Raw genomic sequence first — 122,109 nt, forward strand, 5'->3', positions numbered from 1 at the left:
TGGTATTTGAATACAATTTGAAGTGCAATCGTAATTAAAATGGTGGTACTTTTGTATTTTTAGGCCTTATTTTTTTTGGTGTTCAGTAATTTTTTTTGGTAAGCATGATTTTTTTATTTAGGGTACCAAAGTATTTTTTGGTGGTCATTATATTTGTAGCCATTTTTAAGTTATGGATTATTGTACCCTAATCGGCGAGGCAGTTTTGTTTCTTCATCAAGGGACCAAACACTTGAAAGTTACTTACTTAGTAACATACATACATATAATCACGCCTATTTCCCGAAGGGGTAGGCAGATTGTGTGGTGTGAGATTGCAAGATAGAGTTAGGAACAGTGTGATAAGGGAAAAGTGTGGACTGAATGTAGATGTAGTGACAAAAATTGAGAAAGGTATGTTGAGATGGTTTGGACACGTGGAAAGAATGAATGAAGGAAGGCTAACAAAGAGAGTGTATAAGGGAGAAGTGGAAGTGGGAGTTGGAAGGGGTAGACCTCGGCGGACTTTCTCTGACCAGATCGGGGAAATCCTGAAGAAAGGCCAGGGCAAGAGCACCCTAAACCGGCGAGCGTATATGAGGAATGTTATGAAAGTGAAGGAAGCGAAAGAGGTATGTCAGGATCGCAGCAAGTGGAAATCCGTGGTCTCTGCCTACTTACTTAGTATTGCAAAATAACAAATAAATATCTTATAAAGCTTTACTGACACTTATAATTTATAATCAATTATATTTGGGTAAGCGGTGGTGGCCGAGCGGATATGACGTCCGACTTCCAATCGGGATGTCGCGGGTTCAAATCATGGCTCGTACCAATGAGTTTTTCGGAACTTACGTACGAAATATCATTTGATATTTACCACTGGCTTTTCGGTGAAGGGAAACATCGTGAGGAAACCTGCATACGTCTGCGAAGAAATTCAAAGGTATATTTGAAGTGCCCAATCCGCTAGCTAGCGGAATTCAAATTGGGCTAGCGTGGGGACTATAGCCCAAGCCCGCTCGCGCATGAGAGGAGGCCTGTGCCCAGCAGTGGGACGTATATAGGCTGAATTATATTTTTTTTTTATAATTGGGTAATCTTATAATTCAATGTTTTCCTTCATACTGGGCAGTTGCCTGATAATAGGACCTAATAATTGTGAGGGGGCAGGTAGAGGAGCCTCACGGTATTGATGGAGTGAAAGTCAGGATCCAGAGCGATGAGGGGTATTTATTATTTAAATAAAAAGGCACCTGTAACAATACAGGTTACGTGTTAACAGATAGGTATGTATAAAAACACTTTCGTAATTCAGAAGGTTAGAAATCAAATAACTTACAATATGTGCCTTGGTGATGATGTAGATATATATCTGGAAGGTGTGCAGGGCCACAAAACGAGCACTATACTGAACTGCACGCACTTATGAATTATTACGTTTACTAATAAAAATCACACTTAAACGGTCGTATTTAGAAACTTGGGAAGTACAGTCTGTTAGATTAAATGATGTTTATCGATCAGAGTATGTGATCGAACTGAAAATAAAAATCATTGAATGGAATTTGGAATAGGATTTGAATTTCAAAAGGGAATTTAGAATTTGTATGGTGCCAGAAATAGTATGAAGGTCGATAGTGTAACGCTTCGTTACACGCACCGTTACACTACCGGGGTCGCCCTGGAAGGGAAAATCCTGGGGCTTATGGCCAAAGGATTTTTCCGTAATGTAAAAATAATGTAATGAATATGGATATGAGTGATAAATTTAGAAGGTGGGGATGTTATATACAATGTTTATCATACAAGAGAGGCGATTTAAACATGCATACCAAAGGTCATTCATACATCATCTTATAAAATTTTGGTTAATTGTTTAACCAAAATAAGTTTCAATAGAGTACTCCTTTAAGTAGAGGACGTACTCATTAAATCGCTCTCCATTGGTATTAAGGCTTATTAATCAGTAACCACCCGCTGAATATTAATGAATCTAAATATAATATCTACAATAATGTGTACCTACAAAGAGTACGATTGTTGAAATTTATTCAACAAAATAATGCCGTATGGAATGTAGGATTACTACAAAATATCATAAGATAATTCCTTAATGGAATTAATAAATGTACTGTACGGTACGTATGTACCTAAGTACGTAAATATGAACGTTATGTCAAGGGAAGAAATATATAAATAAGTATTGTTCTAACTCTGGTAGAGTTAGCTTTGAATAACGTTATATGAACGTAATATAACGTTATATAAATTAAATAGTATAAATGAACGTATAAATTCGTACTAAGTAGGTATGTACGAAATGTAATGAGTCCGAAATGTATAATGGGGATGAGATATAATTATAAATGTATAACATTATATACAATATTTTACAAGTTAGGAGCTTAGGAGAAAAGTAGCTAAGTTTGAGCCTAATAAGAATCTAATTAAGGAAAAACAGTATGTTGTTTATTTTAGAATTTTGGGGAGTACAGTCTGTTAGATTAAATGATGTTTATCGATCAGAGTATGTGATCGAACTGAAAATAAAAATCATTGAATGGAATTTGGAATAGGATTTGAATTTCAAAAGGGAATTTAGAATTTGTATGGTGCCAGAAATAGTATGAAGGTCGATAGTGTAACGCTTCGTTACACGCACCGTTACAATAATCGTTGGTATAGGGTAATATTGCAAAGCAGCGGCCTGGGTATATTTTTTTAAATACCACATCGGTGGCAAACAAGCATATGATACCTACCTGATGGTAAGCAGTCACCGTAGCCTAATATGGAACTCCAAAGGAGTTGTCCATATTTATGAAAAAGGGATAAGTTTCACTACTAACTTTATATGTCAGTGGGCCGTTTTTCTAAATCAATTTAAGTAATCGCGAAGAGATAACAGACAGACAGACATAGTTACTGTCGCATATATAATAGCAGGGATTGGTCTAGCCATCGTCGAGAATTCGGGGACACACAAACTATAAAAAACAAAGATCACAGCTGTTAAAAATAGGTTTATATTAGGGATGTACCGACTAGTCGGGAAAGTCGACTATCCGGCCTCATTTGTAGTCGGCGATTAGACGGCGACTAGTCGGCAAAAATATATTTATAATGTGACAAAAAACAGGGCAAAAAGAAATAAACAAAAAATATTTTCCATAAGCTTTTCACCTATTTCCCAAAGTGCTTACGAAAACATTTGTTCGAATTATTGACCGTGTGGTCGCTTCTTGTCCGATTGTCCAGTTGTCGTATGAAATATAGCCTTAGGATTTTTTTCAGCATTACTATTTATAATATGATGAATAGCGCGACGAAAGGAGCAAAACGATTGTTTTTTAAGTGCATTTGAACCGAACTTAGACAAAGCTAATGATGTAGCCGACTAGCGGACTAATCGGCCATCCGAGCGCCGATTAGTCGGCTAGTCGGCCAAATCAATAGTCGGTACATCACTAATTTCTATGCAACTTTCAACACATCTGATAAATGTGTCTGAATTGTTTTAGCTATTTTGTTTTCTGTCCCAAAAATATGTGACACTGTAGTGTTGTTATACGGTGTAGTTAGCTGACAAACATACATTCCAAAAATATATTTACTCGACCTTATTATCAGTGTCTGGACAGTGGCGCGTAAATATATTTTTCACACTAAAACACGTATGGAATGAACATTTTGGGACATCTTTTTAGGGTTCCGTACCCAAAGGGTAAAAACGGGACCCTATTACTAAGACTCCGCTGTCCGTCTGTCTGTATGTCACGGCTGTATCTCATGAACCGTGACAGCTAGACAGTTGAAATTTTCACAGATTATGTATTTCTGTTGCCGCTATAACAAATACTAAAAACAAAAATAAAATATTTAAGTCCCATACAACAAACGAGATTTTTTGCCGTTTTTTGCGTAATGGTACGGAACCTTTCGTGCGCGAGTCCGACTCGCACTTGGCCGATATTTTAATAGTAGGATGTAGAGTACAGTCGATTCTGAGTAGAATGAGCCCAAGAATGTCCAGATTTGAAAGAATAAGGTTTAAAATATTTATTTGACGACCGGTCTGGCCTAGTGGGTAGACTGGGTAGTGACCCTGCCTATATGAAGCCCATGATCCCGGGTTCGAATCCCGGTAAGGGCATTTATTTGTGTGATGGATGACACAGATATTTGTTCCTGAGCCATGTTTGTTTCATTTAAGTATTTATATGTATATTATATGTATCGTTGTCTGAGTACCCACAACACAAGACTTCATGAGCTTACCGTGGGACTTAGTCAATTTGTGTAAAAATGTCCTATAATATTTATTTATTTATTTTAGAAATCGTCCTGTTTCAGTCAGATTTATTCGCGTGGTCGGCCACCTGATTGACTGGGGTAGCTCGCGTGCAAGCTAAGCCGAAGTCTTATTCAGAACCTTTCATGTTCAGTGGCTCACGAATTCTTTATTTTTAGGGTTCCGTACCCAAAGGGTAAAAACGGGACCCTATTACTAAGACTCCACAGCGGCGTAAGCCTTTATTAAGAAGTGCATATACATGGAAAAATTCGAGCTATGCCGCTGTGGCACAGGCACCTGCCGCGATAGCAGAGGACGCTGGTTCGATTCCAGTCTGGGGCACTGGAGGCCTTGGTCACTTTTTCTTAGTACATATATAACATTTATTTCAGTTTACAAGTAATATTAGTTACAGATCAGTGTAGCACCCAAGCCAAGTCTGACGTAATAAATAAATATCTTCGAAATGTATTATAATGATGTGCATTTTTCACAAACGTGACTTTGTACGAGATGTGATGTCAGTTTATCAAAGGTCATTTTAAAACCAGATATACTTGATTTTGCTGATTTATAGGTTCATCTGTTTGTTGCCCATAGGTGTAGGTATTGTTTTATTTTATCACTACACCTTATACTCGTAAACAGGGTTGGGCAGTATTTCAATTACATGTATTTGAAATACGTATTTGAAATACATTTTAGTATTTTGTATTTGTATTTCAAATACTACCTGGAAAAGTATTTTGTATTTGGTATTTCAAATACTGCACTCACATGTATTTTGTATTTTGTATTTCAAATACTTCAAGCTTTAAAATACATTTCTACAAAATACATTTTATTAAATTCTATGATCCTAAAATGGAATGTTTTTTTAAATATAATGTATGACTTGTACGAGGGCAAATAGGTACAATGCGCGAGCTATTCTGCGCGGAACTTTTCGTCAACAGCTAGGGGATAGGGTCATTGCAGTAGTTTCCGTCCATGCTCTAGTTTTAGACCACTTGACAGATTAGCAAATAATATATTTCATTTTTAATTTACTATTTGCGAAATAAAATTTTTATATGTAGACAGATATATTGTTTAACTAAGGATTGAAATCAGTCCAAATTTGTGCAGCAATGTAGGTTTATATTCAAATTTCGTCAAGTGGACGAAAACTAGAGTTGGACGAAAACAAGCGCAATGACTCTATAAGTTTTTAGGAAAGGATATTCGTTAAAAAAACTAAATGATGAAACAAAAAAAAAAAAAAAGTATTTTGTATTTGAAATACATTATTTTAAACACTGTAATTTGTATTTTGTATTTCAAATACCAGTCACCAAAGTACTTTGTATTTGGTATTTCAAATACTTTTAAAAATGTATTTTGTAATTTGTATTTGAAATACGTGGAAGCCAGTATTTTGCCCAACCCTGCTCGTAAAACAAAGTCCCCTTCCGCGTCTGTCTATTTGTGTGTATGTATTGTTTGAGATAAACTCGAAAACCACTAAACCGATTTTCATGCGGTTTTCATCTGTCAATAGAGTGATTTTTGAGGAAGGTTTAGGTGTATAATTTGTTGAGGTTTTGTGCAACCCGAGCGAAACCGGGGCGGGTCGCTAGTTATTATATATGTATAATAAAAGATTTTCAATATTGTTATGCACAAATCAGTTAAGTTCGAGTATAGTAGTAATGTATTAGGGAGCGTGTATGAACTATAGGGGGCAGCACAGGAGCCCTTTTGTTTATTGGCGCAAAGTGTAAATGTCAAGTTTAAAGGTTCCGTCTAAAGCCGTAAGCTTTCAATGTAGCCCACAAGATGGCAGAGCCTACAATGCACAAGAAAACGTACGTGAACTGTAGAGGGCAGCACTTGCTTTGGCCAGAATTGATTGACATTTTCCGCTAGTCACTTTTGAACAATATAGTCTACAGATCCACTGAGCGAAGTGAGCGAAATGAGTGATATATATCACCGCGAGCGAAAGATATGAATCAATCTTTTCAACTCAGTGAAGAGTTTTGCTCATCTCTAATAGTTTGTCTAAAATATGCAATGTAGGTACACTTTTAGTGGCAATCTGTAAACAATCATGGATCTGCTAATATATCAGATACATTACACACACGTTAGATCTTACGGCTACGTAACAAGGTATAAATTCGCTTATATAATTATGAGCGCTCTAATGTTGAGTCAAGGCTGAGTGTAAACAGTAAACAATATTTGATGTTAACTGCTGTTATAACGGATTATTTAGGTAAACAAGCTTATCGTTAACTTGTCTAATATACACGTTAAATTGTTTAGGATGAGAATAACGTGGCAGAATTGCTGACATTTTTATTAGAGCATTTAATAACCGGAGTCGCCTTTAAGACCTTACCCGTCTGCCGAAAACCTTGCATGCTGTGCAAACTTTTGTATGGACTGACGTTTATCTGACATGGCTATTTGTTCGTTACAAAATCATGTATAAATAGTACATTTGACGTGCCCCTCCTCCGCAAAAATCGGCAGACTGTTTTGTACAGAAAATGACAGCCAAAGCATCTCCAGTTGCTCTAAGCTTGCAATGTACCTATGTAACTATGTATGTTTATGCGGGTCAAATCTTGCAAGTTAAATTTGACCCACTTCCCGGTTCCAATGAAGCTGAAAATGTACATACATACGTAAGTCGAGTGACAATGGAGCTGATCTGATGATGGAGACAGGAGGTGGCCATAGGAACTCTGTGATAATGATAAAACAACGCAACCTAATTGTGTTTGAGGTTTTTAGAATTGTCTCGATGATGTTGCTTGTGGAAAGAAAAGTACAGTCAACGATAAAAGCTTGTACAGTCGACGTCAAAGATATGTTTACACTTTTGCCCCTAACTCGTTTGCAATAAGGCGAAAAATGTAAACATATCTTTGACGTCGACTGTACCAAAAATGAAATTTTTGCAAAAAACTTATTAAATTCACGAACCTATAGTCTGTATTTAAATAAAAGTAAACAACCAATATGTACAAATTGTTAGTTATAACATTTCGGGTAGTTATAACATTTATTGGTTAACCAACCAAATACAAAACCGCCTGGATCAGTCACTGAACGACCTGATTTTAACCTACATTATTTGATCATGTAATGTTTTCATCTACCCTCGACTGGCTTAAGGAGCCAATTGAGGGTAGATTTTGTTTACTTTTATTTAAATACCTAAAGATCCAGAAATGACATGAAACTTGGCGTGGACATTCATGTAACATATATCTATATCTGGTACTAGTTTTTGTTGCTAGTAATTGTAATACAAAGAAAATATAGCGACTAAACGTTTCACATACAAAACTTCTACCAGGCGTGGCTCACTCCACGATTACGTCGCGTCGCTACAAGTACATGCGGCCCACACCAATGTTGGTGTCTAGCAGTAGTAGTTGCCGCGCACCGTTACAGATCGGTCGCTTGCGCCACCTAGCGGTCATATCTGTTGTAGGGGTTGTGCACAAATCACGCGAGTTGTTTTCGGATACTTTTTGACCCCCTCCCCCTTGGTTATATTTGGTGAGGTTTTATGGCTACCCCCCTCCCCCACATAACCTCACGTGTATTTTATTGATCTTTTTGCACAAGCCCGTAATAGACGCGTGTTGTTAGACAGTGATCCTTCTGTACCTAGTAATACTATTATTTATTCTGTGCTTTCTCTCTATTTTCTTTGTATGTCAATTTTTAGCAATTTTCTTACCATGCTATGAAAACTCCGAAGGCTGGTCATAATAAGCATTCCAAACAATCAATTTGATCAAGTGTTAAGTAAAATAATGGGGTTTGTTTATTAAACCGAACAATAAAATAACTATCTTATCAGTAACTTGCAAACAAAAATGTATGTCGACATTAAATTCACTGATTACTGTCATATCACATTTCATATTATTATTGATTAGATTCATTATAATGGGATCTTGGCTTATCAGTTATCAGGGATCAGGGCGTCCGCTATAGTTCGTTTTTTTAGCATTAGAAAGAACTTGAAAGAAGGTAAGCGATTTTGACATGTCTTTTAATTGAAAAACGCTTTTTAAAAATCAAAAACTATTACTTATGAAAGCAGAAGAATACAAATGATCGTATTAGATTCACAATTGTTACATATTTGCCGTAACTTATTTTTAAAATGTGTTTTTCAATTAAAAGACACATCAAGATTGTTTACCTTATTTCTAATGCTAAAAAAACGAACTATAGCTGAGGGGCTACCGCGAAAACCGAAATTAGCAAATTGTGGGGATCTTTCTCTTTTACTCCAATGAAGGCGTAATTAGAGTAACAAAGAAAGATGCCCGCAATAGGGAATATTAGGCAAAGCTCTGCGTAGTTGGCACCACTAGCACATACAGTAAACAAACCTCATTGACACATCATGCGTCACTAGGTCAATCACTTGGCCTACCGTGAAACACGACAGTCGAAAGTTCGGTTTCTGCCTCTCTATCACTCTTGCTTATTCGATCGATAGAGAGGCAGATAAAGAAATTTCGATTATCGCGTTTCGCGGTAGGCCACCTGTAAACAAACCGCCTTGGTGCATCAATGTCATAGTGAAAACTTGTCAAAAAACTGTTTAAGGCCTAGTATGTATAAGTTGCTCTATGGTTTACTAAACAAATTAGTGCTGCACTCTGGCGGCAAGTAATACTCCCTATTTGCGAACTTCGATTTTCGCGGTAATAGCCCTGGTGCGGGTGCACGGAGCGGGCGCAGTATGCAGCGCATCCGAGCTGCATACATCGCCATTGTTAGTAGCTCGGTACTTACTTACAGGGCTAGCGTGTCTTATAGTAAGTCAAGTGTAAGGCCCCTCGCCCACGGCGACTTTTTGTAGCGATTATACGCGTTTACGAAACGCGCGACAGCATCGCTACTAAAGCGCGTTAGTCGCATTTGCTACGCGCTACAGAAGCGATGCCAACGCGCTACTGCATCGCTACTAACGCGCTACAGCATCGCTACTAACACGCGTTAGTCGCATTTGCAACGCGCTACAGCATCGCGACTGTATCGATGCAAACGCGCGACCGTGTCGGACGACATACATAACTTTACTGAATCGCGTTTGCATCGCGACGGTATTGCGTTAGCATCGAGACAGAAGCGCGACGGTATCACGTTTGCATCGCGACAGAAGCGCGACGGTATCGCGTTTGCATCGCGACTAGATCGTGTTATGTGGGCGAGGGCACATAGCTAGCAACCGCGTCGCGACTGTATCTATGCGAACGCGCGACAGCATCACTACTGCATCGCTACAAAAAGTCGCCGTGGGCGAGGGGCCTTAGTCTTGAGCAGTTGTGTAAAAGTCTGTGACAACCCTACTGTGTTCTTATGCGGTGTCGACAGTTACCCAAACATCAAAGGCGTCGGTCCACTGTTACTTTTTACACTGTGCCCGCTCCGTGCAACCGCGCTAGCTAGCGGACGCCCTTAGGTAACCTGCGGCGAGCTACGAGTTTAGTTAGGTTTCGCTTTCGGCAGGTTACGGCATAAAAATCATGTTTCTGCCGAAAGTTCAGTTTTGGCCAGAACACTGCCGAATCATTCGGCCACGCCAAAACTGTATTTTCGTTAATGTCTGGCCGAAGTTACGGTTTCAGAAAAAAATCCGATTTCGGTCGGACAACACACACCTTTGTTAATATAGAAAAAACCGGACAAGTGCGAGTCGGACTCGCCACCGAGGGTTCCGTACTTTTTAGTATTTATTGTTATAGCGGCAACAGAAATACATCATCTGTGAAAATTTCAACTGCCTAGCTATCACGGTTCATGAGATACAGCCTGGTGACAGACGGACGGACGGGCGGACGGACAGCGGAGTCTTAGTAATAGGGTCCCGTTTTTAACCTTTGGGTACGGAACCCTAATAAGGATGTGTTCCAATATATTTGTCCGATTCGGCTGTCACTATCTATTTAATGCTGACAGTACCTATCTTCTAAACCAGTGCTTTGCCTCTGCCGCAACTAGATGTGGCGCCAGTGTGATAAAGTACCTTTCTAAGATATGTCCCAGTGATCAATCATATTTAAAGCCTAGAGATAAACTGTAAGATTTAGCAGAAACCGCTTATCTTAGTAGAGATGAGAGTGGCATATCCCTATCTTAGTCAAGAAATAAAGATAAAATTACTATTCAAGGATATTTTTACAACCTTGTATTTATCTTGCTATTGTGACAAGGGATTTAATAGTCCTATATTACTTTGGTGATAACGCAATGTTGATCTGATGATGAATCCAAAAATTTACATAGAAACTCCGTACCTAATCAAAATTGGCTCATTGAAATAGTCTTTACAAAGAAACAGCTGCACAAGAAGTACTGGACTGAAATGAACACCTGTAGGCAGACCAAAGAAATTCTACCGGAACAAAACTACAAGCTTACGAAAATACTACTGAAAACACCCAGACACCAACTACGCTAAATAGTGGGATTGATCACAGGACATAACACACTAAACAAACACCTACATAATATGGGTAAAACAGACAGCGCCATGTGCAGAGCGTGCATGGAAGAAGAAGTAGCAGCAAAACATATCCTCTTACACTGTAAACAAGTACCTATTAGAAGTATACAGGAACCAATACCTAGGGACTCCGTACACACTGAAGGAGGCAGTTAGCAACCTGAAGACACTGCTAGGTTTCATGGAGGAGCTGGGGTGGCTAGAGTAATGCTGCCTCGTTTTACGCAAAATAGGCACAATGGTTGTCGACTTGCGGAAAATGCCCAGTATAACTAACTAACTAGTCTTTATAAAAAATAGATTACTGCCAGAGATTTGGAAACGTGTCAGATAATTGTGGAAAGAGACTCTTATACAACGGAATATGAGTGATTAAAAAAAAAAACCATCTTATTATGGCTAGAACAGCCGATTGCAGATTTATGTTGGGAAAAACGAAATTTAAATTATTTCCCGGGTTTACCCGAATATACCTTACTAGTTTGTAAAAACCCCGCCCAGATGCTTCTTGAACAGACTATAAATTAGGAAAACCGATATGAATGGCATTCATATAATAATCTATGTTACTACATTATTGTATGGTACGGTCGTATGGTACGGTCATATGGTAGGACTTCACCTAATTTGAACAGACAAAATCTAGATTACAGAGATGCTCAGATTATCGTCTACAAAATTTTATGCTATCAGAATACTTTCATTTGTAAAAAAAAAAATAATTATGAATGTAGCAATACAACTTTCAAATACAGCAATCGCCAAATTAACAAAGCTCTACTGTATGTCAGAAATTACCCAAGTGTAATAGATGTATTGAAAAAAATACTTAAATATGCTTAAAGTGTTTTTTTTAAACATACTAGAAGTGAATTTAGGAAGTTTGAAACAAACCCAACATATTATTTATAACTTGATAAAAACCTCATAAAATATTTATGAAACAATCTCATGTAATATTAAAAGCAGTCTGGCAAGTTGTTTGTATAAGATACACTTAAAACTTAAAAACAACATGTTATCATGCCTCACTGTATAAATAATAATACCTACAGATGTGTAAATGATAAAAGGAACATTTTTACCGGCTGTTATCCAATAAGAATCTTATTATGTTACATTATACGTAATAATATATTGACATAACACGCAGCTGTGACCTAACAGCCATACCAGTGTCTAATTGGATTTAAAAAGTTATATCAGGTTACAGAAAAAAAAGTTACTCACCGTCGATGTATGGGTCGCCTTGGAGTATGTTCATCAAAATAATCGTTTTCAAATCACATTATTCGTCGGAAACGTATCCCGGCATTGCAAAACTAAATTAAGCAACGCACCAAAGGTCACTCGAGGAAATAAAAGGACTGATATATCACGAATAATTAGAGAATAATTACGCGGTAGATGTATAAGACGACAATAACATCTAATTATTAGTCCTTCAAACCAAATTAAACAGTTCTACCGACCGTTTAGCACACCAATTTCGAGTTGACTTCGAGATGTTCAGTTTCTCGAAGTATTACACAAACGCTGTCAGAGTACAGTCTGCTGAGTCTACAACGGCACGCACGTTTAACAGTCCCGAGTCTAAATAGCGCCCCTGAGTATTTTACGGCGTCGTAACTAATTATTTAAGTGAGATTTATGCTTCAAGGCACAAAAATGTATCGTCTCCCCGACTGACGTGCTAATTCCACAGACATTTCGTTTAGGCTCTAGAGGTTGACATAAATAAAATAATGATTTTTTTTCTTGACGTCTCTAGCATGATCATAAGTTTAAAGACAAATTCCTAAGCCAAGTGCCAAGTTTTCAGGCAAATCAATCATTTACTTCGTTAATTATTTTCTATGATGCCATATCTTTCTTTAATATTAAAAAAATAAAGTCATCCTGCCGTATTTGACCAAATACAATGGCCAAGTGTGCAGGGCATGTGCAGGAAGAACAAACGAAAGTATTAAATATAGATGGTCAAGCAAATCTTGTCAGTAGAAAAAGGCGCGAAATTCAAATTTTCTATAAGACGATATCCCTTCGCGCCTAAATTTTTCAAATTTGCCGCCTTTTTTTACTGACAAGATCTGCTTGACCAACTATATATGCAGAGCGATTTTTATTGTGTCTCGAACTAGCTACATTAGCTGACAGCTGTCAACGTCAAGCCAACTGTTATCTGTCAAACAGCCTGTTTTCGAGTTATTCCATGTGTTTTGTTTATACTTTTCAATTGCGAAATTGAAATAAAATTTTAACGCTAACGATATTGAATCTCATCAGAAAATGTCGTGCTTTCTTTGCTTCATATGCCACAGCACAGTTCACAGTGACACAAATGTTGAAACACGGGAAAAATACAAAGAATTGGTTGGAATGAAGGTACGTTGATATACTTTAATTTTTATTAATTTTAGCTTTAAGAGTGAAGATGTTTTGTTTGATTTATTGATAATTAGACTTTGTTTGTTGGATATTTATAAAAAAAAACTGGGCACCTGGGCACAGGCCTCCCCGCGCATGAGAGGAGGCCTGTGCCCAGCAGTGGGACGTATATAGGCTGAATTATAATTATTAAAAGTTCTGTCTACTTTGCTTTTAAAGTGGTTCTGATTCCAGTTATGTTCAGACTCTCATCTGTGCCATGTCTGCTGTCACTTGCTGAGAAAGCTATGGTTATTTAAGTCAATATGTTTGAGACGGAGTATGGAGTACCCTGTATTGTTTAGGTAAGCTTTTTAACAGAACAGCATTTTTATAGAATATAATAGAATTATTTTATTCGTAAGCACAAACAAACGAGACTTTACATGAATATAAAAAAAAATAGAAAGATTAAAGTGCCACGAAATGGCCTCATCTCAGTAACATACTGGTGGGTTCCAGCGCTGATCTTCCGATGAGACCATCAAGTGAAAAGAATATGTAGCTATTACAATATAAAGTGTCATTCCATGGAACTTCCTAACTATGTAATCAAACCGCCATATTGAAATTGTCAAAGTATGATGAATTTACTAGTGACTTTTGTTTACATAGTTGGTAAGTTCCATAGAATGACACTTTATGTACCTAGTTAGTTATAAACTTGTAGTTTTGTTTAGTGATTATAGTGAAATATAGAGACAGAATAAGAAAGAATACAATGATGAAATAGTGCATGTTTTGCAATTTAGGTATTTTTTCAATAAAATAATTATGAGGACATCAGGACAAGTAGAATCTGTGAAATAAAAGTAAGCTTAACTCATAAAAAATAGATCTATACCATACTCAATTAAACCACACCCGCAAATATTGAATTCTAATATTAATATCATTGTGAAATCATGATAATAGATCGAACAATCAATCAATTTCAAAGAATCTGAAATCCAATTTCTAAAAACTTTTTCAGTGATCAAGGCACAGTCTATCTACAAAACAGTCAGATAGAAACAGTCATCCTATGCCCAGACATAGAAGAATGTGAACAACATACAACAACATCATACCACTTCACATCTGACACGGATCATACCAACCAATATGTATCTTTAGAAGATACAGATAAAATAGATATAACGGAAGAAAAAGATAAATATATTGAGTCAGACGATGATGTTACAGAGTTTAATGATTATGATCAAGATATAGAAAAACAAAATGATATGAAGATTGAAAATAAAAATGAGGCTACAGAAGAAATTAAACCTAAGGAAGAATTGAATAAGAATGATGATTTTTATAAAATAATTTTGAGCATTGAAGAGCAGAAGGCAGAGTTGGAAGCGAAGAGGAGAGAAGATAAGTATTTGGAAGCGGAGTTTAAATGCTATAATTGTGCTATGGCGTTTTTGTTCAAAGATACTTATCAAGCTCATATGATGAGACATGAAGAGGTGAGTTCTATTTTTCTTTCTTTTTAGGTTAGTTTTTTTAGTTAGGGTGGTATTCCACCTGGCCAATTTGTTGGTCCAATTTCATCGTCTCACACTCTCATTAAGCAAAATGTGAGACAAAATACACATGTGACAAAGATATTGGACAGATAGAATGACTACTGAACCAAAACAATACAAAACACAAATCAAAAATATTTTTTCCTTTGTTTCCGTGGACCTACAACCAGAGGTCGGACAAATCATTGCAAAACCATAAAAAATCATATATGTATATCTCAAAATAGGACAAGATTTATTAAACTCATATTATGTACACAGTATCTTTATAAAATTTCCAGATTATACTCAAAAACTACAGTTCAAAATTTGTTAAAAAATTGTATCGCGTTCCATACCATATTTATTTTTGCGATAAATTGTCCTAACTCTACCAACATTGTAAAGTCAAAAATGTGACTCCCGAACACGCCGATTTTTGTTATTCAGATGGGGACAATTTTTCGCCAATCTGATTAAATTGTCCGATCGAATCAGGCCGTGCGGACGCAAACGCCAATTTGGCTCGCCGAATTCAACCGCCGATAATGACCGATATATATTACCGATAAAATGGAGTGCGGACGCAAGAATACCAATTTGTGACGCCAGTATTTTCGCTCTGGGGCATTTTTTCAATTTAGAGGCCTCTAATATCAGCATAAATCTAAAATTGATGATTAAATTGGAGATTGACGCCAATTTAATTTCTGATCAAATCGGTCGATTTGATCATCCCGTCTGGATACCGCTTTATACGGTGCATTACGAATACACGTACGCACGCACACAATCACAACTCGAGCGCTGAACGGCGTTACATGAAGGCACTGGCTCACTCCGCGATTTCGTCGCGTCGCTACAAGTACATGCGACCCACACCAATTTCGGTGTCTAGCAGTAGTAGTTGCCGCTCAGAACGGACGCCTGCTCGCGCTTGCGCCACCTGGCGGTCATATCTGTCGTAATAGACGCGTTTTGTTAAAGAGTAAACATTCTGTACCTAGTACTATTATTTATTCTGTGTCTCAGCATCGTTTTAGCGAGGACACCTCGTATTCTTCGTCCTTGTTACATTTAATGTCATTAAAATAGGGAATATTACGCGAAACTCTGCGCAGGGGATGCCACTACCACAATCCATCACAAATTGAGGGTCTGCCGCGAAATAAGAAAATCAAAATTACGTTATCTAACCTCGCTATCACTCTTGCATATTCGAGCGATAAAGAGGCAGATAACTAAATTTGGATTTTCGCGTTTCCCGGTAGGCCCTTTGTAAGTAAACCACCTTGATGTATCAATGTCATGTTTTATTATCTTTGAAAACTTGTCCAAAATCATTTTAAGGCACAGTATGTATAAGTTACGCTATGGATGTATATGGTTTACGATAGGCGCTAGTGCTGCTCTCTGGCGGCAGAATATTGCAGTAATACCCCCTATTGTCCCCAGTCAAACGGCGAGCACCTCTGCCCGATCTGCCTCCTCCGCTTCGCGTCCTCCGCCGTGCTGCGCGCGCACACGCAGACGCACCGCGAGCGCGGCGCGTGCGCGCGTTGCGGCGCCACCGTCGGCGCGCGGCGCCGCAACGCGCATAGAGCTAAATGCGTCAATAACAGTCAAGCTATATGCCATCTGTGCTCTAAGGCTTTTACGTAAGTAATATACCTAATATCTGAGTGACATAATAAGTTTTTGGCTAAAAAGTCATTTTTAGTACAAGCTTTTATCGCTGACTGTACTTTTCTTACTACAGGCAAGTAATACTCATCGAGACAATTCTAAAAACCCCTAACACAATTAGGTTGCGCTGTTTCATCACAGAGTTCCTATGGCCACCTGTTTCCATCATCAGATCAGCTCGATGGTACCATAATATTGGATTGTCATCCGATTTATACATGCATGCAAAATTTCAGCTCAATCGGAAACCGGGAAGTGGATCAAATTTAACTTGCAAGATTTGATTACAGAACGACAGACAACGGTCAGGTGAAACTAAATAAAAGCTCGTAAAAACTCAACAATGCGCGCTTTCTCAGAGATAAGACCTAACTAGATCGATTTTTCGCTCCCGAAACCCCCAATGTAGCAAATTTCATCGAAGTCGTTAGAGCCGTTTCCGACATCCCCGAAATATATATATATATATATCAATAAAGGTATTTGTCAATAAAGGTCTCTGCCCACTACACCGTATCATACCATGACCGTGCTATGAACGTATCAGGCACGGATAGTAACGCGATACGGACTACTATGCCCATGACACCGTGTCCACATTGTTTCATATCCGTACATAACGGGTTTAATGCCCGCAGTAACCGCGCATCATCCCCATAGCATCCGCCTATAATCCCCGTAGCATCCGCGTTTCATCCCCTCAGTACCCGCGTTTTATCCGCGAGAGCATGACTCGTCAGAAACAGCGAGCGAATAGTTATCAGACTGGTAAGAGCGAGCAAGAAATATAGGAACGTGTTTATAACGGGTTTAGAACGGTCACCATACGCGGTTATAACCCGTATGCCCACCGTTTCGCCGCCTGCACGCACCGTTCTGGCAACGTTGCGTGCCATGCACGGAGCGTTTCGGCATCGGCAAAATTTCCTCGCCGACTATTTTTGATGGTCCGTGCATGGCACGCGACGGGTATGGTCGGTAACGGAACGGGCTAGTGGGCATAGTCTCATTCTTTTTAATACAAAGAATATATTTTTGCCTGACACGTTCATAGCACGGTCATGGTATGATACGGTGTAGTGGGCAGAGACCTAAATGGCAACGTTGCGTGCCGTGCACGGAGCGTTTCGGCACCGGCAAAGTATCCTCGCCGGCAATTTTTGACGGTCCGTGCATTGCACGCGACGGGTATGGTCGGTGTCGGAACGGGCTAGTGGGCATAGTCTCATACTTTTTAATACAAAGAATATTTTTTTGCCTGACACGTTCCTACTACGGTCATGGTATGATACGGTGTAGTGGGCAGAGACCTTAACAGTAGAATACACCTTATTTTGGGATTATAATATAATTTGACGACCGGTCTGGCCTAGTGGTTAGTGACCCTGCCTGTGAAGCCAATGGTCCTGGGTTTGAATCCCGGTAAGGGCATTTATTTGTGTGATGATGAGCACAGGTATTTGTTCCTGAGTCATGGGTGATTTCTATGTACCGTATAAGTTAAGTATGTATATCGTCGCCTAGCACCCATAGTACAAGGTTTGCTTAGTTTGGGGCTAGGTTGATCTGTGTAAGATGTCCCCTAATATTTATTATTATTTATGTATTTATTATATGTAAATAAGCCATGATTCTGTATAAGATTGACTCCAAGTATTTTTTTATTTCAGCGATGGTAACGGCCTACAGCAGCATATCAAGCGCTTCCATCTCTCAAAAACCAGCAGCAAGACATACTCCTGTCATGTGTGCGGCAAGACTTACAATAACCAAGCGGCCGTACGGACACATATGATGTAAGTATATCATATAATCACAGAATAAGTAATAGAACTACCGTACAGAATGGAAATTTCCTACAAAACCGAAGCTTGACAGCGGTTCAGGAACGAATTATGCTATCCCTTTCTATAGTCTGTATCTTTAGCGCCACTTGCACCATCCCACTAACCCGGAGTTAAACGGTTAAACCGTAAACCCAGTGTCAAATTGTACTGGTAACCATGGTAACTCCAGGCTTAACCGGTTAACCCCGGGTTAGTGGAATGGTGCAAGTGGCCCTTAGGTATTTAAATAAAAGTAAACAAAATCTCCTTAAGCCAGTTGAGATAGATGAATACATTACATGATCAAATAATGTAGGTTAAAGTCAGGTCGTTCATTGACAGATCCAGGCGGGTTTGTATTTGGTTGGATAACCAATAAATGTTATAACAACCCGAAAATGTACAAATTGTTTGTTTACATTTATTTAAATACCTAAAGATACAGAGTATAGTGTATGGCATTATCCCTTTCGGCTAATTAGGGTTGTCAAAATAGGGAATATTACGCAAAACTCTGCGTAGAGGGCGTCACTAGCTCAATGACATGATCGATTTTCGCGTTTCGCGGTAGGCCACCTGTAAACAAACCGCCTTGATGCATCAATGTCATAGTGAAAAATTTTCAAAAAACTGTTTCAGGCCTAGTATGTGTAAGTTACTCTATGGTTTAGTATGTGCACTAGTGCTGCACTCTGGCGGCAGAACATTGCAGTAATACTCTGTGGTATCAGAATTATTAGAAAAAAGAAGTACTTACGCCAAATTTCAACTGCATCTAATATCAGGAAGTGGTTCAAATTTAGGTTAAAAGATTTGATTCAAATATACAAAGAAACGAATAAGTATACGCAGTGAAGCTAAATAAAAGTGTGTAGAGTTAGACCAAGAAAAGTCTGCAGAGATTTTGACAGCACACGCAGTGCCAGTGTTATTTATACGGCATAATTTCATAGAAGTTTGACTTTTAAAATAACGCCTGCACTGCATATGCTGTCTGTCACAGAATAAGTAATAGTACTACCGTACAGAAAGGACACTTCCTACAAAACCGAAGTTTGACAGCGATTCAGGGTCGAATCATGATATACGTTTCTAACTTATGGCACTACACCTTTCGGCTAATTAGGGTTGTCAAAATTCAAATCATTACCTGTGCTCGTGCACGCGAAGGGACGTCAAGTTGTGTCAACCCTAATAATTGCTCGGAGCAATGCTGAGCCCAACGGAGCCGAGTTTGCCCGAAGGCAAGAGTGTCTCCCCACTGGTGCTGTCAAAATCTCTGCAGACTTTTCTTGGTGTTACTCTAATAGAACTGATGGTGCAAATAATAATTAATATACTCAAGGAAAACATTTATTTAAACATTCTTTTTCTTCCCGAATACCCTTCAAAAGTCCCAAAATACATTCTGTTTTTCGCTTCATCGTGATTCATATCAAAATATATGCTTTTAGTCTTATAATTTATCTGGTATTTCCTTGTACTGTTTTATATTTTCCCATGACAGTGGTTTTAGGCCTCTATTTGTGTATATATACTGATTTACTGGGTTGTCTGGATGTACGTCTACCGGTATTTTGAATACTATTGGCACTGGACAAAATACTAGAGTAATACACGATAATAATATAACGCTTATGTGCATTTTATTCGCGTGATATTTTCATATCTAACTGATATCAGGTAGGTATATACCTACCTAGAGTTACATTTCGAATTGTTTTTAGGGTTCCGTACCCAAAGGGTAAAAACGGGACCCTATTACTTAGACTCCGCTGTCCGTAGTATAGCTAGACAGTTGAAATTTTCACAGATGATGTATTTCTGTTGCCGCTATAACAACAAATACTAAAAACAAAATAAAAATAAATATTTAAGTGGGGCTCCCATACAACCAACGTTATTTATTTGCCGTTTTTTGCGTAATGGTACGGAACCCATCGTGCGCGAGTCCGACTCGCACTTGGCCGGTTTTTTTATTGATGTTTTCCAATTTAGTTTGATTTAGTTATGTGACTGTATTGAACGTTATAAAACATTTATCTACAATCAGTAATAAAAAGCTTTTTCCATATACATTTCTGTATTTACATAACGCTATTATAAATAAAAAAAAATTTAGAAAACAATATAGTTAAGTTTTTATTGGAGTCCCGTTAAAAAATAAAACATTATGTTTATCGAATTATCACTAAAGTGTCATTTCTATGGAACTTGCTAACTATGTAAACAAAAGTCACTAGTAAATTCATCATTCTTTGTCAATTTCAATATGGCGGTTTGTTTACATAGTTAGCAAGTTCCATAGAATTACACTTTAGTGATAATTTAGGTACTTAAGCGTTTTCCAAAAAAAAATTACATTTCTCTCATGTCTTCAAAATATTCAGTTCTTGGGCTCATTTTACTCAGGATCATTTGTACATTCAGGCCTCATACATGAAAAAATGTGTCCCAAAATTTTGTATGAAAACATATTATCCAGTGCGTCACGTTCATAAAAAAATATTCATACAAAAATGTGACGATCTGGGAAGGAAATCTTGGGACACATTTTTTCATGTATGAGGCGTGAATGTACAAATGATTCTGAGTAAAATGAGCCCTAGAAGTCAATATTTTGAAGGCATGGAAGAACTGTATTTTTTTTTAAACGCTCATCTATTGCAAACAATTCACGTTTTTTCGAACTGCGGTAACTTAAGTTTCCTATTAACCCTTGACGGTTCCCTTTTCAAATATCGCACTTTATCCCTTACTCTGTCTTGCTCTGGTATAGGCTCCTCAAAATCGTACTTTTCTACAATTCGAGGCAAATCTTTGTAATAATTCGGACTGCTTAATTTATAGAAATCCCTCTTTGGTAACATTGTACCTCTCATTGTAAATTTCTTTGTCGGTCTGCCGTAACCTTTTGGTTCTTCAGAATCTAGCAAACTTTCTGTTGCTGCTTGTATAGATTCTGGGTTTACTTCTTTAAAATCTGGTTGAGGGTCGTCTGCGTAACCTGCTATTGGCACCTTTTCAATTTGACCTTGACCTTTCTTAGTTTTTGTATGTTTAGTAGTTGTATCTGTATCTTCAATGTTTTTATATGTATCCTTACTTGTTATTGGCATTTCTTCATTATTAGCAGACTCAATACTACCGTGGTCATTGATTTTTTTCGCATTATTCATTGTCTTTTTATCATCACGATTCTCTTTCTGTTTTCTGTTACTATTGTCATCATTCTTTGATTGTCGACTAATATCATGTTTAATATTTTCTTTTATTATCTTCTGAGGTTTTTTTCTACTTTTTATTAACATTTCTTCATTATTCGCAAACTTGTCTTTGTAACGACCTTGATAATTGAATTTATTCTGCTCGTGTATTATTTTTGTATCATCACGATCCACTTTCTTTTTCCTGTTTATTTTGCCATCACTATCTGTTTCGCGGCCAAGTTCATATTTATCATACATATCGTGTTCTTCTATCTTGTCTTTGTTACGACCTTGATAATTGAATTTAGTCTTAGCATACGTTGTTTTTATTTCATCATTATGTTTCTGTTTTCTTTTTCCTTTGTCATCGTTATCTGTTTCGCGACCAAGTTCATATTTATCATACATATCGTTTTCTTCTATTTTCTTCTGAGGTTTCCTTTTACTCTTTATCGGCAATTCTTCACTATTTGCAGACTTGTTTTTACCACGACCTTGATAATTCAATTTATTTTTACCATCCATTATTTTTATATCACGATTCTCTTTCTGTTTTCTGAATTTCTGTTTTCTATCGTCATCATTCTTTGTTTCGGGACCAAGTTCATATTTATCGTACATATCATTTTCCTCTATTTTTTTCTGAGGTCTCCTTTTGTGAGTGTTTTTTATCAAATCATAATTAACTTGGTGATCTTTCATTTTGAATGAAAAGACGTGGTCTGAAAAGCTCTCTTTTTTCCCTTTTACTGGAAGTGGCCGTGAAACTTCTGTCGACTCTCTTAATGCAATCTTCGTTGTTAACTCTTCTTCTCTACACATTCTACTGTTTGGATTCTGTTTACAATATTCCGAATCTTTAAAATATTTGTTTCTTAAAAGTAACGGCGCCTTATAGCTTTTATTGTTATTGTCTTGTATATGCAGTTCGTCATCTTTATCAATTTTAATTTCCTTTTTAATTAGTTCATTAATCTTATCACTGTCCTCAGCTTGTTGTTTAGGTTTTCGTTTGTTATTCTTTTTATTATCAGACCCCAATTCGAATTTTTCATGTGTGTCAGTTTCTTCTTTCGATATGTGGGGGTCGTAATATGCCTTCCTTTCCTTGCTTTTCTCCTTCGCTTCCTCTGTAGACGTTACATCATGTACCGGTTGTTTTACTTTTTTGTTGGATTTTATTTTCGACACATCTGGTTCTGATGTATCGCTCTCTAATTTATCTTCGTCATAAGGATGAAGACGATGGGTAGAGATCTGTTCCGGTGTCACCTCTTTTGAATTTTCTTCCCTATTTTCTGGAACTTTAAAATTTTGATACTTTTTCTTGTTCCTTAATATTGACTGTTCAATATTGCCGGACTGATTATCTACATTCTTATCGTTGTCATCATTTTGCATTTGTTTCGTTTCTCGATAGTGTTTTTCTTTACCGTCCTCCACTGACTGATCATTGACACCTTTCTTGTTATTACTTTTTATTGAAGAGCCTACTGCATATTTTTCGTACATGTCGTTGCTTTCTATTGGTTGCATTAGAGGTGGTTTTTGATGAGTTTCTTTCTTTTCTGACTTATCTTGTTCTACTTCTGTAATGTCTTTTAGGAAATGATTTAAGGGCATATTTGTTTTCTTAGGATCTTTTTTAACTTCTTTTATATCATGCGATATAGCTGTATCATTTTGTTTTGGAGGAGTATTTTCGTGGTTGATTTCATTTTTCTCTCCCAACATATGCTCTTCAAATGTATGACTGTCATCTTTTTTGTGTCCTAGAATAAGAATGCAGTGTTTTAATTTATTTACAAAATCTAGATTATAATTTTTTATCATCTACTTACGTCCTAACAATCGAGTTTCGTCCACATATTGCACATTTAATTCTCTTTTAGCTTGATCATAATCTATGCTACCTTCATCATTTATATCCCTGTTAGCATTTCCTGTTTTGCTATTTTTGATCGCAGGTGGTTCTATAGATATATCGTGGTTGTATTTCCATTCGCCTAGTTTGGTTTCTGTGTAATCAATTTTATTATGATCTCTTGACATGTTTATTACATTCAATGGTCTAGTAGCTTCTTTTGAATCTATATTATAATCTATCCCTTCAGGAGTATAAACTTCTTTTGTACCGTTATCCAAATTCCCTTCATTAATATTCTGTAATAGATCTTCTATCTCATCTCTTACGTATACTGGACCTGGTGGGGTATTATAAATCACTTGCTTCAATTCTTTACTGTCAGCATTTTTAACAGTATTGAATCTTTTAGGTTTATAGTGGTTGTATTCTGTGGTTACAGCTGAGGCGGTTGCTACACTTGCGTCAGTTGGTTGTTGATTAGTTCTTGCAGCCTCTTTTATAGGTATCTCTTTATTTGCCAGTATATTTTCTATTTGTTGATTTTCTTTCCTTCTCCTTAGGGAGATTTCAGAGACTAGATTAGTCAATCTATCCGCTAGGTCTTTTGCTAAGAACTTGTTGGCTAGATTTCTGAAATCTTCCACGTTTACTGCGAGCAATAGATGGCCATCTATTGCAATAGAAACACATGCTATTGTGCCTGTAATAAATAATATATTAAATATATTCAATAATACATAAAAGATAAATCAATACATGGATATACTAATAACTAATGACAAATTAAGATTATATTAAATATATTATCTACGTAAAATACGTGAGTGACCCTCGACTTAAAATACATGAGTGACCCTCGACTTAAAATATGTGAGCGACTCTCGGCTTAAAATACGTGAGTGACCCTCGACTTAAAATACGTGAGTGACCCGTTCTTAATATAATATGTATGTGTCTCAAAGAAGTTTTGTTATATAGGGGTTTTCAGAAAAAATGGTACCATTTTTTTCTAAAAACCATCAACTTTTGGGTTATTTAGACTCAGAATCACGAGTACTATCGAATGAGACAAAGAAAAAAAGTGTCCCCAGTTTTTCATATAAATTTTGGATGTCAGTTTTGTAACGGTCCATACAAAATGTATGTGAAAATGCGTTACAAAACTGTCGATTTTTTTGGGACACATTTTTTTTCCTTTTAAATCGATAGTCCTCGTGATTCTGAGTAGAAATAACCCAAAAGTTGATGGATTTTCGAAAAAAAGTGTACTTTTAAGTGAAAATGCCCATATATTATCGGTAGACCTTTGATTTGACCTTATCCCTTTTGTAATAAGTTCCACCGATGGACAGTTAAGAGCGGTTTCGCACTACGTCCGATCCGAATCCGATCCGAACCCGTGAAAATATGGCCCGTAGTAGCCGTAGAACTATTTCTATGGTAAGTTACGCACCGCACACGTTGAATGACGGAAAGAAATCGGATGACGGAGATCGGATCTAGTGCGTATTTTACCATAGAAATAGTTCTACGGCTACTACGGACCATATTTTCACGGGTTCGGATCGGATTCGGATCGGACGTAGTGCGAAACCGCTGTAAGAGTATTGCTGTTTCTACATCCGTGCAAGATCCAAAGTACCCACGATTTTCACTGAAATAACGCTCAGTAAAATAATATCTTATTTTGACGATAAAATCATACTCTGCGCTGGTGGCCTAGCGGTAAGTGCGTGCGACTTTCAATCTGGAGGACGCGGGTTCAAACCCCGGTTCGTACCAATCAGTTTTCCGGAACTTATGTACGAAAGTATCATTTGATATTTACCTGTCGCTTTTCGGTGAAGGAAAACATCGTGAGGAAACCGGACTAATCCCAATAAGACCTAGTTTACCCTCTGGGTTGGAAGGTCAGATGGCAGACGCTTTTGTAGAAACTAGTGCCTACGCCAATTAGCCAAGCGGACCCCAGGCTCCCATGAGCCGTGGCAAAATGCCGGGACAACGCGAGGAAGAAGAAGACGATATAATCATACTTACATACTTGCAGCGCGTGTCGAAAGAAAACCATTGTACAATAACAACAGCCACGGCCATTACCTATATTGGTGTTCAATATTTAATGTGATATTGAAATGGCGATTGCACAATTTTCAAATGCGTAGCGTAGGCTCACACTTATGCCAAACGTCATTATGTATATATTAAAAAACACCGGTCAAGTGCGAGTCGGACTCGCGCTCGAAGGGTTCCGTACCATTACGCAAAAAAAAGGCAAAATAAAATCACGTTTGTTGTAAGGGAGCCCCACTTAAATATTTATTTTCACATCACCTATTTGGATAAGGGCTTTTTCTTCCGGCTAGGAGGGATCAAAGTGGTACTTTTCCTCCCTGCTAGGCGGGGAGGTGGCACTTTTCTGTTCTAGGACACTGTTTTTGTTATTTTTTAAATTCTTGTTTTAGCTTGAATAATATTTTGAAACATAATAATTGTGTCAACACTAAGATTTTTTTATTTTCCTCATAGTTGATGTGAAAAGCAGCATATGTCACACGGTATCAAAATTATTTCCTCTTGGGCGTTAACACTTGAATCCCTCATTACGCTCAGGATCATTCAGGATTCAATGTACGCCCTTGACGGAAATATGTGACGTCCCACGGTCAAAGGTACCTTATGGCGGGTATGGAGTTATGCATACCCCAGTAATCTACAATAAATAAGCTATCGATAACACAAAAGATCAACCTTCTAGGTTGCGTAGTTACAGAGATATGATTTTTTGAAAATAATGTTGTGAAATGAGCAACTTTACGATAGAGAAGTTTTAAGTTTAGCCGCCTAAAAAACTATGTTCCTGAAGTAAGTTACATAGTTGACTACAAATAATAATGCCTTATATATCTGAGATTAAAAAAATATTGCGACTTGTTCTGTAATGCAAATAGAAACTTTTGATATCGACTGATTTATGTGTATACTAACCAATCTCTTGAAAATAAAGTTTTATTTCATTTTCACGATTGATTGCAATGAGCTCTCAAGATTTAAATTTTATCTATTAGAAAACGACACTGACAGACAGTTTAAGCAAAAAACAATACCGATTTAGAGGTGAAAATGTATTTTCTGACTTTTTCATATAAAATCACAAAATTGAATATTTTTACTTTTAATGTGACACACAATCAATTTTTCTGAGCACATATGAAAGAAATTCTGTCATTCAAATGAAATAAATCCTAAAACCCCAACTAAATACTATATTTAACCCCTTATGCCACTTTAAACTTACATAACAATAACAGTATTTGCTCCATACATTTACGAAAAGGTACCTTATGGAAATAAATCTAATAATACATCACTACAAAATATCAATCATATTATAGTTTATCTTTTATGAATAGAAAATATTAATTTACATTAAACTGCCCCCAATTTAATTAGTTCTTCGTCATAATAATCTTAAAAAAGACCAATAATTTGTATGTAATGAAAAGGTACCTTGTGGTCAAGTTACATGATGAGGCATGATGATGATGGAACAGTTAGGATAAACTAATAATATTTTGGGGTTAAGATGGTATAAATCGTCTATTTCTTATCAATAATATATTTCGGTTGCTATTGAAGATAAGCGGCATTGAAGTTCAATGACCTCAGATATTCCATAAGGTAATGCGTCGGGTATTGGTATTTTTCAGCAAACCAATGGCTGATTTACTGCATGCGACCAAACCAAATGAAGATTATTCTAGTTAAGAAAGACTTGACGAGAGTAACTTTGGTATAATAGCAGTCTACTTGGATTTGTGATGTCGGTCTATGTACGGTTATAATATTTGCGAGGCGCCCCAACCAGAACTAAAATTATCAATTTAGTTTTGCAGAATGCTAATACAGTTCTCTACCAAACTTCTTTTCCCGTATTGACTAGTTTTTTTGGGAATTTTCAATCTTTTTTCCATAAGGTACCTTTTCTACTAAACTCTGAGACGACATTACTAGGCTTATAACTAACTTATAACAAAAATAAAAACAGGTAAACAAACGTTAGGCATTAAGGTTTCAGATCACACAATAAAAAAAAATTGAGCATTTTTTCACCTCTTTACAAAACATTTAATATCTCCGAAACTAGAAACCCTCATAAGGTACCTTTTCCCGTGGAACGTCACATATATCATTTTGATCCCTTGTAACACAAACTACTATTTATTTCGTTTTTAGTATTTGTTGTTATAGCGGCAACAGAAATACATCATCTGTGAAAATTCAGAATATAATAAATATTTAAATGGGGCTCCCAGACAACAAACGTGTTTTTTTACCGTTTTTTGCGTAATGGTATGGAACCTTTCGCGCGCGAGTCCATCTCCCACTTGGCCGGTTTCTTTATTTTGCTTGCATTATCCACGATATTTATGCATTAATTAATAATTATGAATTAATTAATAATTATTTCAGTAAGCATATAAACAAGAAGTTCCCCTGCCCCACGTGCGGCGCGCGATTCAGCTCGCCGTACACGCTGGCGGCGCACGGCCGGCGGCACTTCGGCAAGCGACCACGGAGGAGCGCCCCGGCCATACACCACATGTGAGCCATACTAGTTACAGATGTACAAGAAGTTCCCCTGCCCCACGTGTGGCGCGGTTCAGCTCGCCGTACACGCTGGCTGCGCACGGCCGGCGGCACTTCGGCAAGCGACCACGGAGGAGCGCCCCGGCCATACACCACATGTGAGCCATATTAGTTACAGATGTACTAGAAGTTCCCCTGCCCCACGTGTGGCGCGCGGTTCAGCTCGCCGTACACGCTGGCGGCGCACGGCCGGCGGCACTTCGGCAAGCGACCACGGAGGAGCGCCCCGGCCATACACCACATGTGAGCCATACTAGTTACAGATGTACAAGAAGTTCCCCTGCCCCACGTGTGGCGCGGTTCAGCTCGCCGTACACTCTGGCTGCGCACGGCCGGCGGCACTTCGGCAAGCGACCACGGAGGAGCGCCCCGGCCATACACCACATGTGAGCCATACTAGTTACAGATGTACAAGAAGTTCCCCTGCCCCACGTGTGGCGCGCGGTTCAGCTCGCCGTACACGCTGGCGGCGCACGGCCGGCGGCACTTCGGCAAGCGACCACTGAGGAGCGCCCCGGCCATACACCACATGTGAGCCATATTAGTTACAGATGTACTAGAAGTTCCCCTGCCCCACGTGTGGCGCGGTTCAGCTCGCCGTACACGCTGGCGGCGCACGGCCGGCGGCACTTCGGCAAGCGACCACGGAGGAGCGCCCCGGCCATACACCACATGTGAGCCATATTAGTTACAGATGTACTAGAAGTTCCCCTGCCCCACGTGTGGCGCGCGGTTCAGCTCGCCGTACACGCTGGCGGCGCACGGCCGGCGGCACTTCGGCAAGCGACCACGGAGGAGCGCCCCGGCCATACACCACATGTGAGCCATATTATATTATGTACTTACTGTACAAGTATATTGCACATGCATCATATTGTTCATTTGCCCCATCAGCATTTAGTTTTATATAAAAGTTTCGTAATTAGTCAATAAGTACCTATTCATTCACAATATATTCACGTTCGCTATTCTATAAGTGTCTACACCTATCAAGTTATAATAAATCAAGTTTATCTCAAGAAATCGTCTTTCGTGTTCCAAATTACTATCAAGATATTTATGAAGTAAATGTTAGAGTTAGAAAGTACTCTAACAGTTACAGATGTTGCGCATAATTGTTTTCCATCGTATTTTCTCGGAAACGTTCGTATTTGTCTTGCTACTTCAGCCTCAGTACTTTTTGTACCGAGCCTGACTGAAATAGCAAAACACATTCGTACGTTTCCGTGAAAATACGAAGGGAAGGAAAATAATTATGCACTACATATGTACAGTAATTGTATTGGTTCTAAAACAACTTATTTTCTTTTCCAGCCTGCCCTGCCAACTGTGCTCAAAAACCTTCACCACGCAGCGCTCCCTCGCGTCCCATATGCAAACTGTGCACTCCACCGACAAGAAATACTGCTGCAATCTGTGTGGGGCGAGCTATACTAGCAAGAAATCACTGGGCGCTCATATACGGAGGCACACGGCGCAGCCTAAGCTGTGCTTGTGTCATCTCTGTGGGGCTAGCTTCCAGGTAACGAACTATATACTGTAAAATATCAATTTAAACGAAATATAGCTGCAATATTAGTGGAAAGGAACTGGGCGCTCATATACGAAGGCATACAGCTCAGCCTAAACTGCGCTTGTGTCATCTCTGTGGTGCCAGCTTCCAGGTAACTAACTAGATACTGTAAAATATACCTAAATACAGTTGTAATATGTGTGGGGCGAGCTATGCTAGCAAGAAGTCACTGGGCGCTCATATACGGAGGCATACAGCGCAGCCTAAACTGTGCTTGTGTCATCTCTGTGGGGCCAGCTTCCAGGTAACTAACTAGATACTGTAAAATATACCTAAATACAGTTGTAATATGTGTGGGGCGAGCTATACTAGCAAGAAATCCCTGGGCGCTCATATACGGAGGCATACAGCGCAGCCTAAACTGTGCTTGTGTCATCTCTGTGGGGCCAGCTTCCAGGTAACTAACTAGATACTGTAAAATATACCTAAATACAGTTGTAATATGTGTGGGGCGAGCTATGCTAGCAAGAAGTCACTGGGCGCTCATATACGGAGGCATACAGCGCAGCCTAAACTGTGCTTGTGTCATCTCTGTGGGGCCAGCTTCCAGGTAAATAACTAGATACTGTAAAATATACCCAAATACAGGTGTAATATGTGTGGGGCGAGCTATACTAGTAAGAAGTCATTGGACGCTCATATACGGAGGCATACAGCGCAGCCTAAACTGTGCTTGGTCATCTCTGTGGGGCCAGCTTCCAGGTAACTAACTAGATACTGTAAAATATACCTAAATACAGTTGTAATATGTGTGGGGCGAGCTATGCTAGCAAGAAGTCACTGGGCGCTCATATACGGAGGCATACAGCGCAGCCTAAACTGTGCTTGTGTCATCTCTGTGGGGCCAGCTTCCAGGTAAATAACTAGATACTGTAAAATATACCCAAATACAGGTGTAATATGTGTGGGGCGAGCTATACTAGTAAGACGTCATTGGACGCTCATATACGGAGGCATACAGCGCAGCCTAAACTGTGCTTGGTCATCTCTGTGGGGCCAGCTTCCAGGTAACTAACTAGATACTGTAAAATATACCTAAATACAGTTGTAATATGTGTGGGGCGAGCTATGCTAGCAAGAAGTCACTGGGCGCTCATATACGGAGGCATACAGCGCAGCCTAAACTGTGCTTGTGTCATCTCTGTGGGGCCAGCTTCCAGGTAAATAACTAGATACTGTAAAATATACCCAAATACAGGTGTAATATGTGTGGGGCGAGCTATACTAGTAAGAAGTCATTGGACGCTCATATACGGAGGCATACAGCTCAGCCTAAACAGTGCTTGTGTCATCTCTGTGGGGCCAGCTTCCAGGTAAATAACTAGATACTGCAAAATATACCTAAATGTAGCTGTAATATGTGTGGGGCGAGCTATACTAGCAAGAAATCACTGGGCGCTCATATACGAAGGCACACCAGTCAACCTAAACTGTGCTTGTGTCATCTCTGTGGGGCCAGCTTCCAGGTAACTAACTAGATACTGTAAAATATACCTAAATACAGTTGTAATATGTGTGGGGCGAGCTATGCTAGCAAGAAGTCACTGGGCGCTCATATATGGAGGCATACAGCGCAGCCTAAACTGTGCTTGGTCATCTCTGTGGGGCCAGCTTCCAGGTAAATAACTAGATACTGCAAAATATACCTGAATATAGCTGTAATATGTGTGGGGCGAGCTATACTAGCAAGAAATCCCTGGGCGCTCATATACGGAGGCATACAACGCAGCCTAAACTGTGCTTGTGTCATCTCTGTGGGGCCAGCTTCCAGGTAACTAACTAGATACTGTAAAATATACCTAAATACAGTTGTAATATGTGTGGGGCGAGCTATGCTAGCAAGAAGTCACTGGGCGCTCATATACGGAGGCATACAGCGCAGCCTAAACTGTGCTTGTGTCATCTCTGTGGGGCCAGCTTCCAGGTAAATAACTAGATACTGTAAAATATACCCAAATACAGGTGTAATATGTGTGGGGCGAGCTATACTAGTAAGATGTCATTGGACGCTCATATACGGAGGCATACAGCGCAGCCTAAACTGTGCTTAGTCATCTCTGTGGGGCCAGCTTCCAGGTAACTAACTAGATACTGTAAAATATACCTAAATACAGTTGTAATATGTGTGGGGCGAGCTATGCTAGCAAGAAGTCACTGGGCGCTCATATACGGAGGCATACAGCGCAGCCTAAACTGTGCTTGTGTCATCTCTGTGGGGCCAGCTTCCAGGTAAATAACTAGATACTGTAAAATATACCCAAATACAGGTGTAATATGTGTGGGGCGAGCTATACTAGTAAGAAGTCATTGGACGCTCATATACGGAGGCATACAGCTCAGCCTAAACAGTGCTTGTGTCATCTCTGTGGGGCCAGCTTCCAGGTAAATAACTAGATACTGCAAAATATACCTAAATGTAGCTGTAATATGTGTGGGGCGAGCTATACTAGCAAGAAATCACTGGGCGCTCATATACGAAGGCACACCAGTCAACCTAAACTGTGCTTGTGTCATCTCTGTGGGGCCAGTTTCCAGGTAACTAACTAGATACTGTAAAATATACCTAAATACAGTTGTAATATGTGTGGGGCGAGCTATGCTAGCAAGAAGTCACTGGGCGCTCATATACGGAGGCATACAGCGCAGCCTAAACTGTGCTTGTGTCATCTCTGTGGGGCCAGCTTCCAGGTAAATAACTAGATACTGTAAAATATACCCAAATACAGGTGTAATATGTGTGGGGCGAGCTATACTAGTAAGAAGTCATTGGACGCTCATATACGGAGGCATACAGCTCAGCCTAAACAGTGCTTGTGTCATCTCTGTGGTGCCAGCTTCCAGGTAAATAAGTAGATACTGCAAAATATACCTAAATGTAGCTGTAATATGTGTGGGGCGTGCTATACTAGCAAGAAATCCCTGGGCGCTCATATACGGAGGCATACAGCGCAGCCTAAGCTGTGCTTGTGTCATCTCTGTGGGGCCAGCGTTCAGGTAACGAAATATATACTGTAAAATATGAATTTAAACGAAATATAGCTGCAATATTAGTGGGAAGTAACTGGGCGCCCTTATACGAAGACATACAGCTCAACTTAAACTATGCTTCTGTCATCTCTGTGGGGCCAGCTTCCAGGTTAATAACTAGATACTGCAAAATATACCTAAATGTAGCTGTAATATGTGTGGGGCGAGCTATACTAGCAAGAAATCCCTGGGCGCTCATATACGGAGGCATACAGCGCAGGCTAAACTGTGCTTGTGTCATCTCTGTGGGGCCAGCTTCCAGGTAAATAACTAGATACTGTAAAATATACCTAAATACAGTTGTAATATGTGTGGGGCGAGCTATACTAGCAAGAAATCACTGGGCGCTCATATACGGAGGCACACCAGTCAACCTAAACTGTGCTTGCGTCATCTCTGTGGGGCCAGCTTCCAGGTAACTAACTAGATACTGCAAAATATACCTAAATACATGTGTAATATGTGTGGGGCGAGCTATACTAGCAACCAACCCTGGGCGCTCATATACGTATGTGAATATAGGAGATAGACGGCGTTAAATCGTTATTTAAGATGATTGACCAATGATTTAATGAGTGAATGATTGATTGATATATTGATTGATGATTGATGAACTGTTTTAATTGATATAAAAAATTGATTAAGATTAATTGATAAATCTCACTCTTTAATATGATATTTTATTTATTTTCAGGGTAACAGCAAACTGAACAGACACCTCCGATCGGTGTGCGAAAAGAATAAGCTAGAAGAAGAACTATCGGCTTTCTATAATCAAGAATGAGTATCAAACTATACCTACTACCAGGCGTGGCTCACTCCGCGATTTCGTCGCGTCGCTACAAGTACATGCGGCCCACACCAATTTTGATGTCTAGCAGTAGCAGTTGCCGCGCACCGGTACGGAACGGACGGCTGCTCGCGCTTGCGCCACCTGGCGGTCATATCTGTCGTAATAGACGCGTTTTGTTAGAGTGTACCTTCTGTACCTAGTACTATTATTTATTCTGTGCTACTACCAATAGGTTGATAGATGCCGGTCTGAAGAAAAAACTAAAGTATTATTCAACTCATAAAGGCCGGCAACACACATGTGACACTAAAAAGCAAACGTAAGGCGAAAGTGTCGACTAAGTTCAGTCATAGAATAAGTAACTTCCTAGTTCCTACAAAACCGAAGTTTGACAGCGATTCAGGCCCAAATCATGATATCCCTTTCTAACTTATGGCACTATCCTTTTCGGCTATTTAGGGTCAAAATTCAAGGCATTGTCTTATCTGTGGTCGAGCACGCAAAGGGACGTCAAGTTGTGTCAACCCTAATAATTGCTCGGAGCAATGCTGAGCCGAACAGAGCCGAGTTTGCCCGAAGTCAGGAGTGTCTCCCCACTGATTCAGTCAGAATCAAAAGCAGCGATTACTTGTGATGAAATTATGTACATAAAATAAATCTCTGTGATATTTTTTTTTAGTTTTAATTCAGGCAGTAAACCTAAACAGATTTGTATTTATTTACAGACTAATAAAAATGAGATGTAATACATTAGTACTACACTAGATCAAAGACATATCTAACTTCGTATAAGACGAATAAAGTCTAAGGAAAAAACGTGCCTCGGAATTGAAGCAAAAGTCATTCTCGAATAGATGGCGCACACACCTTTAGCCTATCCTCGGCTAGATGGCGTGACGACACCGTTTCATATTTAACAATTTTAACACATAGATATTAGTGAATGAACATGGATCAAAATGATATAAAAATAATAAAATCATTTATCCATATATATACATTTTTTGATAACTTTATACGTTTTCATTTTGAGTTTTAGTCGTGTGTCGATAGATGGCAGTAAATTTACTGTGACTACAAAATTTACAATGACAGGACCCCTCTATACTATCTATTCTTTTTGACTAGATTTAATCCTAGATTATAAGTAGCTTAAATAGGGAATATTACGCGATGCTCTGCGTAGGGGGCGCCACTACCACTATCCATCACAATCTACCGCAAAACAAGGAAATCGTAATTTCGTTATCTAACCTCTCTATCACTCTTGCATATTGGGGCTATTCATAAATTACGTCATTTCAAATTAGGGGGGGGGGTCTGGACATCGGATGACGGTAGCATGAAGTAGGAGGAAATGGGGTCATTTGAAGCATGATTTTTGGATGATTATAGGGGGGGGGGGTCCAAAATCGTCAAAAATCGATGACGTAATTTATGGACAGCCCCATTCGAGCGATAGAGGCAGATAACTTAATTTCGATTTTCGCGTTTCCCGGTAGGCCCTTGTTAACAAACCGCCTTGATGCATCAATGTCATATTTTATTGTCTGTGAAAACTTGTCAAAAAAAACAGTTTAAGGCACAGTATGTATAACTCTATGGTTTACTAGCTAGATTAATGCTGCACTCTGGCGGCAGAACATTGCAGTAATACTCCCTATTAAACACAAATACAAGTTGTTTTTCAAGATACCGAAACACAGTTGTAAGGGGCTATTCATAAATTACGTCATTTCAAATTAGGGGGGGGGGGTCTGGACATCGGATGATGGTAGCATGACATTGGAGGAAACGGGGTCATTCGAAGCATGATTTTTGGGTCAAAAATCGATGACGTAATTTATGGACAGCCCCTAAGTTAAAAACACATAATCACTGAAAGGGTTAGTCTTGAATCAAATTAAAACATTGCAGAGCAGCATAAGCCACCAAACTGTAACCATTCATGCATTCTACTATAATTTTATTCAAAATCTCACTACACCTTTTCAAAACACAAATTTTATTCTCATTTCTTATTACTTCCTTACAATTAGGATTCCATTTTTTCCTCCACAATTCTGTTAAAGAACTCCTTCTTGGTAAAATATCTTGTGAATTTTGACTTTGGTTAGAATCTTTAACTTTCTTGTATCTTTTTAGGAATTTTTCTAACATATGAAATATGTAGCATATGTTTTCTAAATCGACTATATTTGTGCATTCGTATAGATTTTCTTGCGTTAAATTTGTATGTAGATGTTCGAGTATAGCTGTTATTTTCTCTATGCTATATTTTAGTATGTGTTTTGATTTGTTGAGTAGGATCAAACGTTGGATCTTTTCGTCTTTGGTTAAAATCTGTAATAAATAAGTCATTTTTAATATCAGACTTCCTAAATACATAACAAAAAAAAAAATATCTTGCGTAATACAACTTTTGTGGAAGTTTCGCCTTATACAGGTTATTTTGTTATGTCTGAAGAGTATGGACTCTTACAAATGAATATGTAGGTCATACAGAAAATGTTTTACTAGCAACCCAGAAACGGCGAAAAAAAATCTGCTTTCATACATTTTGCCGAATAAATAAATAAAAACTATAGGACAATTTTACACAGATCGGCCTAGTCCCTCAGTAAGCTCAATAAGGCTTGTGTTGTGGGTAATACTAGACGACGATATATATAATATACACATATATACAAATACTTATATACATAGAAGACATCCATAACTCGGGAACAAATATACATGAACACACAAATAAATGCCCTTACCAGGATTCGAACCCGGGACCTCCTACTTCGTAGGCAGGGTCAATACCGACTAGGCTAGGAGGCCGTCTAAAACAAAGAACATTGTCTTTAATTTCTGGCTTTTCTAGTGCCGTAACCTAGGTTGGTTTCTAAGAAGCCTTTGATCACGAATAGAAATAGAATCGATTGGCATCAAAAATATTTCTTGTCAAAATTGTCGATTATGTCTCTGACTGTACCTATTTTTTTTCCAAAATCGGAAAATGTAAATCGACCTTAAATAAAAGTTAGAGAAGGTTTCCTAAGACCATTTTCATCTGGCAGCACCGCATGGGATAACTACCCTCAGCACCTCTAGCACATCTTGCATCCGCGACTTACACCGCGACTCGAGTCGACATTCCCGCGGCTGTCAAATCTGTCGATTTCCGTAGCACAACTTGTACCCGCGACTGCAACAGCCGCGTAGAGAACTCAAAGTCGCGGCGCGACTCATCAGTGTTCCCCGATAGAATCAAAGTCTAAACATAAATGCTATTTACATGTGACAACACTGAATCGGAAACAGGGTTGCGCTATTTCATTCGTTCTTTGGTGGTAAAAAATCTAGTTTATTGTCGATGGTTAAGTTTTTCCTGTCAAAGTCAAGGAACTTTCAAATTTTGTCAACATTTAATTACGAGAAAAAATATGAAAAAAATGTAAGTAATAGAGCCTTATATACTAAATTTTGATAATATTCCTTAAAATATATATTGTTTTTTAATTTCTGTTTAATAAACCTTTTAAATAAAATATTTTTGTAAATAACTATAATTAATGGAATTGCTATTATTGGTTTTAGTTCTCATATTCCTGTTGTAAATTGTGTTTTTTTTTTCAGAATAAGTCCAGCATTATCCTAGACACGATTGATATCCCAGCACCCAAAGGAAAATATTGTTAACAGGAACGTGCCAACGGGCCCCGAAGTGGAGAGTCAGGAAAATAAACACACTAGGCAAGCTTTTAGGTTTCAAACGCGGAGCTGTCCCCGTTTCTAAAGTCACTAAGATGTGAGAAGCGCTTTAGCTTTAAGAACACCACCGAGGAAGTGAACTATTATAATAACCATAATGGTTATGGCGTACCTATCTATAGTTCGTTTTTAGGGTTCCGTACCCAAAGGGTAAAACGGGACCCTATTACTAAGACTTCGCTGTCCGTCCGTCCGTCCGTCTGTCACCAGGCTGTATCTCACGAACCGTGATAGCTAGACAGTTGAAATTTTCACAGATGATGTATTTCTGTTGCCGCTATAACAACAAATACTAAAAACAGAATAAAATAAAGATTTAAATGGGGCTCCCATACAACAAACGTGATTTTTGACCAAAGTTAAGCAACGTCGGGAGTGGTCAGTACTTGGATGGGTGACCGTTTTTTTTTGCTTTTTTTTTTCGTTTTTTTTTGCATTATGGTACGGAACCCTTCGTGCGCGAGTCCGACTCGCACTTGCCCGGTTTTTTTAGCATTAGGAATAAGTAAACAATCTTGATGTGTCTTTTAATTGAAAAACACATTTTAAAAATAAGTTACGGCAAATATGTAACAATTATGAATCTAATACGATCATTTATATTTTTCTGCTTTCATAAGCAAATATTGTGCCAATAATGGATGGCATTTGTGTGTATGTGTACTGTGTAACTGTTTATGATTTGACAAATTGATATGAAAAGCTTATTTCATAGTCCTCGATGAAGTCACGACCATATTTTATTTTTTTGTTTACAAACCAATTTTCTTTCCAGGGTGATATTTAATTGTCCTACGCCGCATGTCGAAGAAAAAGGAAGAGAGAAAATACTTTTCAAGGGTAATAAAGAAGATTCTTACAATTTCTCTATTGTGGTTCTAGATGTTAATAATATATTAGGTTTAATAATAAGAAGTCGAATATTGCAAGAATATATAAGGCAAAGCAATATATTATTAATTTAAATATTGTTTTTTTTTCACTCCTGTATTTTTTACCTGAAATGAAACAAAAATAAAATAGGTAGGTACCTACAACTCCTAGAAGCCATGATTAGCTCCCCAAGGCCCACTTCATACTTAATGCTGACAGCAACGTATCATAGCATGATCGTATCAGACCCTGTCAAACATGAAGTGAAACATCTAGAACGCGGGTATGATCTAGAGGAGTTTCAATATGGTAGAGTAGACCATACTGAGACCATATGATAACCGTACCTATGCTACGCAGACTATGACATGAGCGTAACGACTCCTTCAAAATATTGTTGGTCGGGTCGGTCCAGTCACGTCACGGTATGGTGTTGGCAGGGGACGGAATGGTTTAGTGGGTGATGACTGATAATATTTCATACAAAGCATGATTTTGAGCCGGACATGATTACAGCCACGTATTACATCATTCTGTTACAGTACGATGCAGCGGGCACAGGCCACATGTAGGTATGTTTTGTTGAAGTCGAGGAAGGTTCCAAACGGTACCTAAATAGTAAGAGATTGTTGAAATTAGACATCTAACCGTGATCCTAAATACTACTACTAAGACTATGGCTTACTTAATAAGTTGGATAGTTTGTTTTGAACATTTGTACCTACCCACCTCATCGGCTTCGTTTATGTACAAGCAAGCGGGCTCCGTTGTTAGTTGTTAGGTTGATGAAAGTTTTGTGTAAGGAAGTCTTAGGATTATACTTTTACAAACTTACGAACCTGAATTGAAATTTAAAAAATCCTACATATGTACCTATTTACTTAATTTAGTACCTACAAGCTAGCTGTTTGAAATTAAAGTTGTAAACATGATGGGTGTGTTGTGGTACTTGTAGGTATCACCGTGCATAATCGATATAAGAGTGCGTAAAGCGCATTTAGTGATTGTTCCATACTTCCTTATCCCTTAGGGCAATAAGTAATTATACAAATTATATTATTACATAATATATGAAACTTGTTTGTAAGTTATAATTATCATGAGTTCAGTTAAAAAAGTACAAGCAAACCACCCGCGAGAGCGAGTCGCGTTATAAAGTCGCGTAGACTTCGACTCGCGGATTGACATAAAGCCGAGAGAATATTTTGTCTCAAAATAGGCAGTTGTGCTACGGATTTTAGTTCAAAGTCGCGATCGTTGTCATTTTCTGACAGTGACACCTGAGCCTCTACCATCAGTTTTAACATTGACATAACGCTCACGTCTACGTAATTTACTTTCTGTACATCTCGCTTCCACTATTGCTCGCATATGCGAGTACGAGCGAGATGCATAGAAAGTAAGTTACTTAAACGTGAGCGTTATGTCAATGTCAAAACTGGTGGTAGCCGTACTGATCGCGAGTTTGTCGCGGCTCTCGCGCGTGAGTTGTGCTGCCAACACGCGACAAGCCGCCAAGTCGCGCCGATCTGTCTCTTCTCGCGCCTGTCGCGGCCAGTTGTGCTAGAGGTGCAGTACCTCATTAAAAATTAATATGGATTTTTTTATACGAAATAAAAATATTTAATTGAATAATAAATTTTGAAAGAACACACATCATTAGTACAAATGCGAACTTATCCCTTTCAGGGATCTTTTCCAGTTAACCTATACACGATGATGATGATGTGTATTTATCTCACAAAGGATACATTTTACAATATGTACAAAACTTAAGAAACTAAAACCCGTTCTGGGCCATGCCGGGTCCAAAGGTCCCCGTCACACAGCAGCGTTACCCCGCTGTATGGCGATGGAGACCTGTTGGACAAGCCATGACTCAGAACGGGGGTCATTCCCCTTCTCCCTGAGGCGCTTGCCAAGCTCTCTGAAGAGCTTGAATGGAATGAGGGTTTCCGCGATCGAGATTTTCACTAGATGGCAGCACCGTGACGAGTGGTCTTTTTGACAGCTGCTGTCAAAATCCACCAATAAAAAAAACATGGTTAAACATGATTGGTGGATTATGACAGCTAGACCTCTCGCCACGGTGCTGTCATCTAGTGAAAAACTCGATCGCGGAAACCCTCATTGAATTGAATTAAAAAACCATTCTGTATATCCAGTGTTGGCCGAACGTTCATTGCAATTGACCATTAACCAGTACAAATTGAACCGTAAACGGTAACGGACGGTTACAGCTGACGGTTCAATTTGTACTGGTTAATGGTCAAGAATATTAAATTGCATTAACGTTTCGGCCAACACTGTGTATATTCTTACCAAGTTGTCTGTGCATCCGTCCGTGTGTATATCGCGAAGCATGCCGTCGACCGTCTCGAGTAGTTCTTCTAAAAACGGAGGGTAGTTTTCGTCTTCGTGTAACTTGTCTATCAGCTTGCCTAACACCTACAAAAAAATTGCAGGTAAGAAAGTTACAGGGATCGCCGGATTAGAGAAAGTCCGGATTAGCGAGGCTCTACAAAAGAAATATTTGTACAATCTTACACAGATTAACGCCCCAAACTAAGCAAAGCTTGGACTAGGCAACGATATACATACTTATATAGATAAATACATACTTAGATACATATATAACATCCATAGGAACAAATATTCGTGATTAAGACACAAATAAATGCCCTTATTGGGATTCGAACCTTGGACCTCTTGCTTACAAGGAAGGGTACCCAACTGTCCGACTCCGATTTGATTTATTTTGATATATGTTATAGAGTAGTCTAAAATAACGGACACGTATTTTTTTTTAGCTGCCCAAACTCAACCTGTTAGGAGAAAATGGCCTTCAAAGTACTGAAAATAGACCAAACCTTTTAATTTCTGAGAAGAGACATGTTCAAAAAAATTTATAATTAATTACTGGTTTCGTTATATGTTGGAGAACATGAATAAAGAATGGGGACGTGTTTTGTCATTTCACCACAAACTCATTTTTTATATAAAAGAAAAAAAAATATATAATAAATAAATATTATAAATATATTTTTATATAACATACTCTATAACATATCAAAATAAATCAAATCGGAGTCGGACAGTTGGGTTACCCTTCCTTGTTAGTAGGCAGGGTCACTACAAACTAGGCTCAAAAACCTTAAGGTACCTGAGAAATTTCTTTGACTATGTCGTCAGTCGGTATGGCTTGCATGATGTGGTTGAACAGACAGAAGGCAGACTGGTTCAACCAGCCTCCTGACGGCTGAGACGCTGAAAACATAATAATATTAGACTTTCGAAAACAAACCGGACAAGTGCGAGTCGGACTCGCGCACGAAGGTTTCCGTACCATTATCAAAACATCACGTTTGTTGTATGGGAGCCCCACTTAAATATTTATTTTATTCTGTTTTTAGTATTTGTTGTTATAGCGCCAACAGAAATACATCAACAGTGAAAATTTCAACTGTCTATCACGGTTCATGAGATACAGCCTGGCGACAGACAGACAGACAGTGGAGTCTTAGTAATAGGGTCCCGTTTTTACCCTTTGGGCACGGAACCCTAAAGAGAATGTGAATATTATCCATTTTCTTGTAAATCCTGAACAGGTTCAAACCTTTAAGAGCCCATCAACGTGCACACTAGCGCCACTGCTAAATAATCGTGATTATTTAAAATTAACATAAGATATTTCAAAAAGGGGGCCGTACGTACGTACGTACGTACGTACTGTATTTTGTATTTAAGTACCTTTTGAATACATCAGGTTGCTGGATTCGTCGATCTATGAACTCAAAACGAAAATGGCCGTTTTAACTTTGGACGCATAGATTGACGAATCCAGCAACATAAAAACTAGTCTGATGTATTCAAAAGGTACTTAAATACAAAATACAGTACGTAGCGGCCCCCTTTTTTTAATATCTTTCGTTAAAGTTAAATAATCACGATTATTTAGCAGTGGCGCTAGTATGCACGTTGATGGGCTCTTAACCCCTTGACCGCCAAATGTATGGATTATCATACTTACAACTTCTCAGCGAGCTTCTCTGCTGCGAATCGCTTCTGTACCCAGAATCAGTGGAATACCCATCGTATTTCTTGTCTTTCCTGTTCAAAAACGTCTTAACTCTGTTCAATTCTTCAATAACTTTGAACGGCACTCTTTCTTGTACATTTTCATCACTTTCTGATTCATCTACATCCATTGCTATTTCAATATTTTCATCTATTCCGTGTTCCATATCATCAGTGTTATTATTTTCTGTCCTTTCTTTGTTAATGTCACTATTACATTGACTATCTTGTTTAAGATTTTGGTTTTTGTCACTGTTGTTTGTAAATTCATTGGTCACTGTGTTATGGCTACAAAAAGTGCTACTATCATTTGTTTCTTTTACAGTATTTGTTACATTCGTTTCAGTCATATTCCCATATTTGTTATTGTTTAGAGTTTTGTTAATACTGTGTTTGTTTGTATCCAAAGCATTAGCAATATCATTTTGAAATGTCGTTGTGTTACGGATATTTTCATTTTCTATATATTTCACAACACTATTAGTTACATTATCATCGCATTTAGATACTGCTCCAGTGTTTTGAGTAATTTCTGTGTCATTGAGATAATTATACTGTATTTGTGAATCTCTAAGATCCTTTTCAACGTTCACAGCTGTCTGATTTTGATTAATTGTGTTTTCAATACTTTCTCTTTCTTTATCATGCATTGTATTTTCTGACAGCACATTTTGACTATTATTAACTCTTTGCACATCTCTATTCTGTTCGTTTACTTCCATTACATTATATTGTGCACCGTTAGCGTTATTTCTTATATATTTATCAGATATGATGAAATATTCGTCCTGAGTTTGACTGACATGAGAGTAGTCTTGCGTGAAACCATACAGGGTATAAAGCTGAGTTTCTTGTGAGTCCATTTTATCATTTTCAATATTTTTAGGGTGCTCGTAATTATTTTGTATTTCATTTAGTTTGTTACAGCAATTTGTGACAGTGTTCTTTGGGTTTATTTGACTATCACAGAACGTCAATTGACTCATTTGGTCAACGTCGGGCTGAAATTGTTTCAACAAATGAGTAGGTAAGTTAACTAAATTGAGGTAAGAGAAAGATTATGTAAAGCCTGACCAGTAATATATGATCGTTGTCAAGAGGGCGCTGTTATTCTCATGTATAGGGTGCCAGTACAGTATAGTATGAAAAAAATAGTTTTAGTGAAATTCCGCAACATGGCGCGTGATCATATATATATATATCAGATATATCGAAATGAAAAGTTGCTGATGGATTGAATTCGGTGTCGTTGTAAAACTTAGATATATTTAGCAGGGATGTTGCGAATATTCGCATCCGCAGCGTCATCCGCGGAACATCCGCATTATTTTCAACATCCGCATCCGCATAAAATTGATACGGAGCTTAATGCGGATGCGGATGTCGAACAAGTCGGTATAGGAACGTCTTAGCGGCGGCGTAAGTGCTAAGTAATTTCGTAATTACCTAACATAACGAAATCGTCTAGATCCAGAAACGTCGGCCAAGTTACTGTTTATTAAATATAATGCACCTATAGGTATTCTTGCTCAAATACTAAACCTTTCGTTTTTTTTTTAATAAAAATTACTAAAAATGCAATATTTAACGTTTTTTAAGTACCTACATAATCCTGACATCCGCATCCGCATCCGCGGATGTCAATAAATCTGCATCCGCAACATCCCTGATATTTAGTCACACCCAGAATACATAAAAGACAACACAACAGGATGGATTTTTAAATGACAAAACATTTCCTTTGTGGCTTTCCAAGTGCCCTTTACTGGGTTGGTCTCGAAGAAGCTATTGATCCTGCGGATTATCGCCTGTCACTGTGTCGATCCCCATACAAAAATATAAAAAAAATCCAAAAATTTCACTGGATATTTCTTAATTTTGCAAACTTTCCGACTTAAGTAGAAACAAGTTAAGAACTGAGTAAGTAAGTAGAATAATAAAATTAATATTTTTCTACCCACAAAAATAAAATAATTAACATACCTGTGCCTGAACTGTAGACACTTCTCTCAGCAACCTTATCGTATCTCCTAAAGAATTATCTCTTTGCGGATAGCAATCATTGTTAAAAACAGAATCATTTAGAATCGTTTGACTACCCTGGCTATCATTTCCTACTACTGAACAGTCTACCCGATTTTCATTTACAATATCAGTTTCAGTGCAATGCATTTGTGTGTCATGTTGTTTTTCGTTCCAAATATCATCGTCATCAAAATTAAAATCTTCGCTACACACAGTTTCGTTTGGGTCAGTTTCCATATCCCGTATTTTGTTTTGAAGTTGTATTAAATACTCTTCGTTTGATAAATTCTCCGGTTTGGTTTTTATCACCAAAATAGCGACGGCGAGGCGATATTTTTGTGAAATATGGTGCACTAAAAATCATAATTATACACGTTTATAAATTTGCGTAAATTTGAAACTACTATTCCACTTTGAAAATAAAAGAAAAACTTACCATATTTATCAAAATCCATGTTTAGTTCGTTGTCCACGTCACTGTTTTGTTCTTATAAATCAAAAACATAATGCTAATATCAGTAAAGTAACTAGCAATTTGATTAAATAATAAATAATTTCATTATTGCCGCGTCAGATAAAAACTTCAACAAAGTTCAACACGCTTCGCTTCGCGCCACACGTTTTTTTTTTTTTTAATTTTCATGCACAAAACTGAGACATTGGAAGCTAACGAAACAGCCAAGGCATAAGGTGTCTTATTATGTAACCACGATAGACAATGAAATTTATCTCATCGCACTGCCAAAATAATTAATTTAGAACGCTAATCTATCTCGCAAAATATTATTTCTTATCTTAAATGTATTTAACCTTTTTACAGTCTTGTCACGTCAAACTCATGTCAAACTATTTTTGAATTATTTACATTTGCCATGCTAATTTTTAGCAGGAATTTTAGCTTATAATTATGTATTCAATTGCCTTAATATCCCATAAACACATTTTAAATGGCACTTTACACCATTCTTTTTGGAATGAGCATATTTTTAATAGCGTTGGTGTCAGCTATAATCAAGAAAATGTTCTTTCATTGGAAAGAGGAGCACAAAATCGAAACAATGATGGTGCCTACTTATATGGAACATCCCAGTTAGTATTTTTATAAAAGTTGTCAGCCACATTTATTGAGTGAATTGAGTCCGTTTGGATGGAGAAGAGTCGTGGAATGTATACAAATACACACTATAATTGGGGAATATTTCCTTTGTTACCACTCCTGTCCTCAGTTACCCAACTTGATGGTACCACAGTCTATAAATAAAACAATACAGTCATTCGACGAAGCCGTCTAGACAGGGCAATCGTGCGGGGTGCGATCGCGCGCACCCGAGCTGCATACATCGCCATTGTTAGTAGCTCGGTACTACTTACATGGCGTGTCTTATTTGAAATGTTTGTAATTTTTGGGCAGTTGTGTAAAAGTCTGTGAGAACCCTACTGTGTTCTTATGCGATATCGGCATTTACGCAAACATCAAAGGCGTCGGTACTTAATTACTTGTTAAGCCCGCTCCACTATCGCGTTCGCGGCTTCGCGCCGCGATTCGCGTACGAGTGTGTAGCGGGCTTTACACTTGACGGTACTAATTTTTTTTGCACTTTACAGCGGTCAGTGTTATAATAATATGCGACAAGTGCGTATTCCGCCGTCGTACGTTTGCCGATAATCTGTCCGTCTTCGATATTATCAGCAAGAGTGAGATGAGCCTGACTAAAGAAGACGACCCTGATGCACCGCCATCGCAGGCTTCAGACACACCTGAGACGCGGCCGTTAGAAACGATAGAACCAGTGGCAGAAAAGTCTAACAAACCTTAAGATCATGGTACATTAAATATATTAAAACGTCAGCCAACGCCTGCTCCAGTGTAAGTCGTTGTGGAACAAAACATGCGGAGCATCGACTTCAGAAACGTGAGTGACTGTTTTAATATATTTGATATAAATCTAGACGAAGTTTTGTTATTAAGGTACTATCTACTACTAGGGTAAATACTATTAGGGTAAATATGTTTTTATGTTTTTTCGTAGAGAGAAACACGGACCCATTTAGGTATAGCCTGCTTTGTTGTGCGCATTGTCTTGAGAATACTTGCTACATAGGTATCTCTTTGTCTCTCTATCGCTCTTGCAAGCGAAATAGAGAAGCAAACAGAGGGTCTGCCGCGGAAATCGAAATTTCTTTATCTGCCTCTCTGTCGTTGGAATATATGCATTATGCAAGAGTGATAGAGAGGCAGATTACGAAATTTCGATGTCTGATGAAAAATATTGAAGATGTTCGCAGCAGATCAGATAGAGTTGCGTCTGCGGTGCGCATCTAAGTGATCTAAGTCCCACAAAGTAAAAATGGATGAATATAGATCTAAAAAAGTTATATTGATTTAGGTTTTATTCGTCAGCAATTTCTTTGACTCCGATGTATGCGGGCGAGGTTTTAAAAATTATCTGCACATAGAGCATGTGCAGATAATTTTTAAAACCTCGCCTCGGTTTTGTTTACCTTAATAATTATAAAGTTATAGTTAAACCCAGTTTACCTAATAATATTCGTTTTCATTTTATTTTGAATGACCCCTTCTTCTGCTGCTGACTGTACCTAAGTAATTATATCGATAGGCAATCAAATAAAATAAAATTATACAATTTATTAATGTTGTTTATTATCTTCAGTTACAATGAACAAAACACTGCATTTAAAGAACTTATTTTTTCAATATGGCGTCTAAAAAGTATTTAGTTGACACATTTTGCAGTAAGTATTATTAGTCCCCTATTTCTGGTCCCAATCGCTCTTAGGCTCATTAACGTTGGGGTCTATCATACATTTAGCGCCATACACACTATTTATTTTAATAATATCTGACTCCGATAACAGTTCTTTATGTTGGCCTAATGACCTCATGATGCTGCCATCTGGATCCTGAAAAAAAAGTTTGAATGTCTATGAAAAAGTAAAAATTGGAGTTGCCAGTGCTGTAATTCAAAAAGTACCAGAATATCGTAAAGCTTTTGCGCAGGCTACACACTCGATATGCATCACCGATACGGATGATTGAAGACTGGACAGATCTTTCGAAATTTAACATAAATAAGGCTTTTACAGACTTAGCAACAAATGGCATGTGATTTCAGTTAATTGCCGGCTAAGTGACAGCTTACCATCAGGCGAGCCGTATGCTTGTTTGCCACCAACATAGTATATGCAAATCGGTGGCAAATTAGCTATCATATCCAATTGATATATATAATTTGACTAATATCATTACTTTCACATAGGATATAGTTGGTCAAACCAATTTGTCAGTCAGTAAGAACCAGGAAAATTATACTCATCCTTTTCTTTTGGGTGCTAGTACTAGTGGAAGACAAAGATAGTATGATTCTCTCTATCTATGATTGAAATGAGACAGTTCTTTGACAAACTATATATAATATAATTACTTTCACATACCTTATCTTTATAAGTAGCGACAGTAGAGATCCCCTTCTTCCCGAGCTTCCTCCAGTACATCCACGGCGGGTGTGTGGCGCTTTCGTAGTCATAGGGCAGCGGCAACGTCGCATCCGCGCCTATTTTCTCGAAGTGGTGCAATTTATCTGGCAACATTCATACTGGATAATATTAATGTGAACCTTCGAGCAACATCGGCTTCCGACACGTCGGAAGGGAGGGGCCCAAGCGATATCTCACCGTACAAATATTTCTGCCATTTTTTGCGGGGGGAAAGGTGCACACAGTCGCACTTCTCACACACTTAACATACAAAATCCAATCTGTAATGACGACACAAATACATAGAAAATGACACACGTCAAAGACAAATCTTGCAAACCTCGACCTCTTTTTGTGTGGACGAGTCACAAGTGTCACAACACGCACACAAACACATTTTCGTCGCAGAATTTCATTGTTTTCTGAGAGATGAGAAGTCCTTCGAGCAACACGGAAGGGAGGCGGCATTCGCACTATTTCCCCTCTGCCGAGGTACAAGATTCGCGCGTCAATCTAATCTAGCGCGGGTAATAAAACTAGTTGCACTTGGATTTTTCACTAGACCGAGTCCAGACGCGCGCGTGAACACTGCTGCACAAAAATGCCTGTTTGCTCGGTTTTTTGTTATAAAAAGAGGTCGGGGGACACCAAATTTACAAAATGAAAGTGTTTATATTTCACATGTAATATTTTTTTTACATATCATACGTTTAATTACATTCAAACACAATTATTATATTTTAGTCTCATGTAATTGTTGGATTTATCGATTTTGCTCGCTCAGTACAGATTGCGGATCGGTCGAGCGACAAATCCGACTTCTCATCTCTCAGAATACAATAACATACTTCAACGAAAATGTGTTAGTGTGCGTGTTGTGACACTTGTCACTCGTCCGTACACAAAAAGAGATCGAGGTTTGCAAGATTTGTCTTTGACGTGTGTCATTTTCTATGTATTTGTGTAGTCATTACAGATTGGATTTTGTATGTAAGTGTGTGAGAAGTGCGACTGTGTGCACCTTTCCCCCCGCGAAAAATGGCAGAAAGATTTGTACGGTGAGATATCGCTTGGGCCCCTCCCTTCCGATGTGTCGGAAGCCGGTGTTGCTCGAAGGAGAAGTCAGATTTGTCGCTCGACCGATCCGCAATTTGTACTGGGCGAGCAAAATCGATAAATCCAACAAATACATGAGACTAAAATATAATAATTGTGTTTAAATGTAATTAAACATATGATATGTAAAAAAATGATTACAATGTGAAATGTAACACCTTCTTGTAAATTTGATGTCCCCGACCTCTTTTTACAACAAAAAACCGAGAAATTAGGCATTTTTTCTGCTGCTGTGTTCACTCGCGCGACTGGACTTGGTCTGGTGAAAAATCCGAGCGCAACTAGTTTTATTACCCGCGCTAGATCAGTTGATCTTGTACCTAGGCAGAGAAGAAATAGTGCGAATGCCGCCTCCCTTCCGTGTTGCTCGAAGATGTGAACTCAGGGCAGTGGGGGGTGGGGGGACACAGATTTCGTTATACCTCTCTATCACTCTTGCTACTCTTGCATATTCGAGCAGTAAAGAGGTAGAAAACTATATTTCGATTTTCGCGGTTCTCGGTAGGCCCTTGTTAACCTTTTTGACGCCGTGTCAAACCCAAAAGCTGTCACGCGGACGGCACGTCACCGAAGTGTCAAAACTGAAATTGCACTTTATGCATGTGCACGTAGGTCTATGTTGCTCTGTGGTCTGTGACCGATTAATCGGTCTTTGGCGTTGAACCTGCGGTGCGGATATATCGGTCATTGGCGTCCAAAAGGTTAACAAACCGCCTTGAGGCACAGTATGTTTAAGTTACTCTATGGTTTAGGTATTAGCTAGCTTAGTGCTACACTCTGGCGGCAGAACAGTAATACTAACCGGCTCTAATATGGCGCTGGTGGACCTTGACGTACTCGTCGCGGTCGTGGCGCGACAGCTCGAAGTAGAAGCCCAGCATCGCCATCACCATCATGGCGGTGTGCTGGCGGTGCTGCCCGCCGGCCAGCAGCTCGGGGGTGCCGAATATCTGGAAAATTACGGTTCAGTACCCTGTGGGGTCCTGGCAGGATCGCCATGTGAGGTTGGGCGTTAATGATACAACCGATAGGTAGTATGTCTTTATTCTGGATAATATAACATAGCACTTGTATATAAGGCTACGCTCGAGTGTGTGTGTGGCGTTGCACACACACCACAACCCAAAGGGTAAAAACGGGACCCTATTACTAACACGCCGCTGTCCGTCCGTCCGTCTGTCTGTCACTAGGCTGTATCATGAACCGTGATAGCTAGGCAGTTGAAATTGTCACAGATGATGTATTTCTGTTGCCGCTATAACAAATACTAAAAACAGGATATAATAAATATTTAAGTGGGGCTCCCGTACAACAAACGTGATTTTTTGCCGTTTTTTGCGTAAAGGGCGCGATTCCGACTCACACTTGGCCGGTTTTTTGTCAATGTGGGGAAAACCGTCTGTAAAAAAAGAACTACTACTGTCACTTCGTTACTGTGCAGGGCCCCAACGTTGTCTGTTCTCTTTGACGGCTCTACTAGTATCACTCCTCTCTCCTCGCTCTTGTAAAAATGCCATTTGTCAAAAAAGGACAACCATACTGTTGACAAGATGAACTTCAAATCAAGTCGTAAGACTGTCTACAAGCTCTCTCATCGCTTCTAACTCTTGCACTTGTATGTAGAGTTAGACCAAGAGAAGTTTGCAACGATTTTGATAGCACACGCAGTGCAAATGTTATTTATACGTCATAATTTCATAGAAGTTTGATGTTTAAAATAACACTTGCACTGCGTGGGCTATCAAAATCGTTGCATACTTTTCTTGGTCTAACTCCATTCATACTTAGACGTACGCGCCGCCGCCATAGAGAGTCAGCGCGCCGCCGCCGCCGCCGGTAGTTTAAAATTCGCGCCGCATATTTTTTTATAAGACAGTATTATGCAGCGTTAAAATATGTAATAGGTTATAGACCGATAGGAAATAGTTGAAAATTATTGCGGGCACCACTTCCTACGTAACTCTCACATTTTTGACGTAAAATACTTACATGGCAATAATTTAGTACGGAATTGTTTTGGTTATTGTATAATTTAAATTCTACAATTTTATGTCCATACAACACATAACACATAAAACACATGCGCGATGAGGGTCGCCTCGATGCGGATCTTCAATGCCCTTTTATTTGTCACAAATGTGGGCGATTGTGCCGTTCAAGGATCGGGTATATAGCCACGAGCGACGCTGTCGTCATAGATGCTGCTTAAATCATCTGTAAAGATGCACAAGGCCTAATGATGATGATGATGATTTTATGTCGCACCAACACAATACTAACTATATCTTATGTGGCAGTATGATTTACATAAAAATGTGTTGTATGTATGGGTAAAACACATTTACAAAGTATAATGTCCAGTGTTTTAACCGTTGTCGATTACCTACACGGCACTTTTGCTAAGTCCAGTATGTTGGACATTGCCAAGTATGCGAAGAGTAAAATTATCAAATTTTCGGGTAGATTTTATGGTAAATAAATTAAACAGAGGGATGTTAGGTGTTTCAAAACGTTTTAAAAAGTCATTACTTGTCGGTTTACAACGTAATGAACTAATTAACCAAATAGATAATAAAATATTTTTACGGATTTTTTTTCCTGTGCGTTCATCAAGACATCAAGAGACAGACCCGATTTCATTTGAGAAATTTCTTACAAAAATATTGATATAATTGCATGCATTATTGTAAAAACCATTGCTCAGATGTTGCTGCCTCCTAGTCCTCCTACGATACCCCGCTAAGTTTGATAAATGACGTCAATGACTGGTAAAATTTTACCACCTGCAAGCTATAAAGTTTTTGGAAAAATATAAAAATAATAGGTTTGACTTTAATTCATAACATACGTTGACATTATCAGTAAGTGTATTTGTAATTAAAAAATGCAATTATTCTATATTTATTAAAAAAACATGAATTTGACAAAAAAAAACCTTATGCACATAAAGTACTGTATGTATACTTGGCAACGTCCAAAATACTAGACGTCTTTTCATTATGCGGCGTATCTTTTTATTTACACCGATCCTGGCAACATCCAACATATTTAACATACGTATGTTTTTTTAAATAAATAGATTTTTTTCATGATTTTTCTACAATAAACAACCACATAATACGATAATAACACCAAAAAAATTATACTAACAAAGTTTTTTGAGATTTTTTTCCCTTGTCGAGGGGCTACCCGAGGTTTTCATCGATTTTTGACATGTTTTGAATCGTACCTCCTTTTTTTGCACTACAGATAGAATTATAAGACAAACGGTTATCGGTTTTTCAATCTTTTATCTCCGGTTTCGTCCACCGGACTTTGAAAAAAATGAATAAGTACTTATTTTTTTATGAATTTTTTAAACATTGTCTAAAAAAACACTTCATTCTTATCTAGTTTGCAGTGAAGGATCTTAAATTACATGTACGAAATCTGCATATTTGGGTTCGTCTTTGACGTCTCGAAAATCGTGTCCAGGGTTTTAATTTTAAACTAATTAACACAAAAGTTATGGCCAGAAAACCAGTTTTTTAGCCTAAAATTGTTCAACTTTGATGCCAAATATCTCGAAGACAATAAACTTTGAAGTAAATATGGGATACTATATTGCTTAAAGCCTTGCTGTTAATATAATAAGCAACAAAAAAACATTACAAAACTAAGGGATACAGATCGAAGGTCATTGGCGTGGGGTAGCCCCTTAAGGGTTAAGCGTAACTTTTCATTATACGTCTTAATATTGAAAAGTTGAAAAATCTCACGCCGCCGGCGTTACGCCGCCGCCGTGGATTTTTTCGTGGCGCGCCGCCGCCTGATTTTTTTCGATCGGCGCGCACGTCTAATTTCATTCTTCATTTACAGAAAGTCGGTAGAGCAGAAGAAGCGTATAGCCCATCCTTTCTGATTCTGACATTATTATCGTTAGTTAACGTAACTGGCTACGCTCGTGATTCTTCTTCCCCTTGAGCTGTTTTGCTTGCTCGGAACTCAAACCAGCACTTACGCCCGGCAAAAAGTAACTTTTACTCTTTCTTAGGGTTCCGTACCCAAAGGGTAAAAACGGGACCCTATTACTAAGACTCCGCTGTCCGTCTGTCCGTCTGTCCGTTCGTCTTTTCTATATTTAACTGTTTCTGTATTGCAAAAAAGACTGCAGGAAGAAGTAAACGAGGAGGGGAGGATATTCAGTTTCACTAGACATAATTGAGTGCAGAGCTATGCGTGCTTGGAATCGGACGCGCATTACTGCATGATATCGAATAATATAATTTATTCGCGGTCGGCGCGACTTAGGTCGCTGCCCGGATTTTTTCGTAATGGGTTCGCAACAACTCGTAGCGAATGAGTTACTGGCGTTCGTACAGAATGCCATAGACACCATGGACGAAATCAGCATCAGGCAGATCTGCAAATCAAGTTTCAGTGAAGACGACATTTGCAGTGGCAAGGCGCTGCTCTTCCAGACGCTCGGCAAAACTGACCAGATGCCATCCCGTCGGAGGGATGGGGGTGTGAAGAGTCTTCAGGACATAATTAAAGTGTTAAAGGAGACCGATCCAGACGACGTGCCTGCCTTCGTTGCGAAGCGGCTAGACCGGTTACCGCCGGTTACCTTCGATCACGTCGACGTCACCAGGCTGCTGAAGGACATAACATTCCTGAAGAAGAGTCTGGCAAAGGTGCAGTCTAAGTTAGAGGTCGCAAATAACACCATTTGTGAACTTCGTACCGAGGTAGTGACACTCCGTGATACTGTTGCGGTATGTAGGTCACACGAGGCCACTGACTTAGGCTCGTGTAGTGATGCGCGTGCAATTGTGTGCAATGCTGGGTCAGCAACGGGCGATATGACGCCAGTCCCCGCCGCTGACTCGCCCCCCGCACCCCGCACGCCGCGTCTCGTCGGGCCGTCATCTGCTCCAGTTGGTGTATCAGCGACTCCTGGTTTCGATTACGCTGCTGCTGCAAAACGAAGAAAAGCACCTTCGAGGGTGCCTGAACGTGTTTCTCGTAATGAGAAGCCACCCCGCGCCGAAAAAGGATTCACACAGGCGTCGAAGGAGAGGAAGCCGCGGAGCTAGATATTGCTTCTGGCCTGTGAGTTGCCACGCCGAATACGGCGCTATATGTATCGCGCCTGCACGTTTCCGCCACGGCGCCCACGGCTGACGATGTGGTGGAATATGTTCGCAAGAAAACCCGTTACGAGCTGAAAGTGTTCCAGCTGCGATCGCGCCATTACGTGCACTTCAGCTCTTTTGTGGTGCGCGTGCCGGGGCCGCTGCTGGAAACCATCGCGAGCGCGGACTTCTGGCCGAAGGGTGTGGTGTTTCGGCGGTTCCGTGGGAATCTGCCAAATCCTACACCGGAACATGCGACACAACTGAAAACCGCCGTGTCGCAGAAATAATTTTTAGCTTATAAGATTTTTACTATTGTATGTATGTTAGTTTGTATTAAGGTATGTATCTATGGGCCTTAGTTGCCTGATAATAAATGATATTTTCACCTCAGCAGCTCGAACAAGGGTACTTTGCTTCTTAAAAATAGTGAGCAAAATGCGATTTTGCTCACTGAGTCATTTTGTCTCACTCAGTGAGAAAATCGCATTTTGCTCACTGAGTATGTCTCACTCAGTGAGCAAAATGCGATTTTGCTCACTGAGTGAGACAAAATGACATTCAAGTGACCTTTAATGTCATTTCAACATGCGGGGTCTAATACAAGTTCGATATACTTGGGTTCTATTATCTCTGTCCCTCTAGGTATGTTCTCACTGCTTAGGGTGAAAAATTGTGTGTACTACACGAGATCAAAGTTATTTACATCTTGTGCGCTTTTGAATCCCTTACTACGCTCAAGATTCTAAATTAGATTCACTCGCTACGCTCGTGAATCTATTATAGAATCTTTCGCTTGCACGGGACTTAAAATAAGCACTCGAAGAAATATCAAACTTTGATCTCTTGTTGTACAAATAACTATTAATTTTAATTTAATTTAATTAAATAAAACAACCACCAGATCGAAATCTTTTATTGTAATAATAGTAACAGTATCATTACAAAATCATTATACCTACTTATTATTATTTTTTATATCCTCTCTTGCTACTTCTATATACTTATACAATTTATTTGAGAAGGGCATTGCTATTATTTTTCTAATATTTATACTACTATAAACTGAAATAAATGTCATATACCTACTAAGAAAATATTTAACATACACTTCTGAAAATAATTTGATTTGTTCTAAACTTCTAATAGTATTTATACTATTTGCTTTAATTTGTGTTTAAATGACAACAATCCTAAGTAATATCACATTTCACTCACAGCCAAGTCTTACAGAGAAAATCACAAACACATAAAACTAATTTCAGTAACAAAACGAGCAAAGTAAAAAACTTGGCATCCAACTCTCGTTTATTATACCATCTTCCTATTTCACATTTCATATTTTTTTGCTACTAAATGGTAGTTATTTTTAGACCGAAACTACATTTTCTAAATTCATAGATACTTTAGCAATACAAATCTTCAGTAGATTGAATATCAATCTACCTACTTGTATTTGTACTATTTACTACCCCAAATCACTACTTGGAGTTTTGTAAGCGTCTAATTCTACACAAAAATGTGCTACAGTTGAGATCTCGCATAACGTATCAGCACCTAACATACCAAATATATTTCCAAACTTACTAAAAAGTAAAGTTTAGATCAAATATCTCTTCAATAGTAGCTGGTGGAACTCCATCCGACCCTCCAGAGTCCGTTCTCTTCCTCTTGGAACCTCTCCATCTTTGTCCATAAATCTTCTTCATAACTCCTGACCATCTCCTTAACAGCTCTGACATCTTCCCCTCAAACTCCTCTCGAAAACAGTCCATATTTCCTTCCAACCACGTCAATGCTTCTTGGCATTCTGTCACCATCGTAGTCGCTTCTACAGGTGTCAAATTTCCAACTTTATCGATTACGGACTGTTTGACACTATAAATGTAACTTTCTAATTGATTTCTGGCTTCTAGTCTCCTGCGATCCTCTTTATCATCTTCTTTGAATATCTCAGCATCGACCACCATCTTCTCGATTTCCTGCTGCTTCAGTCTGTCAATATTTTTTATGACTAGGCTTTCTATATTGCCTGTGCTTCGATCTTGAGCAGATACACTGAGAACTCCGTTAAAATCGATGTCGAAAGTTACATCTATCTTAGCTATGCCTCGCGGGGCGGGAGGTATACCATTAAGGTCAAAAGAACCCAATAGATTGTTATCTTTGGTTTGCGTTCTTTCTCCTTCAAATATTTCTATAGTCATAGCTGTCTGATAGTCTTCCAATGTGGTTAGTTCTTTGGTAACTCTGCAAGGTATTGGAGTATTCCTGTTTATAACTTGGAACATCATGCCTCTAGCCGCTTCCACTCCTAATGTTAATGGCACTACGTCAACTAGAAGTAGATCCTGTAATCTTTCATGCTCGTTTCCACTGAGGACAGCGGCCTGTATAGCTGCACCGCAAGCTATCGCTTCGTCAGGATTGACAGATGCCGTCAATGCCTTTCCATCGAAGAACTCAATCAACATACTCCTTAGCTTTGGAATCCTAGTACTCCCTCCGACGAGAATAACATGTTCTATATCATGTTTATTAACCTTAGCGTTATCTAGAGCTTTCTCTACTGGTTTAAGGGTATCTCTGAACAAATCTGAACATAATTCTTCAAACTGATTTCTGGTTATTTTTCCCTGATAGTCAACATCGTTGCACAAAGACTCTATCTCCACGTAGGCCTCCGAAGCCGAAGTCAAAGCCCTTTTCGCACGTTCAGCTGCCGTTTTCAATCTCCTCATAGTTTTAGCTTTTGCTACTATATCCGTGTGGTATCTTTTTCGAAAATCCTCTGCAAAATAAGCTACTAATCTGTTGTCAAAATCCTCTCCCCCTAATCGCGTATTTCCGGCGGTCCCTTTAACTTTGTACATTGAGTTTTCATTTATGCTCAAAACTGATACGTCCAACGTTCCGCCCCCTAGGTCGTAGATGAGTACATTCGTTGCTTCCTTTAAATTCTGGTCTAATCCATATGCTAACGCTGCCGCCGTAGGTTCGTTTATTATCTTCAGTACATTGAGGCCTGCTATGACCCCTGCGGCTCTGGTTGCTTGTCGCTGAGCGTCGTTGAAATAAGCAGGAACAGTCACAACGGCATCCTTGATTTTCTCTCCCAAATACGCCTCGGCAAACTCCTTCATCCTGCAAATTATCATACTGCTTATTTCCTCCGGCGCAAACTGTTTTTTGTGACCCTTATACTCTACTAGGATCTTTGGCTTACCGTTGTTATTTAAAACTACGTATGGCCAGTTGTGTAAATCCATTTGCACGCCTATGTCATCGTAGCGACGTCCAATGAGGCGTTTCGTGCCGAAAACCGTGTTCCAGTGGTTAAAAGGTGCTTGGTTCTTCGCTGCTTCTCCTATGAGGCGCTGGTTCTTCGTAAAAGACACGTAAGAAGGCGTTGTCCTGTTTCCTTGCTCGTTCGCTATCACTTCCACTAAACCTTCTCTCCATATCGCTACACAAGAATACGTTGTACCCAAATCGATGCCTATAGCCACCATATTTAATACGCGAACTTAAAAAAACCGCGAAGAAGTTTTAACGAATTTCATTACACAAAGTATCCAAACGTCCTTCGGAATTTAAACTGAGAGCCGGCGGCGCGCGGTCCTTGTATATATACTCTCGGCCAATGGGTATCGAGAATTTTCGCTTTCTAGAACGTTCCGGCCAATCAGAGAGCAGACGTGGTAGAAACTTCTAGTGTTGGGTTGCCAGACTAATGAAACAAGATTGATCAAAATTATGTTCTATTCAAAATTGGATTAAATAGGTAAGCCACGTAACAATAAAAATTACATGTAAAGTTGTTACTTTACGGATTTAAGTATACTGAACGAAACAACAAATATACTTGATTTACTATCTTTACGTAAATAAAGTAGTAGTATATTTGATGCGAAATTTATTAATTTAGGGAATCTCAACTCAAGTAACCTCCGTATATTTAGTTTTAGCTTGATTTATAAATAATAATAATTTAATAAACCTAGATTGACCTAGTATAGGCATTAAATTTATTGTCTGTGCTTCGTTATACTGATTTCTGGAAAACACTATCTCTCAAAGAATAATAAATATTTAATTAGAAAGATAAAAAATAAACAATAAAATAAATGTAAATACCAAACATAAATTTCAGCACCCAGTTTCCATTTTTAATATCACCCAAATAGTTATTTATAATTATAATTACCATAAATACTATACAACATATTATATTTATTAAGCTATTTGTAATGTATTTTATTAAACATTTTTAGACAAGCACATTCACTAATAAAATTCCAGAATCCAAGATTAATTTTAAATACTGGCCACCCAGTTCATTCATCCCGTCAAAAACCACGTGTATCTCTTATCTTGCTCACACTCGTAACGATCGAGTTCATTTGTTTGCTTGCTATCTCGCTCGCACTAATCGAATGGGCGCGTTCAAGGCCAACTTTGTGCAAAAACATCCTTATCTGGAATACGTTCTGTAACGATCTTATTGCTATTTATTTACGGTTTTATTTTGTTTAATCTAAATGAAAAGGATCTTACTAGAAATTTGTAGTGTTTACGAGAAATGGGATGGGACACATTCGAATGGAATATTTTTGAATTGTAAAAATACATTACAGCTATAGGTCGAAAGTTAAGATTTACGGTCCGTATCGAGTATGTGTAATAAAACAAGCAAGTATGACGTAAGGCCCCATTCGCACGACAGCTTAAAAAGCGTTGCGTTAAAACCAAACGTTGGCGCTTTTTTACCGTTTCCAATATTTGTGTTCATATGAACGCTTAAAAATCACTTGTGAGTCGTACTGCCACGTACGCATCTCAGCAAAGCCATACTTTATTTGCTATTACGACGTATTATTTGAATATAACTTGAATATTTCAGGAATTTGTAAGCATAAGTTGACATTTTTAAGGTGAAACTAATAATAATCTTGACGATTGACACCAAAAATTGACCCTTGACAGCCTACTGACAGCTGCGCCGGCGCTTTTTTAACGCTTGTGAGAACAGATACACGGAGTTCCGTATGCTCTATTCAATTTGACGCCAACGCTCAACTCCGAAAATCGAACAGTGCTCGATAAAAAAGCGCCGCGCTTAAAAACCGCCTTCGTGTGAATACATACATGGTTATCCATTTGCGTCATTCAAACGCTTTTTTAACGCGCGTTGAAAAAGCTGCCGTGCGAACGGGGCCTAAAGGTAGTGTTCTTATAATGTTCTTAGATAAAATCCGGCCAATTGCGAGTCGGACTCGCGCACGAAGGGTTCCGTACCATTACGCAAAAAACGGCAAACAAATCACGTTTGTTGTACGGGAGCCCAACTTAAATATTTATTATATTCTGTTTTTAGTATTTGTTGTTATAGCGGCAACAGAAATAGGTAGGTACATCATCTGTGAAAATGTTTCGTTCGCTACGGCGCAAAGCAAAAACAATTGGCATCTTAGCTACAAGCCTGTATCTTTAGATATTAAAATAAAAGTAAACAAACAATTTATAAATATTCGGGTCGTTATAACATTTATTGGTTAACCAACCAAATACAAAACCGCCTGGATCTGTCACTGAACGACCTGACTTCATATATATTTTTGGAAAGTTGGCTTGTAAAGATATAATATGTTTGTGAACTCGAGCGTAGGGTTTCGATTTGGCGCGCGTTGTGGAGTTAGGCAATACAACAGAATAAGTAATAGTACTAGGTACAGAAGATTCTAACAAAACGCGTCTGTTACGATTAGGGTTGCCAGATGGTCGGGATTTGGCGGGATTCTCCCGATTTTTAGCACGTGTTCCCGATTCCCGACAAAGTGTAAACTGTCCCGAAAAACAGCTTCACGTTATAAAACAATAATTTCAAGTTCCGAACTGTCGTCGAGCAAGCGAGCTGACGTAGTGCCAATAATGTAAAATATCGTTGTTTTTAATACAATTACTTTAATTTGAATGTATTTTTTTAGAGATGCCCCGAATAGTGAATTTGGCCGAATACCGAATACCGAATATTCGGCGCCTCTGTCGGCCAAATACCGAATATTCGGCATGACATGCGAACATTTTGAGTCACAATTATTATGCAAACTGTTCGCCATCAAAGCACTACGTTTGCTAAGATATATTTTTATGTTGAACAGAATTAATGAATGTATATTAGAGTCAATCAAATCAGACCCATGATAAAAATAAAATATTTTGTAATCAATAAATGCTCAAAAACGTGCCTTCGTATTTAACTACTTTCCAAGAATACATTTTAAATATTAAATATAACTAGTTTTTGGTTATTTTATTTATTTATTCGGTATTCGGCCGAAAAGTAGGCAACATTCGGCCGAATACCGAATATTGGGCAAAGTGTCCGAATAGGCCGAATACCGAATAGTTGCCGAATCATGGCATCGTGGCAATCGTGGCATCTCTATTTTTTTTTTCCCGACTTAAGTCCCAAAATCCCGAAAAAAATATATTGTTTCCCGATAATAGCGCCGTTCGATCTGGCAACCCTAGCTTACGATTAAGACAGATATGGCCGCTAGGTGGCGACAGCGCCACGCGCGGCTTATGGCTAGCCACCAAAATTGGTGTGGGACGGATGTACTTGTATGTAGCTACTTACCTGTTGCAAAGCGGTGAAATAGCGGAGTGAGCCACGCCTGACCGTAACAGACTATCGCACCGGACCGCGACCTTGGTGCGGTGTGGCGCATTTATCGATAGTGTGTAGGCTTCCATCGCACGTAATTATTATTAATAGCGGTGCGGTGGGCATGCACGTCGCACCAACTGACAGGTAATAATAATACTGGTGCGCTCCGCACCAATTTCCCTAGTGTGTAAGACATCGGTTACACGCTAATTCTGGCATCAGTTCAGTCCATCAGTCTGGTCAGACTGACGGGAGAATTATCGTGTAACACGCGGACTGATGGACTGATGGTCTGGACTGATGAAAATTTAAATTTTTATATAATATTCGTCAGTCCATTTTGAATGACAGAAAACTGATAGGAGACTGATCGTGTAACCTGTTCGTGTCATTCTCGCGTCCGTCACCATATTAAGCCCCCTCCAGACTATGTGCGTGAATCGCGGCGCGACGTCGCGGAGCGAACATATCGCGAAGTTGACGTATGACTCCACACTCGCACGCTTCACGGCGATTTCGCAGTTTGGTTTGCGGCAATATGGCGGAAAAGCATCAGCTGATCGAGTTTAACTGTTAGTTATCTATGGCATCATACGTGATTTAGCTGTTTTTCCATTTTGTTTTATTGTAAAACCGTAAAATATAGCTGCTTAATATAATATATCACAATATAATTAATATGTATCTTGCCACAGAGGAGCCAAAATATTTTGTAATGTGGAGTCTTGCAAGTTCGCGCTTCGCGTCTCCTTTGACGCGGGCCGAAATACCGACAAAAAACGGAGAACAAGGCGCGAAGGCGTGAACAATCTGCGAAATCGACGCCACACTCGCGTTCGCGGCTTCGCCCGCGATTCACGCGCATAGTCTGGAGGGCGCTTTAGACAAGACTAAATGACTGTGTTGCGTTCTGTGTCCAAACGGCGACTGTGTCGTAATTTTATCAGTCTGTTGTCAGTCTGGACTGATCGTGTAACCGTGTACATTTTCCATCATTCTGGCATCAATCAAAACTCGAATGGACTGATGGACTGAACTGACGCCAGAATTAGCGTGTAACCGATGCAAGGCCCCAACGCTGTCTGTTCTCTTTCACGGCGCAGCAACTAGTATCATTTCTCTCTCCTTGCTCTTTTAAAAATGCCGTTTGTCAAAAAAGGACAACCATACTGTTGACAAGATGGACTTCAAATCCAGGTGTCCCCTTTTTAGGTAGACCCAGGTTGTGTATGTGTGCGTAAAAACGTATATGTGTGCTCTTTTAGGGATGAGAAAAGTCGATTTTAATCATGTTATATATCGATAAACGCTACACAGCGGAACGCAATAGCGATTAATTGAAGCTTCAATATCTTCGTTAAACATAAACATAATTGAAATGCTAATGGATAATGAATATATTATAAATAATTATAATGTAATAAAATAATTCAATTATTGCGGAACACCTATTTTAGTAGGTATTTATGTATTTTAATGAAATATCTGAACTTTCCCTTGGTTCCCTGCTGGAGAGTGACTATAAAATTGTGATCTGATAACCACAATAAAGAATAAAAGCGTTTTTGTTTAATTTTAGGTATCGTTAAACCTTTGAAGTAAAATTAAAATTGCTAGAAATATCGATAGTTTATCGATATGACTTTATCGACATAGCTACAGCAAGGTGGGCCACATTGTTAATCGTACACTAAACAAAAGTGGTCCCACTGACAGCTCACTTGGAAGGTATCTCTGTATATTATTATATCTATGAACCGATGTCTAACCGATGTCTAAAGCCCCCTCCAGAATAGTCTGGCGCATAGGCGCGTGAATCGCGGGCGAAGCCACGAACGCGAGTGTGGAGTCGATTTCGCAGGTCTGCGTTCAAGACTCCACACTCGCGTTCGCGGCTTTGCGCCGCGATTCGCGCACGAGTGTGGAGGAGGCTTAAGCTGCATCGCACCGATTGACAGCTGTCATTTTCAAATTATGACAGTGGAATAATAATACTGGTGCGCTCCGCCACAGAATAATTAATAGTACTACCGTACAGAAAGGAAACTTCCTACAAAAACGAAGTTTGACAGCGGTTCAGGGTCGAATCATGCCGTCCCTTTCTAATATATGGCACTATCCCTTTCGGCTATTTAGGGTTGTCAAAAATCAAGTGATTATTTTATCTGTGGTCGTGCACGCAAAAGGAAGTCAAGTGGTGCCAACCCTAATAATTGCTCGGAGCAATGCTGAGCCGAGCGGAGCCGAGTTTGACCGAAATCAGGAGTTTCGCACCCCTGACTCCGCACCAATTTCCCTAGTGTGTAAGCTCCATCGCACTTCGATTGACAGCTGTCATTTTCAAATTATGACAGTGGACGGCAATGTAGCCAGTCGATGAAATAACAAAAATGCGGAAGCAGTGCTTTAAAAAGACACAGATTTTTTAAGATTTTTATGGAAAAAGGTGCATTATATTACCTCGCGCCCTTCATATACCTCTAAAAAAGCGGAACCACATTAATTTAAATTCAATCATAAAGGATTCCATTGCAAAAATACGTCGAAAAACACGGAAATATGGAACACTTGGCAACACTGGCGCACGTGTGCGGCAGTCTGTAAGCTAGGATCGCACCGTTTTGACGGTTCGGTGCGATAGTGTGGAAGCCCACACCAGTACGAGCTATTCCTAGAACCGCTCCAAGATCGCGGTGCGGTGCGATAGTCTGTTACGGCCTTTATACCTGTTGCAAAGCGACGAAATCGCGGAGTGAGCCACGCCTGGCAATACAATGAATACAATCTACTATTTGAATAAGCCCCCTTCAGACTATGCGCGTGAATCGCGGGCGAAGCCGCGAACGCAAGTGTGTAGTCGATTTTCGCAGACAGCGAAATCGACTCCACACTCGCGTTCGCGGCTTCGCCCGCGATTCACGCGCATAGTCTGGAGGGGGCTATACATTGTTGCATGTAATCTTTGATCTTTTATACAAGATGTGTTATACACGTTCCAAAATTGAAGCACTCACCTCGTGTCATGTGTACGAGTTTGTCTCAGTCTGCCTAACGCAAGCGCGAAGGTGTACACCGGTTAATACTTTTCCACAAATAACGTGTATTAAGCAACAAAATGCCGACCTGCGTTATGTTGAAATCTTCGGAGGCGGCATTCGCACTATTTCCCCTCTGCCGAGGTACAAGATTAGCGCGTCAATCTAATCTAGCGCGGGTAATAAAACTAGTTGCACTTGGATTTTTCACTAGACCGAGTCCAGATGCGCGCGTGAACACTGCTGCACAAAAATGCCTGTTTGCTCGGTTTTTTGTTATAAAAAGAGGTCGGGGACATCAAATTTACAAAGAGAAAGTGTTACATTTCACGTGTAATATTTTTTTTTACATATCATACGTTTAATTACATTCAAACACAATTATTATATTTTAGTCTCATGTAATTGTTGGATTTATCGATTTTGCTCGCTCAGTACAAATTGCGGATCGGTCGAGCGACAAATCCGACTTCTCATCTCTCAGAATACAATAACATACTTCAACGAAAATGTGTTAGTGTGCGTGTTGTGACACTTGTCCACACTTGTCACTCGTCCGTACACAAAAAGAGATCGAGGTTTGCAAGATTTGTCTTTGACGAGTGTCATTTTCTATGTATTTGTGTCGTCATTACAGATTGGATTTTGTATGTAAGTGTGTGAGAAGTGCGACTGTGTGCACCTTTCCCCCCGCGAAAAATGGCAGAAAGATTTGTACGGTGAGATATCGCTTGGGCCCCTCCCTTCCGATGTGTCGGAAGCCGGTGTTGCTCGATGTGTCGGAAGCCGGTGTTGCTCGAAGGTTGAAATGCTCAAATTATCCGCGGAAACGCAAAAAATTGACGGCGTCACATATCATTGGTAAGTAAAAGCTGAAATAATCCGTTTTTCTTCGGTTTAATCTTGAATTAAATAAACCCAGCCGCCATTTTCGCCGGCTGACAGAAAGAGATAAGTTTATGTTCTTATCAGCGAGAATGACAAGTAAAGTAAATTTTATTTGTAGAACACAGGTGATACAGGTCTTAAGTAAAAATTGTTGAATACAGAGCTCTAGCTGTGTTTTGCCTATTGGCGTACAAATGTTATAAAACTTAAAAACTATGGTGACTCTATGGTATTAATAAATTCTTACAATTAGATTAGTATATTATCAGAAGCAAAACAATTAACACTTAAGGTATTATAAGGACGCACCAACTGCGTACATAGATTATCATAGCAGACGCGTCATGGTAAGTTGCATTCATTGTTTGGTGCTTGTCGTACAAATAAGAGAAATATAAATTTCAACTTTAATATTACAGTTTTTTACTTGAACGCATTTTTTCTTGTAATTAAGTACAACAATTGGCAAATTAAACATTATTATTCGCCATATTATTGTCCGGGTCGCGTCAATTAAATAAATAGGTATATTGCTGTTTATACAAAGATTACTACAAAATTAGTATTTATTGTCAGGCATTTCATTTTCTCACACAATAACAATTATTATAACATAAAATTGTTAGTAAAATAAAGGATTTTGTTGTTATTGAGTTTGTTTTTTGTCATAATGTTTCTTACTTTACTATTGAAGAAATTGATTTGACTAGTAGTAAACTTTAATTTAAAAATTCATTCTATATAATTTTATGTAAATTTGGGAAAAAAGGTGTTTGAGAACGTTTCATTACCATTAACCAATTAAACTTAAGGGGTCATCCATTAATTACATCACACGTTTAGGGGGAGGGAGGGCGTCAAGAAAATGTGACATGTTGTGACAAGGGGGAGGGGGGAGTCATAAACTTTGTGACGTCACTTTAACTTCATCAGTAACCGAAAATGTATTTAAATTATTTTATACGCTAATTATCATTTAAATAACAAGGTTTTGAAACGATAATCATTTTTATTCGTTTAATTTTATTTCTTAATTAGTTTTGAGTTATAAAATTACTAATATTTCTTTTGTCAGAAATATTTTGATAAAATATTAAATAAATATTTGCCGATTTGGTTGAAGAAATGTGACGTCACACCAGGGGGGAGGGGTTTGCCAAATGTGACCAAGTGTGACAAGGAGGGGGGGAGGGGTAAAAAAAACCTAGAAATTCGTGTGACGTAATTAATGGATGACCCCTAATTGGGTATGTCATACCCCGCCTAAGTAACCCACAGTGTCTCGGGTAAAGAAAATAGTCTCAATGTGTACAATTATTATTCTATTAAAAAACATACTTACCTAACTAAAGTAACAATGATAAGTATAATATAATATCTTTTATTTACATAACTAAATGTAAAAACTTTTTACTTCGGTAGCGAGTACATTACCACATAGAACTCACTGAAATGATTTGCACCTTCTGTCAAACATCTTATTCTTTGATATTTCTTTTTCTTAAAAGTTTTACGCTTCGCGCCATATTCACTGTTTGCCGTCGTGTTATGGTGGTATCACTGATTTACCAAATTCACGCGCAAGTGACAAACACTAGCCGTCTCTTTTTTACTTAGGTATTATTTTAATTGTGCCGTCTCTTTTACGCATTTGCGTATGAAGTTGTAAACAAATTGTAACTAACGCTGCCGTGACGTTGGCAGCATTGGTTGGCATCATTTTTTTCGCTTGATATGTTAGTGTATGGCATATCTACTTATCTAGTATAAAAGATCATAGGGTACAGAAAGCAAGTCTTCTAGCGCTGGTTCTTAGATATATTTCATCAAAATCGGTTCAACCGTCTGCTCACCTGCCTCCCGCCGACCCGGCCGGTGACGAAGTCAGGGCTGTTGTCCAACACCAGATAATCCTCATGTTTCCTGGTGTCGCCCTCTCGTATCTCCTCGATCTGCACGCAGGTTTCTAATGACAAGATGGCGTTCACTTGGCCTAGGCGCCGGCGCAGGTCATTGACATCGACTAGAAGTAATAATTGCATTCCATCAAAGATACATTGATTGAGTAAGATGCTTAACATTTAAGACAATTTCTTGCTTCAAATTTGACAGGTAAACGAGATGGCGCTGTACAGCTCCATAGATTTTGCGATAACTCTAATTGTTAAAAGAGTGTAGGAAATAGAGTTGATTTTGCGTTGTTGGAAAATTGAACGAAACAAAGCAAAAGCGACTCTGTTCCAATTAGAATAGGATTTAAATTTCATCGAACTGACGAGGTACTAAAGGTAGGACCTTGGGCCTTAGGAGGGTCTACTGAAACTAACCGTGAATTTTTCAAAACTGTTAAAAATAAAGAATGTTGAAATTGGAAAACTTTGTTCCTCTTAAAGGGCCCACTGATTAACAGTCCGCCGGACGGTATCGGCCTGTCAGTTGTTCGGAACTGTCAAAATTTTGTTCTAACTGACAGGCCGATACCGTCCGGCGGACTGTTAATCAGTGGGCCCCTTTAGAGGCCACTTCGCCCACGCCTAGCTACGCCACTGGATTCAACTTACAATTAGTACTGGTTTTATTTATCAGATATCTGACGACGCCCTGCGGCCACTTGCGTTGCTTGTAAAACTCCTCGTTCTCCTTTGATAACGTCACGGTCTTGGGGATCCTGAAACGGTCAAGGCTTTAGTGACAGAATAAATAATAGTACAGAAAGGAAACATCCTACGGAACAGAAGTTTGACAGCGATACAGGGTCGAATCATGATATATTTTTCTAACTTATGGCACTACATCCCTTTCGGCTATTTAGGGTTGTCAAAATTCAAGTCATTATCTTATCTGTGGTCGTGCACGCAAAGGTACCTACCTCAAGCTGTGCCAACCCTTAAGAGCTGCTGTAGGGCTACCGCCAATACCGAAAATCGTCAATTGCGGGCATTTTTCTCTGTCACTCTAATTACGCCTTCATTGGAGTAAAAGAGTAAGATCCCCGCAATTTGCGAATTTCGGTTTTCGCGGTAGCCCCTCTGTTTCCCACTGACGTCCAGTTTTTTGCGGGTACGGTTTTTGGCAGGATCCCGTTTTCTGTAGTTTGCATGCAGGATCCCGCAAACAGAATCCTCGTGTGAAAGTTACTATATTAGCACCTATACGACTAAAACGGGATCCTGCAAAAAACCGTACCCGCAAAAAACTGGACGTCAGTGGGAAACAGCTCTAATAATTGCTCGGAGCAATGCTGAGCCGAACGGAACCGAAAAAGCCGGAACGCTCTAGTTTCCTTATCCCTGGTTATGTAATATATTATTGCAGATGACTGTACAGGGTACAGTTAAGCTTACCTTTTGACAGGTTTCCGTTTCTTCACGAAAGACTCCACGTCAGAGGGTGCTTCGTCACTTGGCTCATCATTTAACCCCCTGGTCTCTTTTAATGGCTTTTTCTGTTTATCATTTCTGTGGAGAAAAAAAAATATTACAAGCCATATACATTACAGATGTAGTGCATAATTATTATCACGGAAACGTACGAACGTGTCTTGCTATTTCAGTTAGTCTCGGCAAAGAGAATTAAGTAGTATAGAGTGCTACTAGCTCTCTTCATAGTCAGTTTTTAACCTCACTTAAAAACTATTAACGTCGCCGGTACCTTTAGTTACTTACTAAGAAACTAGATGGCGTCACTGATCAGGATGAAGCTCTATAGGCATTCTTTGGTCTCGGTACAAAAAGTACTGACCGAGGTTGACTGAAGTAGCCTGAGAAATACGAACGTTTCCGAGTAAATACGATGGAAAACAATTATTTAACTACATACAGATAACTACAGAGTCTGGCTAGCCAACTTTGTCAGTAAAAAAAGGCGAGAAATTCAAATTTTCTATGGGTTGCTTACCCTTCGCGCGATTTTTTAAATTTGTGCTTTTTTTTCTACTGACGGAAATGGCTTGACAGACGTTATATAATGAATGAGTAATAATCGCACTAATCGTCCTGCAAAAATCTCGTAGAGCTAAACCAAGAAAAGTCTGCAGCGATTTTGATAGCCCACGCAGTGCAAGTGTGATTTACACGTCATAATTTCATAGAAGTTTGACGTCTAAAATAACACTTGCACTGCGTGTGCTATTAAAATTGCTGCAGACTTTTCTTGGACGAACTCTAGTGCTTTAATGAACTCATTTTAATTTCTCACCTATCATCGCTCTTTTCTTCACTTTCCTCGTTATCATCGGAATATTCTTCAAATGTCTCTACAGAAACTTTCTTCATCGGTTGTTCTCGGGGTTTCGTGCGTTCTCTACCATCACAATCGCATTTTAGGCTCAAATTTTAGGTCCTATAGGTACTCTCTATCTTTAGGTATTTAAATAAAAGTAAACAAAATGTACCCTCAAATGGCTCCTTATGCCAGATGAAAACATTACATGATCAAGTAAAGTCAGGTCGTTCAGTGACAGATCCAGGCGGTTTTGTATTTGGCTGGTTAACCAATAAATGTTATAACTACCCGCAAATGTACAAATTGTTTGTTTATTTAAAAAAAAAACCTAAAGATACACATTATAATGTTCTGAATTATAAAATTAATTTATTCATAAAAACAAAGAAATGAACATAGGTACATACATGATAAAACTTACTATTAGTGTCCGACCGAAGGTTCCGTTTCGGTTTCGGTTTCGGCCAGTTTCGGCCAAAAAATCATGTTTCGGCTGTATTTTCGGTTTCGGCCAAAAAACGGCCGAACCTTTCGGCCGGGCCGAAACTTACGAAATGGTACTTCGGACAAAGACCAAAAGTTGGGGAATAAGTAGGACAACAATATTAATACATACCTACATATGCTGATTCATGTATAGGTACAGAAATTAATTGGTTTATTATAAAACACAATTCCACTAATGAGAGCGCCACTGGACGGTCGACGCAGTCTTAAGAGGCTGTCAATACCTATAACGCGCACACTGACTAATTGTATCGGAGTGAATGAGATAGCACTGTCGCACGTAGCCGTTGGCCGAGTATCAGCTCGGCCCGAGTCGAACGATGTCTTTTTCGCTCTTATTCACTCACTTATTCAGTCATTTTTCTATCTAATGGCAAATTTTAAGCGAGGCTAAAGGCTAACGCAACTAGTGCCGCAAAGTTGATTTTCTCAATAGTTAATATTTTGCGAAGCTAAACAGCTGACAATTGATTAAAACGAAGAAAAAACCCTTAAAAGTGTCCCCAGTACAGTTTTTCATACGACTGCTCGACCTTAGCCTCACTTTTTACCTCAATTTACCATTGGTTTGTGTTCCATCATGTCCTCTACTTCAGCTTAGCCTTTGGCCTCGCTGCGCCATGCTCGGCCTGCGGTCTCGCTTTTTAATACAATGGACATTGGTTGGAGTCTGTGCTTAACTACTTATCCTGAAGCCTGAAGCACGGCTTTGACTTCGCATGAAAGTTCGCCTCACTAGGGCACTTCGGACTTTTAGGCCCAGGTGAAGATCGGTACCCAGCCTTGCGATATTGTTAACCAAAAATTTCGCGCTCGCTGCGCTCGCGTTTTTTGTTGGTTTTTTGGTTGACCCTGTATCTACATGTTAGCTTGACTGGTGAATGAATAGAGTTAGACCAAGAAAATTCTGCAATGATTTTGATAGCATACGCAGTGCTACTAGTGCAAATGTTATTTATACGTCATAATTTCATAGAAGTTTTGACGTTTAAAGTAACACTTGCACTACATGTGTTATCACATGTATATGTGAATAAAAGCGGTTTTATGACATTTTTTCAACGATTTTAACAAGTCTACAAAAGTTTCGGTTTCGGTTTCGGTTTCGGCCGAATCTAGAGCCAAAGCCGAACATTCGGTTTCGGTTTCGGTTTCGGCAAAAAAAACATGTTTCGGTCAAACACTAAGATACGTGAAAAAAACTACAGATAAAAAATTAGGCCCAGAGCGCCGTCAACGGGCAAGGTGCCCAGAAGGCTGGCCGTATTTCCCCGCTGTATGGCGATACTAATACGCTGGGCGAAATAGTGGCCAGCCCTCTGGTCACCTGAGTCGCCTCGCAGGATAGGTATGGCGTTCATAGGGTTAAGTTAAAAATTGAACATTTCTTGCTTTTTGTTCTACTTTACTTACCTATCATTATTCTTTGGCTTACGTGACTTCTTACCCTCGAAGTCATGGTTTTCTTCAGGATCAACCAACGGCCGTTTTTTCTTTCTCTTACCCCTTTTTACAAAGAACAACACGTTAATAATCACTACAACTTATAAAACAAAGTCCCCTCCGCGCCTGTCTGTTTGTATGTTCGCGATAAACTCAAAACCTACTGAACAAATTTTCAAGTGGTTTTCACATATCAACCGAGGGATTCTTGAGGCAGGTTATGTATATAATTTGTTAAGGTTGACCCGTGCGAAGCCGGGGCGGGTCGCTAGTATCAATATCCGACAAGGTTCACGATGACGCGCCGCACCAGGGCTCGGAACCGGTTTTTTTGAAAAACTCGAATAAACCCAATATTTTTAATTATTTTATGCTCTTTACGTAGGACTGAATTATATATTTAGGTAACAACTACGTATTATACGATTGTTCCATTAAAAATTAAATAATAAACAAAAGAACACTTTAATACCGGTATTTTTTGTTTGAAGAAAAAAACGGTTCCGAGCCTTGCGCCGCAGACGATCTGTCCAGTGACGGATTTGCACTTTGCCGCCCTAGGCCCCAGGCCCTGTAGCCGCCCCTTTCTCAGCACCCATCATAACTATTGACTACATTTTGAGTTATTTCTTGTTATCATCAGCGAATTTTTTGTTACAATCAGCCGCCTCTAATATATTGCCGCCCTAGGCCCGGGCCTACTTGGCCTTAGGGCTAATCTGCCACTGGATCCGTGGCGTTCAAAAGGTTATAAATAAGCTCACCATTCCTCGCTACTCTGCGTTTCATCTTCCTCGGTCTCCTCAGAGTATCTTCGGGGATTCTCGTTCGACTTACTCTTCTGTCTTCGCCTCTTACCCTCCCTTCCATCAAACATATTATCAGTACAAAACTAGAGGACTGTCCGACACAAAAGGCACGAGAGACTCTTAAAGGCCTTTACAATTTTCCTAGAGTTATACCAAGAAAGTCTGCAGCGATTTTGAGCCCACGCAGTGCAAGTGTTATTTAATACGTCATAATTTCATAGAAGTTTGACGTTTAAAATAACACTTGCACTGCGTGGGCTATCAAAATCGCTGCAGACTTTTCTTGGTATTACTCTAACATACATACGATATACAGTCAAAGAATTTAATTTCCTACCCATTTTGTACTACACAATGACAATAGTATGAGGTCTCTAGCGACTTTCATATTGATTGTCACTGTGACAATAGTATGAGGTCTCTAGCGACTTTCATATTGATTGTCACTGTGACAATAGTATGAGGTCTCTAGCGACTTTCATATTGATTATCACTGTGACAATAGTATGAGGTCTCTAGCGACTTTCATATTGATTGTCACTGTGACAATAGTATGAGGTCTCTAGCGACTTTCATATTGATTGTCACTGTGACAATAGTATGAGGTCTCTAGCGACTTTCATATTGATTGTCACTGTGACAATAGTATGAGGTCTCTAGCGACTTTCATATTGATTGTCACTGTGACAATAGTATGAGGTCTCTAGCGACTTTCATATTGATTGTCACTGTGACAATAGTATGAGGTCTCTAGCGACTTTCATATTGATTATCACTGTGACAATAGTATGAGGTCTCTAGCGACTTTCATATTGATTGTCACTGTGACAATAGTATGAGGTCTCTAGCGACTTTCATATTGATTGTCACTGTGACAAAGTACGAAATGGGTCGGATTTTAAATTAAATAATTTAAAATCCGACCCATTTGACTGTATGATATCAGACTTCGGACATATTTAGGGTCCTAATTTACAAAGCTTAGGTAAAACAAGCACATCGGGCAAAATAAAATGTGACTTTGATCGCTTAGGTTTATAGTCTCTTATCTAGACTATTATGCCTCTTCGATTGAAGGGTAAAATTTATAAAACCATCATAAGACCTGTCGTCATGTATGGATCAGAGTGTTGGGCCCTAAAGGTGACGGATGAAAAGAGGTTGCATGTAGCGGAGATGAGAATGTTAAGATGGATGTGTGGTGTGACAAGAATGGATAGGATAAGGAATGAGTATATAAGAGGAAGCCTAAAAGTTGCACCCATAGTAGAAAAAGTAAGAGCGAATCGCCTAGCGTGGTACGGGCATGTGATGCGGAGGAATGAAAGTCATGTGACGAAAAAGGTATTACGAATGAATGTGGAGGGAAGTAACGGGAGAGGAAGACCCAGAAAAGGGTGGATGGACTGTGTGAGAGATGATATGAAGCGAACGCAAGTGAATGATGAGATGACGGGCGAGAGAGAGGTATGGAAGAAAAAGACATGCTGCGCCGACCCCAAATGAATGGGATAAGGGCAAGCGAATGATGATGATCTAGACTATTTTTGGCGTTTACCTAAGACTTTCTGGTAGATAATTAGATATTGTAAATCGTAACTAGATTTAGATTATATTGCAAAAAGCGTGCCTCATTCCTATTCAGTATTCACTTTAAATAACTGATACAGTGAACACAAAAAACATTCTTGAATGTTTCTATGATCTCCAATTAATTATAATCTGTTTTTATATCCTAAATACTAAAATTATAGTTCGATTTACCAATGTACTGTACAGTGCCAATTTATTACCGAATATCCCAATCGAACTATCAGTTTATTTAAAGTTTATTATCTGGAATATGCAAAACAGAGTTGAACTATCCATAATCATACCTAACCACTTTTAAACTCAATGTCTCTACCAACTGTTATTTATCTGCAACTTTAATCCAGCACACCATCTTCAAAGTGAGACCAAAACCACCATATAATAAAGCTTCTTTTCTCTGATTAAACCTAATACTTGCAATAGTACCTAATATACTTCATTGACTAGATACAAAGAGAATTTAGTATAGGTAGAGGCAGATTGTCAAAGTAGGTAATTTTTGTAGCCACAGTAAATTTACTGCCATCTTTCGCCCGCCTGACAAAACTTTAAGAACGCCATTTGACTTTGATCCTTTGTTCTTTCACTGATATGTGTTTTTGTTAATTATGTTAAATGTCAAAAAGTGTCACCATCTTCACGAGCATAGGCTGCCATAGTGGCGTTCTAAAAGTTTTGGCAGGCGGGCGAAAGATGGGTGTAAATTGATTGTGGCTACAAAAATTACTTTGACAATCCGCCTCTATACCAAATTCTCTTTGCTAGATATAAAGACAGCCTTACTTAGAAATAAAACTAATATTATACATGAATGATTTATTGATTTAAATCTCACCTGTTCGGTTCAGTGACCTCGCGTATGGACCGTTTCATGCGCTCTCCGCCATCCTTCGAGCTTTTGGAGTCATCTTCTGCATCTTTTGTATCATTTTGAGACTTCGGGGCCTCTTGTGCCCTCAAGTAATACGGCGTCCGGTCATAAGGACGCTTCGGAAGACCTCCTTCATGCTTAGTAGACTGTAGAATAATTGGTCGGTGCTTGGTGCTTGCATATCGATTGTAGATATTAGTTGAATAGTAATTCTTTTGACAACCTCCGCATCTCTGTCTTTGATATTTTTCAATAGAATCTGACTCGGCGCAGAAGGAGGTTAAATTACTAACAGCATGGTCTACCATATCCTGCGCGTAGTCCGCTACGAGCTGTATAATTCCATGAATGTCTACAGGCACTCCTGCCGATCTTAGGACATCTTTAGACGCATTGCAGTATTTCCCTCTAGCATTTATCAACGCTTTGTTTGACAGCTTAAAGACTTCTTCAACAATTTTTTGGACATCAGCTTCAATGTCCAAGTTTTTCAAAGTGCCTTGTATTTCTTTAGGTACATTTGTCTCCGGTGGAGGAGTTATGTCAGGATTTACCCTTAAGCTTCTGGTGGTTTCTAAGTCTACAGATCTTTTCTTTCTGACTAGAGGGACGCCAGGGTACATGTGGCATAGTTCTATCTTCTCTTGGCGATCTCGTTCCCTGCACTCTGCGCCGTATATGATCTCTATCTTGCGAAAGTCCAGCTCGCTCGGACCGTCCCATTTTTGCCTCGTGTCACGATCCTTTAAAGAGAGTTTCGCTCGTACACTCGTTTACATTAAAATGTGATCATGACTCAAACAACACGCATTAAAATATTTTCTAAATGAATAATTTTTAGAAAAAAAATAAGGACAAAAAATACATAATTTAATTTGTACCCAGGCACAACCCAATCAAAGTGTCGCATTGCGTATGTTTTGTCCCTCACGGACGCATGCGTATACCACTTCTATAGGATCCTACCATCTATGGATTGATCATGGCTTACCATGATGGCGCCATCTGTTGAATACTTCGACCGGCTAACGCCATTGTAATTACCTTAAATATGATGGTCCTGTGTCCGTTCTTACTATAGTCCCTGTCCCCGAAGTGCATCACACTGTTCACGTCGTAGGGTAAAGCGCGGAGGGCCGCTGGCAGCGCTATGTCTTTGGTGAACAGCGGGATAGCGTCTAAAACAAAAATAACATATACCTAACAGTAGCTATTACCAGGCGTGGCTCACTCCGCGATTTCGTCGCTCTGCAACAGGTAGCTACGTGGGCCATACTGAAAGTTTCTGGATTCTGATATATGAGAAGACTTATTTTTTCTAAGTGGCCAGTCCAGGAATTTTCAGTATGCCCTAAGTACAAGTACATCCGTCCCACGCCAATTTCCTTATAGTTCGTTTTTTAGGGTTCCGCACCCAAAGGGTAAAACGGAACCCTATTACTAAGACTCCGCTGTCCGTCCGTCCGTCCGTCCGTCTGTCACCAGGCTGTATCTCACGAACCGTGATAGCTAGACAGTTGAAATTTTCACAGATGATGTATTTCTGTTGCCGCTATAACAACAAATACTAAAAAGTACGGAACCCTCGGTGGGCGAGTCCGACTCGCACTAAGGGTTCCGTACCATAATGCAAAAAACGGCAAAAAAAACGGTCACCCATCCAAGTACTGACTCCGCCCGACGTTGCTTTAACTTCGGTCAAAAATCACGTTTGTTGTATGGGAGCCCCACTTAAATCTTTATTTTATTCTGTTTTTAGTATTTGTTGTTATAGCGGCAACAGAAATACATCATCTGTGTAAATTTCAACTGTCTAGCTATCACGGTTCGTGAGATACAGCCTGGTGACAGTGACAGACGGACGGACGGACGGACGGACGTACGGACAGCGGAGTCTTAGTAATAGGGACCCGTTTTACCCTTTGGGTACGGAACCCTAATTAGTAATAGGGTCCCGTTTTACCCTTTGGGTACGGAACCCTAAAAACGCTTTTTAAAAATCAATAACTATTACTTAGGTACTTATGAAAGCAGATCGAAGAATATAAATTATCGTATTAGATTCATAATTGTTACATATTTGCCGTGACTTATTTTTAAAACGTGTTTTTCAAATTAAAAGACACATCAAGATTGTTTACCTTTTTTCTAATGCTATAAAAAAAACCGGGCAAGTGCGAGTCGGACTCGCGCACGAAGGGTTCCGTACCATAATGCAAAAAAAAAAAAACGAAAAAAAAAAACGGTCACCCATCCAAGTACTGACCACTCCCGACGTTGCTTAACTTTGGTCAAAAATCACGTTTGTTGTATGGGAGCCCCATTTAAATCTTTATTTTATTCTGTTTTTAGTATTTGTTGTTATAGCGGCAACAGAAATACATCATCTGTGAAAATTTCAACTGTCTAGCTATCACGGTTCGTGAGATACAGCCTGGTGACAGACGGACGGACGGACGGACGGACGGACGGACAGCGAAGTCTTAGTAATAGGGTCCCGTTTTACCCTTTGGGTACGGAACCCTAAAAACGAACTATAGTAATGGGGTCCCGTTTTACCCTTTGGGTACGGAACCCTAAAAATAGGTAAAATCAAAAATGCAAAATGTACACAATAACCTTTTATTTATGTAGACGTGTGAGTGTGACGTTCATAGTTGACAAAACTAAAATTTGATCCAACGATATTGACAACTTGACAGGTTGGCGTCACCCATACGAGTCATACGACTAACTAAATACTAAATATAGGTTCCGGAACCTATATTTAATGGCTCACGATCGTGCGCCTGGTACCATATCTACCTCAATTTACTTACATCTATGCATGTACATAAGTAGTAAGTAACATTTTATTACATAGGATTACCTGTTATTTATAGTTCCTTTATAATATAACAACATAATCTTAACAAACAGAATTATCTTATCTTTTAGGAGCGTTTACAAATAGTCAAGTATTAAGAGACTTTGACATCTGATTAGCATGACCATGACATATACCGGGTGTGGCCTGTAACATGAGCAAAAAATTAAACTGTAGGCTGTACTCCTCATACTGACCAACATTTGTTCAGCTACTTTTAAAAATAACTTGTGGTTTGATTTTTAATACACTTTAAAGTTTATTCTAAGACGCAATGTATTGCGAATTTTGTTATGTTTAAGGCGTGACAAGCAACGTCAATCACAATGATATGGCGTGGCGATGGCGTCCATTGAAGATAATATTTATTTTGTATGAAAAATAGGGAGTCTAAATACTTACTTCATAATTTTTAAAAGTTGTTGAACAAAAGTGTCACCGTTTGAGGAGTACAATCTATGTTTTAATTCTTTGCTCGTGTTACAGGCCACACCCGGTATATAGGCAAGGTAGGTATTACGCATATGAATATTATGCACTGTGTATGAAGTAGCTTATTCCCTTTTTAGTATATACTTTAAACTACCAGTCGTTATACTCTTTGCAGAGCGTCGTGGTCAGCTGCTAATACCAGGCACAGATGTTACTAGTTGTAATTTCTCGCCATTTTCCGCGGTTGGTGATCATTCTGACAAATTCGTTCAAGGGTCATTCCCAGGGCCGTCTTCAAAGGAAGTTAAATAAATAAATTAATTAAATTAAAAAAGGGGCCCACTGATTAACAGTCCGCCGGACGATATCGGCCTGTCAGTTAGAACAAAATTTTGACAGTTCCGAACAACTGAGAGGCCGATACCGTCCAGCGGACTGTTAATCAGTGGGTCCCTTAAGGATGACTCACGTTAGACCGGGCCGTGTCCGGGCCGGAGCTACCGGCGCATCGTTTTCTATGGAAAGCATCACGTGATCGCCTGTCATGTCATAGAAAAGTAAGCTCCGGAAGCTCCGGCTCGGACACGGCCCGGTCTAACGTGAGTCATCCTTTAAACTATGCTGGGGCCCATAGGCACATAAAAATTTGGAGCCCTTTTAATTTGGAAAGTAAAGAAATCAAATTAAACTAACATTTTTCTACTATGATCTTCTATTTATTATGAGTAATCAAATATACTGTCCTTCGGGGCCCCCTTTGGTTTGGGGCCCTGGGTACGGGCCCCGTGTGCCGTTAATATGGTAAAGACGGTACTGGTCATTCCATGGCAGATTTGATCTGGTCAGTCCTGTCAGTCCATCACATTAGGTGGCCTTTTATGCGGTCTTGTTCCGTTTGCTCTACCCTGCACCACTAGACGCTCTATGGAGTCACTGTTTCGCACCGAGAGGTGACCGAAAAAACTGACTAATACTACAAACCATGGTTAATAACAAAAGAACTATCCCGGGAAAAGTTAAAAAAAAAACCTTACAATGTTGTAACTTTGTGCAAAAGACATAAAGTGAGAATAGGTACAGCCGTAGGCTCCTCAGGAGGCGACCCGGCAGCACCAGCGATGTCCAGATGAGTATACTTGACGTTCTTATCCTCTAGACCCCCTACTTTAATCAGAAACCCGGCGGCGAGCTGATGATGACGAGCCTTCGCGTCCATGTCCACTTGAATCAAATCATCGCCTTTGCATTTACCATCGTTGACTGATAGATCTTCTGGCCTGATCACGGACACTTCTATGCCTTCTGCGACCCTAGTACCGCTAAACTGAAGTCGGTTGGAATGGTTCGTCGCTCTAGCAGCGTAGTTATCCATTGCAGCTACATATCCTCCGTAACAAGCTCTAGCATGCCCTGTCAATGTCGCTATAGTGTAGATATGTGGATTTATATGTTTATTAGCGACTTCGCCCAGCTTGAAAAGTGCATCAGCCATGGCAAATCGGCCTTCCGCGTCTGTGTTCGTCACTCTAACAGTTTTACCGCTTTTGGAGACTAGTAATTCATCAGCCACGTAGGAGTCTGCCCCAATAGAGTTCCTGCAGAGACAAAGGGTCCCGATGACCTTTAGATGTGGTGGTTTAAGTATGGAGCAGGCCTTTAGGAACCCAGCTACGGCTGCTGCTCCGCTTTTGTCTCTAGACATGCCAGCCATTTTGCCTGATATTTTGATGTCAGCTCCGCCTGTATCGTAAGTTACTCCTTTACCAACCAACATTAGAGTTTCAGTGACTCGTCTAGCTTCGTTTGAAGGAGTGTATACTATTTGTAGCACACAAGGCTTATGCCTTTCTACGCGACTGGAAGCTCGAGAAACGGCCGCCAAAAGCGGGAACTCCTCTTTAATGTATTTCTCATCATCATGGACAGTTATAACTACGTTACTGCAACCAGCGAAGGTCTTTTTTACATAATCAACTATTTTTACTGGTGACATCCTTTCGGGATCTCCCCCTGCGATATCTCTAGCGACAATCCTGGCTGTTTCCAAAGCAATAGCGTTGCTTACAACCTTTTTAAATGAGTCCGTGTGTTTCTCTTCGGCATAGAACCCGATCTTGTAGAAGTTATTAATTTCTCCGCGTTCAACTACGTGTAGAGGTTGGTACAAAGCTTCAAAGGCACCGAGGATTGATACCAGCTGTCCATCAGGATAGTCTACACAATAAGGTATAATTAATAGTGGTTTCTTGATGCCGGTGCTTAATGCTCTCAAAACTCCTTTCTTTGCCGCTTCCTTCAAAACTCTCACATCATGATATGGTGTAATCTTTCCAGTAGGTGCCAAAATGAGTCTTTTACCACTGACATGCTCACAGTTCCAAAGGGTACACTCCTTATATACATGCTTGTCCAATTTAGTTATTTCTTTGACAAAACTGCCGATGTCTCTTGTTAGGAGTACATTCTTTTCTTCCGGATATAAGATGAGTATGACACCATCGTAGTCGATTGACTGGACGTTGGTTTCAATAAATATATTCGTATCTAACTTATATGGGCTCAGCGCCATGTCTTTTCTTTGAAACGACTTCGAAACAACTGATATCTGTTGTTAATTATTAAAAATAAATTATGTTGGTGATAACTTTGTCACGATCTAGTTATTATCAGTGACTGCAAGATATGTTTGATATAGATATTGAAAACCAACTTATTTCTGCATTTGTTCCAATACTGGTTTCACAATAACCAATTAAAACTGCTTTAAAAATTAGCTGCAAACTTATCTTTGTGTTGCTTAACGGATCTACAGCGAAATGTTAATAGTAGACTACATGTTGTTTGTCAAATATACCTGATATGGAAATACAATCACATGATAAAGCCCTATAATTACAATGATATGTGTACTTTGGTTGCACTGACAATGTTTTTATGTACAGTCAGCGTCATATAGTAGGTAGCATCCAAAGTATTCAAATAGTTCGGTAAGCCATACAAAATATATGGTGTATCGAACTATTTTGAATAAGGTCACTGTGGGGAAGACCGGCATACTTTTTTTTTCACTTTGGTGTGATCTAGTTCCGTTAATTATTCACGTACGTTACCGCTTGTAATCGCATACGATGAAGAATTTAATAATTAATAGTTTAGCTTTAGTGACAGATCATTTCAAACACAAATTAAGCAAAAACAATAGTAAGTATTTTTTTAAATTCGGCGAGTAGACGGACTTCCCGTGCAGTTTAAGGGAAGTGCGTCTAGTTATGATATCAGTCAATCTATGGGTGCGTATATGTTCGTAGTCAAATTGCTAAAAAGAACAAATCAAGACAATGAAAAGTGTACTTTGAACTTGTTAATATAGGGCAGTGGTTCCTAACCTGGGGGTAATTACCCCCGTGGGGGTAAAACTAGCATTTTACGGGGGTAATAAGCTAACCTAATATAACAATACAACAAACGTACACGTTTTAGTTTTTATTACCATTGGGAGGAGGGGTAAAATCAGGTTCCCTAGTTAGTCATAGGGGTGACCGGACTGAAAAGGTTAGGAACCACTGATATAGGGAATAAACACCATTTTTCTAATACAAATTCAAGTCCAATATACTGCGAAAATGGGGTGGTAAACATTTTTTGGTAAATAATTACACGTAATTATTTTTTTGATTTCCGAAATAAAAGATCAATAGTAATTTTAAAACCAATTTTAATCGTTTCTTTTAATTTACTGAGATCAAAATTTAATAAAGTAACATCATGCGCAAAGTCAGGAGGATTTTTTGATACCTTATCAAATCGTTATAATATTAAAGTCGCAAAAACAGTTGGTAATCTCTGATTTAACGAAAGTTATATGACGGACTTGCCTTGTACATAATAGACGGACTTTCCAACTTAGTCAAATTTTAATGTGATAAATGGAATGGTGGAACGTATAATTACAAAACTAAGCAAATTTCTGATATTTTAAACATAGAATAAAGACAGCTGGTTCTTATGCTACCTACGTAGTTACTTTCTGATGCACAATCTTTTCAAAAACTATTTTTAACAATTTTTTTTCGAACGGCTGTCACACTAAACTTCGAGTTCAAAACACGCAATGACTTGTTTAGGTGGATTTGCTCTGAAGTTGGTTGTCACAGCGCCATCTGTTTTACAGAGACGGAACTAGCGCGAACAACTGGTTAAACGACTGGACTCCAAAGCGGCATACGCCTTCAAATTCAAAAGTTATAACGTGTTGACGGACTTGCCTTGTAGACGGACTTGCCCACAGTGACCTTACTTTGGATGCTACCTACTATATGACGCTGACTGTACCCCTAATGTAAATTTCATTCGATGGCGTGACGTGACGTACGCGTTTGCGTTAAGTGTTATTTTGTATGGGATTTTTGGGAAAACGCCTCGCTTGGCGCGCTGTGCAAAATCCCATACAAATATAGACATAACGCAAACGCGAACGCGCCTCACGCTAAGACCGGCTATAGGCTGAGGGTGTTCCAGCTTCGATCGCGCCACTACGTGCACTTCAACTCGTTTGTGGTGCGCGTGCCGCGACCGCTTCAGGGGACCATCGAGTGCGCCGACTTCTGGCCGAAGGGTTTCGGAGGTTCCGGGGCAAACTACCGAATCCGACACAAGAACAGCCGATTCAACGGAGCCACGCCGTTTTGTCGCATAAATAGTGTTTAGTTTTCAAGTTTATAAAATACATATCATCCATTAATTACATCGCACGTTTAGGGGGAGGGAGGGGGTCAAGAAAATGTGACATGTGACAAGGGGGAGGAGGAGTCACAAACTTTGTGACGTCACTTTAACTTCATCAGTAACCGAAAATTTATTTAAATTATTTTTTCGCTATACATAACAAGTTTTTGAAACGATAATCGTTTTTATTCGTTTAATTTTATTTCTTAATCAGTTTTGGGTTATAAAATTACTAATATTTCTTTTATCAAAAATATTACGATAAAATATTAAATAAATATTTGCCGATTTCGTTGAAGAAATGTGACGTCACACCAGGGGGGAGGGGTAAAAAACCTAGAAATTCGTGTGACGTAATTAATGGATGACCCCTATGTATGTAGTAGTAGTAAACTCCTTATTGTACATAAAGACATATTAAAAATAGATACAATTAGTAAGAAGTACAAAGGCGAACTTATCCCTTTGAGGGATCTCTTCCGAGTAGATGAGAGGAGAAAATGAAAAGAGGGTGACAAATGCAGCAAAATGTACAACAAGGTACCAGAAAGATAAAGGATATAAATACATACAAAATTTATGTATGTGTGTATGTTAGTCTATAAGGTATTTGTAATATGGGCCTTTTGTTGTGGCTGTCAATAATAACATGTAGAACTCACGTTGTTCTATATTTTCGAACTGCACGTCGATGTAGCTGTCTCGGGACTGTCGGTTGTGCTCGAAGGGGAGCCCTAGGGCTCTCAACACGATGCGATCCATCCACGGGGATTGTAAGCAGTCATAGCCAAGGGTCACGATCTAAAACGAACACGGAGGAAGTGAGAAAACTTAAATTAAGTTATAAGTCATATTAATATGACTTATAAAAGTTATTGAGTCTTACCTAATAAATTCACTACATAGTTATTACACGCGCGACGCGCGGTTTGCATTAGGTACCTATATCTCTGTTGCACTTGTAAATTTAGACGTAAGTGTGACAGGTAGGCATCACGAACGTGGTTCGTGGTTGCGCCAATGGTGAAGCAATGGTGCGTCGAGCAGCAGCCATATAGGCGTTTACATTCTCGTGTGAGCCACGAGCCGAGCCACGAGACGCGAGTGTAAGCGGGGGGCTCGTGGCTAGCCTCGCGCGCGCCTGAGGGGCTACCGCGAAAATCGAAGTTCGCAAATTGCGGGCATTTTTCTCTGTCACTCTAATTAAGCCTTCATTGGAGTAAATAAAAGAGACAGATCCCCGCAATTTGCGAATTTTGGTTTTCGCGGTAGCACCTCTGGCTCGCGTGGAGGAGTGGTTTTTGGGCACGAGTCAAATGGGCTCGCGATGGGCTCGCGCGGGACGGGCGCTTGCGTTTACACTCGCGTTCGGCTTGTCATTCAGTTACAAACCTTATGCCCTGCCGTTAGTGTTTAAAATCGATTAGCTCGACGAGCTAACGAGACAGGAGACGAGCCACGAGCCGAGCCACGAGGCGAGAGTGTAATCATTAGCTCGACGGGCTTACGCGCTCGAGGCGAGCCACGAAACGCGCCGCGAACCGAGCCACGAGCCGCGAATCTAAATCGTTGGCTAGAACGGATGCTCGGGAGACGCTAGTGTGGTGGCGCTTACATGTGGCTCCTCCTTCGAGTGTCCGTGCAGGTGTATCTCGCACTTCCTCGTGCCGCGCGGGTTCTCGAAGGTGAGCACGTGCTCACGGTCGGTCGGCGGCACCATCACCGGCGCGAACTTCAGACACGTCTTGAACGCGATGAGGGAGAGGGACGTCATTATAATCAGCGCCTGCTCGTTGTCTATGGAAAAATCGTGATTATTAATAGTAGCAAAGAGAATAAAGTCTATAGAGACGGATTGTCATAGTAAATTATGTAGCCACTGTAAATTTACTGCCATCTTTCGACAGAACATAAAACTGTTAGAACGCCATTTGACTTTGATCCTTATTCTTTCAGTGATATGTGTTAACTTATAAATATTAATATTCACGCCATCTACTCGACTATAGGCCAAAGGTATAGTTCCATGTTTTCGAGCGATGGCGCCACAACCTTCAGCCTATGCTCGAGTAGATGGCGTGAATATTAATATTTAAAAAGTTAACACATATCAGTTAAAGAATAAGTATCAAAATCAAATGGCGTTCAAACAGGTTTAATCTTCTGTCGAAAGATGGCAGTAAATGAACTGTAGCTACATAATTTACCATGACAGTAACTCTCTTCTTCAAATCCTCTTTGATAGTAGCAAATAGAATAAAGTCTATAGAGACGGATTGTCAAAGTAAATTATGTAGCCACTGTAAATTTACTGCCATCTTTCGACAGAACATAAAACTGTTAGAACGCCATTTGACTTTGATCCTTATTCTTTCAGTGATATGTGTTAACTTATAAATATTAATATTCACGCCATCTACTCGACTATAGGCCAAAGGTATAGTTCCATGTTTTCGAGCGATGGCGCCACAACCTTCAGCCTATGCTCGAGTAGATGGCGTGAATATTAATATTTATAAAGTTAACACATATCAGTTAAAGAATAAGTATCAAAATCAAATGGCGTTCAAACAGGTTTAATCTTCTGTCGAAAGATGGCAGTAAATGAACTGTAGCTACATAATTTACCATGACAGTAACTCTCTTCTTCAAATCCTCTTTGATAGTAGCAAAAAGAATAGATAGTATAGAGGGGTCCTGTCATTGAGAATTTTGTAGTCACTGTAAATTTACTGCCATCTATCGACACACGACTAAAACTCAAAATGAAAACGTATAGAGTTATCAAAACATGTATATATATGGATAAATGATTTTATTATTTTTATATCATTTTGATCCATGTTCATTCACTGATATCTATGTGTTAAAATTGTTAAATATGAAACGGTGTCGTCACGCCATCTAGCCGAGGATAGGCTAAAGGTGTGTGCGCCATCTATTCGAGAATGACTTTTGCTTCAATTCCGAGGCACGTTTTTTCCTTAGACTTTATTCGTCTTATAGTAGTAACACACTATCGCACCGCACCAAAGTCATTGTGCGACGCACCGATAAGTAAGAGCGAGAAAGAGATATTGCTTTCTCGCTGTTACTTATGGATGCGTCGCACAATGACCTTGGTGCGGTGCGATAGTGTGTTACGGCCTTAATACTTTGACCGACAGTCTGTATCTTTAGGTATTTAAATAAAAGTAAACAATAGATATTTGTTTTCCAAGGGGGCAAAGTTGTTATTAAACAAAATTTGCCCCCGAGTGAAACACAACATTTTTTTCACCTCAGCAGCTCGACAAGGGTACTTTGCTTCTTAAAAACAGTGAGCAAAATGCGATTTTGCTCACTAAGTCATTTTGTCTCAATCAGTGAGCAAAATCGCATTTTGCTCACTGAGTGAGACAAAATGTCATTCAAGTGACCTTTATAGTCAAATGCCATTTCAACATGCGGGGTCTAATACAAGTTCGATATACTTGGGTTCTATTATCTCTGTCCCCCTAATAGCATTTTCTTGTAGGGATTTTGTTGGGCCTTTGTTTACGTATTAGTTGGGCAACCGTTATATTTGGCCGTACGATTTGCTGGAGGGCCCTCGACAAAGGCCCTCCCGAAGATTCCCAACAGAGGGCCATAACAGTAATTTTTTCGTTGGGCCTATTTAAATAAATCATACAATTATTCAACGGTGGTGGTTTTGGTTGGGCCGTGGTTGGGCCTATACACATTTGTTTGATGGTTGGTTAATTGTTACATTTGGCCGTACGATTTGCTGGAGGGCCCTCGACAAAGGCCCTCCCGAAGATTTCCAACAGAGGGCCATTAGAGTAATTTTATCGTTGGGCCTATTTAAATAAATCATACAATTATTCAACGGTGGTGGTTTTGGTTGGGCCGTGGTTGGGCCTATACACATTTGTTTGATGGTTGGTTAATTGTTACATTTGGCCGTATGGCTTGCTGTAGGGCCAACTGCAAAAAAAAAAAAAAGGGCAATTTTTTCGTTGTGCTTCTGTTTGCAAATTCAAGAATTACCCAACGGCAAGTCAGGTAGGTCGGTAGGTAGTCGTGCACCAGGTTGAAGGCCCAACACAGCTTGTCCCACAAAGGGCCAACATTGTAACTTTAACGTTGGGCCTTGTGTAGGATTCTTACAATACTACCGTAGGTAAATAGTTGTGTAATTTATATTATAGTGTGCCTACAGTCTAATTATGTAATGGGCTTTTGTTTACGAGTCCTACAGTTACCCTACGTTAAGTAAGTGGTTGTGTAATACGACGTTGGGCCTTTGCTGATAAATATTACAATTACACTACGGTAGACAACTAGGCATTGGTTGTATCCACATGAAGGCCCTAGGCTAGGCAGCAGTTGTTGTTAATCTTCTCTGTATCGTTCCAATTTTAGTATATGTACTGCCGAAGCAAGTACACTTACTATACACTCTAATTTGTATATATACTAACCGCACTTCGAAACTTCGTAAGCGAGATTTATGTTTTTTGAGATTTAAATTGAAAAAATGTGGGTAAAATACAATTTTTTAAATTTATGTATAAATTTTATAGTTATAGCTATTAGATTTATAAGTTACTTTAAAAAAATATTATGATTATATCCGGAATAATCGAGAAAATAACTATAACTTCGATGTTTGGAGACAGTAACGCCATCTAGTGACGCCACAAGCAAAATCAACTGGTATTGTTGGGCATCAGTACCACAGCCAATGTTGGTAAATGCGATATTTGTGCTCACTGGGCCAACGAATGTTATCGTTGTTTAGCCACCGGTACCAAAATACACAAAGGCCCATTGTTAGGCGTCAGTGCCACAGCCAATGTTGGTAAATACGATATTTGTTATCATTGGGCTAACGAATGTTATCGTTGTTTAGCGAACGGTAGCAAAATACACAAAGGCCCATTGTTGGGCCTCAATGCTACAGCCAATGTTGGTAAATGCGATATTTGTCGTCATTGGGCCATCGGATGATATCTTTGACTAGCCAATGTTACCAAAATACACAAAGGCCCATTGTTGGGCATCCGTGCCACAGCCAATGTTGGTAAATGCGGTATTCGTCACCATTGGGCCAACGAATGTTATCGTTGTTTAGCGAACGGTAGCAAAATACACAAAGGCCCATTGTTGGGCCTCAATGCTACAGCCAATGTTGGTAAATGCGATATTTGTCGTAATTGGGCCATCGGATGATATCGTTGATTAGCCAACGTTACCAAAATAAACAAAGGCTCATTGTTGGGCATCAGTGCCACAGTCAATGTTGGTAAATGCGATATTTGTCATCATTGGGCCATCGAATGATATCGTTGATTAGCCAACGTTACCAAAATACACAAAGGCCCATTGTTGGGCATCAATGCTACAGTCAATGTTGGTAAATGCGATATTTGTCGTCATTGGGCCATCGGATGATATCGTTGATTAGCCAACGTTACCAAAATAAACAAAGGCCCGTTGTTGGGCATCAATGCTACAGCCAATGTTGGTAAATGTGATATTTGTCGTCATTGGGCCATCGGATGATATCGTTGATTAGCCAACGTTACCAAAATAAACAAAGGCCCATTGTTGGGCATCAGTGCCACAGCCAATGTTGGTAAATGCGATTTTTGTCATCATTGGGCCATCGGATGATATCGTTGATTAGCCAACGTTACCAAAATACACAAAGGCCCATTGTTGGGCATGAATGCTACAGCCAATGTTGGTAAAAGCGATATTTGTCGTCATTGGGCCATCGGATGATATCGTCGATTAGCCAACGTTACCAAAATAAACAAAGGCCCATTGTTGGGTATCAGTGCCACAGCCAATGTTGGTAAATGCGATATTTGTCATCATTGGGCCATCGGATGATATCCTTGACTAGCCAACGTTACCAAAATACACAAAGGCCCATTGTTGGGCATCCGTGCCACAGCCAATGTTGGTAAATGCGGTATTCGTCACCATTGGGCCAACGAATGTTATCGTTGTTTAGCGAACGGTTGCAAAATACACAAAGGCCCATTGTTGGGCATCACTGCCACTGCCAATGTTGGTAAATGCGATATATGTCATCATTGGGCCAACGAATATTATCGTTGTTTAGCCAACGGTACCAAAATACACAAAGGCCCATTGTTGGGCATCTGTGCCACAGCGAATGTTGGTAAATGCGATGGTGGGCCAATACAAAATTAATGTTGGCTACGGAACGAACCTCATCCCAACGTTTTCCCTACCGTTGGCACCGTAGGCCCCAACGAAAATGCTACTAGGGCCCTCTAGGTATGTTCTCACTGCTTAGGGTGAAAAATTTTGTGTACTACACGAGATCAAAGTTATTTACATCTCGTGCGCTTTTGAATCCCTTACTACGCTCAAGATTCTAAATTAGATTCTATTATAGAATCTTTCGCTTGCACGGGACTCAAAATAAGCACTCGAAGAAATATCAAACTTTGATCTCTTGTTGTACAAATAACTATTACCACACCAACCACAAGCAAATATTAAATGTAAAATATCAAACAAAATCAAATTCAAATGAATGTTATTAAATATTTATCATCGAAAATCATCATTTAAAAATAAATTCTACCAGCAAACATAAGAAAACTCAAAATTTGCATTTGATTACTTTGCCTCACATGTGAATTACTGATAGCAAAGTGCAACTTTGCTATCCGTTGTTGAAGTGCAAAGTAAGCCTTTCCGAGCTGGTGTTGTGGAAACAATTTTTACATTTTCGGGTAGTTATAACATTTATTGATTAACCAACCAAATACAAAAACCGCCTGGACCTGGTTAAGGAGCCATGTGAGGGTAGATTTTGTTTACTTTTATTTAAATACCTAAAGATACCTACAGACTATACGTTTGTTAGTAGAATATTTTATTATTATTTTGAATCAATCCGAAACGTCTGCGAACGATGCTATTAAATTTATTCTAGAGTCTGTTCGGAAAGAGATGAGACGTGGAATGTATTGGGCCCCATACATTCCACGACTCTACTCTTTCCGAAAGACTCTTTGTCATTTAATTAAATTGTCAAAAATTAGACAGACCAAGCTAAGTAAAGCAGCCATTTTGGTAGCGCAGACTGTGCAAGTGTTATTGACCGAAGCGAAGCGAAGGTCTACGTTTTGACTCGGGCATTTTGCTTTCGTATGTCCGGATGTTCTCCTCTACAGGTCGCAATTCTTAACCGATTCTCGTGAAATTTTGTGACCGAATTTTATGACTAAATAATTTTTTTTTGTCAATCCGGTTTTTGGAAATTTTTAAAAATGGCGGAGTCGTGATACCTGGCGCCTAAACAAATAGTCGTATCGATATCATAAGAGTTTTTTCTTTTTGAGACATGTTTACAGAGTTAATAGCAAAAAATGCAGAAAAAAATTATCGCTGGTTTAGGCGGTATTTAGATATTTAGTTTTGTATTTCCGGATGTTCTCCTCTACAGGTCGCAATTCTTAACCGATTCTCATGAAATTTTGTGACCAGATTCTAAGACTAAATATTTTTTTTTGTCAATCCGGTTTTTGGAAACTTTTAAAAATGGCGGAGTCGTGATACCTGTCGCCTAAACAAATAGTCGTATCGATATCATAAGAGTTTTTTCTTTTTGATATATGTTTATAGATGAAATGGCCAAAAATTCAGAAAATTTGTATCGCTGGTTTCGGCGGTATTTAGATATTTAGTTTTTACTTGAGAATGAGTAGCTAAATTTCGTCAGCTTTAGTAAGAACTATCATGGCGCATTTTGCAAACGTTCGCTTTTTTGTTTGCATAGGGAGGTCCCTGGTTCCATCCCCAGTAATTGTATGCTGCTACATAACTTTTTGTATTTTTTTATACTTAAATTTCGTACCAATTGTTGTTTTTTATTTTATTTTTACGTACGGCTCCGAAACGTGGTCTTTCACTATCGGCCTCATCTCAAAACTCAAAGTCGCTCAACGAGCTATGGAGAGGGCTATGCTCGGAGTTTCTCTACGTGATCGAATCAGAAATGAGGAGATCCGTAGACGAACTAAAGTCACCGACATAGCCCACCGGATTAGCAAGCTGAAGTGGCAATGGGCAGGCCACATTGCACGCAGAGAAGATGGCCGATGGGGTCGAAAAGTGCTCGAGTGGAGACCACGGACTAGCAAACGCAGCGTAGGACGTCCACCCACAAGATGGACAGACGATCTTGTTAAGGTCGCCGGAAGACGCTGGATGCGGGTCGCTTCCAACCGGCACGTATGGAGGTCCAAGGGGGAGGCCTATGTTCAGCAGTGGACGTCTTATGGCTGAGATGATGATGATGATGATGAAAAAACTAAACGCTGTCAGCCAATAACTCTAACCTACCTATCTCTGGGAGCAGATTCGTTTTTAGGGTCATCAAAAAAAAAAAACCCTAACCTACCTATCTCTGGGAGCAGTTTCGTTTTTAGGGTCATCAAAAAAAAGATCATGTACGGACAAGAACGAGTGAAATGCACGATAACTAAATGACATCAGTTAGATGTCTTTCTGATATCAGTGTAAGTTTGAATTGGCCTGTTAGCCAAACATTGTTTCGTATGTCCATATGTTCTACTCTACAGGTCGCATATCTAAACCAATTCCCGAATTTTGTAAGCAATTGATAGTTAAGTTTTTATGGTCAAATTAGATTCTCTAAATTCTTCAAAACAACGAAACCATACATTTATTCAGTTTTAAACTCTGCTCGCGAGGTCTACAGCTCACAGAGCCACTAGTTTTAACGTCATAATTTCATAGAAGTTTCGCCCATAGCACATTACCACAAGATATTTGGAGGATGCATGACTTACCAAAATGTCCGGTATTGATGTAGAACGGTACGGACCCATTCGGCCAGGCCACGAAGTTTGGAGGAGTGACTGTAAAATAATGACTGTTTGTAACAGGGATGTTGCGGATGCCGATTTTTTGACATCCGCGGATGCGATTTTTAAAGGCTCACATCCGCGGATGCGGATGCGGATGTCAAGATAGGTACATAAAAAAAACGTCAAATATTACATTTTAGTAATTTTTATTTAAAAAAACCGGCCATGCGAGTCGGACTCGCGTTCCAAGGGTTCCGTACATTAAGTCCCACTCACGCTTGACTGCTCATTTCTAATAGGTTTATTTGGCTAATGACTAAATTAACTAGCAATCTAGCACTTACGCCGATGCTAAGACGTTCCTGTACCGACCTGTTCCACATCCGCATCCGCATTGAACTCCGCATCGATTTTATGCGGTTGCGGATGTTCTAAATAATGCGGACGCGGTTGCGGATGCGGATGCGGATATTCGCAACATCCCTGGGTTTGTAAAATTACAAGTTGTTAGTGTCCGACATGTGTCCGATGTCCGAGCGACAATGTTGTAGGCAGGGGGAGCAGAGGGGGGGCAGGAGGGGCATCTGCTATTATATATGTTGTACGCCCTTGCCGACCGAAATCGAAGATTCGATTTAAGCCCCTGCTACACGGCAGCCAACAAGCCTACTAACCGTCTGACCTTGGTCTGTCCTTGGTGTGTGGGTCCGTCTGAGTTGTCTGGCTAGACGGTGGCAAACCACAGTGTGTTCAGAACTCGCGGACGGACAACACGTATTGCAAGCGCACAAAATGGCCCCTAACCTTTCAGAAAGTTGGCGTGGCATTAGTACCTACTCAGTGGCGTATGGCCCTAAGGGCGGCGTATGCCACCCCTGGCGGATTGCATTTTGTTTTTCTTCCTTCATTTCTGGGGCGGCAAAACTTATTGGCCGGGGCGCCAAATTTCATATGAACCTACCTACTCATACTAGTGCAATGACAAAAAAATAAGTTTTTGGCAAAAAAATAATATTTGGTACAAGCTTTTATCGCTGACTGTACTTTTCTTTCCAGAGGCATCTAATACTCGTCGAGACAATTCTAAAAACCCCAAACACAATTAGGTCGCGTTGTTCTATCACAGGGTTCCTATGGCCACCTCCTGTCTCCATCATCAGATCAGCTCTATGGTACCATAATAATGCATTGTCACCCGACTTATATATGTATGCAAATTTTCAGCTCCATCGGAAACTAGAAATCTAATCTAATCTAATTTAACTTGCAAGATTTGACCCATAAAAACATATTTACATACTTACATTAGATATATATATTGCAAGTTAATAAAAAGTTTGTAAAAAAAGAAAAGGGTATATGAATGAAACGCTGGCTCAAAAAACGGCATTAGTTGAGTCATTTCAACTTCATGAATTCGCTGGACTACCCTACGGGGACATACATAACTTTCTGAGAATGAAGAGGAAAGTATTTGATGAATTATTAGAAATGCTACTGAGTACCCATGGCATGGCTATTAACCACACGAGCGCACACGGCGCGTTCTTCAAGCGAAATGGCCTAGTGCGGTCGGCGTCGGGCGGCTACACGGTTCCGGACCGACCGCTCAGACCGCGGTCGCTGGCGCGCGCTCGCATGCCAAGGGCGTCCGGAGGTCAAACGAAATTTTGTTGGTAACAACTGTCTACACGGTCCGGGACAGACCAAGGCCACGCGGTTTGGGGGCTTGTCGGCTGCCGTGTAGCAGGGGCTTTAGACTCTGTTTCGGCAGAAACCGATAACCTTCATAGACGTGTTAAAATCGTTGAATAAAATGTCGGTGGCCTTCTCTTTAGGGTTACGTACCCAAAGGGTAAACAACGGGACCCTATTATACCTAATATAATATATAATACTAAGACTCCTCTGTCCGTCTGTCTGTCACCAGGCCGTATCTCACGAACCGTGATAGCTAGACAGATGAAATTTTCACAGATGAGTATTTCTGTTGCCGCTATAACAACTATTGAAGATTATGCCTTACAAAAACGTCTTAATATGTACACAGCTTAATACTCTTTGGTGAATTATTTATCTATGGCTAGCTGTCACACACATATGTACTCGTTCATTCCGATTTCTGCTCTGATCTAGAAGCCATCTTATTTAAGTAATTTGTGTCGTCCTCTTAGATATACATATCCTATCCTAAGTTATCTAAATAATCATCAACATATTTATTTATCAACTGACGAAAGATTTTGTATGCTTTATATATAAAATATAAAGCTGCATAAATTTGGAGGACACGACTTTCATTTCTCCGCCCTCAACGCATCCCTGCCTAAGATTGGTAAGAACCTCGGTATCCTCTAGCACCCAGAGTGCAATAGGTTATACGGTCCCAGCAAAAAGGCCGAGAAAGAGGAAGGCAAGGCGGAGAAGAGAAGACACAAATCAGTAAGTCACAACATAACCTACACACTATGTCCGAGACCAACACGTGCAACGTGACTCCTGTCTCCGGGGCGCAGATTGAACGTTTGGCCGGCCCCCAGAACTATTTCTCATGGAAGTTCGCCGTCCGCATGGCGCTCATGCATGACGGATTATGGGAAATTGTGGAAAACGGGCCGACAGCAGGCGACGCTCGTGACCAGCGCGCGCTTGCCCGAATCTGCCTCTATATCAAGCCGTGTATGTACCAATATGTGAGAAATGCCAAGACTGCCAAAGACGCTTGGAAATGCTTAGCGGACGTATTCGAAGACTCCGGCTTGGTTCGTCGAGTTTTACTCCTACGACAACTTCATCGGATCGATTACGGTACGTTCTCCACTATGTCAGAGTACATTGAAGCCACAACTACGCTAGTCCAACAATTGGCTGACATCGGCAAGACTATTGAAGACAAGGAGGTTGCGGAAATACTGCTCAGCGGGCTTTCTTCAGAGTATGATTCCCTCGTGTCCAACCTGGAGACCATGAACTTGACGAGTACGCTGACCAGTGAAGTGGTGCGTGCTAGGCTTCTGCAGGAGGAGTCCAGGAGGTCTTCGTCGGATGAGGGAACTGCACTTGCATCAATGAAAAGGACGCAATCCAGGTGTCATTATTGCAAGAAACCGGGTCATATGAAGAAGAATTGCTTTAAGAGGAAACGAGAACGGAGGGGCTCTCCGATGTTTGTGGAGCAGGCTCTTTCTGCAACGGCTCTGGCGGTCGTTCCCAGCGATGTGATGTGTGTAGATTCAGGCGCGTCAGTGAACATTTTTAACAAAAAGGACTACTTTATTAGCTTCAAACCAGGTACTAGTTATATTATAGCGGCTAGTAAACATAAAATGAAATGTTTTGGAAAAGGTGATGTCCTTGTAGATGAAAAATTACTGTTAAAAAATGTAATGTACGTGCCGGATTGCTTAAATAATTTAATTTCAGTAAGTGAATTAATTAAAAATGATCATGTTGTGACATTTCATAAAGATGGCTGTGATATAGATCTCAATGGTAAACGTATAGCAGCAGCTGAGTTAGTAAATGGTACTTATTGGTTGTTTAGGGATAGTGATTCGCGCAAATGGGAGAGTTCAAGGTCCTTGCAGAGGCAAGAAGCCTTGAGCTCCACAGTAACTGATGAGGAGCTTTTGCACTATCGATTAGGACATATCAACACTAAAGATCTAAATAGTATTAGGGATAGGGTGCCTAACCTTTTTAAATTACAGAATCAGCAGGCTGACAAGTGCGTGCCTTGTTTGGAGGGCAAGCTGCCTTCCAAACCATTTCCCAAGGCCTCCAGCACAACTGTTGACCAGCCCCTAGCCCTAATCCACACTGATGTGTGTGGTCCGCTCCCCGTCAGCTTGGGTGGCGCGAGATATCTCCTGACAATCACGGATCACTACTCAAGAAAGTCCTTCGGGTTCCTTTTGAAGAGAAAATCAGAGGTGAGTGACCATTTCATAGAGTTTGTAACCATGGTAGAGAGGCAGCGAGGCTTACCTGTACGTTGTGTTAGATCTGATAATGGTAAAGAATTCATAAACACTAAGCTTTCAATGTTTTTTAAAAGTAAAGGGATTGTGCATCAAACTACTGTACCATATTGTCCTCAGCAAAATGCGGTGGCAGAACGCCTTAACCGCAGTTTAATGAATAAAACTAGGTGCATGCTACAGCATTCAGGTCTGGACCGCCGCTTCTGGGGAGAGGCAGTGACAACTGCCATATACCTTAAAAACAGGTCTCCCACAGCAGCCTTGGATGGCAGGATTCCGGAGGAGGTGTGGACTGGGTCGAAGCTGGACCTCAGTCACCTGCGCGTTTTTGGATGCATGGCATATGCTAAGGTACAGGATGTAAAGCAAAAGAAGCTGGATGCAAAGTGTAAGCCCTATGTGTTTGTTGGATATTCAGAAACCTCTAAGGGCTACAGATTGGCTGACTGTGATGACCCTAGTAAGGTTATTATATCCAGGGATGTTGAATTCTTAGAGCACAGATTTTACAATTTTAATCGGGATGACAATAATAACAATTTTAATTTTGAATTTCATAATGAATTTAATTTTACAGATAATGATATTCATAATAGTGTGAATGAGAGTAGCACAGATATATGTAGCAGGAATGAGAGTACTGTGACAGCTTTAGGGAACAGGAATGATAGTACTGTGTCAGACACAGGCAGCACTGGTGCGAGTGCTGATCCTGATGTCGCCAACATGAATGAGAGTAATGTTGGGGATGTTTGTGTGAATGAGAGTAACACTAGGGGCAAAAGCGATATTGCCAAGGTTAACCATTCTGATGGGAATGACAGTACCATGAATGAGAATGATGTCGTGAATGATAGTAACGATTTCAGTTATATACAAAATGAACATGATTATTCGTTAACATTTCCAGGTTCGGGAGACGAAAACTACTGCACGGTGAGCGAGGATGACTCTCTCGCTGACAGTCCCGCTGGTGAGGCGGACAGGTCACCGGGCGCGGGCTCTGCTCCAGGGGAAGCTGTGACGCAGACACCTGCCCCGCCGTCGACATCTGCAGGGCGTCCTGTGCGTAGTACTCGGTCTGTACTCCCTAAAAGGTATTGTGATACGGATTGGTCGCTAACGGCCACTACTGATTCGGAACCAACTTCATTTAAAGAGGCCATGTCTAGTCCTAATGCCACTGAGTGGCACAAGGCTATGAAAGATGAGTATGACTCTTTAATGTCAAATAAAGTGTGGAAGTTGGTTGACAGGCCGAAAAATACCAATATTGTCAAGTGCAAATGGGTTTATAAAGTGAAGAACGACGCGGCTGGTAATTTTGTTCGTTATAAAGCTCGCTTGGTAGCGAGAGGTTTCACTCAAAAAGAAGGTATAGATTTTCATGATACTTACAGCCCAGTCGTTCGCCACTCGACAATTAGGATATTGTTTAGCCTGGCAAATGAGCTTGATCTCAATATTGATCACGTAGACGTAACCACAGCATTTTTGAATGGCAATTTAGATGAAGTTATTTACATGGAGCAGCCAGAAGGTTTTAGTTCAAATAATGATAAGGTTTGTCTCTTGCAAAAGAGTATTTATGGACTAAAACAGTCTAGCCGTATGTGGAATGCGCGTATACACAAGGTCTTAAGTGATAATGGTTTTATGCAATGCAAAAGTGAACCTTGTGTATATACCATGAAGACACAGAATGATTTTATAATTATTGCTCTCTATGTAGATGACTGTTATTTATTTTACCCCAAGGATAGCCAATGTAAAAATAAATTATTGGAGTTATTAGAATCAGAATTTGATATTAAAAATCTGGGTCCAATTCAGAATTATCTTGGCATCCGTGTTACTCGGGATAGGAAAATTGGAACACTGACTTTAGATCAGTCTGTTTACATCAAAAATATTTTAAAAAGATTTAACATGTTAGATTGTAAGCCAGTGTCCACTCCTATGGTTCTCAATAATAAGTTACTGAAAGAAAATGTCACCTTGCAGGACGAGCAATACAAGTATAGAGAGTTGATAGGCTCCCTCATGTACCTGTCTGTTTGTACTCGTCCTGACATTGCATTTACCTGTAGCCAACTGAGTCAGTTTAATAACTGCTTTGGAAAAACGCATTGGTTAGCTGCTAAACGTTTGCTTAGGTATCTGGCTGGCACAATTAATTACGGTTTACATTATGTAAAAAGTGATCAATTGGTATTAAATGCATATACCGACGCCGATTGGGCCAATGATTGTTACGATAGGAAATCATATACAGGGTTTGTAATTAAACTTGGATCGAATGTAATTAATTGGGAATCTAGGAAGCAACAATCAGTTTCCCTTAGCTCAACTGAAAGTGAATACATGTCTATAGCTGATGTATCCAAAGATCTCTGTTTTGTAAAGCAACTTTTAACTGAATTATTACCAGATGTAAAGGTGCATATCATTGTGTATAACGATAATCAGAGTGCTCACAGAATTATTGAAAATAAAGATATTAGTCACAAAAGAACAAAACACATTGATGTGCGCTATCATTTTATTAAGGATTTAGTTCAGAAAGGTTTTATGACTGTTAAATATCTATGTACAGAGAAAATGATTGCAGATGTACTAACAAAGTGTTTAAATTCAAAACAACATTGTATGTTTAGGCATCATTTATGTGTTAGGCCTTGTTAATTTTTTTTTTGTTTTTGCTAGTAGGTACTGTTGCATTTTGGATACTAACTGTGATATTGAACTGTAATGTATGTAATATTTTTGTAGGCATGTTATGAACTGTGATAGGCATGTAATAGGGATGTGATAAATATGTTTTGCTACTTGTTATGAATATGTTTTGTAATAGGCATGTAATAAGGATAAGGACTGTGATATGTTTGCAACTTATGTTTAATGTCGTGTAATGGTTAAAAATGATGTAATATAGAGCATAGTTGTAACCTTTTCATATTAAGTTTTTGAAGTCAAGGGGAAGTATTGAAGATTATGCCTTACAAAAACGTCTTAATATGTACACAGCTTAATACTCTTTGGTGAATTATTTATCTATGGCTAGCTGTCACACACATATGTACTCGTTCATTCCGATTTCTGCTCTGATCTAGAAGCCATCTTATTTAAGTAATTTGTGTCGTCCTCTTAGATATACATATCCTATCCTAAGTTATCTAAATAATCATCAACATATTTATTTATCAACTGACGAAAGATTTTGTATGCTTTATATATAAAATATAAAGCTGCATAAATTTGGAGGACACGACTTTCATTTCTCCGCCCTCAACGCATCCCTGCCTAAGATTGGTAAGAACCTCGGTATCCTCTAGCACCCAGAGTGCAATAACAACAAATACTAAAAAGTACGGAACCCTCGGTGGGCGAGTCCGATTCGCACTTATTCGGTTTTTTTTTCCCATACAAACATCCTTTTTACGGTTCCGTACGGTTTTATACCTTTAAACGAGCAATTCTTGTTTATTTATATATTTCGGGATCTCGGAAACGGCTCTAACGATTTCGATGAAATTTGCTATATAGGGGTTTTCGGGGGCGAAAAATTGATCTACCTAAGGTCTGGGGAAACGCGCATTTTTGATTTTTTATATGTTTTCCGAGCAAAGCTCGGTCTCCCAGATATTATTAAGTATGGATATGGATAATGGATAGATATATGACTTACTCGGAGGTACTGTTTGCGCGAATTGCTTATCTATAATATCTATATCGCACAATACAAAATTAATATAATAAAATAAAACTAATATTTTGAAGCCTCTGCGCTCCATATTGGCCGGTCAATAATAATAACAATTTTATTGCTAACTGTATTTTACATTTATTGATGTGTGAAGAAACACTTGATAATGAAAATGGAAACGTTACTAAACCGATAAGCTTTATTTGGAGTTCCTTATTTTCATGCGAGATTATACGAAATTCATCATCATCATCATTTTAGCCATCAGTTGCCCACTACTAAGAATAGGCACCTTCGTGCCCCACTTGTCCTGGTCCTGTAGGGCTATGATGGTCGGCTCTTTATCATTTTTGTCACCGTCACAGAATAAATAATAGTACTAGCATAAGTACTAGGTAGGTACAGAAGACTCACTCTCTAACAAAACGCGTCTGTTACGATCAGGACAGATATGGCCGCTAGGTGGCGACAGCGCCACGCGCGGCTTATGGCTAACCACCAAAATTGGTGTGGAACGGATGTACTTTTAGCTACTTACCTGTAGCAAAGCGACGAAGTGAGCCACGCCTGCCACTACTAAGAATAGGCCTCTTCGTGCCCGCCGCTTGTCCCGGTCCTGTAGGGCTAAGATGGTCGGCTCTTTATCATTTTTGTCACCGTTTTGCCTGTCACGTTAAGGGGCCGGTATATGACGTTTTCGATTTAGACCTCACTTTGTAACCATAATTTGTTCAATAAGTGTTTAATAATTGTATTAAATTACACGTAAATTTGTTCACGAAGAAACCGTGTACCGACTCTTTGTGCCATTATATTTTTAATTTGCTGTTATTCTCTACAAATCGACACTAAAAGTATCAAAAAATCAAAATATGGAGTTCCGTTCGAGACAGAAGCAAAACAATTTTGTCTTTGACAGTAATTGAATTATTGTATGATTCTGAAAGCTAGATAATTCAGCTACCAATTTATTATCGATTTATATTTTTACTCACAAAGACAACACAGAAATTCAATCTCAAATGTAAACTTTCGAACAATTTCCATACATTGACGACATCACTCAAAATTCTTCTTCAAGTCAGATGCCCGTTGGGGCTACACCGGAGCACACGTGTACTTCTTCAAATGAAAATGACAGGTTGATTTTCTTGCTTTTGACAATTATATTGACATTAAATCATATACGCACACGAGAAAGTATACCAGTAGATAAATTGTATTTCAAAAAATAGGGTACATAAATATCTGCCTTCGTCTCATTTAAATTTGATTTGCTGTTATAATGGTTGAAAACCGCAGTAAACTATCTTAAAACAATACGATTACAGTCGAATTTAAGTATTATGTTCCTTCAAAACTCGCTTAAAATGAAAAAAGTTTAAAGACTCATCTTTACTGATTGGGATAATTTTTTATTATGCTGGTATCATTTTGCGTCAGTTTAAAAACGTATTTGACTTCTGTACGTCAATGAATTTTGATGACAATTGTAATCTTGTATTATATTATACAAGTTTTATCTTAAAATATTGCCTATTAACAGGAAGAGTTATGTAATTCGTATAAGTAATACCTGAAAGTCTTGTACCTAGATCTGTAATACCATGGATTGCGACGAATAAATGATAATGATTATGCCGTTCGTTCCGTCTATATGTATAATGCGTGTACGTGCTGTTCTCTGAAAGTACTAGCGAGTTTTTGCGGCTTTGGAGACCGAGATGAAGCTTACAGGCCAATGGCGCTCTAGTTATTGTTATGTATACCTATGTATCGAATGTTTTATAAATTACCTATAAAAAGCAATGTTTTATTTCGATTAGGTCTACATTTTGTGCATATTGCATATCTGAAGTATTTTCGTACTAAACTTGAAACTTTCGTTGAAACTAAATAAAATAATTATTCTAAATGTACAGTCGCCTGCAATTTATGTTACACAACGAAGGCCGCAAAAATATCTGACACGATCTTATTTGTAGAACCATAAGAACATGTCACATATTTTTGCGGCGTTCGAAGAGTAGGTACCGTCATTATCACCAACTTTGCCCGCTTTTTTTTTAAAACGAATTTCTCAAAAAACATCACATATGACTTTTTTTGCTCAGCACGTCCATTGTGATCAAACGCATCAGTTTATTTGAAAAAAATATATTTTTTACCCATTTTTTTGCGTTTTAGAGGGCGGGCAAAGATATCCGGGGTTTTCGCCAACATTGCCCACGTCAATTTGGTATTCAAATACAGCTCGTATGATGATGATGTCTAAGGATCACTTAAAGGTTTTGGGCAATCCTACCATTCCCTGTTAATAACTTAGCGATAAGTGTAAATACTTTAAAATAAATTTGCTGGGCAATGTTGCCTACCCGTTTTTGCCCATTTCCAAATAAGGCTCGCCTAAGCATTTTACAAAGGCTAGGGTTGTCACTTTTGAGAAAATCTGTTACAATAGTTTAATGGCCAAAAATATGATTTTTGTTGTGTTTTTCATTCGTTAACGGGATAAAACATCTAAATAAAGGATAATAAGACAAATTAAATACAGTATATATTTATAAACTTATTTTAGTGTACAAACATAACCTTCTTTTACTTGCGAAGTTGGGTAAATTAGATGAAAGTGACAACCCTAATCCGTTTTGGTGGTGGGCAATGTTGGTATGGATGCCAAATTACCGGATTACTTTGCCCACCGCTAAAACTTTTGTGTATTTAGGCCTTTTTAGTTTAAATCTCAATAGACATAATCTATGCTTCATGTGTTATAACTCAAACCCGGAAATATTTGTCAAAGGGTTCTCAATTTTTTCTACTTGCATTTATTATTTATAAATTTTTTGCCCGCCGAAATATACCCTATATTAGACAACTCGCTCAAATCAAAATTCCCAAGTCAAGTTATGCACAAGTTTGGTATATAGTTTTGTCAGAAATATAACCTATATTCTACTAAAAATAGCAGGGTGGCCATAATTATTATATTTTTTCTACATTAACGAATTTGTTTAAAATTGTCGTTTTGGGCAAAGTTTCCCTGGAGGCAAAGTTGGCGCTAATGACGTAACATATTATTGCAGGTGACTGTACATAAATGTTTCGGTGATTTTGAGATTATTTTTCAGGTTAGTTTACTAACAATCAAGTTATGCAGATACCGATTTCGTGAACGTATAAGTAGTAAGGTACCGCTATTGTTTAGCGATACCGATTATTTTTTAAGGTAAAACTATACCGGTTGAAATATAAAGATATTAAAATTACAGCAGGGACAACCATTTTTTATAGGTGTACCTAAACCATCATTGGCCGAGCGTTAGCAAAGGTCTCCGTTTCAGCTTGGGCAAAAATGCTTTTGTATGTTCTCCTTTGCAGATCACATTTCTCAACTGATTCTCGTGAAAATTTGTAAGCAGGTTCGATAGAACTATTCTGTTTCGCTTTATCCGCCAAAATGGAATTGCCACCCTGCTGAAACTTTATTTATTTAAATTCCTATTGAATGGATTTTGCACCTTATGAAAAACCGTGTAGAGTAGTAAATAACATTTTACATCTGACTTAATGACATCTTGTTTTATTCGCTTTAATTGTACAAAACGCGTATCTCGACAAAGCAATATTAGGTAGTAAAACAGTCAACAATCAAATGAATTAAATAGGTACGTCACGTGTGACATGAACAGACAAGGAAAGCAAGATTAAATGCATTGTTTCTCTTTCATCTTTCAATGGAACGCTTTTACCCTCAAAGGAGGCTAGTGGTCAATACTAAACTAAAAGTCCAATCTTAAAAAAACATGATGGGTCACTGACCTGTCCCAGTAAAGTGAGGTAGTGTGCGTGAAGTGAGCTTGTGTGTGAAATGGGGTAAATTGACAGAATCTGAAATTTTACCCACCGCTACCGTCGCCTTAAGTGGCGGATTTGCCCTAACTGTAGGCCCGGGCCTAGGGCGGAAAGATATTTAGGGGCGGTAAATTGTGACAAAAAATTCACCGATGATAACAAGAAATAACTCAAAATGTAGTCAATATGATGGGAGCGGTAAAAGAGCGTGCGACTTTCAATCCGGAGGTCGCGGGTTCAAACTCCGGCTCGTACCAATGAGTTTTTCAGAACTTATATACGAAATATCAGTTGATATTTACCAGTCGCTTTTCGGTGAAGGAAAACATCGTGAGGAAACCGGGCTAATCCCAATAAGGCCTAGTTTCCCCTCTGGGTTGGAAGGTCAGATGGCAGTCGCTTCCGTAAAAACTAATGCCTACGTCAATTCTTGGGATTAGTTGTCAAGCGGACCCCAGGCTCCCATGAGCCATGGCTATAAATGCCGGGATAACGCGAGGAAGAAGTAGTCAATATGATGGGTGCTGAGAAAGGGGCGGCTACAGGGCCTGGGGCCTAGGGCGGCAAAGACTGCAAATCCGCCACTGGTCACGTTCTAACAAATATGTTAGTGCGAAAGTGACGCATGGCATGACAGGTGATAATAAGTGTTCCGTGAACAAAGTTTTGTACGGAACATTAAAAATGCGACCATGATACCGCCAGGGCTAGACTCATCCAGAAGTGCCCCGTGATATTTCGAATGTGATGTGGTGGATGCACCCAACGGACGCGGACGCCAGGCGCTTCTTTCATCCGGCGGCTACCAATCCGTCAACATTTTGGTCCTCCTGCCTGCCTGCCATCACTGCCTAGAAACAAGTCTCGACCAATATAAAGTTAACCACATGTCATGAGTGCCATTTGTTATATGTCACGCAGACGCCAACGTCGTTGATGTAAGTGGTATGGCACTTTACTAATTCCTAACACTTTTGAACCCGTTAAGTCCCGCGCACCGTCCCGTCCCGATATGGTGTATTCCCGTTAAATCCCACGTGACGATTTATATGAAGCGCCTATTTCCATCTGTGTCCGGCGGGGAGCCGGTGACAAATAGGATTACACCCCCGATATCGCATCACGCAATTTCAAACAAAATATATGTAAAACCAGGCCTAAGATAGACGTTTATCAGGGGGGCTAGCCAAGATGACAATTGTTGACAGAAGCCAATCGAAAGTTAATGCATGAAAATAGTCCCGTGATGTTTCGTAGCGTAACTTTTTCTTAACACTTACCTAGGCGTAATCGAACAGAGTAGTACTATTATTTATTCTGTGACAGAGTACAAAAAGTAGAAGACACATATACGACTATGCGTAAAGCAATTGTGTGTCAGGTGCAATTTGGTCGTGGTCTTCATGCAGGCGCTCAAGTAGTTTGTGTACTTTCATCACCTGGCACTACTTTTCCCCCAAATAAAACGCATGGCATTGTTATATTTGAATTAAATACATAATTACCTCTTCATTCCTCTTCGAGTTCAGTTTCAGTTTTTCATAACGCTCGAACACACTTAAATCTAACAAACTTTTACATTCATTACATTCTTAGATTTTCATTCACACACTTTCCACTCCCTTCTCACAACAAGCTTACAAACACACTAGTTCACACTCCTCTTTCTTTCCTAATTCCTATTCTTATGTTTAATATATTTATAATTTTTTATCACTGGTAACTCGTGATGATCATGACCCCCGCGATACAGGCCATGCCTAGTGCGGGGTTCACTGTAACGTGCTTGTTTAACTTTTACTGTCAATAAAAATATTGTTATTGTTATTAATTAGCTATTATATCACACCAAACTCAGAGCTCTATAAATTGCACACCTTCAATTGATTTTACAACCCCTTTGTTGCCCATCCACTCTCACACCCACCGCTGAACAGCTGCCAGGCGCCGGATTAATTAATAATGATAGTATGGCACACTAACTAGAGGGATGTCGTTGCTCTATAAATTGCATAACCTATTTCCGTAGCTAGCTCACCGGCTAAAATAAAATGATACAAAAACACTAAATTACAATTTATTATTACAAATTCTACACTTTCTCAGGCAGGCCCAAAAGTTTCCGGACCGAAGATCCATATTGTTTCAACGTGGCATCACTTTCACCCCCATTCATCAAGTTTGACAACGCTTCAACGTATCCAGGACCATTCGGGATCTTCGAAACATCAAAATTGTTATAATCATCTTCAGATAAATTAACCTCCTCATTATTTGATCTTAAATGCCAATTAATCAAATTCTTCTTAGATTTATTTATGTTAAAATCGTAATATTCCATATCTGATTCAGTTTTAGTCGTCTCCCAGTCTTCAACATTCCATGACTCATGATAGAGTGCCGTTAAAAGATAGTTAACGTAATCCAAGTTTTGTTTGCGGAGCGGACATCGGTCAGCGGTGATTGTGATTAAGTCTGTCTTGTCATCATAGCGGTCTCCAACGAGCCGGAGGAACTTGTCCCGCGCATGCTTGTCCAAGTTTAATGAAGACAGCTTTATTCTTAGAGTGACTATCCTAGCCAATGGGTTACGGATCGACGGACTAGCATGGCAATAATCAGAGGTTATAATCTCTTGAGGATAATGCTTTTCAATGGCTTCTTCGCAGTTCAGTTGTTTCGGCCATTCGGTACAGAAGCTTTTGATGGCTTCACATTGAGCTTTGATGACAGGTGGAGTAAGGTGGAGGAAGTTAGGTATCTTCATGAGTTCTGCGTTAGCCTTCTTGCCCGGTGGCGCCATTCCTTTGGGCACGTAGCCCTGCCGAAGCGGCAGAGGCACTGACGACGGGTGAAAGGTTTTTGGACCTGGCCAGACGTTACCCCAGTTCTGAAATAAGTTTATTCAAATTAAAGAATATTTTGCCATCCACAGTTAAAATGTACTCAGTTTGAGTGACCATTTTGTCGAAATAAGAAAATAGATTCAACTATGTAAGGTTAGGTTACATTTATGAACTTTTTATTCAAATACCTGGTCAGTGGCCATCCTATCTCCTCTATCAGGCTGCACATCGGCTCTCCGGGCAACTTTACGCTGCTGTCTTTGCGTTTTCCGCATAATATCTAAAACTCTAAACTCTTCCTCCTCTTCATCCTTTTTTAAGGTTACATCGGCTGCAGTGGAACTCGACCGCCATATTTTCGCGTTAAATACAGTTACAAGCTTGTTAGGCTTGTAATACTTAATAAATACGCTCATGTTTAAGCTTATTTTCAACAAATTCTATTGTTATTATAGATGTGCCATTTTTATTAGGTTATGGTTATGATCGGCCATTTTTTTTTAATGGCCCATGGCTGGTGTTGCTTGCCTCTACTTACATACATAAACACTTTCATAACTCTTTTCCATACAATATAATGTACATTTATTTATTCATAATTTACTCATCAATCTCATCATATAAACCTATTGAATAATAAATGAAACACTAAATATTATATAACTGTGATTTTATTTTTTCTTCTATGCAACACTCGTCTGCCAAACTTGAATGAAAGAGTATAGTATACATAGACATTCTATACATTCTTGTTACAAAAAGTAAACGTTTGAATCTTATGGAGTGTCCAAGTCGTGATAGAAACGTTAATTCAGTCTAAAAAATCTGTTTCTAAATTGTGATCTACATACGTTATCATACATATTATGTAGTTTCAAAACGTATAGTACTTTCTCGCCAACTACCCGCGTGGAGTCACCTCAATTACTATGCGACTGAAATAAGATGCATTATTTGTTACCTGTCACATTGGCGCTAGTATCAACGCAAATATTCCGGAAAAGAAAGAGAGATCCGATTATTTCTTCCGATAACTACGGACAATAGAAACAAATTCGGTTAAACCATAACAAATGTCATTCACTTCACAAGTTCACAAAAAGCTGTATTGCGTGTACTTATTTGAGAATTTCGTTAAATATTCTCTCTAAATCTCACGGTAAATTGTTTGAGAAACAAATATGAGTGATTAAAAATGACTGAAAACAATCGAAAAAGGTGCAGAAAATCTAAACTAGTGCCGAGGGAATGTGTGGACTACGTCGAAGATGAATCGGTTTTGCAGGTAGGCCATTTTGTAAGAATGCAGTATGTGGGTACGCGAAATAATTGCTGTGACACATGTTATTTTACCATACGGATTTGAATGATTTTTTTATTAAGAATGGTTTATGTTTGAAAATCAGTAGTATCGGTACCCCCATTTATACGTAACTTTTAAATAAATTACTACATTCACAAAGATATGCCAAGTACTCGGATGTGGGTAGACGTCATAGATTCAAGTTACGATGTACATTATTTTATTAAATAAAGTACATTGTAAGCATGTATGAGGCATTATAACATCTAACATTTAACACAATTCGTATTATTAGCATTGTATATCGTTATTTTTCTTAATAAATTAACGATTTTAAGTTTTACACTACACGCTTATTACGCATGCGTGATGGAAAACACGTATATACCTTCTAAATTTTCTAATTTTTTCGTGAGCTTTCATGATCAAAGATATTTATGGAATTCCTGAGTATATCACATTGAAGACGAAAATGAAGTATTTTATTTACTATGCCAAATTCAACTGATAGGTACCTTTGCATTGTTAAATTTAGTTGTATAATAGTAGGTTTTCTGTAGCAGCCCTTGGTACATTTAGAGCAAGCTAATCTAAATTAGAGACTGATTATGGTTTAAATAATATATTAACTATTGTTTTATTTATAGCCTTATATCAGAATACATATTATACTATATCTATAGTTTTCCTTAATCTACAATAACCGATTCTGTGTGCCTTTGGGCAAAGGCCTCCCCCAATCTTCTCCACTCCTCCTTATTTTGCACTAATCTGGTCCATGTTTTAGTCCTTCCAGCCATGTCTTCGATTACATCGGACCATCTTTTAAATTGCCTACCTGTTTTTTTTTTATATCCTCTAGGATACCATAGTGTTACAATTTTGCTCCATTTATCTCCTCCTCTTTTTATTTACCAATGCTGCTTTTTATTTACCTTGCAATTTTTTTTAATTTTATGACATTTATTTTATTTTCTTTATTGGAGAAACAACAGAAATACAGAAATAGGGTATGTGGGCACCTGTGGCTCTGCTTAGGTGATATATCCAAACACATTTATAAACTATTCCGTGTCTATATTCCAGGAGCCCGCCCAAAAGAAGCTCCTTCTTGAAAAAATCAAGAAAGAACCAGAAGACTACATCCCACATGAACAGAATCCACATAAATTCTCTGTGGAAGTGGAAATCGAGGGCATGGACACTGCAGCCCCCGACGAAGATGCTCCCGACTACATGAAGTACCTCTTCAGTCTGTCCAAAGAATCAGAAGAAGCGGAGAACACACAAAACTTAGATTTCGCTGATAATAGTTTACTATTAGAACAAAAACTTACCATACCAGTGCCCGAGGAAGAGAAAAATTGCAATGTAGACGTGAAGAAATTGCAGAAAATGCTAGTTATACTGCACAGGAAGTACCCGAAGGAGCTAGAAGTTGTGATGCATTGCAGGAATCAATGGGGGCGGGCGTTCCATGAGAAATCTCCTACTGAATTCAAGAAAACTCCTAAAGAAATCCTCTTACAAGATGTAATTGGTAGATGGAAGCAGTGGACCATAGTTACTAGAGCTAGAGAGAGTCCCTACTGCTATAAATGCTATATTTGCGACAATGGTTGGTGGACATACACGGACTTTGCTACACATATAAATCAGCATACAACATGTAAACTGCAAATTCAAACTAGAAACTTAGAGTGTGATATAGTTGCGTATGAAGGCGACACACCGGGTGTTAAAGACGTCGAAATACATGGCAAATGCACTAAATGCGCTAAAACTTATAACCACCATTTGACTAATAAGAGAGCAACGGACGCATATTACTATTGCAACTATTGCGATGAGAGATTCCAAACATGTAGAACTTTAACTAAGCATGAAGGCGGGTGTCCTAGAAACCCTATAAGAGTCTTAGCTATCTCAAAAGCTGGGAAAGAATACTCATTCTCCGATTTCTCCTGCAATGTATGTAAGACTCTCTTCTTAAGTAACCCGGACTTGGAAGAGCATATGATCATATGCCACAAAGTCCGTTCAGACGAGCCTATAGTCACCGTGTTCAAGGCATGCAAAGATTGTGAGCAGGTCTACTATAACTTCTACTTCCATGTGTGTTTGAAGAAAAACTTTGTCACCGAATGCAAGCATTGCTTTAGAAAGTTTCAGAACAGACAAGTGCTTGAACATCATTATAAGATGTGGGACAAAATAGCGCAGTGTAGGATATGCGATAAATATTTGGTGAAAAGTTGCATGGCAGCGGAGCACTATGCGTTGCATAGCGAAGAGTTTCTGCTGATGCATCGGTGTCTGGTGTGTAAGAAGATCAAGGTGTTTTCGAGCGATGAGGCGATGAGGAATCACGTCAATAAGTATCATAAGAGGTTTGATGCGCGGCGGCCGAAAACTGATAAGGTAAGCACACAGTTGATGACATATCATTTGAATATTTGATTAGTTGTGATTGACTATAAAAAAATACGGGGTGGATATTTTAAATGAGGCACGGAGAGCAGCTATCCTGTGCTGGAGACCTTCGCTATCTAACTTTTAAATGCCGGCCGGGAAATTATTAGCATTTACAGACGAAGATTTGACAATCGCGCGAGTTTTTATAATCAATGTTTTTGCGTTAGCTGCTCCCTTCTTAAACATAACCCTATAGGCCTATACCATAAAAAAAAGAACTTATAAAAAACCCGACAAGTGTGAGTCGCACGCCCCCACCGAGGGTTCCGTACTTTTTAGTATTTGTTGTTATAGCGGCAACAGAAATACATCAAGTGAAAACTTCAACTGTCTAGCTATCACGGTTCATGAGTTACAGCCTGGTGACAGACAGACGGACAGTGGAGTCTTAGTAATAGGATCCCGTTTTTACCCTTTGGGTACAGAACCCTAAAAATGTGTTAAAAAAGGTTTGTTTTTAATTGCAGATAATTATGCCGACAATAATGCTGCAGCAGTGTATGGTCGACCAAGTGAAGAAAAGCAAGTTAAATATTATTTATTTATAAAAAATATAATAATTTTTACGTATTATACCCGCGGCCCGCCATCTCCTTTTCGGTCTGCCTTTACGCCGGCGGCTAACCGTGGTTACCTTTCATACTATATATGTTTTCTATATGTAAAAACTCTGTAACGCAGCATTTCCCAACTATGGGTCGCGAATATTGAGTGGGCCCTGGAACTTGCTAAACAGAAGTTGCTAAGCAGGAGAGGTGTTCAAAATTACCTTGGCACGCTCTTATTCTCTTAACAATAAAGTCGCGTCAAAATCATTTTGGATACCTCGCCCGCTTAGCAACTTCTGCTCACTGTACCTATAATCTGACATTTCATATTTTTCAGATCCTCCGAAGCCCGTGGTAAAATCCACCACTGCTAAAGCGACGAGTAAGGAGGGCTTCAAACTTACTCGAGGCGAGACTGTACCACGTAAGCACATCTAATGTTTATCTTAAGAAAAAAAAATTAACACATTCACTGCCGGCGATGTCGGGGTTGGTTCCATAGTAAAAGTTACCCAGTATAATTCCAAAACCTCCCTGGCAACGGGAATGCAGTTTTTTTAGCCACCCTGTATATAAGCGCTGGTGGCCTAGCGGTAAGAGCGTGCGACTTTAAATCGCGGCTCAAATCCCGGCTCGTACCAATGAGTTTTTCGGAACTTATGTGCGAAATATCATTTTGATAGTACCAGTCGCTTTTCGGTGAAGAAAAACATCGTGAGGAAACCGGAATAATCCCAGTAAGTCCTAGTTTCCCCTCTGGGTTAGAAGGTCAGATGGCAGTCGCTTTCGTAAAAACTAGTGCCTACGTCAATTGTTGGGATTAGTTGTCAAGCGGACCCCAGGCTCCCATGAGTCGTGGCAAAATGCCGGGATAACACGAGGAAGAAGAAGAATAGGCCGCTTATAATATCACAGTACGACCTATTTTGTAAAATAAATTTGTCTTTACAGAAGTTCGAGTTTACGTGCCAATACATAAAAACAAGCTTAATCTAACAAATGATGAATCTCAAATGATAAATACTACAATAGCTCACGACGACACAATCACTATGAGACCAGACGCTTCGCCTGAAGAAATCACTCCCGTACAGATAAAACAAGAAAAAGAAGATATAACTGTAACTATACCAGCACTTGTACCTATAAATATAACAGTACCACCTGAAAAAGTAACAGAAATCAGTGAAAAGGTTATTAAACTAGAAAAAATGGATATCAATGAAGAAAAGATAACAGGAGCTCCAAGCGCTCCAAATCCAGTTAATAAGGAAAACGAAGATAATACAGAAAAAGAAGTTAGCAAAGAAAAAGAAGTTAGCAAAGAAAAAGAAGTTAGCAAAGAAAAAGAAGTTATAGAAGAATATGAGGATCGCAAAGACATGATTAACATAATGGCAGAATTGACAGAATTTCTTGATATCAAACCTGATGTTATCAAAGAGGAAAAACTATCTGATGACGAAGCCGCGCAAGCTACGAAACAACTCACCAATTTACTACAAATGTCTAACACGGAAACTGATATTTCAAAGGTTTTCAAAGCTTCAAGCGCTTTTGCTGAAGAAATAACAGATAACTCTGAACATTCTACAGTTTTCCAGATATCTAAAACAGTGTTAGAAACAGTGAAACAAGAGAAATACGTAGTGCTGGATGAAGACCCAATAGCGGTGAGCCCTAACGCTTCAAGTCAAAGTGTCAGTGAAACAGATTTAAGCTCTTTAAATTTAGAGCCAGAAGTTATTCTTAAAGCTGGTTATAGAAAGAGGAAAACCTACAAATGTAACAAGTGTGATTTCTCAGGATTCCACAGGGAATATAAGGAGCATATTAATAATCATTGCAGCACACCTATTGCTCAAGAATTCGTCTCTGATGTCTACTATACTTGCACGAAATGCGATCGAGGATTTTCTACTTTAAAAAAGTATGCTTTGCATTTTGATAAGCATGGATACCGTTATATGTCTTGCCCGCAATGCGGTCAAGATTTCGAAAGTGTGACTAAATTAATGCCACATTTAAACAGTCATTTAAAGACACAATTCTTTAAGCTGCAGGTTATAAAAAGCTGTGAAGACGTTGATAATTGTAAAGTGTATGAGTGTAAGAATTGTAAGGAGACGGTGGGTCAGGAGAAGTGGTTCGAGCACTGGGAGAGGCACCTGCAGCTGCTGGAGCCAGCGGAGAAGGTTCCGCAGGAGACTATAAAGATTGGAGAACACGGGGAACGTTCTCTAAATGCGGGCTCGCTTAAGGAAGTCTTAGGTATGTTCGCTTATTATAGCATAATGAACCGTATGAGCAATAAAATAAGGTTATTTTAGGGTTCCGTAGCCAAAGGGTAAAAATGGAACCTTTTTGCTAAGACTCCGCTGTCGGTCTGTCTGTCTGTCCATCCGTCTGTCTGTCACCAGGCTGTATCTCATGAACCGTAATAGCTACAGTTGTAATTTTCACAGATGATGTATTTCTGTTGCCGCTATAACAACAAATACTGAAATTGAAAGTCTACAAAATACTAAAAAAAATTTAAGTAGGGCCCCCATACAACTAACGTGATTTTTTTGCCGTTTTTAGGGTTCCGTACCTCAAAAGGAAAAAACGGAACCATTATAGGATCACTCGTGCGTAGTGATGGGCAGTTCTCGAGAAGTTTCGGAAACAAGAGAATATCGCGAGAACCTTCTCGAGAAATTTCTCTCGAAAGGAAATTTCCGAGAAAGTACTTTAAATATAATAAAAATTAGATTAATTGTTTTTGTATGTGTTGATATTGGTAATTTATATGTATTCGCAACACATTTTAGTTCTTCTAAAACCTTTAAAGGCAAAATTCTCTTCGTTCTCGAGAAATTTCTTGAAAATGTTCTCCAGAGAACTTTCTCGGGTTCATTCAGTACCGTTTAAATGGTAAATAGTTAATAAATAAAACACATTTTTGTTAAACAGGTAATTCGCAACTCGTGTCGATTTAAAACATTCCCTTCGGTCGTGTTTTAATTATTTATCACCACTCGTTGAGAATTTTCTAATTTTTCACTTCGTACTACTTTTGTATCGTAATATACTATTATGAATTAGCTACTGGAAAAACACATTAAAAGTTACTGTACGATCTAGCTATCGTACAGCGTAAGTATAGCATACACTGTAGCAATGCCTTTAGGCAAATATGCGCACACGCGCGACCTAGATTATTTATTCAACTGTATTCCCATTAAGTACCAAAATCAGTGCATTAAAGACTATGGTTAACAACAAACGTGTGTGGGTTATTTGTGCATTCCTGGCATTCTGACAGTACCGTCACCTGGCGCGTACAGTTACCTCATTAAATGTATTCCCTGTAATATGGGCTCATCGAAACACTCCAGATTGATTAATCACTTCAGGTTCTTTCTTTCCTAATTCGTGTTTTACTTCAACCGGACTTTTTTCGCAATTTATCATATATTGTGATATTTTTGCATCTATACACTGCATCAAAAAATGAACACACGTCTTTGATACATCCATCGTCCGACAAAGTTCTAAAGTAGGTACCTACTCAAACAGTTTACCTTTTTAATTTTAATTTATTAACACGTTTAATTTGTCACAACCGTCCACTTTCTTAGCATTGATGACACTGAGAGAAAAAAGCATATGGAAAAATATTCTATTCCCTATTCAAAAATTACCTAGATAATAAAAAAAAACACATGCAAATAAAACAATGGAGTATTATTGGCGATAAGCGTTATGTACAGAGTACACGAAAGTTTGGCGGCTTTCTTTTGTTTTATAAACTAGGTACCTGAGATAGTTCATGACTATCATGACATGACCATGATTATCTGCCAAATATTTCAAATCTGTTTTATTAAATATTTACCGTTCATTTAATTATTGAGTAGAAATTAGTCATTTTGTATTAACTCCATAATATTATATTTTATTACAGTTTGTCAAAACAGTTTTCAAGTTCTTTAATATGAAACATTTTTTGTTTATTATTGCACAACTAGCTTCTGCCCGCGACTTCGTCTGCGTGATGATGATGATGATTGATAAAAACTTCTTTCTCGGGTCCCAATTTATCTCCATACCAAATTTTGTCCAAATCGGTCCAGCGGTTTAAGCGTGAAGTGGTAACAGACACACCTATTTCGCATTTATGTATAATAATATCGGTATGGATTGGCTGTTTTACATGAACGCCAAATGTAGTCGAGAACAATTTCAAGAAATTTCTCGGGAACAAAATTAAATCATCGCTTAGAACGTTCATTTCATTTGGCAGAAATCAACTTATCAAGCCAACAGCTGTATATAACATAAATCCAGACTATTTGAGCTTCTAAACAATAATACTCGAAATAACCAGTATTTTTTCTTAAATATTCAATCCGGAAATTTTCTCTTGGAAAGCTTCTATGGAGAATGTTCCCGAGAAATTTCTCGAGAACAAAGAGAAGTTGGCCTTTAGTATCGTCTAATTGGTTTGAATACCTTACGCATAGTTATTAATCACTAACAGTTATAAATTAAAAAAATATGAAATTTGATATTGTTTTGATTATATGTACTTTCTCAGAAATTTCCGTCCAAGAGAAATTTCTCGAGAATCGCTGAGAATTTCCAAGGGAAGGAATTCTCGAGAACGAGAAATTTCTCACCGGCACATCACTACTCGTGCGTCTGTCTGTCTGTCCAACCATTTAATTCACGTTCCACATAAAAAAAAATACATTGTTAAAAATTGAGTAATGTACGGAACCCTTGGAACGCGACTCCGACTCGCACTAGTCTGGTTTTTTTTTTGCGTAATGGTACGGAACCCTTCCACGTCCGACTCGCACTTGTCAGGTTTTTAATTATCTTCTCCAATTACCAGAGACTCTCACCAAACAATACACCAACGAGAACCGCCGCGCGAAATCCTGCATCGTCTGTGCCCGAGTCTTCGAGCGGAAGAACGACACAAAACGCCATCTTATTGAGCATCTTCTAGAAGATGCTTACGCCAACATACTCACCAACCAGATGCTCAAATGCCAGATATGCGGAGACCTACACAAGAAACCGGATAATTACAAGAAGCATATGAGAGATCATGCGAATTTACCTATATATAAATGTGGGTTATGTAATAAGACGTTCAGTGATTCGAGTAATTTCACTAAACATAAGAAGATACATAATTTGAAGGCGTATATATGTGATATTTGCAGCAAGAAGTTCCAAGCGAAGGCTTCTCTGGAGAAACATATACAGGTTAGTTATAATATGGTATTATACTGTATTTAAAATAAATTATTTTACACCATGCATGAAATAAAGCACCAGATAATTGTTAGAAAAACACAGGAGTTAATTTTAAACACAAGTTATATTTAATAAATCGGATAGAAATATAAAAAGTTGGTGAGTTGACCGTGACGTCACGATGTAATGTTTCATATAAATTCCATATTAGCAAATCGTTTTGACAGTTCTAAAAAGTAACTGATTTGACTAGTAGGAAAATACCCTATTTATAACAGTTACTAGTCGGTAGTACCCCACATATGAATCGGGAGGTCCCGGGTTCAGATCCTGGTAAGGGCATTTATTTGTGGGTTTATAACAAATATTTGTTCCTCAGTTGTGGATGTTTTTAGGGTTCCGTACCTCAAAAGGAAAAAACGGAACCCTTATAGGATCACTCGAATGGTTCTAGAATGACAGTTAAAATGGACAGATAGGGTAGAAGATTGGACAAACTGTCATTTTCCAGGGAAGAAAAATATACAGAGTGGCAAAAAATAACTGCATTCCCGTTGCCAGGGAGGTTTTGGGATTATACTGAGCAACTTTTACTATGGGACCAACCCCGATATCGCGAAAAAAAAAATACCCTCCCATAGAAAATGGACCAGCCAAAATGTATGAAACACCCAACACTTTTTTTTCGCGATTTCGTGGTTGGACCCATAACTCCCATAGTAAAAGATGCTCACTATAATCCCAAAACCTCCCTGGCAACGGTAATGCAGTTATTTTTTAGCCACCGTGTATATCGGTCTGCTACTGTCGACCACCAATGAACAGCTGCCAGACACCCACTAATTGGTCGTGTTATTGCACTTGCAGATGCACATGGAAACAGACCCGATAACGTGCGACCAGTGCCAGCGCGTGTTCCACGATCGCTCCTTCTATAACCGCCACTACCGCCAGCACCACGACAAGATACTCACCAAGTTCAGGTATGTGGCCTTTTAACACTTTCACTGCCCAATATCCACCTTCGTCATCGAAGGTACCTTCAAACCTTCAAGAAAAGAGCGTACTCCCATCTTAAACGCCGGCAACGCGCTTGCAACCCTTCTGGTGTTGCGGCTGGCCATGGGCGGCGGCAATCGCTTACCATCAGGTGATCCGTCTGCTCGTTGGCCTCCTATATCATTAAAAAAAAACCGGGCAAGTGCGAGTCGGACTCGCGCACGAAGGGTTCCGTACCATAGTGAAAAAAAAAACGGAAAAAATGCAAAAAAAAAACGGTCACCCATCCAAGTACTGACCACGCCCGACGTTGCTTAACTTTGGTCAAAAATCACGTTTGTTGTATGGGAGCCCCATTTAAATCTTTATTTTATTCTGTTTTTAGTATTTGTTGTTATAGCGGCAACAGAAATACATCATCTGTGAAAATTTCAACTGTCTAGCTATCACGGTTCGTGTGATACAGCCTGGTGACAGACAGACGGACGGACGGACGGACAGCAAAGTCTTAGTAATAGGGTCCCGTTTTACCTTTTGGGTACGGAACCCTAAAAAGGTAGGATCCTATAGCAGTGCTATACGCGACATACGCGTGCCTCCGTGAGGGACAAAACATACGCAATGCGACGCTATGATTGGTCGAATTTATTTGTTGCCCACCATAATACTTACAAAATTTACGGTGGGGAATAAAAAAAATGTGAGACTGTGACATGGAAAAACAATAATAGCGCTTTCGCTGCTACTCCTACTGAAAGATACATAAGACTATCCCGTTCGGTCATTTCCCGCCACCCCTCGTGCCAGATCCAGTTATATACTAGATTCATGATCAGGGCCGTCTTAAACTATGCTGGGGCCCCGGGGCACATAAGAATTTGGGCCCTTTTGGAAAGTAAATGAAAGCGAATTAAACTAACATTTTTCTAGTATGATTTTCTATTTATTATGGGTAATCAAATATCCTGTTACTGTCTGTCCTTCGGGGCCCCCTGAGGATGGGGGCCCTGGGCACGGGCCCCGTGGCCCTTATGGTAAAGACGGTACTGATCATGACCTTCGTACATTCGGACAAGGTTCGCGATACGCGTGGCGTTCAGCAGGGGTGCCTTTGTGTGACATAAAGGTTTCAGTCATAATGTATTGTTTGTCATATTATCTTTAGTCCTAAAACTGATACCGTTAACTTTTCAGGATTTTCGTAAGGTTATCCTATATATAGGTTAGGTTAGGTTTGTTTCGTGGCAATCCTGAAAAGTTACGCGTTTCTGTTCCAAACAAATTATGACATAAAACTTTATGGGAAACAAGAGACCCCGTCCAGCACTAGGTCTGCCATCTTGTGGCCTGAATCGGAAACATAAACATGTACATTCGCCATCAGATATATCGGAGCGGCCAAGGTGCTCACAAAAATCTGAACACGCCTCTATTGTCAGGGCGTTAGAGTGCGTGTTCAGATATTGTGAACACCATGGCCGCTCCGATATATCTGATGGCGACTGTACATTGACATTTCACGCCAAAGCAAGTGCTGCCCTCTACAGTTCACGTACGTATTTTTGTGTATTGTACATATATGTATAACTTAATAACTATTTGGTATTAGGTAAATAGCGCTTACTATTTCAGCAGTAGGTATATAGAGTAACTAGCGGCTCGACCCGGCTTCGCACGGGTTAACAAATTATACACCTAAACCTTCTTCAAGAATCACTTTATTGATAGTTGAAAACCGTATGAAAATCCGTTCAGAAGTTTTTGAGTTTATCGCGAACAAACAGACACGCGGCGGGGGACTCTGTTTTATAAGGTGTAGTGATATAGAACGTGTATACTTGTGTCCTAAAATTTAATTGTTATACCTTTAAACGAGTAATTCTTATATATTAATTTATTTATATATATTTTGGGGATCTCGGAAACGGCTCAAAAGATTTCTATGAAATTTAGGGGTCGAAAAATCGGTCGAGCTTGGTCTTATGTCTGGGAAAACGCGCATTTTTGAGTTTTTTTATGTTTTTATGTCTCCCAGATATTTTTATAATAATCGGGATAGATTTTAACTGTTCACATCTTTTTTTAGATGCATGCTCTGCCGGGAGAAGTTCTCGTCGCTCCGCGAGAAATGGGACCACCTGTGGGAAGTGCACAAACAGCGCAAGGAGAAGGCAGACTGCCCCATATGCGGCGTCTCCTACAGGAAGTTCATCGATGTGAAAAAACACGCTATTCAGGTGGGTGGGATATATTGTAATTATATAAAATACTATAAATAATAATAAATAAATAAATAAACATTATAGGGACATTCTTACACAAATTTACTAAGCCCCACGGTAAGCTCAAGAAGGCTTGTGTTGTGGGTACTCAGACAACGATATATATAATATATAAATACTTAAATACATAGAAAACAACCATGACTCAGGAACAAATATCTGTATCATCATACAAATAAATGCCCTTACCAGGATTCGAACCCGGGACCATCGGCTTCATAGGCAGGGTCACTACCCACTAGGCCAGTGTAGTGTATAGAGACGGATTGTCAAAGTAAATGATGTAGCCACTGTAAATTTACTGCCATCTTTCGGCAGAACATAAAACTGTTAGAACGCCATTTGAATTTGATCCTTATACTTTCACTAATATGTGTTAACTTGTTAAATATTAATACTAACGCCATCTACTCGACTGTAGGCTAAAGGTATGGTGCAATTTTTTCGAGCGATGGCGCCATAACCTTCAGCCTACTCTCGAGTAGATGGCGTTAATATTAATATTTAACAAGTTAATACATCACTGAAATAATAATGATCAAAGCCAAATGGCGTTCTAGCAGTTTTAATCGTCTGTCGAAAGATGGCAGAAAATGTACTGTAGCTATAGATGGTCAAGCAAATCTTGTCAGTAGAAAAAGGCGCCAAATTCAAATTTTCTATGAGACGATATCCCTTCGCGCCTAAGTTTTTCAAATTTGCCGCCTTTTTCTACTGACAAGATCTGCTTGACCAACAATACATAATTTACCATGACAGTAACTCTCTATTTCAAATTGTCTTTGCTATAATTATATTAACCAGTACAAATTATTTTCAGGTACACGGCAAGTCCATCACTCTCTCCAGTCTGTGGAGTTTGCTCAGTAAGATTAGGGGTACAGAAAGCTTGGGGTTGTTGGAGGGGAAAGGGGAGGGGAGCAAGGGTCAGGAGGTCAAGGAGGAAGCCAGTAGTGATGATGATTGTTTGTTGATAGAGGAGGAGCACGAGACTTTAGTTGTTTATGACTAAGTTTATATGACTTGTATAGGTGTTGAGGTACAGATGTATAGGGACCGTGCGGGTTGGCGGGTCTGCCATCTTGTGGCCTGAATCGGAAACATAGGTGCACATGTACATTGCCAAAGAAAGTGCTACCATCTACCGTTGTCGTACGTTTTCTTGTGTATAGTAGGTTCTGCCATCTTGTGGGCTACATCGGAAGCATGAACTTCACATTTACGCCTCGCGCCAAAAATCTGACGGCTCCTGTGCTGCCCTCTATAGTTCATGCACGCTCCCTATATATAAACTATGTATGGAAATTGTCTTATTATGTGACTGTTTGAAAAATGGTATCGAAATCAGTTTAGTATTATCTTGACATGAATTGATGAACGAATGTTTTTGTAAAGTATTTTTTTATTGTTCAAACTTTAAGTTTGTGGTAGTTAAGTATTTTAGTACCAGTAATTTAGAAATTAAACGTAAATAGTAGGGAATGCAAATCGGTTATTTTCGGTTATTTTTTGTATGGAAATTACGTAATTGTACGGTTATTAACCGAAACCGCGGTTATTTCCATACAAAAAATAACCGATTTGCATTCCCTAGTAAATACCTACTTGTAATTAAATTGTCGATGTTTTCCGCCTAGAAGGTGTATTGTATGATCTTAATAATCTAATGATCATACAAGAATTATTGAAACATACTAAAATTCTATCTTTTTTGGAACGCTAGACGCCAATATATTATGTTTTTGGCAAAACTCATTTGTGTAGAATATGGAATAATGTGTGTAAAATTATTATTAAGTACTTTAAATTATAAGTGATTTTGAAAAACTAACCGGACTAAGATGTTTTTTACTGAACCTCCTTTTTTATAGGTCCGTACCGTATAATTATATTATTTACTGTAGTCGTTTAAAAAAGGTACCCCTTTTATTTTAATTTGCATGCTTTTTTAATGTAATCTGCTGGAATACTTTCATAGGGTAAATTGTCAATTTTTACTGGCCATTGTCTAATAACTGGCCACCTTATATACTAAAAATGAATTTTATTCGCCTATAAACAGAATTCGTTTTAGGATAAGGGGTATAAGGTGACTAGTTATTGAAGGCTAGCCTGTTATTGAAACCTTAAACTAAAATGAATTCTGTTTATAGGTGAATAGAATTCGTTTTAAGTATAAGGTGACTAGTTATTAACCGGTGGTCAGTAATTAACGATTTACCCTAGTATGTGCCCAGGAATACTTTAAACTTATACGGTTATTGAATGTTGAGAGATTTGTGAATGAATATTAACTCACATTTATAGACGGGTCTATCGCAAATTTTACCGACGTTTCACGTTTCACGAAGTCGTGGTCGCGGCTAACCTGTGGCTGTGTAACCTGTGTCGAAACGTCGGTAAATAAAGGTAATAAAATAAATTCGCGATAGACCCGTCTATATATAAATGTGAGTTAATATTTGTGAATTAATCTTATGGTTTTAAGTTCATAGGGTTTTGAAAATTGTTGTAAGTATTTTTTTAGTATTAGTGGCATATTTTGAATGATTTCTGTAAATTCTGTTATGAATTTGACCTCAGGATTGTAGTCAATGATTTTTATACGGACATGCGAGTTGTTACATAAAATTATGTACGATCTGTTATATTATGAAGGTCAATAAATGTATACTTTTCTTAACTTGTGTTTTTTTAAGTAGCCAACTATAGGTAACTACCACGTGTATCTCAGGTGGTCCATACGGGCAATAAGAATGGGGCCATTACAGCGGTGTGACACCGCTACAACGCGATTGGTTGATGAGTTCGCATCACGCGCGCAATTGGTCGCAACTTGTTGCGTTAGACTGCATCATTGGCTCGAATTCGTGAGTGACACCGCTGAACTAGTATCATTTTTAGTGCCTGTAAGGCCCGTCCAGAGATATACGTCACTGATACTTTTAGATTTTTTATCAAAAAACGCTACTAATAGGTACTTAAGCATTTTTGGGGCTGTGGGCACAACATATTAAGGTTTCTAAGACATCGGTTACACGCTAATTTTGGCGTCAGTTCAGTCACAAGTCTTATTAGAGTTTTGACTGATGCCAGAATGATGTAAAATGGACACGGTTACACGATCAGTCCAGACTGACAACAGAGTGATAAGATTATGACAAAGTCGCCGTTTGGACACAGAAAGCAACAGTCATTTAGTCTTGTCTAATATGGTGACTGACGCGAGAATGACACAAACAGGTTACACGATCAGTCTCCTATCAGTTTTCTGTCATTCAAAATGGACTGGCGAATATTATCTAAAATATTAAATTTTCATCAGTCCAGACCATCAGTCCGAGTGTCACACGATAATTCTCTCGTCATTCTGACCAGAATGATGGACTGAACTGACGCCAGAATTAGCGTGTAACCGATGTCTAAGAATCAAAATGCCGTCCAACATATTATTTATATTTATTCTTCTATATTTCATGTCATAGCTACACCCACTGAACGAAACATACTACCTATATACTTTAAAAAGGACATTACAATGCTGAAAAAAGTTCAGCGAAGAGCAACTAAAATGGTTGCTTCATTGAAAGACAAACCGTATGAAGAACGGCTTCAAGAATTAGGTCTTACAACATTAGAGGACAGAAGGAAGCGAGGCGATCTTATTGAGACTTACAAAATCTTGTCCGGACACTACAATGTTCCAAATATTAAAGACCTATACACATCAAGCCAGAATGTAAGGTTGAGAGGACACTCTAAAAAAATTGTCAAACCTCCGTGTGCTAGTAACCCTAGAAAACACTTCCTGCCGAATCGTGTGGTAAATGTGTGGAAGTCTCTACCAGAAACTGTTGTTAGTGCACCATCGGTCAACACTTTCAAAAATAGACTAGATACACAATTTAGAACTTTAAAAAGTGCAAAATAAAATACAAGTGCTTCGATATACACGCATCAGCTCTAAGAGCTGCTAGTGTATCAAATAAAATAATAAAGTTGGGAAATTCTAGTCTCATGTTTAAAATCTGTAATTTACTACCCAACGATCCCGCTTGAACGTCAAACTTCTATGAAATTATGACGTATACCTAAATAACACTTGCAC

General features: G+C 39.1%; 8 protein-coding genes and 1 long non-coding RNA gene across 10 annotated transcripts; 3 read left to right on the plus strand and 6 right to left on the minus strand.

Annotated features, from left to right (window-relative positions):
- The first annotated feature begins 13,013 nt into the window (after positions 1–13,013).
- LOC134802180 (zinc finger protein 558-like) lies at positions 13,014–33,475 on the plus strand. The gene is made up of 11 exons (XM_063774774.1): positions 13,014–13,190; positions 13,428–13,537; positions 14,206–14,689; positions 16,184–16,386; positions 18,085–18,210; positions 27,790–27,921; positions 28,085–28,209; positions 28,373–28,497; positions 28,670–28,785; positions 29,281–29,488; positions 33,261–33,475. Exons 1-11 carry the CDS (start codon positions 13,095–13,097, stop codon positions 33,348–33,350), a joined length of 1,815 nt encoding a protein of 604 aa, XP_063630844.1. The 5' UTR covers positions 13,014–13,094; the 3' UTR covers positions 33,351–33,475.
- LOC134802319 (uncharacterized protein PF3D7_1225600-like) lies at positions 19,580–25,466 on the minus strand. 2 transcript variants are annotated; one of them, XM_063774918.1, is made up of 3 exons: positions 25,357–25,466; positions 23,363–24,016; positions 19,580–23,221 (listed from the first exon to the last, which is right to left on the minus strand). In XM_063774918.1, the coding sequence occupies exons 1-3, from the start codon at positions 25,385–25,387 to the stop codon at positions 20,916–20,918; spliced, it is 2,991 nt and encodes a 996-aa protein (XP_063630988.1). In that variant the 5' UTR covers positions 25,388–25,466; the 3' UTR covers positions 19,580–20,915. The 2 variants fall into 2 exon arrangements, with proteins under 2 accessions (XP_063630988.1, XP_063630987.1); XM_063774917.1 differs by having other exon boundaries at positions 23,291–24,016.
- A 1,770-nt stretch (positions 33,476–35,245) lies between the features above and the next one.
- On the minus strand, positions 35,246–44,548 carry LOC134802181 (probable cyclin-dependent serine/threonine-protein kinase DDB_G0292550). The gene is made up of 8 exons (XM_063774775.1): positions 44,530–44,548; positions 44,048–44,446; positions 42,022–43,104; positions 41,155–41,258; positions 40,314–40,439; positions 39,400–39,554; positions 36,122–36,187; positions 35,246–35,346 (listed from the first exon to the last, which is right to left on the minus strand). The coding sequence occupies exons 1-8, from the start codon at positions 44,546–44,548 to the stop codon at positions 35,247–35,249; spliced, it is 2,052 nt and encodes a 683-aa protein (XP_063630845.1). The 3' UTR covers position 35,246.
- A 407-nt stretch (positions 44,549–44,955) lies between these two features.
- LOC134802522 (uncharacterized) lies at positions 44,956–45,775 on the plus strand. Its single transcript, XR_010145845.1, has 2 exons — positions 44,956–45,182; positions 45,699–45,775. It is a non-coding gene; the product is annotated as an uncharacterized LOC134802522 (long non-coding RNA).
- Positions 45,776–46,736: 961 nt separating this feature from the next.
- LOC134802324 (uncharacterized) lies at positions 46,737–98,578 on the minus strand. Its single transcript, XM_063774926.1, has 15 exons — positions 98,423–98,578; positions 90,734–90,802; positions 83,503–83,684; positions 82,550–82,688; positions 74,909–75,042; positions 73,829–74,607; positions 71,356–71,454; positions 70,562–70,654; positions 68,615–68,719; positions 67,762–67,875; positions 66,979–67,085; positions 66,271–66,440; positions 49,507–49,654; positions 47,547–47,692; positions 46,737–47,015 (listed from the first exon to the last, which is right to left on the minus strand). The coding sequence occupies exons 1-15, from the start codon at positions 98,526–98,528 to the stop codon at positions 46,866–46,868; spliced, it is 2,541 nt and encodes an 846-aa protein (XP_063630996.1). The 5' UTR covers positions 98,529–98,578; the 3' UTR covers positions 46,737–46,865.
- Positions 55,345–57,590, minus strand: LOC134802276 (heat shock protein 70 B2-like). Its single transcript, XM_063774857.1, has one exon. The coding sequence runs from the start codon at positions 57,331–57,333 to the stop codon at positions 55,408–55,410; it is 1,926 nt and encodes a 641-aa protein (XP_063630927.1). The 5' UTR covers positions 57,334–57,590; the 3' UTR covers positions 55,345–55,407.
- On the minus strand, positions 77,795–79,841 carry LOC134802193 (putative aminopeptidase W07G4.4). Its single transcript, XM_063774787.1, has one exon. The coding sequence runs from the start codon at positions 79,729–79,731 to the stop codon at positions 78,193–78,195; it is 1,539 nt and encodes a 512-aa protein (XP_063630857.1). The 5' UTR covers positions 79,732–79,841; the 3' UTR covers positions 77,795–78,192.
- Positions 98,579–104,356: 5,778 nt separating the features above from the next.
- LOC134802279 (small ribosomal subunit protein mS35) lies at positions 104,357–105,657 on the minus strand. The gene is made up of 2 exons (XM_063774859.1): positions 105,330–105,657; positions 104,357–105,185 (listed from the first exon to the last, which is right to left on the minus strand). Exons 1-2 carry the CDS (start codon positions 105,555–105,557, stop codon positions 104,388–104,390), a joined length of 1,026 nt encoding a protein of 341 aa, XP_063630929.1. The 5' UTR covers positions 105,558–105,657; the 3' UTR covers positions 104,357–104,387.
- A 249-nt stretch (positions 105,658–105,906) lies between these two features.
- LOC134802273 (uncharacterized) lies at positions 105,907–119,469 on the plus strand. Its single transcript, XM_063774855.1, has 9 exons — positions 105,907–106,426; positions 107,531–108,865; positions 109,387–109,441; positions 109,805–109,891; positions 110,419–111,738; positions 114,350–114,729; positions 115,588–115,703; positions 117,806–117,956; positions 118,822–119,469. Exons 1-9 carry the CDS (start codon positions 106,337–106,339, stop codon positions 119,011–119,013), a joined length of 3,726 nt encoding a protein of 1,241 aa, XP_063630925.1. The 5' UTR covers positions 105,907–106,336; the 3' UTR covers positions 119,014–119,469.
- The last annotated feature ends 2,640 nt before the right edge of the window (positions 119,470–122,109 follow it).

The sequence above is a fragment of the Cydia splendana genome, chromosome 24 (assembly GCF_910591565.1).
Source record: "Cydia splendana chromosome 24, ilCydSple1.2, whole genome shotgun sequence".
Classification (NCBI taxonomy): Eukaryota; Metazoa; Arthropoda; class Insecta; order Lepidoptera; family Tortricidae; genus Cydia; species Cydia splendana.

Excerpts from the sequence above, each read along its gene's own strand:
- LOC134802180 (XM_063774774.1), top strand. The coding sequence starts at position 13,095 with ATGTCGTGCTTTCTTTGCTTCATATGCCACAGCACAGTTCACAGTGAC. Across the intron at positions 13,538-14,205 it reads GAGTACCCTGTATTGTTTAG|TGATCAAGGCACAGTCTATC; the intron begins GTAAGCTTTTTA and ends AAACTTTTTCAG. Across the intron at positions 28,786-29,280 it reads GCCCCGGCCATACACCACAT|CCTGCCCTGCCAACTGTGCT; the intron begins GTGAGCCATATT and ends TTTCTTTTCCAG.
- LOC134802319 (XM_063774917.1), bottom strand. The coding sequence starts at position 25,387 with ATGGTTTTCTTTCGACACGCGCTGCAAGTAT. Across the intron at positions 24,017-25,356 it reads TCGACACGCGCTGCAAGTAT|GCACAATAGCATGTGTTTCT; the intron begins GTAAGTATGATT and ends TATTTATTACAG. Across the intron at positions 23,222-23,290 it reads CGAAACTCGATTGTTAGGAC|GACACAAAAAAGATGACAGT; the intron begins GTAAGTAGATGA and ends TTCTTATTCTAG.
- LOC134802181 (XM_063774775.1), bottom strand. Across the intron at positions 41,259-42,021 it reads GAGAAGCTCGCTGAGAAGTT|CGTCTCAGCCGTCAGGAGGC; the intron begins GTAAGTATGATA and ends TTATGTTTTCAG. Across the intron at positions 40,440-41,154 it reads TAGTCAAAGAAATTTCTCAG|GTGTTAGGCAAGCTGATAGA; the intron begins GTACCTTAAGGT and ends ATTTTTTTGTAG.
- LOC134802276 (XM_063774857.1), bottom strand. The coding sequence starts at position 57,333 with ATGGTGGCTATAGGCATCGATTTGGGTACAACGTATTCTTGTGTAGCG.
- LOC134802193 (XM_063774787.1), bottom strand. The coding sequence starts at position 79,731 with ATGGCGCTGAGCCCATATAAGTTAGATACGAATATATTTATTGAAACC.
- LOC134802324 (XM_063774926.1), bottom strand. The coding sequence starts at position 98,528 with ATGGAGCGCAGAGGCTTCAAAATATTAGTTTTATTTTATTATATTAAT. Across the intron at positions 70,655-71,355 it reads ACGCAGAGTAGCGAGGAATG|GGGTAAGAGAAAGAAAAAAC; the intron begins GTGAGCTTATTT and ends CTTTGTAAAAAG. Across the intron at positions 68,720-70,561 it reads AAGCCAAAGAATAATGATAG|AGAACGCACGAAACCCCGAG; the intron begins GTAAGTAAAGTA and ends TTGTGATGGTAG.
- LOC134802279 (XM_063774859.1), bottom strand. The coding sequence starts at position 105,557 with ATGAGCGTATTTATTAAGTATTACAAGCCTAACAAGCTTGTAACTGTA. Across the intron at positions 105,186-105,329 it reads ATAGGATGGCCACTGACCAG|AACTGGGGTAACGTCTGGCC; the intron begins GTATTTGAATAA and ends AACTTATTTCAG.
- LOC134802273 (XM_063774855.1), top strand. The coding sequence starts at position 106,337 with ATGACTGAAAACAATCGAAAAAGGTGCAGAAAATCTAAACTAGTGCCG. Across the intron at positions 106,427-107,530 it reads AAGATGAATCGGTTTTGCAG|GAGCCCGCCCAAAAGAAGCT; the intron begins GTAGGCCATTTT and ends TCTATATTCCAG. Across the intron at positions 114,730-115,587 it reads CTCTGGAGAAACATATACAG|ATGCACATGGAAACAGACCC; the intron begins GTTAGTTATAAT and ends TTGCACTTGCAG.